This window comes from Nothobranchius furzeri, chromosome 3 (assembly GCF_043380555.1).
Source record: "Nothobranchius furzeri strain GRZ-AD chromosome 3, NfurGRZ-RIMD1, whole genome shotgun sequence".
NCBI classification, from domain to species: Eukaryota; Metazoa; Chordata; class Actinopteri; order Cyprinodontiformes; family Nothobranchiidae; genus Nothobranchius; species Nothobranchius furzeri.
This window is the reverse complement of record NC_091743.1, coordinates 53050714-53194892: the sequence shown is the minus strand read 5'-3', so window position 1 is coordinate 53194892 and position 144179 is coordinate 53050714. Positions and strand designations below refer to the sequence as shown.

At 42.0% G+C, this 144179-nt stretch overlaps 4 protein-coding genes across 10 annotated transcripts; 1 reads left to right on the top strand and 3 right to left on the bottom strand.

Moving 5' to 3' along the window:
* Positions 1–27084: 27084 nt before the first annotated feature.
* Positions 27085–82964, top strand: LOC107385537 (histone deacetylase 7). Of its 4 annotated transcripts, none has more exons than XM_070549880.1 (25): positions 27085–27221; positions 60434–60612; positions 61211–61295; positions 61601–61697; positions 61811–61890; positions 62682–62795; positions 62886–62980; positions 63221–63316; positions 63665–63818; positions 66385–66626; positions 68307–68507; positions 68876–69080; positions 69160–69293; positions 69380–69497; positions 69598–69638; positions 70359–70466; positions 70655–70710; positions 71801–71888; positions 72296–72415; positions 78230–78327; positions 80823–80941; positions 81084–81217; positions 81295–81379; positions 82514–82652; positions 82749–82964. In XM_070549880.1, the coding sequence occupies exons 2-25, from the start codon at positions 60487–60489 to the stop codon at positions 82759–82761; spliced, it is 2748 nt and encodes a 915-aa protein (XP_070405981.1). In that variant the 5' UTR covers positions 27085–27221; positions 60434–60486; the 3' UTR covers positions 82762–82964. The 4 variants fall into 4 exon arrangements, with proteins under 4 accessions (XP_070405981.1, XP_070405982.1, XP_015814968.3 ...); XM_070549881.1 differs by lacking the exon at positions 27085–27221 and adding an exon at positions 42374–42394; XM_015959482.3 differs by lacking the exon at positions 27085–27221 and adding an exon at positions 45127–45417.
* A 5759-nt stretch (positions 82965–88723) lies between these two features.
* On the bottom strand, positions 88724–89832 carry LOC107385538 (twist-related protein 2). Its single transcript, XM_054750715.2, has one exon. It carries the CDS (start codon positions 89639–89641, stop codon positions 89054–89056), a length of 588 nt encoding a protein of 195 aa, XP_054606690.1. The 5' UTR covers positions 89642–89832; the 3' UTR covers positions 88724–89053.
* Positions 89833–101626: 11794 nt separating this feature from the next.
* LOC107385539 (heme transporter hrg1-A) lies at positions 101627–105704 on the bottom strand. Of its 2 annotated transcripts, none has more exons than XM_015959488.3 (3): positions 105039–105704; positions 103166–103333; positions 101627–102045 (listed from the first exon to the last, which is right to left on the bottom strand). In XM_015959488.3, exons 1-3 carry the CDS (start codon positions 105472–105474, stop codon positions 101909–101911), a joined length of 741 nt encoding a protein of 246 aa, XP_015814974.2. In that variant the 5' UTR covers positions 105475–105704; the 3' UTR covers positions 101627–101908. The 2 variants fall into 2 exon arrangements, 1 of the variants encoding a protein (XP_015814974.2); XR_011520214.1 differs by having other exon boundaries at positions 101653–102045; positions 103010–103333.
* A 15380-nt stretch (positions 105705–121084) lies between these two features.
* Positions 121085–142092, bottom strand: LOC107385540 (uncharacterized). 3 transcript variants are annotated; one of them, XM_054750687.2, is made up of 6 exons: positions 141831–142092; positions 139447–139883; positions 129552–130592; positions 129307–129462; positions 127331–127426; positions 124858–126039 (listed from the first exon to the last, which is right to left on the bottom strand). In XM_054750687.2, the coding sequence occupies exons 1-6, from the start codon at positions 142006–142008 to the stop codon at positions 125722–125724; spliced, it is 2226 nt and encodes a 741-aa protein (XP_054606662.2). In that variant the 5' UTR covers positions 142009–142092; the 3' UTR covers positions 124858–125721. The 3 variants fall into 3 exon arrangements, with proteins under 3 accessions (XP_015814977.3, XP_054606662.2, XP_054606663.2); XM_054750688.2 differs by having other exon boundaries at positions 127331–127423; XM_015959491.3 differs by lacking the exons at positions 124858–126039; positions 127331–127426; positions 129307–129462; positions 129552–130592 and adding exons at positions 121085–123482; positions 123569–123612.
* Between the last annotated feature and the right edge of the window lie 2087 nt (positions 142093–144179).

Sequence of the window (144179 nt, the reverse complement as noted above, 5' to 3'; positions counted from 1 at the left end):
GCCGGTACTCATCAGCTGCCTCTGGAGTCCCAAGGGCCAAAAAGACCCAAATAGGACTCTTTTTTCAGCTTGACAGCATCCCTAACCCCCGGTGTCCACCAGTGGGTTTGTGGGTTGCCGCCACGACAGGCGCCGACTACCCTGCGGCCTCAGCTTCGGTTGGTCGCCTTGACAATGGAGGCGTGGAACATGGCCCACTCAGACTCAGTGTCTCCTGTCTCCCCGGAACGTTTTATGTTTATGTATTTAGCAGACGCTTTTGTCCAAAGTGACTTACAAGTGATAATCGGCATATTGCCCTTGAGGCTAACAACAACAATAACAACACCAACTTGACATCAGTCATGGAGAGTAGGGAACAAGGAGTGGACAGTAGAGAGGGGGGACAGCTGCAGGGAGGGGTGCTAGTTAAGAAGATGCTCTCTGAAGAGCAGGGTCTTCAGGAGTTTCTTGAAAATTGAAAATGAAGCCGCAGTTCTGGTAGTGCTTGGTAGGTCATTCCACATTTGTGGAACAATGCATGATAAGTCTGGATTGTCCTGAGCATGGTGTAGGCACTGCTAGCCGACGATCCTGTGATGACCAGAGCGGCCGGGCCGGGCCGAGACGTAAGCCTTTGCAAGAGGATTCAGGTAGATGGGAGCCGTACCATCTCGGACTTTGTATGCTAGTGTTAGCAATTTGAATTTGATGCGTACTGCTAGCGGTAGCCAGGGGAGCTCAATGAACAGAGGGGTGACGTGTGCTCTTTTTGGCTGATTGAAGACCAGACGCACCACTGCGTTCTGGACCATTTGAAGAGGTCTCACAGTACAGCCTGGAAGACCAGTTAGAAGGGCATTGCAGTAATCGAGGCGGGAGATGACAGTAGATTGCACCAGGAGCTGGGTGGCATGTTGTGTTAGGTATGGTCTGATCTTTTGTATGTTATACAGCACAAAGTGGCATGAACGAGCAACAGAGGCAACATGATCTTTAAAGGTCAGGTGTTCATCAATCACAACACCCAGATTTCGAACTGCCTTTGAAGGAGCCAGAGACAGGAAGTCATTTTGGATTGAGATATTGTGCTGTATGGATAGTTTTGCTGGGATGACAAGTAGTTCAGTTTTAGAGAGGTTGAGTTGGAGATGGTGGGATTTCATCCATTTTGATGTCAGAGAGACAGTTTGATATTCGTGCAGAGACAGTGTGGTCGTCCGGTGGAAATGACAGATAGAGCTGGGTGTCGTCTGCATAGCAGTGGTAGGAGAAGCCATGTAAGTAAGTAAGTAAGTAAAAGTTTATTTATATAGCGCCTTTCTCAGATATAAATCATAAAGCGCTGTACAACATGATAAAGATCAGGGCAAATACCTCTAACCAATAAAAACATCCGAAAAACAATAGCAGTGATAAACGTAGAAAATAAAATCATGTGTATAAACAAAGTGAAGGTGTGAACCCAAACAAAGCCATCTTTTTGAAACATTTAGGGAGGGAACGCCTGGATGAAAAGGTGAGTTTTTAGATGATTTTTAAAGACCTCTACAGTGTTAGAAAGACGGAAATCGAATGATCTCACCCAGTGAGGTGTTGTATATGGCAAAGAGAAGAGGTCCTAGTACAGAGCCCTGGGGGACTCCTGTGGCAAGATGGTGCACGGTAGAGGATCGTCCAAGCCAATCCTCTACCGTATTCCACTGAATGATCGTCCTGTGAGGTACGATTCAAACCAGGCGTCCCATGCTAGAGAGTGTGGACAAAAGGAAGCCATGGTTGAAGGAAGCCATGGTTGACAGTGTCAAATACAGCCGACAAGTTGAGCAGGATAAGCACTGAGGATTTGGCAGTCGCTCTAGCTTCTTTTAAGGATTCAGTCACTGCTAACAGAGCAGTTTCAGTGGATTGGCCCTTTTTGAACCCAGATTGGTAAGGGTTAAGCAGACAGTTTTGTGAGAGGTATTCTGTGATCTGCTTGAAAGCCACCCTTTCAATGGTTTTGGACAGAAAAGGGAGGAGAGAGATAGGGTGGTAGTTCTCCACATGATTTGGAGGAAGAGCTGTTTTTTTGCAGCGGTTTAACCTGAGCATGCTTGAGAGAGGTGGGAAATGTACCGGATGTCAGTGATGCGTTGATCACATGTGTGACTGCTGCGGCTACTGTAGGAGCAATAGCTTGGAGCAGCTTAGTCGGAATGGGGTCCAGAGGGCATGTAGTAGGGCGGCTGCACGTGAGAAGCTTGGACACACAGTTCTCAGTGAGAGGGGAAAAAGAGGAATATGAAGCACTAGGGCTTGAAATGGTTGGGCTAGAAGGAGTTTGTGGTAGCGAATATTCAGGAGTGGCCAGATGAGTAAACAATTTTCTTATAGCTGCCACTTTGTCAGTGAAAAATGAGGCAAAGGAGTCAGCTGATAGATTGTTGGTAGGAGGTGGAGATGGAGGGTTGAGCAGAGTTTTGGAAGTTCTGCCAGAGGTGGGAATAGGAGCTCCTTCTGACAGGAGACCAGCATACACTCACAATACGTTTGGGCCTGCCAGGTCTGACCAACATCCTCCTCCACCATCAAAGCCAACTCACCACCAGGTAGTGGCCAGTTGACAGCTCCTCCCTCTCTACACCCAAGTGTTATGGCCACCAGCCTGGCCTCTTCAGGTGCAGGAGCCAGGATCACCCAGCCCCAGGGATCAGCCAGACACCGCCCCTCCTCCTCCTCTCCTCCAGGCTTCTGAGGAGAACAGCTGAGCTGAATCTCTGACGACCAACACCTGGGATAAAAAGGCTGTGCCTTCAGCAGTCTGGGAGGCAGCAGTGCAGGGGTTCTGCTGTCCCCCAGGCATCGTTTTGTTTACAGTCCCTTCGTTTTTGATGAGTTTTAACTTCTAAAGTTTTAAATCTGAATGATCCAAAGGGAACTTTGGGTGATGTCAACTTGGTTGACTCTGCTTTAAGGTTAACTCTGTTTTGGTTTTTAGACTTTTATCAACTTCGTTGTGTTTTAAAACGCCTTCAGTTTTGGTAAAACTTAGTTAACCAGGTGTTTTAAGTGTTGATAAGTAGTCTTGTAACCATTAACCTTTTTGAGAATATTTTGTTTAGCATTATTTTAAGAATGTTCTCCCATCTGTTTGCTCACTGGTTTTAAACCCTTTTATGGCAATTAAACCCATTTTTAATTCACTGTCATGTTTCTTATGTTACCCCCTCCTTCATATTTTAACAGCACATGTTGAGTTTGTAACACCAAGTGTCCAAGACATGCGGCAGCAGATCAGATGAGATGACAACAAAATCAACCATCAAGCTGCAGCCTTAGATATCCTAGTACCAAGAGCACATATGGACACCTTCATGTCTGAACATAGTGTTCATTATGGACGATCCAAGACAAGCACGGAAGTCCAATAACAAAGCACCACTCCAGTTCAGATCAGAGGGGCCTTTCCTCCCAATCGCACCCCTCCTGGTCTCACTGTTGTTGCCCACCTGAGCGTTTGAAACATCCATCCATCCATTAGAATTATCAATAAGCACATCACATGTATCCCTGAAAATCCCCCAGCAGAACGAGGGAGTCACTGGAAGGAGCGCTCTCTAGCACCCCTTCAATGACTCCAATAAGGGTTGGTGGTTTGACCTGTAATTTGGTGCATAATCACAAACCACAGTTAGGGTTAAACATAATTTAACCACACGATAGATTTCCGACAAGTTCAGCATTCTACCCTTTTCCAACTCACACTTGACAGTGATAAAGGTTTTATAAATGTTATGAACAGAACCGGTAACAAAGGTCAGCCTTGTTATAGTCAGACTCTCTCAAGAACAGACACGGTCTATTGCAGAAAAGACCAAAGCATAACAAGAATTTACTGAGTAAAATTAAGAATTTCTTAGCAAACAATCCCAGAAATGAAGAATGGCACATTCAAAGGTTTCAGAGAAAGGTAGCTACCTGACCACTGTGTGGGTGTGTGTATAGAGATGATCTTAAATGTCACTGTGTGGTGCTCCAGCTGAACGTCTCTGTGGTTTCCTGAACATTGTACATCTCGAGCTTGGCTGAGATCATTCACACACACACACACACACACACACACACACACACACACACACACACACACACACACACGCACGCACGCACGCACGCACGCACGCACGCACGCACGCACGCACACACACACACACTGTTTTATATGAAGAAAAACCTGCTGTAAAATGAGCCACCAAAATGCAGGTTTCACAATAAAGTGTGCCACTAGATGTGAGAGCATGTGCTGGTGGGATTTTCTGCCCCAGAAATCAGGTCACTAATCAGGGCATGTGTTGTAATAGTTGTTTATTGGCTGTGTATTATAATATACACATTATAAAACACATTCATTTCTTATGTTTATGTTTATTTATTTGGCAGACGCTTTTATCCAAAGCGACTTACAATTTATAACCTGTAGGGCATGTTGTGATCTGTGGGGGAAACCAGAGCACCCGGAGGAAACCCACGCGTGCATGTGGAGAACACGCAATTCCACGCAGAAAGGCCACAGCCGAGTTTCGAACCTGCAACCTTCGTGCTGTGAGGCAACAGTGCTAACAACTGTGCCATCATGCAGCACACACATACATTCACACACTGATGGGGATGAGCTACGATGTAGCCACAGCTGCCCTGGGGCGCACTGACAGAGGCGACTGATGAAGGCAACTGGACTTCTTTGATTTCTTTAAAACGCTTCATTTCTCATCTGAGGAGCTTTGTCAATTCTAACTGGAATATGGGAGAGTCAAGCTTATACGCTGTAGTTGTGTGTCCTCTGTTGTGAGTTGGCTGCGTGACATGTTGAGTAAAATCCATATAATTCAAGATGTTTGAAAAATCTGTGACTAAAGGGTCTAAAAGGTTATCAGTTGTCTGTTGTTATTTGAAGAGCAGAAACTACTCTGAGTACCCCGCCTCTCCATATCCTGATGAGTCGTTAGCCTCTATTGATGGTGAGTTATCGTGTTGATTAGATGCAGGAAGGTGTGACCTAGACTGAAACTGAATGAGATTCAAAGCTGCATTATTGGTGCTGGAAAGGTTAAATCTAAGCCCCTCCCCTATTTAAAGTGGGTTTTCCTCGTTTGACATAGATAGCTTCTTTTACTCCTCTCCCCATCTGTCTTCTCTGTCCAGAATGTGGACTTTGTCATCGTCAAAGGTGTGTCCTTTGTCCTTCAGGTGAAGGTGGACTGCAGAGTTTTGACCTGAAGAGGTGCCTCTCCTGTGTTGTGCCATGCGCTTGTGTAACTGTTGTTTGGTTTCTCTAATGTAAACATCTGGACAGTCCTCACTACACTGGACTGCATAAACGATCCCACTGAGCTTCTGTTTGGGTGTTTTGTCTTCTGGATGAACCAGGTTCTGTCTGAGGGTGTTGTTGGGTTTAAAGTTTACTGGGATGTTGTGTTTGGAGAAGATTCTTTTAAGTTTCTCTGAGACTCCTGTCACGTATGGGATGATGGTGCCTTTGTGTAAAGGATGTTGTTGTTAGGTTGGTAGCAGAGCTTTCATGTTTGGTGTTAAGTTCAGTGAGATCATGGAATGGGATCAAGAATATTCTACTGACAGGAAAAAGATCTCAGCTAACATAGCTGTAAATCACAATGGATAACTCTCTGTGGTTGCATTTATTTTACATTTATTTTACTACCTCTTACTAGAGCTGTCTTTAGTAGGTGCAAAATATCTTTGGTTGTACACCTGTGCAATAGCAATAAAGTATCTTGAATCTTGATTCCTGTTAAATGTACTTGCTGAATGAGTGACCTTTTCAGGCTAAAATAACCAAATGACAAATACAGACAGAAGGACAACTTCTTTCTTCTTTTATAATGCATTGCATCACCACCTGGTATCAGAACAGGACTCAGTATTGGAAGATAATCAAAAATCAAACAACTTGGACTTGGATCAGGGGCAAAAATGTGGTTGTAACATCTCTAGATATAAGTCGGCTTTAAAAACTAAAACTATTATTTATGAACTAACATTAACACTAATGACACTAATTGATAAATTTTTATTATGTTGTTTGAACCCAAGGATCTCATTATCAGAATTTTCCAACTTGTTGGATTGCTCTATAAGTGCCCCTTTTTTTACTTTGAGAACCCGCCCCGTCAAAGGTCTCTGCACAGCCCTGACCAAGGAACCATTTCTTGATGTCTTGTCCCTGTCCCGGTTGTCTAGGAGATACATCACCAGGAACCGCCAAGACCTGTTCCAATGTTCATGTTCTACTGAGGCGTCTGTTCTCCGTTTGTTAGCCGTTTAGCTAGCTGAGCAAGGACACACAGGAGGTGTCTTGTAGCCTACCCTTGGTCAAAAATGTCCCAGAATACACCGCAGTATTTTCAAATATACACTATTTATCTCCCATGTTACGTGACCGCCGTGGTCACGTGACGTTACGTGACCACGGCGGTCACGTGATGCAAGTCTGTTCCATTTAACCATTTTCTTTGACCAAAGAAGGACAGTGTCCTCATAAGCAAGGCACCTGGCCTCACAAGACCGGATGCCTTGACATTGAGAAACACACTAAGTCTCTGAGCAACGCCATATTAGACACCATGTTTTTTTTCATTCAAAATAAAAACAAATAAAACATATAAACAATAAGAAATACATAACAAAAAATTTAATTTGAACGAAAAGGAGCAGAAGGAAGAAAAACATCTTATAATTTCTGCCCCCTTTCCCAGAAGAAATAACCAATTTGTATACAATTTCCTTTTGTCAGACACGCATACAGATTCATTTTAAACTTTTTCCTGCTCTAAATTCCAGTGCGATCATGATCATTGATTTAATTTACATTTTCATAATTATTTAGTACACTCAGTTTGGTACATGTTTTGAATATATTAAATTACAGTTTTTTTAAATTTCCCTATTCCATAATTTAACACCATTTACAGATATATTCCATTCCTTAATTTTAGTTCTAAATCTAGGTTTTGTAAACACATCGGTTTATTTCAGCATGTAATTACTAGTTCTCTTTTCAAATATCTCCTGAATGTTTGTTGGCAGAGTACCTAAATTGGCTTTATACATGGTTTGTAAGATTTTTCAGTCTTTTATATCATGAAATTTCAGTAATTTATATTTAATAAACAATGGGTTTAATGGATCTCTACAGCCATTATAATTGATGATTCTCAGAGCTCTTTTCTGTAAAATAAATGAGGGTTGTGTATAGTTTTTGTATGTTGCTCCCCAGATTTCTACACAATAAGTCAAGTATGGAACAATCAGTGAATTGTACAATGCCAAGAAACCAGAATTAGTCAGTAAAAACTTGACTCTATGTAATACTCCTAAGGATTTGGCAATTTTACCTTTTATGTAACTAATTTGGAGTTTCCATGTCAAGTCTTCATCAATAAGAACTCCAAGAAATTTAGTTTATCTTACTCTGAATTGCAATCCCATCTATTTCCAATGACACATCACTGTTCTTTTTATAATTAAACAGTATAAAATTTGTTTTATTAAGATTCAGTGTTAATCTATTTATATCAAACCAGTTTTTAATTTTAATCAGTTCATCATTTATCACTTTAGCCACCTCCTCAATATTTGATCCTGAGTAAAACAGTGTTGTATCATCTGCAAATAGAATGGTACCGAGTGGCTTAGATACATTTACCAAGTCGTTAATAAACAAAATGAACAGTTTTTGTCCGAGGACCGACCCTTGTGGCACTCCACAATTAATTTAACATAGTTTTGATGTATGGTCTTTTATCTGAACAAACTGTTTCCTTTTTTCTAAATAAGTTTTAACCCATTGATGAGCCACACCTCTTATTCCATACTGACTTAATTTCGAAGTAACCTTGAGTGATCATTGACGTCAAATGCTTTTTTTCAAATCAATCAAAACACTAACAAAGTCATTTTTATTGTCAAATGCTGTTATATTATATATTGTGATAATATTATAATATGTGATATTGTATCCGTTAATTCCATTATTGCCATTGCTGTGGAATGTTTAGTTCTTGTTGTGGTTATACGTCAACGAATAATTTGTAAGCTTTTACTTACTTTTTGGATTCTTCAATAAAATTTGTAAATATGGAAATTTTACTGATTTTTTAATTAATTAGTATATCCGGGGATATCCTTGGGGCACCATCCCCTTTTAACAGGGGAAAAATTGAATCCGAACCTCTTATCAATCTGTCTAAACGTTCCGTGAATCCTAACGAGCTGCAGTTAAATTTCATACCACACAAACAAATCACCTTAGACAGAAACTTAATTGAATAATGAGCTTTATTAACTAATAATCACTTCAGGTCCTTCTGAAGCGTTCAGCCAACAATATCAACCAACTGATTTTATCAAATGAATAACAAGTAATTAAACAATGAAATAATAATGTAAAACAATCTGACCCAATAAGTGTGTGTTTTAGCTTGAGTTCCTCCAAACACTAAAAACAAGTATGTGGTGTGTCCCCCTAAACAGGGAAAACCAGAATCTGTGAGTGTGTGCGCGTGTGTGTATGTGTGTGTGTGTGTGTGTGTGTGTGTGTGTGTGTGTGTGTGTGTGTGTGTGTGTGTGTGTGTGTGTGTGTGTGTGTGTGTGGGTGGGTGGGCAACTTGCACTTTAAACTTCCGAAGCACTTTCAATCACAGTAACTTACACTTAATTCACTCAAAACACTTCAAAAAGATCAAGAAACAACACAAAAGATCAATCAGAAATGAATATCTGATAGTTTGTCAGCCTGGCCACAGCATAAAAACTATTTAAGATATTAAACAATGACAAACAACAAAACGGATTACTCTTAAAAGGATCCAATGGCGTTTTTTGGTACGGAGAAGAGAAAACCGGTTCTACTTTAAAACGATCCATGGTTTGATCGCTTATTTTGGTCTAGAAGAGGAGCGGAAGAAAGAGAAATAAGAAAAAAAAAGCTTGCGTGAGCGAACCCCCAAGGCGTCCCTTTGTGTTCGCGCTGCAGGTCAGATGGTTTCTCCGTTGATTTGATGGTTTTCTGCTGTTTTCCAGCCAGGTTCTGTGTCCTCACACGTCCGAAATCGTAGCAGCAAGCGATTTCTCACACATCAGCTGGAGTTGAGCACCAGGAGAGCAGATCTGATGGGTTTCCACTGCTTTTCAGCGGTTCTGTGTTCGATCCACTTCAGCAGCCAGGCCTCCCGCGTGCTCACGTTGTTCGGAGCGGCAGCAACGAGCGTGTCCTTCACCGCCAGTTAAACTGGACAAAAGAACGATAAGTTTCACTTTTCGCTAAGATTTATAGCTTTCAGCAGCTGGCGGGGAAAAACTCTGTGTGGTTCCCGCACATGCGCAGAACGTGTTTCCGGTGTTCGGCGGTGACGTCATCACATTGCTTCCGGCTCAAGGAATCATGGGAAATGAAGTTGTAGCTGGCGCTGATGTTTTATTATGCTCTTCAGAGCAATTTTGGCACAGTCTTTTGGAGAAATTACTGCATAGTAATTTTCTCTTGAGGGCAGACCCTCAACAGTTCTAAACCCAGATTGTTCATTGTTTAAAATATATTTTTTTGATGAATTTATCCAACCTTGATACAAATACTTTTTCCAATATTTTAGAAACCTGTGGAAGCAGTGACACCGGCCTGTAATTATTGAAACTATGTTTATCACCACTCTTATACAAAGGAATGACTTTCGCTGTTTTCATTGCATCAGGAAAATTTCCAGTAGAAAGTGATAGATTACAAATGTAAGTGAATGGTTCAATGACAGATCCTATGATGGTTTTAACAGTTATCATGTTCAGGTCCTGATAATCGTTTGATCGTTTGTTTCCACAGTTTTTTACAATGTTTCGTGTTTCTTCTTTATCTACTTTGTCAAGGACAATACTATTGACAGTACTAATAATTGTGGTCAATTTATCTTCTATTATTGGTTTGTTCTCTATCAAACTCCTACCTACATTTATAAAAAAATCATTAAACTCATCAGTGATTTGTTTATCATCATAAATATCTTTTTTGTCCTTGAAAAAGGGATTTGGAATACTGGATTTTGTTTTCTCTCTATTAGTCACACTGTTCATTATTCCCCAAGTAGATTTTGTGTTATTTTTATTCTGATTAAATAGATTACCATAATAATCTTTTTTTGCTTTATTGTCACCAATTTATTATTATATTTTTTATATCTATCTTCTGCTTCCCTTCTTTGCAATTTTAAAAAACTCCTATATAAATTATTCTTTTTTGCACATGCATTCTTTAATCCCTTAGTCATCCAAGGTTGATTTTCCCTTTTACCTGTAGATTTGATTAATTCGCAGTTATCATTATATGACTTCAACAGTATTTTCATGAAGGATGTGTATGCAGCATTGACATCCTTCTACGGAAACCCGTGAGGACTAAATAAATGGACTGATTTGTAACAAACAGTTACAAACCATTGTCCATTCATAAACATTGTTGTTTTACACATTTACCTCTTCACTCGCTGCCATTGATGAAAGGGAGTCTGATGTGATTGTCATTTTGCTGAAATCAAACGTGACTTCAGAGTAAACGAGCACGGCAGAGGAGTGTGCGATGTGCTTCTGACACCTCATTTTCTGATTTGCTACGCATTACCTTTAACAGGCAGCACACTCTTTAGTCCGAGAGAATTGAACTAAGACCCTCCAAGGTATTTAACATCCTAGATTTATGATCAGAGTAGTCCCAACATCCTCAACATCCTGCCAGGGCAGTCTTAACACACCACACATGGGAGGAATATCTGATAAATTATTTTTATAGCAATTACGGTAACCAGGTACATATGAGCAGGGTAAACTTGGGTCAAAGCCGGGCCTTAGATTTATACCAGGTGTAACAGGATACACACCTTCCAAAGATGTCCACTTTTGTCTCATTCCTAAAAGTTTTGGGGATCATCAAGATGTTTTTTGGTTAATGTGAGCCAAACCTTGAAACTCCCATGGAGGCCTTTTTCATTGTTGAACCATGACCTCTGACTTAAATCTTAACCAGCGAGGCTTGCAGGGCTTTAAATATTCAGGGTTCTTAACAATGGCACACAATGTGAAGTCAGTTCTTAATTCTGCAGGTCTGGTATCACCCAGGCCTGGGTGTGGCTCATGCAGTTAAACTCAGCTTTCTAATGAGTGCCTGATCATAATTAATTCACGGTTTAACTAGTGGCTTTTTCACACCAGGCCAAGTTGGTTTAGATGGCTTTTTCACTTGGATTAAGTATTTGGGGGTTTGTGTTCTTCACTGGAGAAGAAAATCTTGCTTGTCAACTGTAGTTATTTTCTTATTGTGACACAATTTTGACTAATAAATAATTTTGTGATAAATGTCATGCACTATGTTATGCTTCTAATGTGCTAATCACACTGCTAATCTTCAATCAGATGTGTGTGTGTGTGTGTGTGTGTGTGTGTGTGTGTGTGTGTGTGTGTGTGTGTGTGTGTGTGTGTGTGTGTGTGTAAACAAGGCTTTGGTTTGAAGCTTTGTGTTTATGCCTCTGCAGTGGGACATTTTCTCAGTAACGACCACAGAGTTTCTGATCACAGCCAGAAGCAGACTGGGACACCTGTTAACCTCGTTATCAGTGCTGTGGTCACCCTGGCCTATATACTGAGACAGAAAAAACATATCACAGTGGTCTTTGGTGAAGATCAAAGCACATGTTTGGGAAAATTAAACTAAAAATCCATGTAAAAATAATATTACAACTCAATTTCTCTGCTGAAGAACATATATAAATCATATCACTTTAATATTCATCTGAAGTTTGTAAATTACAAGCAGATGCACTGTATGATTTAGTTCAGGTTTGACTGATGGCACAATGTTTATGCACATATTTAACTTGCAAATGTGGAAAATTTAAAATAAGGTCAAATTTAAGAATATCTACAACGATTTGATCAAGTACTCTATACTGTGGTGTCTGTGGTTATTCATGCAGAAACTATCAAGTCATCAATCCATTTTCATCCGTCCGGTCGAGAGGACAGCAGCCTAAAGGTTCGTTTATGCTTGACGCGTCCGCGAGGTCCGCACGGCTCCGCCTGGCGAAATTGCATAATTTTAACAACCACGTCCCTCCACCGCGCCTCTGCACAGCCCAAAATTTCCGCAACACGCACCTAGGAAAATTTCTAACCACGCGGACGGTCGGACGTGGAAAAACATGGCGGACTGGCGAGAACTAGTATGGCAGAGGTTCGTGAATACAGACATTTGTATGATTCAGCTCTCAGAGATCACCGTGATCAACATGTTGTTAATAATTCTTGGAGAGAAATAGCTCGCACTGTCGGAAAAGACGAGGACGCTGTTAAAAATGCTGGAATGCCATGTTGTAAACAACAGTAATTTCTACTTCTACTATGGTGTAGTGTTGGATGCATGCTGTAGAGCTCCATGCTGCCCCGTTCAGTTTGGGAGAATATTGGCTCACCGCAGAGACAAGCCGCACGAACCATAAAGCTTGGTTTATGCTTGACGCATTCACTTTCTGCTTGGTGATGCGGCTCGCGGATGGAACGCCCTTCACAACTCGCAGCGTTTATGGTTTGAGCGGCTTGTCTCTGCGGTGAGCCAATATTCTCCCAAACTGAACGGAGCAGCATGGAGCTCGACGGCATGCATCAAACACTACACCACAGTAGAAGTTAAAATTACTGTTGTTTACAACATGGCATTCCAGCATTTTTAACAGCGTCCTCGTCTTTTCCGACAGTGCAAGCTAATTCTCTCCAAGAATTATTAACAGAGAGCTGAATCATACAAATGTCTGTATTTACGAACCTCTGCCATACTAGTTCTTGCCGGTCCGCCATGTTTTTTCGCGTCCGACCGTCTGCGTGGTTAGAAATTTTCCAAGGTGCGCGTTGCGGAAATTTTTGGCCGTGCGGAGGCGCAGTGGAGGGGCATGGTTGTTAAAATGATGAAATTTCGCCACGCGGAGCCGTGCGGACCTCACGGACGCGTCAAGCATAAACCAACCTTAAACGCTGCGAGTTGTGAAGCGCGTTCCATCCGCGAGCCGCATCACCAAGCGGAAAGTGAATGCGTCAAGCATAAACCAAGCTTAAGCAGGAGGGCCCAGACTTCCCTCTCCCCAGCCACTTGGGCCAGCTCCTCTGGAGGAATCCATAGGCCAGCTGAGAGACATCGTCCCTCCAGCGTGTCCTGGGTCTTTCTTTAGGTCTCCTCCCATTTGGACATGCCTGAAAAACCTCACCAGGGAACCGTCCAGGATGCATCTTAACTAAATCCCCAAGCCACCTCAACTGGCTCCTCTCGATGTGGAGGAGCAGCAGATCTACTCTGAGCCCCCAGGAGGTGTAACGCTGCTCTTCTCTGGGACCTGCACTCATTAGGATCATCAAGCTCACCTGTGCCTGAACTGGTTACCTCCACCTGCTCCCCTCACTATTTAAACCCTCCACCTCCCTGTCCTCTCTGCCAGATTATCTTGTGTGCTTCCCTGCTACAGATATCTAGCCATCTATCCAAGACCAAGTTCATGTTCCTGTCTTCTGTTCTGACCAAGTTTATGCCCCTGACCTCGCCTCTTGCTCTACCCTTCCTGGATCCTGTTTGCCTCTCTGCTTAACGGATACCTGACCCGTTTTCTGGATATTGACCACCGAGACCTGCCTAATCCAACTGCAAGTATTCAAATCTTTGCCTCCTCGTGTATGACCTCTTGCCTGCCTTGTGTGTTTCAATTGAATTCTGGATCTCGCCCTCTGTGATCATTTTTGCCTTGGTTCTCCTCCCTCCACTTCCCACACGGAAAGAAACCCCACCCCCTGCTGTCGGACGTCCCTCCTGCTTAAATTCCTGGCTGCCAATCTCCACTGCAGGTTAGTTAAGCAGCTCTATCATCTCTCTGGTTCTGGAAACTTTCAAGAAATCAGTCCCTCACCTGCTCTCTCTCTGCAGCTCCTCCAAGCGTTTTTTTTTTATCCCAAGCTACCGCCCTCAGTTGGATTCAATAAAACATCGTCTTTTACTGCTTATCCTGTGTTGTGTGGCTGAATTTCCGGGTCTTGCCAGTGAGTCATTACAGGATGACCAAGTTTCTACCATTTTCTCTAAGGAAAAGCCAAGACACCCTGTGGAGAAAACTAATTTCGGTCGCTTGTGTCTGCGATTTCGTTCTTTCGGTTACACCCAAGCTCGTGACCATAGGTGAGGGTAGGAACGTAGATCGACCGGTAAATTGAGAGCTTTGCCTTCTGGCTCATCTCTCTACCACGACAGACCGGTGTACAACGCCCGCATCCCTGCAGATGCAGCACATCTGGAGAGAAGACAAGACATTCTACCTTTTTCCAATTCAAAACCATGTTCTCGGATTTAGAGAAGCTGATTCTCATAAAATTAATTACAAAACCTCTTCGACTGCAAAATTGCTCTTTGATTAATTTCTAGCAATTTTTAAAATGTATTCATTCTTAAGTTCAAGTCCCATTAGTCATCCTTACACACTGGTGTGTGTATAAAAACAATTTACCTCAGCAAAGATGCAGATGTCACACAGATGTAAATGTGGAATTTTTTTCACTTAATTAAATTTCTTTTGAGTACATTGAACTTTGTTTTTTGATCTTCTAAGTGAGCTTGTGTGGATTACATACCGTAAATCCTCTAATACAGGCCTGTATTCAATTAACGGCCGGGTCTCATATTTTGGCCGGTGTCGGAGTCGGCGGAGGTGAATAATGGCTGGTTTCTTATTGTGGCCGGGTGGAATGTGGTAACAAGCAAGTACGGGGGGCGGTTGTGTCATCGTCTCACTTTTGATTTGCCAGTGATAGACCGCGAGGGTAACTTTAACCGTGCGGAGACGAAGAGGAGGCGAAAATTTGATATCAAGTTCAAAGAGAATGTGCTGATTATGCTGCAGAACACTCTGGGGAGCAGTAGGGGTTGTATGAACTAGTCGACTTCACTATAGTGACTTTTTATGCCTGTCATCGACTAGTCGCTGTCACGTGATAATGACCGGCAAGATGCAGCCCTCGGAAAAGACAGCAGCCTGCTGTCAGCAGGTGCAAGCCCCTACGCTTGGGGGGGGGGGGGGGGGGGGGGGCAACGCGCTGTGCCAGAGCGTCGGTACTGACACTCGATCGTTCATTTCGGTTCATTTCCTTTAATGTTTTCTGTCTTTTATTTGCGCCTGATGTGTTTAGCTGCTGTGGAGCGGAGCACATCACCTTGTCCTCCGACGCACCGATCACTGATGCGGCCGCCAAGCAGGGAGCACTCCGCTGTTTTTGCGGTCGGTAGATCTGCCTCCTGAGCACAGCCACAGTAACAATCAGGTGTCGCCACCTCAAAAACGAATTTAACACGCGATCGTTCATGTCAGTTCATTTCCTTTAATGTTTTCTGTCTTTTATTTGTGCCTGATTTTTTTCGCTGCTGTGGAGCGGGGCGCATCACCTTGTCCTCCGACGCACTGATCACTGATGCGGCCGCCAAGCAGGGTGCACTCCGCTGTTTTTGCGGTCAGTAGATCTTTTAGAACTGCAGTTCAAAGGTAACTCATGAGGTGAATATATCTGAACCCAGGTAGCAGTTTCTCTTTAGGACTGAGAGGAGATGCAGGAAGATAATAAACAGACAGGATAGAAAAATAGTCAAATAAAAACAAGTTAGTTTTTGTACCTGGTGGTTGTAACAAACAGACACCATTGAAGGTAATCAGAAGTGAGGAACAGAAAATGAAATAATTATTTTAATGTTTAGAGTAGCAGGAACACTGAGAGGCTGCAGGCGCATCAGTGAGTTTGCAGCCGCTGCGCGGGGGATGGGGGAGAGGGCTGAAGCAGAAACTACCATTGTTAAAAGAAATGTGTTTAACTTTGAAAATGTGGGCACAATTTTAATTGTCAAAAACTCCAGCGAACCATTAGTTCATTTTGCTCAAATAGAAATAGAGGCCTGCCTCTAATACTGGCCCTCCTTCCAATAAAGGCCTGGAGCTTGATGAGCTTGAGTCAAATACAGGCCCGGGCCTGTATTAGAGGATTTACGGTATATGATCTTACCTGCAGTAGACACAGTTCAGAATGGTGTCCATCTAAAGAATCTGCGAGAACGCCGTTGTGCCAACGCTGACCCAAAGCACACCCACCGGCCCTAGAGTCCTAGAGGAGGACAGCGACGGGAATTGTTAGCAGTAGGAAACCAAAAAAAAATTTTTAATTCATGAATTGTCACCATTCTGATTCATTCTTGCAATTCTCATCACATTGCAATGCATTTTTTAGGTTCAAGACATAATTTATCTCCTCTACATATAGAACAGAACAAAGCCCTTTACTCAGGATGAAAACACAACACAGGTCAATGATGGTTTTGAGCATACTCAAAAAATCTGTGGGGTGCTGAGTGGAGAGTGGTGACAGCATGTCCATGACCTGTGCTCCAGGGTAACTTAAGGCTAGTTTGCTTCTGCGTCGGTGCGGAGACACGCTACACCATTATTTGTCGTTGTGAGGGCTCTCCAGCAGGCTCGCAAGGACGGACAGTCGAGCCCACGTTTCTTAGCATCCGTTGAAAGAGACAGGAAATGCAAGCTTGTGATTGGTCAGAACGCCACTTCCTTTAAATTCAACAGCACCGCCATTGCACCCTCAAAAAATAAAGAGAGCCGATGATATCTAGTGGCAGAAACGGAGCAGCTTGAAGAATACCTCATGGAAAAATGCTTAAAAATATTAATGTTTTTATTCACCTGCAACTGGAGTATAAAGGTACGCATCAAGCGTTTTACTCTGGGATGGAAATGATGGGAAACGTGGCTTTAGAGGGGGCAAGCACATGAAGAGGTGGAGGAGAGTGAGGGACAAATTTGTCCGTGTAAAAAGTCTCTGAAACATGAAAAAACAACATAAACACCATAGTGAAGGCACTATCTTGGACCAGATACGTGACAGGATACCCCAGAAAAGTGCCCTCTGTGGTCCTGATAGGGAATTGCTTTGCAACACTCCCCATGAGTTGGAGAAGTCTAAAGGCAGAATGTCTCCATCAACGCCTGTGTGTCTCTCCCTCACTGAGCTGATGCAGAAGCATAAACTAGGCTTGAGTCTATGAGAATTTAAGCATGACTGACTACAATGGCCCTCCATGCCAGCAAGTCCTGGTTTGACCTAGGGTCTCCTGCCAAAAAGGCTCAACCAGGAGAAATTCAGGAGGCAGCCTAAGGAAATGCCGGAACCACCTCAACTGATTCATCTTGATGTGGAGGAGCAGCGGTTCTTCTACAGCCACCTTGTGAGGAAGACCCAGTCCTCTGCATTCTTGATCTTGCACTTTTGGTAATCCTAAAAAATAAAAAGGCTACACTTAAAACAAAACATCTGGGTCAATCATAGGTGGCCACACTCTTGGATTACTTGACATTCATTTTGATTGCAAATGGCATGGTTGTGCAGTACTGTTGCCTCACAGCGAGAAGGTCGCTGGTTCAAATCCTTGGCTGCTGTCTTTCAGGGCATGTGTGGGTTTTCTCCTGCTGGGTACTCTGACTTGTCCCTAGAGGTGAAAATGTGTGACTGGTTGTTTGTCTCTGTGTTGACCAGTGATGGACGGGAAACCTGTCACAGGTGTCTCCAGCTTCCCCATGACACTAGGAGTAGTGAGTATAAGTTATTACATGTTTTTAGTCGGTGAAAATTAGTTTTTCACAAGAAGTCAACAGGATCTGGTGACATCAACAGCAAGGTGTTTGCAACAACTAAAGTTTTACAGACTCATAAGAGAAAGTACAGGTGGCCAGTGTGTGTGTGTGTGTGTGGTTATGGGGGAGCTGCATATCCGTCAATGCACAGGTGCATTGTGACATGTAGACCCTGAACAGCCTTGATCTTAGGCGCACGCAGACACACACCAACAAACATATTTCAGATGTTGAGATAGGTGTCATCTCAAACCACGACAGCAGTGTTTTTTTTTTGCTGTTGGGGGGGGGGGGGGGGGGGGAATTTCACGAGAAGTGAAGCCTCAGAGGTTAAAAACTTGTGTGCATGTGATCCAGGTGTGCGCTGGGGGTAGGTGCCAAATTGTCTGGGACAACACAAAGAGAAAGACTAAAAACCTGAGTCTGATCTCTGAAAGTGATACGTCTGTGTGAACGTTTATACCTCCAATAATCTTGGACATTGTTGTCTTCTATCTACAACTCAAGAAGTTTGTGGTTTTACTGTGCCATTTCTCTCTCTCTCTCTCTCTCTCTCTCTCTCTCTCTCTCTCTCTCTCTCTCTCTCTCTCTCTCTCTCTCTCTCTCACACACACACACACACACTCACACTGTGTGTGTGTGTGGATGGGGCAAAAATGTAGCTCGTCTTCAGAAAAATGGGAGTGCCACAATAAACCACAAGCAGATGCTCTGCATCATGAAAAGCTCAGGCAGACAAAAACATGATAAATCTAACTTACAGATCAACAACTTTGCTTCTTCTCCCTCTAAAATGACCAGATCAACGTGAAGTTTGGGTCAGAACTAAGTCCTCTCACACAGGTGATCTCATGTTTATTCCCAGTTCCTCTCTCTCTCTCTCTCTCTCTCTCTCACACACACACACACACACACACACACACACACCTCTGCAGTGCGTTGTCCTATCACCGGACTCACTCGTTCAGCCTCTTTGGGTTGTTCGAGTTCCCAAGATAGTTTGGTTACAGAGGGCCTGCTTTAATAGGAGGCACATTGACACAATTGTGGATCGGTTCTGCAACAGCTGAGCGAAACATCTGCTGGACTTCCAGTTCCTGCCAGAATGCTCTGCTGTTGATTAAGACTGACTTGAACCAACGATTCTCAGAAAACTTTTACCCTATTTTAGTTATTTTTTTTCACGTTTTCTGCAGATGCACCCGCCTCTTTTCTGCGGATCAATTGCCCCCACCACCCTTTTTCACCCCTCTCTATACAGCTGTTCCTTTGCCTCATGTTGCACATTCTTTCACTCTTCAAGCCTCTGGCTGTCAAGGACCCGCTGCACTCCTTCCTGCTGTGAGAACATGAAAGAGAAGAGAGGCTATCTTACTATTTGAAGGCCTGAAAGACAGAGTACAGCTGCATTCTGCAGAGCCCACTCATTTACACACACACACCCACAGCCCCAGCTGTTTGTCTCTCACCAATAACCCTGCTTGTCCCATCCTGTCCAGTCTCCCCTCCCTCGGGTCCCACAACCACCTTCCGACTCCTGCTATTTTTAGCCCGGGAGGCCGAGAGAGTCAGGGGCCCCTTCACGGCCTAATCATGGCATCCATCATGAAACCGCTGCCTTTATATTTTCAGAACTCCCCCGTCCTTTGTTTTCCATTCCTCAAACTTCCCCTCGCTGTCCTCCTCGTCTCTTAGACACAGACTCAGGTAATATACTTGGGAATGCCAAACAAAGGAAAAGCACAACACAAAAACAGGCACCGACCCGGCAAAACAACAAAGCAATTAGCCAGTGTTTGGTCTGGCTGGAACAACCGTGACCTTTCAGGAAACTCCCCCTTCCTGTGTGAGAGAGGTCAGCTCGCCGCTCAGGCCAACTGAAAGCTGAGAAGCACATCGACCGGCATTCTCAGACGTGTGTGAGGACGTTTGACACAGCTGGCATGTTTCCTCAAGGGGTCATCACAGTCAGAGGAGTCAACCTCTGTGGTTGAGGACAGCCCCGCTGTTGTTTGTTGTTTATGAAACTCGACCGCAGCGCTGCTTTGTTTTTGTTCTCTCTTCCAAACTCACAACGCTCTCCAGACTCCTGATTTTGTTTTGTTTTCAGGAAAATCAGTGGAGTTGATTAGCATCAGTAATGAGGGAAAATCCAAAGGATATCGTACCTCCTCAAAGCTTTAATCTTTTACCCACTCAGTTGCTCAGACATGTTAGAATCTAATTGAAATCTGATCAGTATTTTATTGGCTTTCCTGTGAGAGCTGAGCTGGTTTCCAGCCGTAAAGCAACCCTGCAAAGTAGATGAATAACGTCGCTGTTATGGGAAAATTCTCACAAAACTTCTAGAATTGTGTCATATCACCGATTAGATGACTTTCCAACATGTGTAGCTTTCTCCATTACCAGACACATGTCCAGATAGGATTACAACTATGTATAAATGTTTAGCAAGCAGTAACAGAAAGTCAGAGTCACGATTATCGGTGACCTCTTGTGATTATTTAGATAATCAGAGTTTTTGATGTTGCTACTTATTAAGCAGTTATTGAAAAGCTGCTTTTGACTTTTTTCACTGAAGCAAAAACAAGGGTAACGCTTCCGTTTACAGTCCCATAATTACTAAGGACTTACATGGTAATTACATAGTAAGTTAAAGTGTATTATTGTGTAACTAAAGTGTATAATTGTAATAAAGTGGATTTTTTGTGTAAATAAGTATTTACAGGGAATGATTAATAACAATAAAAACTATAAATGAACCTGAGTAATAACTGTTTAAGAACTCAGAAACAATAATACACTTTAACTTATTTTGTAATTACCATGTAAGTACTTAGTAATCAGGGGATTGTAAAAGGAAGCATTACCAAAACAAGAAAACAAAGGTAAAAGTTCCTTAAAGGGTTTTTGTGCAAACATAGTAAATAATTACTACATTCGGTGTTGCAGATAGCTGCCTGAACCGTTTGGAAGGATACACGGGGTTATTGATGAGTTAAACTTGTAAAATTTCATTATAATTGTTATCTAATTCTGCTGATGTAGTCATAGTAGGATGTGTACTTTTGTGCATTTTAAGAAATGCATATCTACCTATTTGTGTCCAAACTGGTTTTGGTCCATGAACACGTCACAGAAATCTGGTTGACAAGATTTTTCTACTGTCTGTTTAAATTTTTCTCAGATGTGTGTCATTTTTTGTCAAAGTTATATGGAGTTGTTTTAGGGGGACTGAAGGGCCACATCTGGCCCCGGAGCCACAGGTTGGCAGACCCTTGAGCTAACAGCTAGTCTGAGTGCAGCTAAGACTAAAGTGAATTTCTCCAATTTCCAATATTTTACTTTTATTCATAAACTTTGCAATAGCATCACTTTTGCATTGCACGGATGTTTTTGCAGAAACATTAGGACAGAGGTGCTCAATGAGGGTCATGGAGGGCAGGCCCAGCATGGTTTAGTTGCTTCTCTGCTCCAACACACCTGATTCAGTAGCTCATCAGGCTGTGCAGAAGGCTGTCAATAACCTGCTGATTGAAATCAGGTGTGTTGAAGCAGGGGGACATCTAAAACATAAAGGACCAGCCCTCCTGGACCAGGATTGAGCACCCCTGCATTGATTTGAAGCTTTGTTTGTGCGCCTCCCCCGAAATTAAGGTGATGCGTTTGAAAGCTGCAATATACGAGTAACCAGTAGGTGAAGTTGACAAAACGAGTGAGACACACTCACCATGGTGACTCCGTCTCTGGTTTGGAGGTCTTTCTTGCTGCTCCCTGCAAACAGTCAACGTCGCAAGGATGTGCAGATCATGTCTATATTGAGTCCGTCGGTCCCGACCACATCTGTAGGATGTCCAAACTAGATTTTTGCACAGTGGGCTGTCTTTTTTCTGCTGTGATGTCAAAATGTACCAGTTACTCACAGTGGGGACTCATCCCCAGGGGGCGCTGGGGCGCCGCCCCACCAGTCTCACAGGAAAAAGAAGAACATAGAAATCACAAAATGTAAAAAAACATGAAAATGAAACTAAAAGATCTGTACATCATACAGAGTATAGTGATGTGTATAATCTGCATTTAAGTGTAGTTAAGAAATATTCCATTACACTTTTACCAGGAACAAATCGTCTTGTGACATATTTCCTGTTCATTTTCAGGTGCAGCTGTCTTTACCATAGACCTACTCTATAACTGATGCATGCACGCTGGTTTCCCCTCCAATACAAAGAATAGGAGAGCCTTTGGTTGCAGAGGTTTGCGATCGAAATCGGGCAGAGTCTCAGCTCAGCCCATGTTCACCCGGAACCAGAAGCTATCCACAATTCATCATTCTTTTTAGCACACATTCTTTGTCCATTGTAGAGCAGCTGAGTACATCTCGTGGAGTTTTCTTTTATTATGGAAAATGATGGAATGGGGCAGTCAGGAATCAGCTCAGTTTGGCGTTGGTACATTGGATTAGACAAACCAAGTGGCTTATTTTCACTTTAACACAGATTATTATGAACATTAACCTCACTGAATTTATGCATACAAGTGGAAGAGTTTGAGTATCTCGGGGTCTTGTTCACGAGTGAGGGTAGGAGGGATCGGGAGATCGACAGGCGGATTGGTTCAGCATCTGCAGTGATGTGGACGCTGAGCCGATCTGTCGTGGTGAAGAAGAAGCTGAGCCAGAAAGCCAGGCTCTCGATTTACCGGTCGATCTACGTTCCAATCCTCACCTATGGTCATGAGCTTTGGGTAATGACCGAAAGAACGAGATCGCGGATTCAAGCGGCCGAAATGAGTTTCCTCCATAGGGTGGCCGGGCTCAGCCTTAGAGATAGGGTGAGGAGCTCGGACATTCGGGAGAGACTCGGAGTAGAACCGCTGCTCCTCCGGATCGAAAGGAGCCAGTTGAGGTGGTTTGGGCATCTGGTCAGGATGCCTCCTGGACGCCTCCCCGGGGAGGTGTTTCGGGCATGTCCTGCCGGCAGGAGTCCCCCGGGTCGACCCAGGACACATTGGAGAGGTTACATCTCCAATCTGGTCCGGGAACACCTTGGGGTCCTGCCGAAGGAGCTGGTGGAGAAGGCTGGGGAGAGGACGGTCTGGAGCTCCCTAGTTGGGATGCTGCACCCGCGACCTGGACCCAGATAAGTGGAGGAAGATGACGACGACAACGACTTTGTGAAATTTGCTTTGTTTTGCTTTTCATTCAACAGCTTATTGGGTGTCGTTGAGGTAGAAAACGTGGACTCTATCATAAAGATGAGCCTCTTCCTGTTAAGTATGTGTGCAGTTTACATTTATTGGTGAATGTTAAGTTTGTTTTTGCTGGAAGTCCTCGTGGACCTGGTACTGCGTCCGTCTGTGTGAATGGTAATTTGGCATCCCCCAGTGGTGTGATGTGGTTAGTCCATCTGAAAACAAACAGCAAAAATGCATCTCACCAAAAACATTTTACCAGCCACCACTGGTTACTGATCTCTTCTATTGACGCCATGTTTGTTTTGATTGTACCCACAAACCCAGCTCTCTATGCGGTCTGAGTTTTCTACTGTGCCCCTAGGGGAACACTCCAGTACTACATGTAGCAGCAAGTATGTGAACAAAGTGATGTAAAATTATTACAGTAAAAGGGTTTAAAATGGAAGATTTGAGCTGTTGTAGGAAGAAAGCGACACATTTTGGTCATGGCTGTGCTCAAACTAGCCATTATCTTGGATGTAGGGATGGGTACCTTTGACATTTGAATCGATCCGGTACTAATTCCCGGTACCTACGAATTGATACCGGTACTTAACGGTACCAATTTTCGATACTTTTGAGTGTTTATTATTTTAATTATCTTTTATAATTAAATATATATTTTTCTCAATATATAACAATATTTGATATATATCACGATAAATAACATTCAACTGTTTGTATTTTAACATCGTCCTTGTAGTTTTATAAGCTGATAATTAAACTGAAGCAAACATCTTTACTGTGAACTTCATTCCTTTTGCCGTCTTTTTTCATTTGATTTTTCCTACTGGGAAGTTAGAATTTCCGAGGAGAAAGCGAATGCACCATTAGCTGATAACAATGGTAGCAATGGAAACTAACATACCAAGCTAACATTATCTTGAACAGTTTATTTAGCTGCTGGAGCAGATTAAAACGATGATGCCTCACACTTAGATCATTGTCACTGGTTTCGTCTTCACCCGTCACATTTAGTAAAGTGAAGCCAAACTTTAGAGCGCGTTCATGTTCTTCTAGTCGGGAATTCGGAGTTCCGAGGAGAAAGCGAACGCACCATTAGCGAAACGGAAGCTAACATATCAAGCTAATTATATTTACCTACAGGAGCATATTAAGATGAGGATGTCTCACTTAGATCGTTGTCGCTGGTTTCATCATCACCCAGTTACCCATCACATTTAGTGAAGTGGACCCAAGCTTTAAGGGCTCGACACACGGGAGGCGACATCGCCTCTCCTCCATTCATTTTCAATGAGACATGCGCTTCAAAGCGATAATCGCGGGTCTCCCTCCTTCCAAGCAAAACGCGAAAAACGTGCGTGTGAAATTTTGCGCTCGTGCACGTGTCATGCACAGGCGACCCAGCGACGCGATCCCAGAAAGTTGAAACATTTTCAACTTTTCATCGCTGTCGCTCGGACGAGGACCAATGAACGGAGGTTTCATTCACTGACCAATGAGCAGACAGGATGCTCCGTACTTCTCCGAGCAAACATGAAGGAGAAGTTGATTATTATTATGTTTTATATAGTAAAATCAGAAGTAAGATTTCACATAACTCTAGCAGCATCATGTGAAACATCATATCTACCACTTTTTTAACTCTGAACCGCTTAAATAACCTTAATTCCCTCCAGCGTGACACAGCCAAACAAAACAACAGAAGTTTCGATTTCGCCATGGAACAGAACGCGTAGATGGCTTTGCCGCTGGCCGCTGCCGCGGATCGCCTCCCATGTGTCAGGTAATAAAAGCGACTGCGACAAATTTCGCTGATCGCTGTCGTTTGTCGCCTCCCGTGTGTCGAGCCCATTAGCCTGCGTTCTTTCTACCATGCTGCTCTGTTTACAACTGGTTTGCAGCGAGTGACGACATAACGCTCTTGCGCATGCGCAGCTGTCTTGGCAAGTTCTCGTTATGATGGACGGGTACCAAAACGAGGCACCGTTTGAAATGACGTGAATCGGTGCTCGGTCCCTATTCAGTACCCATCCCTACTTGGATGTGATCACTATGTCACCAAACTGAGGTAATTCAGGAAGCCGTCTAAAATGGGTGAGATGGATGAACAATATTTTAAGTGACATTCATGCTCGTTATCAGTGCCGCTATAAAAACATTAGCCAGGGCATGACAGCAAGAAGCTGAAGATGTTCTCATAAAATATTCTGTAGAAGACCATTACAAAGCAGAAAGCGTTAGACGAGTTTTAGGAGAAAGCAGATAAGCAGTGTCCAGCACTGAGGAAACTCTTTGGTCCGACTGCTCCTGCTGAGAAAGGCGCTCCCCTTTCCTCCCGCTCCTCCTCACTCTGATACTTTGAGCAGTCTGTGTTCACCTCATGTTTCCAGATGATGCAGGTCCCATTGTATTCCTCAAGGACGCCCAACGCACTCCTTATCAGCTTTGACGTCTTTTTCTTTCCTTATTCTTCCTCTCTGAGCTCCAAAAGGAACAAGTTAGCTATTTGTGTCGGTTCAACAGGTGGCCGACGTTCACGCATCACACCTAATTGTGAGAACTCTGGTAAATAAAACACAAGATGTTTGGGAAATGTGCGCTTAGGCCAGAAGCAAGTTTTCTCAAAAAGCTGCACGATTGCTGTCATCAGATTTATTCTCCATCTATCTGATTTGGTTAATTTCTGCACAGATTTCACATAGTTCCAAAGGTTGGGCTCTAATTCATTTCAGTTTGTTTGAGGAGAAAGGAGAACCAGCCTCTAAGTTTCTCTCAGACAAAGGGTCGTGACCCCGAAACACCGCTTCCCTTTGGTCAGAATGTTTTCCCAAAGGATGGAGTTACAACTGAAACAGAGAGCTGATCCATAGCTGCTAGCAGGGAGAGCCAGACCACACAACTGTTCAGGTTAGAGGAACTGTCAGCCTCTTAGTGGTAAATTTCTTCTTCTAACAGAAAAAACCCACAAAAACTCAAAATCATGTTGATCTGCTCCTGTGGGATCGATGTGCGTTGGCTTTGCTTCATTGCAGCGTCTGCTCCACAATTGTTTTGTCTGCAGATTAAAAAAAAAGTCACAAAAGTTAAAAAGTTTGAAATTTAGAAAACGTTTACCATTTATATGAGCTCATTGCACCAGCCTCAGACATTTCAGCTTTGGCAAACCTGGCTAAGCCGCATGTATGAACTTGTGTTTTTTTGCTTTTTTTCCCCCCAAAACACACCAAACTGATCAAATGAATGCACATCATAACTAATGCACAACCAGAGTTTTACTCAATGGAAAAAAAGCAGACAGCTGTTTTAATAAGTCTTAGTGATAGCAGCATCACACTCAACAGGCTGCTTTTACACAAGCATTTGTGTGTTTACGCAGAAGTCACTGGGTCACGAGATTTTCTTTTCTTAGTATGAATAAACCCAAATAATGCTTAAAACACCCAAATATGCAGTAAAAAATCTGAGAAATTGTGTGAAATCTGATACTGTCAAATAAAAACATTTAAATAAACACTTTAAAAATTTAAAAAATGCTTCTTTCAATTCATTTCAAAATTTATGAAGCACTGTTATAAGGTTTGAGAGTTTAACCCCATTTCTGTCCTGCGTACTTTTACTGAAGCAAAACTTCCTGCTATTGTCTATAAGATACATGTGACTACACACACACACACACACACACACACACACACACACACACACACACACGCACACACGCACACACACACACACACACACACACACACACACACACACACACACACACACACACACACACACACACACACACACACACACACACACACACACACCACAGCTCTGTTTCCTCCTCCCTCTGCTGCACAGACAGAAAGTTTCAGGAGATGATAGCAGAAGAGTTACTATGTCTCCTCTGAAAAAAAGAAGGAGCAAATTCAGGGAGATGTGAGTGAGTGAGTGTGAGTGTGAGTGTGAGTGTGTGTGTGTGTGTGTGAGAGAGAGAGAGAGAGAGAGAGAGAGAGAGAGAGAGAGAGAGAGAGAGAGAGAGAGAGAGAGAGAGAGAGAGAGAATGAGAGCAAACTAATAGCAGTTCACATGAGAGGAAGCGTTACAGAGAGAAGTCTGAGAGCTCATGTCAGCCTGTGTGTGTGTGTGCGTGTGTGTGTGTGTGTGTGTGTGTGTGTGTGTGTGTGTGTGTGTGTGTGTGTGTGTGTGTGTGACTCTTTGTCAGTGCTCGGTCGGACTGCAGCACCACTCCCCTGTCAAAGCAGAGCGATCTTCTCCCTGAGTGAGCGCACGTCCTGTTGCAGAAAACTGGTAAGTGCTGCATTATTTTTCTTTTGTGCATGTTTATTATTAAAGAGAAGACATTTCAGTTTCCATTGAAGCTGTTTTATTTACCCACAAAAGTGTAAATCTTTTGTCTCCCAAAGACAGAATTTGAGCTGCTCTGAAAGTTTTGCAGATGTGAACATTGACAGACCGGTGCAGTTGTTGCTTTTCTTCACTTCTGAGGAACGCTCGGCTTGGGTTTCATTCACTTTGGAGAAACTTTGGCTTATTATGGGTTTAGTTTTTCATCTAATGCACACAGATGCTCCTTTTTCCCTAACCCTAACCCTTTTCACCACCCAACTTTACACCCCTGCTGTCACAAACTCAACTCTAACATAAAGCAGAGAAACATCAGAGTCCCCATATGGCAAATTCAGAGCTTTTCCTCTCCTCTTCCTTGTTTAGATGCTAAATGTTTCTGTATAAGATGAAGCGCTCACCTCAGCATGTTCCCTCGCTCAACACAAGAAAACTTAGCTCTGTTTTTATTGTCCTATGCTGCTCCAGTTCTAGACAACCTTCATGACGTTTGTTGGGTCGTAAATTAGACTTTGGCTTTGTGATGCCTCCAGTATTCACAGAGCAAATGTGATGGAGTTTACTTCAGCAAAGTTTGTGATTCAGGGAGTTTGAAAATGAGTCTGTCTTCTTAGGTAATAAACCATCTCTGAAATGATTGAGTGAACCAAAACATTTAGAAACATGGTTTTGGATGTTCAGGTTATAAAGTCAGGGATTAAATTAATCATGTTGTAGCTCAAAGTGGACTAAACTGATTTTGTTTTAGCAGAATAAGAGCAGAAGCCTCAAAGCTGTAAAACCTGAGCACTTTTTGAATTAGCTGTAGAGATTAACTGTAACGCATCATCACAAGGGCTCTGCAGGCCTGCAGAGGTTGGAGACATGACCAGTGTTTTAGCTGTCTGTTGAAACTTAAAGAGACCACAAGCCTGTGACTGGTCAGGATGCTGCTTTCTTTAAACTCATCAACAGAACTGCCGATCCCCCTCAAAGAAATAAAAGAAGTGTATTGGTAGACACAAAGCAGATCGAAGAACACCTTCCTGACTCCTGATTGACTCCAGGGAGTGAAGGAGCACAAAGATATGCAGCAAATCTTTTATTCATGGACAGGAATTATGGCAAACGTGGGTTTAGAGGTGGCGACTGCATGAAGATGCCTCTGAAACACATAAACACAATAATAAATACAGCATCATGGACAGGAGATGCAAGAAGCACTACACCCTCTGTTGTCATGGCAGGAAGCTGCTTTGCCACACTCCCAGGCAACAGAGAAGTCCGAAAGAAAAACATCTCCGTCAACGCGTGTGCACAACTGTGCAACTGAGCCAACAGAGATGTATAAATTAGGCCCAACCTGATGTAATTTTGTTCAAATGCTTAAAATGAAATCACAATCTCCTGTGATCCTTCAAAATCGTTCATTGTTGGCAATCAGAGTAGGTGTGACTCTCGGCTTCCAACACTCCACATTTTAGCTCAATATGCGTAAAACTGTCAGTGATGACTTGTCCACGGGGGGCGCTAGCGCGCAGCCCTCTTTGTTGTAAAGGGATAAATAATCTAAAAAGTTTATACAACATACACATATTTGTAAAGAATGTGTCAGTTTTGCATTGTTGTGTGTGCCTGCCTGCAATCTGTATTTTACACATCACTTTCAATGTCCCTCATTAAACAGCTGATTTTCTCCAACATCACTGCTGGGGCGTTGGGAAAAGCGCCCCTGAGCTGCAGCTAAACAGCTAATCATGTTTGGTTGCTAGGGAGAACTGAAGAATTTTACTTAAGTCTTTCTGAATATTGTCTCTGGGGAACTGGCCGATGGTAGCTGCTACATAGCTAACTAGCATGCTATAAGGTGCTAGATCTCCTTTACCCACACTCCCTCCTTCACACACATTCACTGATAATTTGTACAGACAGAGCTGAAATCACCATGTAGCTGCACCAGTAAAGTATGCTAATTTGTTCCCATTTTATGTGGTTATAATTAGGGAGCTACAGATCCAATCACATGGTTTCAGACTCGATCAGGATCAGCTTAATTAGCATCTAACCACCCGGACGCGGATACAGGGTTCTCTCAGTTGCAGTAGTAATCCGGTAAGGTCTCTCAGTGTTCTGGGGATTCTTTAGAGCGGTGAGGCAGAGAGCTAGCCTGGCAAGCCAGACTAAATAAATGTATTATTTAGTCTGGCCACGCTCCATTGACGGCTCTCGGTTGTGGGGCGGGTTCTACCGTTGTCTTTCAAATGATCTCCGCATTCCACTGGACAATGAATGTGTCATACTCTTGTTTCACTCTGTTGCATCATCCCACCCACCAGGCATATAGAGTGCCCTGATTGGCCCACAAAGCGGATAAAGCTCTGTGATTTGTTCACTAAGCAGATAGAGCACTATGATTGGCCCACCATTATGGACCAATCACAGCTCTTTATGTGTTTGAAACCCCTCTAGAGAGCTGTGATTGGCTAGCCAGAGTTCTGGTAGGAGCTGCGTGGGTTCCAATGGAGCATTCCAAACTTTGCAAAGCAAGAATTTGGTCTAGTTCACTAGGCTAGCAGAGAGCGGCAGAGCTCTGATTATTCATGCACTCAGGGCAGCTGCATCCTGCGCGCGGCCACAGTAACATTCTCAAAGTGGTGTCGCCCAAAAAATATATAATCAACACACGATTGTTCATGTCCACTTATATATTCTCTGGTAATTTCTGTCTTTTATTAATGCCTGACACACTCCACTGCAGTGGAACTCATCACCTGTGCGCCTGTGACTTCACCTCACTGGCACGGCCACGCAGCGGTCAGTAGATCCCTTTGATCTGCTTAGTTAAAAAGTAACTCATGAGTGAAAAAGCAGGAAGTCAGGCATCCGTTTTTCTGGAGGACTGAGAGGAGATGCAGGAAGAAAGAAGACCAACAGGATGAGATGATGGACAAATAAAATAAAAAAAGAACAAGAAAACAAAACAAAGTTCTTCAAAAATAAAATGTAGGTGGATTCATTCCACTACATGTATTTACCTTTATAAAGCAATAATTTGTAAGCATGTAATATTTGTTTATTTGATGCAACTCAGAAAACTCAGTCCCACTTCCAGGGCTGTATCAAGGCATTTTGGGGGCCAAGTCAAAATAGACCCCTGCCAGGTAACAGAGTTGTTAAATGTAAAATAAAGTTAATTAGATAAAAAATAAGGAACATTCTGGATCTGTTTCTTCTCCTTCTTTATTCCTTTTTTATGTATCGAAAGTATCGGATCGAGACTCGGTATCGGCAGATCTCAAAAACAAATGACTCGGACTTGGACTCGAGGGCAAAAAAGCCTGATCAGGACATTCCTAGTTATTGTGTTCACAACTGGATTTCTAATTCAGTCTCACTAGTGCACACAGAGACTGACAACTCAGGCCAGAAAACAAAATAATGTCAGAGTGACCCACGTACCGATAGGCTCTTGTATTCATTTGAGTATTATTATAGTCTGATTACTCTGTAAATTTGAAATTATTCTTTATCTGTAAAACTGCTTGTTTGGAAAAGGGAAACAAATGATTGTTTTGGCATTGTATTCATTTTCCAACTGAGTACGGACTAAGAAGGGAAATCTTTTCACAGACGGCACCACTAAGAACTTTTTCACCAGCCGCCACTGAAAACTGGCTTTTAGCCGTTTTAGTGTCAGCCATGTTGACTGAGGTTGTTTCCCAAAAGCTCATCAGCTGTAGATTTATTAAAATCTCAAACACTGAGAAGGAAAACTTTATTATTTCCTTTGTGCCTGTTTTGTGGTGGGCATTATTAATGTGATGACCATGAAGGTCTGTGTTTCTGTCATGTATAAAAGCTATCAAACTTCTGGTTTGTTTGGTTTGTAAAGGTTGAGGGGTTAAGGCTGAGAGTGAGCCAGAAGCGGTCCTCAGGGACCAGAACTCTCCGTCTCTCAGGCTCAGACCACAGCTCTCTGTGTGTGCAGAGAGAAATTTGACTTTTTTTTCCAATTGAAAACATTCATCCTGTACACAACGTCCAAACTCTCACTAAAACATTTAGGATTTTGATAAAAGCCTTTAATTGTGTTTAGTAGGACGAATTAAATCAATCTATATTCTTTTATGTATTTCTTACCTAAATAAAGCTCAGGTCACAGGGGAGGTTGATACAAACGACCTGTTATTTTCAGGCGCGAAGATAGGGTGGGGGACGGGGGGGATCTGTCCCCCCCAGATTCAGGTCGACCCCGATCCGTCCGTCCCCCCCCCCCCCCCCCCAACTAAGGCCAGAAAGAAAACAAAATCGGAGGTTTAGCGCTTGAAGCTCCATTTTCCAATTACAATGAATGCAGCATGACGTAAACAAACACCGATTCCAGAGGCGCCAAAGTGGTTGCTGCTAGGATGCAGGATTAAGCGAAAAAGGCTAACAACGATTACTGCGTATTTAAAAAAAGACCAACAGTGTAAGTAGACGGGACCAATCTGTCTGTTTATGCATGTTGGTTCTAGTTTCTGTACATTGTTGTCGGTGTTGGGACTTACTCGTTAGCTCCAAAGCCTCATTGCTGAATTTAACAAGTCTCATCTATAAATGTGATCCCTCATGAAGTTACTACTTTACACCAGAAGATAGTGGAGATGTGTAACCTTCAGGCTGAGCAAAGTTTAGGAGTTTTTAGAGCTTGAAAATCACCTCCCACCGCCGAGAGCTCCCAGTCGGGGAGAGGAGGAGATACGTGAAATATTAGATAAAACGTATAATAGCCGGCAGGTCAGGTCGTTGTTGACTGATCACTTTGTCTGGTCATGACTGACTCTGATTATGAAGCAGAATACTGACTCTGATGAAGAAATTCACTCATCCAGCCGGGAAGATTGACGCTGCTGCAGCATCAGACAGCTGGTGCTGCAGGAGAGGTGTGTGGAGTTTACAAGCTTCAAACGTTGGGTTTGATGTTTGATTAACCTTCTCTGGGACGTGATGGATGTAGAAATGATGATAAAACACCGCAAACGTGATAGACGTAGCGACAATGTAAAAAAAAAGCAAAGCCATAAAAAAGAGGCAGATCCCGATGCGTTGTGTATGGAAGTCAAGTGTGCCACATAATCATGAAAAAAGTAAAATATAAAATTTCAAAAGAGATTTATATATTATTTATAATTTAAAACTTTCCAAATATGATGAACATTTCTAAATAACGTAAAAATACGAAGGAACATCTGTAGGTCAGGCTGAAAAGTTTGGGAACTACTGCTCTAAGCGATAAGTGAATATTGTTTCTTATTATATTTTATGTGCAGATTTTTAGGGCTTTTATGTTTTCTGTAAAGATTGGTATGCTGAAAATCATTTAATGTTTTGCATAAAGCATGAGGTTTTGGTTAGTAATTGATTGGCAGAATAACAAATGACTGAATTAAATAGTGGGGCGCCTCTGTCAGTGCGTCCCAGGGCAGCTGTGGCTACATTGTAGCTCATCACCATCAGTGTGTGAATGGATGAATGATACACTGTAGTGTGAAGCGCTTTGGAGTCCTTACTCTGAGAGGCGCTATACAAGTGCGGATCATTTATCATTTATAGTGTTTGTCAGGCAGCTTTGTTGCCAGTTTTCCACTGCATAGTGGCTTCAGACACGTATATAATAGTTCGTTTTTACGTAAACCATTGGAGGAAATTACACAAACTGACTGAGCTTTAGTTAAGGCGCTTGCAATAGTTTTTGTATGTGTACGTGTGTGTGTGTGTGTGTGTGTGTGTGTGTGTGTGTGCGTGCGTGCGTGTGTGTGTGCTTGTGTGTCTGTGTGTGTGTGTGTGTGTGTGTGTGTGTGTGTGTGTGTGTGCGTGCGTGCGTGTGTGTGTGTGTGTGTGTGTGTGCTTGTGTGTGTGTGTGTGTGTGTGTGTGTGTGTGTGTGTGTGTGTGTGTGTGTGTGTGTGTGTGTGTGTGTGTGAGTGTGTGTGTGTGTGTGTGTGTGTGTGTGTGTGTGTGTGAGTGTGTGTGTGTGTGTGTGTGTGTGTGTGTGTGTGTGTGTGTGTGTGTGTGCGTGTGTGTGCGTGCGTGCATGTGTTTGGGGGAGGGTACATTGGAACGTTGTCCCCCCCCAGTTTGAAAATCCTATCTGCGCCCCTGGTTATTTTTTCTGCAAGGATTTGAAAACGTTTCTTCAGAAAAACAACGAGTGAAAAGATAAAGTAGACCCTCAAGAAGGATTGTTCCCCCTGTTTTGCAAAACAGCTTAATTAGCATCTAACCATCATGAAGTTTCTAACAAGAGTTTTCGTTGTTCAGAGCTGATATCCTTTATTAGGAGGAAACCTGATCCCGTGTCAGGATTTTGCTCTTCGCTGTCTCCACTGTGATTTTAGGCAGGGACATATGAGGCAGTAACATGAATTTCCAGCCGTGTTCGGCTACCGGGTGTCCAACCCCAGATGTTTTTAAAATGAACATAACTTTACTGCCTCTTGTGTAAAATCTACACACATCTCAAACCTCTTGGCTTTTCACATCCTTCTGATCTCTGGGTTTTTCCTCTGACTGGAGTGTGAAGGCGTCGTCAAGCAACACTTTCCAGCATCACAGTCAGTTTCTAGAGAAACCAGGCGAGCGCCGTCATTCCCTCTCAGTGGCTACACTTTGCTTTGCTGCTGGGAGCAGAAAGCCATCAGAGCGCTGCCTGCAGCACCTTCTGGTTAAAACATACATGCAGCCGCTACCTTTGCTACCTACTTGTGGTGAAAAGATTCTGCACCAACCAACCACTTGTTTACATGCAAGAACTTTTACAAACATTCTGCAAATACAAAACAATCCTTGTTGTGTTATTTGTTTTGGGCCATTTCTGTTGTATTTTGCTTCTTTTGCAGCTATTTCAGACACTTTTACATTGTTTATCAAACTCCAACACATTTAGTATCCACTCTTCACTTTTTATTATGTTGTTATTAACTTTGAGGTTTCATAGTATTGCAACGTGTGCAATTTTATTCTTAAATCGTTTGTTTTCCCTTCATCTGCAGTAAAAGTGAAGCGGGCTGAAAATAAAGCAGAATGCAGACGGATCAGTCTCCTGGTAGGATAAACAGGCTGAACTGATGTTATGTTTCTGTCTGCTTAGTGTTTTTTTTATAACATCTACTGTTCTGGTTGTATGGAGGAACATCACATCAAAATGTTTTATTGGTGATGACACAACCTCTAGAATAGATTATGTTATTCTTCCTGCAATGGATGGATGGATGACCCTGTTTATTATATAAAGGATGACTGATTGTGTTGTGAAGCGCCTTGGGGGGCTGTAGAACTCTACGAAGGCTCTATGCAAATACAGGCTATTTAATTCCTCTTTTAGTGCTTGTAAGTTTTTTATACCACAATTTGGATTTTAATTTGCTGAAAAATGCATTTAATGACCCACTTTGCTGTTAAACTTTGTAATTAGTCAGTAACATATGTTTGACATCATGACATTTACGTTTACATCACTTTGATTGAACCACCCACCAGAATATTCTTTGCTAACTCTCAGTGGTTCTTCTGAAATCCCCAGCCGGTTCCTTCTGGACCTCCACACACATTTCTTGTCCTTCCTTTGACTGCTGGAAGAAATTCTGATAGCAAATAAGAAACTTTTACCATTTTTGACTGGTGGTCACAATGTTACGACCTATTAACATTAGTGCTTTTTGACCTCTAAAATGGTTTGGTGTTTATTTTTTACTTTAATATTTTTAAAAGAACAGCAGTTTTACAATTCTATCAGCACTGCTATTTTTACTGAGTTCAGGTGAAATTTGAGCTAAATAAGAGTCACTGCATTAAAAGGGCAGAAAAGAAATCAAAAGCTGGTGTGTGCATGCACACGCGTGTGTGTTCATCAGGATGATCCCCTAGACAATAAAATAGTCGATTCTTGTTTACAAGTCCTCAGCTTTCCACCCGTTAGCAGGAAATCTGTCGGACTGATAACGCTACGTTCCCAGTAATGTGTGGTCATTCCTCTCACTGACCCCTCCAGCACTCTGCACGCTGTCCACCTCAAACACTCAATCACTGGGAGAAAAATCACACATTCACCTTATGCACTCATTAAATCTGAACCTAAACTGATCACATCTGCCAAATTGTGAATCTAATTTATTCACATCTTTACTAATCACCTTCTTTCTCCTTCCTGTCGTTTACTTCTTCTTTTTTCTTTTTTTGGCTGTTTGCCCTGCAACTGCTGCTCCCTCCATCACCGTATTGCCTGACTGCATTCTTCTCATTCCTACTGACTTCCTGCTACTGGAAGAGCAGTGAGCCCCACTGGCCACAAAACCTCTACCTTGGAGACCTATCCACACACGCCACATGTGTCAACTCTCTTCTTCACTTAGCAGCTTTCGCTCTTCCAAATCCCTGCAGAGATCAGACAGCAAAGCAAGCGTCTAATGACTCTTAAATGACATCTAGATTGAAATCTCACTCACTGTAAGGCGAAAACTTTTTTTTCTGAACCATCTGTAGCTCTTTCTAGGAAACAGCTGATTGCGCGCACAAAAGGACACAATCACACAGGCTCCAGCAGAAGTTCTGCTCCTTTCAAATATCAGTCAAGTAAATTAGACTAATCTGGAACTAAAGTCTCAAACTGACAAACAGGGTTGTATTTTTAAATATTTTATTTCCGTTTAAAGGAGCATGATGCAGGAGGAAGAAACAGAACTCAGGAGCAGCGCGCCTGGCGATGCAAGTAACTGCAGCTCGGTATGGGAGTGCGCACAATGTACTAAACAAATAAAATATCCCATTACCTGCTGAAGTATTAGTCCTGCGTACAGGTTGGGCTGCAGGTCAAAAGTGACATAATTCTAATGACTCTGGTGTTCAGTTTGAAAAATGTCTGGTCTCTAAACATTCGGCGTTACACAGCAGCTGTAGCGATAACAGCTAATGCTACTGCATGCTAGCTCACGCTCTGTCATCTGTGAGGTCATATCAAGCTCTAAACACAACCTATGTTTCTTACCTGGTCACTAGGAAAGGAGCCATGTCAGTATCCTTTTCCAGATTCAGCTGAAGCAGCCTCCATTCATCAATCCAATAAATGTTATCCCTGCCCGACTTTTATCATATTTGGCTTTTGACTCACAAGATGTCGCTGATGAAACCTTCTTCTTCTTTGTGCCTCTCTTTAACGAGCTTTGAGTTGCCTTTGGTCGTTTTCCGGTTGCGGTAGAATCCATTCCCACAGTTCTTCTTCTTTTGGGGGTTTTATGGCGGTTGGCAAGCACCGTTAAGTCCATTGCCGCCATCCACCGATCTGGAGTGTGGACCACATTTTCTTCTCGTTTTGAAGCTGTCGACAAACCGCAAGTATTTTGCAGCACAGCCTGTCCAATAAAATGGAACGATACATGGGTGGCCTCCTTCTTTTTGGTTTATAACGCTTCATCACCCATTAGCTTTGAAATAAATTACATGCATGCTTTTTAAAATATAAATCCTGCCTCATGCTCCTTTGAAAGTAAAACTAACATCTAGTTTTGACATAATACATTGGAAATGGCTCGTGAAATAAGAAGTAAGCACATTAGCTTTTCAAATGTACAGTGTATTTGTTGAATTGCCTAATTTGGTGGAAATGCGCCATAATTTCAGTCGATCGTTTCCAGGCGCTTGCTGCTAATGAGAGAAGCACCGTCTGAAGAATGTGCTGCTCAAAACGGAATGTTCCGAAATTCTATTTGCTTCAATGTATCTGAAATGATTCAGGCCGCCCTCAGCCCCGTGACTGTGAGACGGACCGCCAAGAGTACAGGGGAAAGATCTTCTGTTGTTAATATCGGCTTCCTCTCGTTTTTTTAAATCAGCCCACAGTTTTCCCCTTAGGTAAACAATTTATCTCAACAGCAAGAAGAACCCTGTCAAGAGTCAGAACCAGCCTGCATCACATGTAAAAGATGGCTTCGATTTATTTGCAGGATTCACAAAAACAGGCTTATCTTTATGGATCTGAACTCACCGATTTCACTTGACACAGTTTAGATTTGGCCACAAGGAGGGTGGTGACTGAGTCTGAGTGCTGAGGAGGACATGTGAGAATAGATAACTGAAGACGGATTCATTTTGGATCTGCGTGTGCCTGAAATTAAAATGCATGTGATCTGAAACAGAAGCATTTGATTTTTGTTCAGTGGGTTCACATGATGGTCAGACCCCAAATCGAAAATAAAGAGAAAAACATGGAGTTCTAAATAAAACTGGGTCTTTGAAATTTGTTTTTCATGGATTCCTTTTGTAAGAACTGGATCTTAAGATTTATTTACAATTTCAAACCTTCCACTTGGCTGAACATTACTTCACACAGAGGCATCAGTGATTTCCCAAACTATTTAGATGACCGCTTTAGCATTTCTGAGCAGTTTGTTTTTCTGTCCTCTCTCACCACTTCCATACAAAATGTATAAAATCCTCCTAAATTCACAGATAAGGCATCACTATTCAGACATGTAAGCTTTAAAGCTTATTGATGCACCATGAGGTGATTAAAGGTGTGGTTGAATTAAAAAATGTTTATTTATTTATTTGATAGGGACAGTGCATATTAATGGACTTCAACAACAAATTGTATCAGTAAATATGCCAGAGTGTAGCACCTGTGCTAATTTACATGTGTAGTCCCTAGGAAGGTGATAAAAGCAATAGAAGAAAGTAAAGTATTGTATATAAAACTAGGAAATTAGGAAAAAACAGAAAACATACAACAGATCACTGTGAGGACAAACTACCGATGGATACAGGTTTGGTTTTCCTTCAGCCAATGTTTAAGTTGGAATCTGAAGTAACTGTATGATTGTAAGTCACCTATGCTGAGTGGTAGACTGTTCCAAAATTTAGTCCCATTAACGGATAGTGTGGTCTATCCAAAAGCAGCACGCCTGTAAGGCACCTCACAGTCTCCTCTAACTGTGGCCCTGGTGGACGTTCCACTTGTAGACCGTGATTTAATAAAATATATCAAAAATGTTTTTTCTGATTATAATCAGTCTCTCTGAGTTTAACATGCAGGTTGAACATGAAAACAGTCTCCTACACCTATTTCCTGCATTAGCTTATGGAAGAAAACAGATGGTGAAAATCTAGGATTTGAAAATCCTCACAGATCGATGTCACCCTTTGAATTAACATTCATTGACTCCCCCATCTTGACTCACGACTGGGAAGGCTGTTGTTGATTTAATGACTGGGATCAGCAGAGGACGTATCAGCTAGTTGCCAGCTGTTTCCTGATCAGAAAAGTCCTTCGCTGCCAGCATTTTTCAGCATTTTCACAGTTGTTTAAGAGTCACAGTACTCTTATGATGGTGTCAACACCAAAACTACCAAAACAAAGAGTAGACTCACCTCTTACATCAGGAAGAATCTGCAAGTTTCGAGCGTTATCCGTTCTTTCATCATCCATTGTCAAATTGTGATCGGCAGAAGCTTTTCTGGTTTGCGCCTCACTTTTTTCACAGCAGTGGCCCAAAAAGATCCCCTAACACATGGATTTTCTGCTTCCTGGTCACGTGATGTGTGACGTACGCAGATGAAGATCAGCTATAGAGCTGGGATGTTTGTTCTCACGGTGCGGGGGCTCGTTCCGATGCCCACACGTAAAAAAAATGCAAATGACAACTTTAGTCGTCAAAGGCAGTTAATGAGTTTAAGCTAACTGTTAGCATTAACATTCAGGCGAGATCTCCAAATATCAGGAAATAAGTCTAAGACCTGCCGTCTGAAGCTCAGCTGGGATGTGGGTAACTTTTAGGTCCAAGAAATGGTGCACCGGTACATTTTTATTCCCCTCGAGAATGATTTTCAAGGCGTTCATTTCTACTGGAGACCACTTCAAATGTATTCATTAAACCAGTGTTTCACCCCTTTAAAACAAACTGACAACATAATTTTTTCATGAAGACACAACTTTCAGATTGTTCGTAAACAAACTCTGCACCATATGCTGTCATGGTCAGGTACAAGGACATGAAAACGATGAATATCAGTTAAATTATAGAGGAGAATTTTTAAGAAATGTTCAGAAATACTAAAGAATTTCAGGTGAAGACCACTTAAATTAATATAAGTAATTTTGTCTTTTCAAATTATGCCCCATCTGAACAATTTTGGGGTCTTGGAAAAAATTTCAGTCTGGTTTTAGACAATATCAAAGCACAGAATCCGCTCACATCAGGGCTTTTAATGATATTATTTTAGCCACCGATTCCGGTTCTCATGTTGCCTTGGTGATGTTGGACCTCTCAGCTGCATTTGACACGGTTGACTATGACATTTTTTGTCCCGCCTTGAGAATTTGGTCAGCATTAAGGGATCTGCGCTTGACTGGTTCTGCTCCTACTTTGACAACAGGTCTATTAGAGTTGGAATGGACGACTGTTCATTTCCCTCAGCTGCTCTTCCTTGGGGCGTGCCACAGGGGTCTATCCTTGGCCCCCTTTTATTTAGCATTTATATTCTTCCACTGGGACTAATCTTTAGGAAGTTCAACATTAACTTTCATCTTTATGTGGAAGACTGCCAGATTTATGTTCCATTGAAGACTTTTACCTCCATCCAGCCGTTCCTTGATTGCCTGAGTGAGGTTAAAGACTGGCTGGCAGCAAATTTTCTGCTGCTAAATGATTTTAAGACTGAGTTTATTGTTTTTACTCCTAATGGGTCGTCTTCCTCCGCTCCTGATTTTTCTGCTTTTCCTTTTAAAATTAGTCAAACAATTGTTAATCTTGGAATTAAAATGGACATGGCTCAAAAAATGGACCCTCACGTTAATCACATGGTTAAATCATGATTTTATCAGCTGAGACGTCTTTCCAAACTAAAACCCATTCTAAATTGGCGCCACCTCGAGACAACCATTCACGCTTTCATCACCTCAAGGTTGGATTACTCCAATGCAGTTCTGTTTGGCATTTCAAAAGCCACATTATCTCACCTTCAGCTGATACAAAGTGCGACAGCAAGATTTCTGACAAATACTGGCCATCGGCAGCACATCACTCCAATCTTAGAAAGACTTCACTGGCTTCATGTGCACTACCGTATACGTTTTAAAATTTTATTGTTTGTTTTTAAGGTGCTGAATGGCTTAGCACCACCTTACATATCCGAGTTACTCACTCCTTATGTGCCGGACAGGACTCCCCGTTCAGGTGACCTACACCTACTACAGATTCCCCGTCTACGCTGCAAAACCCATGTGAACAAGCTTTTTCTGTCTGCCCTCCGAAACTCTGGAATGATCTCCCGTTGAATATCAGACTCTCCCCCTCCATTGGGGTTTTTAAGTCTCACTTAAAGACTTACTTTTATTCCCTTGTTTTTACTGCCTAGCTATTTTATCTAGGTTTGTTTACACTGTTCTTTTACCGATGTTATTGGCTTCTCTTGTTTGGTTCTTTGTGCTAAGCTCTAGCTGTTTTATTCTTTTATATTATTCTTTTAACCTTTTATTTTTTTACCCCTGTACAGCACTTTGGTCAGCTCACATGCTGTTTTTAAATGTGCTTTATCAAATAAATGGAATGGAAAACATCATATTAATAAATCGGGACTAGCTTAAAACTTTTGCACATTACTTTGTACGACATAGACACTTTGACCTAGTCGTGTGTTGCTTTGGCAGCAGCTAATTCCCTTTAACACACATGTTGTGATTGCTAGTCACTGACTGGTTAAGTGTCATTCAGCTCATGGTGACAGAGTTTATTTTAGCTTTGGGTTGCTTTACTTTCATCGATGCAACTGTGTTTTGTTCTCGCCGGGATCTGTGGTGTGTCAGGAGTGACTCATCGCTACCTTCATAGCGCATCTCTCACAAAACCTGCTTTTTGACATTTTTGGGGGTTTAACCAAGTGTGTGTATTTATATTTGTTTTCCAGAGTGTTTATGTGCTGTTGATGTGGCTTCGGCACTTTCCATTTATGGTATTTTTAAAGTTCTGTCACAAATTAAAAAAAAAATACAGGAGTGATTGCAACGTTGCATCAGATCCAGGTCCATGTTAACGCACTCTTATACTGATGCAGCTAACTGAAGACCTACTTAAACAAATGTGTTTGTCTTTTGAAAGCAAATAATTAATCAATCGATCAAACAATTCAATAGCAAAACAAAATGAGCACAAAAAATATTTTGTTGAATGTGCGTTCTTGTTTTTTCTTTTATGTTGTGAGTCAGAATAAACTGTGTTCAGCAGAGCTAAATCCATGCATGTGTGACCAGATTTCTGATGTGATAGGGTTTTAAAAATGTGGATTATGTTGTTAGTCTAGTTAATAACTGCTAGCTTGTTAGTCAGCTTCTCCTGTTGCTGACTACCACTAACCTGAAGGTCTATTATTCAGAAAACCCAGTGGAAAGAAACTACTTGAATCCGACAAAAAATGAAACACAAACATTTCTTTCTAACTGCGCATCCATTCCTCTTGATTACATAAACCAGAACAGCTTGTGTGCATTCGTAAAGCTTCAGACTAAATCTCCTTCTCAGTGGCCTAGTGGTAGTGTGTGCCCTGGGACTGAGAGATCAGGGTTCAAATCCTGGTCAGGTCAAACCAAAGACTTTATAAAACGAGACCCAACGCCTCCCTGCTTGACACTCAGCTTTAAGGGGTTGGATTGAGGGGTTAAACCACCAAATGGTTCCTGAGCTCAGCCACAGCTGCAGCTCACCGCTCCCCACGAGGATAAGTCAAATGCGGAGATGTAATTTCAGAGTGTGATGATGACTAATGGGATCTGCAAGATCTGAAACTTCCATTCACACATAATGAATGCTAAAATATAACACGAGGGGCTGCATGTGTTGTTTTTGTGACCATTTTGTTTTAACAAGCATGAATCATTTCCTTTTCACAGGTATGGCATATCCTAATAACTACATTTCACACGGTGTCAAGTCAAGCTTGGATGTTTTTCAGAGTAGGAACCATCTTCAGCAGAAGGGGTTACACAGGGACAAGAAAGATGATGCACCACTCTCTGAGAGGTAACTTTACCAGAGAGAATGGTGTTCTGAGTCAGTCATTCAGAAAGTCTGTTCAGAACTAAATACATCTACCAATATCAGAGAGGCAGCCGGTAAGATACATTTATAACACATGCTGGTTGTGTATGGACTTTGCTGCTGGTTAAATAAGAAACTGTTGACCTGGTTGTTTGTTTGCCTAGGCGTGACCCAAACAATTGAGATTCTGGGTGATTTGTTTGGCTTCACCATAACATTGTGGTTATTTGCCAAGTAGTGAGATAATTACTCTGTTTCTTTATTTATAGAATCAGAAAATGCTTGTAGCAAACTGTTTGTGGTGGGTTTCTTAATATTTCATGTGGCGATAAATCTGCTCCCAAAATGGTTTGTCCAATTTTGGGTTCTGTGATTAGATTTCAATAGTAGATGTATTATTGATAATTATTTGATGTTTGTTAATGCTGTATAAAGTTAATGCTAAAAATAATGATGTAAAACTAATTTAAGGGTATATGGTGCTTGTTTGAAGGTTTTTCACCTGACCTGACCCGAGCTGACATGCTGAAAAATAGACATAAAAGCAAAAAGTAAAGCATCGTTTCAGTCTCTTGAGTGAAATCCAGTTCCTCAACTCTGGGTGGATGTTTATCCCTCAAGTGGGAAGGCACAAAAGAGTGCAGGACTTGACACACGGTCACATGTAAGTCTACCCATAAAGAGCTCTGTCACATGCATGAGACATGCCTGAACTAAAGAGCCGTCAACGTGAGTGCATCTCATCTCTGTCTTGTCTTATGACAGCTTTTTTCTTCCATATAATAAATCACTATGCCTTAAGCCCTCCCTGATATTATCAGTTTATTTTTTCTTTAAGCGCTCTCTCACAAGTTTAGATGGTTTTATGAATAACCTTTATCTTTACGAGCCCTATGCTTTGATTTTCAGAGAAAAGGTCACAACTCTTCCTAGAAAGTTGAGTCTTGGAACAACTTTTTACACCAGGAATTTTTACGAGTGCGATCCTTGTATGTGCATTTCTAGTTAACTTGTCTGTGAGGAAAAACCTGTGATTTAGATTTCTTCATTTTGACAAAGCGAGGCTCATAACATGTCACGCATGCTTACATTTTAAACATGTTCTGTGCAAAATGACAATTGCTGCAACTGATCTTAGTAAAGGAAAAGTGCCATGTTTACTTTGTCTCCAACAGCAATCTCAAATGGACCATTCAGTTGTCGGTCTCGCTGAACCACTGCACTTCCTTTGGTCCTTCTTTCATTATGCGTTTGCGTATTTTGCAGCAGAGATTCTGAGAGGTTCGTCGCTCAATAACATCAGAGAATGATAAATGACCCGCACTTGTATAGCGCCTCTCAGAGTAAGGACTCCAAAGCGCTTTACACTACAGTGTATCATTCATCCATTCACACACACATTCACACACTGATGGTGGTCAGCGCAGACAAAGGCAAGGCTGCCGAGCACTGGCGCCACCGGTCCCTCCGACCACCACCAGCAGGCAAGGTGGGTTAAGTGTCTTGCCCAAGGACACAACAGCAGAATTCTCTGTCCGGAGCCGGGATCGAACCTGCAACCTTCCGATTACTGGAGCTACTGCTGCCCCAGAAGGAGAAACAGCGGCTGCTACCACTTCAACTTTAGGGCAAACTAGAGTCCCAAAAAGAAACACCATTTGAAGCCACAGACAACAAAAGGCATTTGGACCTAGAAAATGGCAGCTGGTGTTTGAGTTCAAAACTAGCTTGTTTGCAGATTTGCTATAACAGCTTTAAAAAAAGAACATGACAAACATCCAAAATTGGCTCCTAGTAAATATTTTTACTCAGCTGTCACCTCACCTCACTTCCTCCGCTTATCCTGGTCCAGGTCGTGGAACAGCATGCCAAGTAGGGCCTCCCAGGCAATCCTCTTCCCAGCTGTTCCCTGGCCAACCTTGAGATGTATTTCCTCCAGGTAGTCCTGGGTTGACTCGGGGCCTCCTGCCAGCAGGACATGCCCAAAACACCTCCCTAGGGAGGCGTCCAGGAGGCATTCTGACCAGAGGCCCGAACCACCTCAAATGGCGTATTTCGGTGTGGAGAAGCAGTGGCTTCACTCAGAGTTCCTCCCGGATGTTTGAGTTCCTTACCCTATCCCTAAGACTGAATCCGGCCACCCTGCGAAGGAAACTCATTCCGGCCGCTTGTATCCGCTATCTTGTTCTTTCAATTATCACCCAAAGCTCATGACCATGAGGATTGGGACGTAGATCGACCGGTAAATTGAGAGCCTTGCTTTCTGGCTCCGCTCCCTCTTCACAACGACAGATCGGTTTAGCATTCCCATTGCCGCAGACGCTGCCCCAATCCGCTTGCCGATCTCCCGCTCCCTCCTTCCCTCGCTCGTGAACAATGTGACAATATCCACAATTTTAATTGTCCTTGAAAAAACAAGACGCGTGACATAGCGGAAGTGTTGATCGTAAGTAAAGTAATTTGCATTCGGGGTAGGTGAAAACGTTCGTTCTGATTAATAATGATTGAAATGTTGCGTTTGCTTTGAGTTTCTTGCCTGTTATATGATACATTGGCTTGCCTAGAGGCCATCCTCACGCGGCTGGACTGGACAGCAGAGGGAGCCCTCACACCAGCAGACATCTCTCTCTCTCTCGCTCTCTCTCGCTCTCTCTCTCTCTCTCTCTCTCTCTCTCTCTCTCTCTCTCTCTCTCTCTCTCTCTCTCTCTCTCTCTCTCTCTCTCGCTCTCTCTCGCTCTCTCTCTCGAAAGTGGCACTTCAACTGGCTATAAGAGCAGTTTCAGCACCTTCGGAGGAGACAGATAAAGTGAACGCAGCGCCGGGTCACGGTGGAATGGTTCAGAGATTAATCACAGAACTCATCGGGGTGCCGCAGCGGCGCGCGCTGACATTTCCAGCCTTTACTACCGCACACCGACCGACTGGAGGACATCAGCAACAGTTAATGAAAGAAGAAACAAGGATGAGGATAGACTGTCAGACCACGTTCACACCCTCCTCATCTTCTCCGGTCTGCTTTACTTTGGCTTTCGGTTCTGTCGGTGTCGCATGAAGCTAGGAAAAAGGAGAAAAGGCTTTTTAACTTCACCTCCAAAAGGTAGGCGATGATTCCGCGCATCCGTGCTCTAAACTTCTCTCTCTCTGCATCACCGCCTGTTTACACCCAGGCTGTGGAAACAGCCTAGATGCACCCGGCATTGTGGTGGCTGGCTTCCAAAACCAGCAGCAGGTGCGAATGCTCAGCCTGTTAAGTAATTATCCAGTTCTCCCACTTTAACTGACTTCAACAAAACGCCCATCATCCCAACTTGGCAGAGATCATTACTAATTAATGGAAACTGATGTAATTATTGAGTCATTATAGTTTTAAGACTTGTAGTTTTAAGACGTGTGTGTGTGTGTGTGTGTGTGTGTGTGTGTGTGTGTGTGTGTGTGTGTGTGTGTGTGTGTGTGTGTGTGTGTGTGTGCGCGCGCGCGCGCGCAGGTGTTGGATATTCCTTTGGATCTATTTCAGCTCACTAATAGAAACGTTGACTCATAAAGAACCATTGATTGTCATTTGGTGGTAAGGTTGGGTGGTTAATGTTTGTCCAGGTGAAGTCTTTCTACAGGGCATGATGTCTAATTCTATTAGTCTTTACAAAGCTGTAGTTTTATGTTGATGAAATAACTCAGACCCCCATCACACCTGGTTACTCCTGCGCTCCTTTACCTGTGATCATTAGCTTTAAATGTGTGAAATAGTTTAATTTCTCTGTCTGTTCTTCACAAAATATTGTGAATATTATAAGTCACCTGTTTTCCCAAGTACATACCAACCACACTTAGTTGAGCGCTATTTTTATCATTCTTATCATCATTCTTTTCGACTTATTCTTGAGGTATGAAGTCTGGTTTCATTTAGAATAGTTTATAATTATAGAACAGAAAACCCATGCATTTGTAAAGGTATTTAGGATGATATTGCTCTGTTAATTTAGCACTTTTTTTTCAAGATTCAAAGTTAAACAAGGCATTTAATGATCTGGTCGAATTTTTATTCATTTATTTGGTCATAGTGTGTGAATTGGCAGTTTTAAAAATGTCACACAAAGATTAATGAAAGAATTATTCAGAATAACTAAAAATGTTTCATAGTGAATAGGGATGTGTATTGGTGAAATTCTGATGATACAAAATGTAACGCGATACAGGTATGATGTATCACGATATATTGCGATACATTCAGCCAGAAGATATTGATTTTTTTAGACTGAATTTATTGTAGGAAAATTCAGTAAACAGTCCAAACTGATGCGTAACTTGTTTAACATGAGGTACCAGAACCATAATAGATGGGTTTACATTTCAATGGTGGAAACAAAATCCATTACACACAGCTGCCAACTAGTGGTCGGAATTGCTCCAACAAAAGTAAATAAATAAAAATAAAAAACTGGTACACAAACGTTTGCATGTAAATTCTTCCAAAAATGTGTGAATATTGATATAATTTCACAAGAAAAAAATCACAATATGTTAGTGAATCTAATTTTAAATATATTGAATAAAGCAAATATACAGTGTTACTTTAATCAAGCACTAAGTTATGTGTCACAATACTCATTTTAAGATTTAAACATAAAATTATAACCCACTAAATATTAGTGGTGTAACTGTACACTTAAAATCCTGCTTTGATGCATAACTTGGTTTTGTTCTAACAGTTTGGTCTATTTTTGGTAAAGTGAAGAAACAAAGTGGGAAAAAGTTTTAATTTCATGTTAATGGGTATGGCTTTAATGACAATAAAAACAAAACTTTACTTGCAGTAAAGTCTCCAACAAATATTCTCAGATAACATAAAAGTTTGGAAAATAAATTGTAACAAATAGGTAATAACTAACAGTTTAAGTATTTTCTGTTGAGGAAAGTGTAACAATCTCTCAGCTAAAACAAAAACAAAAAAACGGCTGAACTATTGAAAAGTAGAATTATTTTATATCTTTGCGAAATTAGCTTGTAGTTTAGTTCAGGTTCATTCAACCTTCATGTTTGTGCTATTACTTGCCCACATTGCCTGAAGAAAGGACAGATCTGTTGGCAGTTTCAATGTCTCCATTTGCAGAAAATGTCCCCTAGCTAGGACTGAGCGAGCTCATTTGGTGGATCATGAATTACAGCTAATTTCAGTTTTAACCCCTGTGTAGTAGTGCTGGGCAATAAATTGAAAATGTATTATCGAAATTTCTGACTTATCGAGATTATTTTTCTCATTTCAATAAATTTGATAATTAAAAAATGGAAAGATGTGTGTAGGTTGGCAAAGTTAATGTTCTTTTAAGAAGCTGTACCACCTTAGCCTGGCAAGCCAGACTAGATAAATGTATTATTTAGTCTGGCCACGCTCCATTGACGGCTCTCGGTTGTGGGGCGGGTTCTACCGTTGTCTTTCAAATGATCTCTGCATTCCACTGGACAATGAATGTGACATACTCTTGTTTCACTCTGTTGCATCATCCCACCCACCAGGCATACAGAGTGCCCTGATTGGCCCACAAAGCGGATAAAGCTCTGTGATTTGTTCACTAAGCAGATAGAGCACTATGATTGGCCCACCATTATGGACCAATCACAGCTCTTTATGTGTTTGAAACCCCTCTAGAGAGATGTGATTGGCTAGCCAGAGTCCTGGTAGGAGCTGCGGAGGTTACAATGGAACATGCCTAGACCAAACTTTGCAAAGCAAGAATTTGGTCTAGTTCACTAGGCTAGTACCACCTTGAATCACATATAAATGTGAGTCAACGTAATACTTGTGACAGCCCCATCTAGTGGACAACTTTTTTCTCTGCACATACCTATAGTTATCGTCCATTCATCGTTATTGAGGTGAAATCCTCAATATATCGTAATATTGACTTTAGGCCATATCCTCCAGCCCTACTGTGTAGCATCGACAGGACATACAGAGAAATAAGGGCACAAATACACTCTCCTAAAGGATTATCAGGAACACCTGTTCCACTTCTCCTTAACTCATTCACTGCCAGCCGCTTCCTGATCACTAACGGCCTTCGCTGCCAGCGTTTCTCACCGTTTTTACTGTTTTTTTAAGAGTCACAGAACATTGCGCGCTAGGATTATGTCGATGCCAAAACAACCAAAACAAAGAGGAGACTCACCTCTTACATCAGGAAGAAGCCGTGTGTTTCGAGCGTTATCCGTTCTTTCATAATTCGTTGTTGAATTGTGATCGGCAGATGCTTTTCCGGTTCGCGCCTCACTTTTTTTTTTACAGGAATGGCCCAAAACGATCTCCAAACACATGGATGTGTTGCTTCCTGATCATGTGATCTGTGACGTATGCGGATGAAGATCGGCTTCAGGGCTGAGATGTTTGTTCTCTCAGCGCGGGGGCCCGTTCCGATGCTCAAACAGTAAAAAAAAATGCAAATGACGACTTTAGTCGTCATTGGCAGTGAACGGTTGGATCTAAAATGACGACTTTAGTCATCAATGGCAGTGAATGAGTTGATGCAATTATCTAATCAACCAATCACATGGCAGTTGCTTCAATGCATTTAGGGGTGTGGTCCTGGTCAAGACAACCTCCTGAACTCCAAACTGAATGTCAGAATGGGAAAGAAAGGTTATTTTAGCTATTTTGAGCGTGGCATGGTTGTTGGTGCCAGACGGGCCGGTCTGAATATTTCACAATCTGCTTAGTTACTGGGATTTTCACACACAACCATTTCTAGGGTTTACAAAGAATGGTGTGAAAAGAGAAAAACATCCATTATGCGGCAGTCCTGTGGGCGAAAATGCCTTGTTGATGCTAGAGGTCAGAGGAGAATGGGCCAAGTGATTCAAGCTGATAGAAGAGCAACTTTGACGGAAATAACCACTTGTTACAACCGAGGAATGCAGCAAAGCATTTGTGAAGCCACAACACGCACAACCTTGAGGCGGATGCGCTACAACAGCAGAAGACCCCACCGGGTACCACTCATCTCCACTACAAAAAGGAACAAGAGGCTACAATTGGCACAAGCTCACCAAAATTGGACAGTTGAAGACTGGAAGAATGTTGCCTGGTCTGATGAATCTCCATTTCTGTTGAGACATTCAAATGGTAGAGTCAGAATTTGGCGTAAACAGAATGAGAACATGGGTCCATCATGCCTTGTTACCACTGTACAGGGTGGTGGTGGTGTAATGGTGTGAGGGATGTATTCTTGTCACACTTTAGGCCCCTTAGTGCCAACTGGGCATGGTTTAAATGCCACGGGCTACCTGAGCATTGTTTCTGACCATGTCCATCCCTTCATGACCACCGTGTACCCATCCTCTGATGGCTACTTCCAGCAGGATAATGCGCCATGTCATAAAGCTCTAATCATTTCAAACTGGTTTCTTGAACATGACAATGAGTTCACTGTACTACAACGGCCCCCACAGTCACCAGATCTCAACCCGATAGAGCATCTTTGGGAAGGGGAGCTTCGTGCCCTGGATGTGTATCCCACAAATCTCCAACTGCAAGATGCTATCCTATCACTATGGGCCAACATTTCTAAAGATGCTTTCAGCCCCTTGTTGAATCAACGCCACGTAGAATTAGGGCAGGTCTGAAGGCAAAAAGGGGTCAACACCGATAATATATAATCATATATGATAATTATAACATAATTGTTTTAATAAAATTAATCAGGTGCATAAATTTGGGCACTGTTGCAATTGTATTAATTCCAAAACCTTTAGAACAAATTATTGGAACTCAAAATTGGTTTGGTAAGCTCAGTGACCCTTGACCTCTATACACAAGTGAATGAAATTATGAGAGTATTTAAGGTGGCTAATTGTAAATTTCCCTCATATTTGAATATTCTCTGAAGAGTAGCAACATGGGGGTCTCAAAAGAACTCTCACATGACCTGAAAACAAAGATTGTTCACCATCATGGTTTAGAGGAAGGATACAGAAAGCTGTCTCAGATGTCAGCTGTCTGTTTCCACAGTTAGGAACATATTGAGGAAATGGAAGACCACAGGCACAGTTCAAGTTGAGGCTTGAAGTGGCAGACCAAGAAAATACCTGCTATGGTGGTGGTTCCAGCATGCTGCGGGGCTGTGTGACCAGTGCAGCGACTGGAAGTCTTGTTAAAGTTGAGGGAGTGGACGCATGGATTCCACTCAATATCAGAGATTCTGGATTCATGCAGAGGAACAAATAGAACATTCTGGAATGGCCATCTCCGTCCTCAGACCTGAATATTATTGAAAATCTGTGGTGTGAGTTAAAGAGAGCTGTCCATGCTCGGAAGTCATCAAATCTGAATGAACTAGAGATGTTTTGTACCGAAGAATAGCACACTTTCTGTAAATTCTGTAAACTTTGTTTCACTTCTCAAATATCACTGTGTGTTTCCTATATGAAATGTTGAATGGAAATATTTTATCGTAACCGACGATTTATACAGAAAAATCACGAAGATTAACAAGGCTGCCCAAACTTTTGCATCCCACTGTTTATAATGGCTTGCTAGGCGAGGACCCTAGTTGACCTCTGTTCCCTACTGAACGTTCTGTACATGAAAATCCTAATATGATTACATGTGTGTCACACCCTTCTAAATATTGAGTTAATCCACTAATTAGTGTTAAAAATATGTACTTTATACTTTTCAAAAGTAAATGTGTACAACTGTTGCCAGGCTGTAATAATTGGTTTGTATTTTAAATGCTCCATATGACCTAAACATGCCACAAAGGTGTCACAGCAATGGACCTGCTGTATGATCCCAACCATAGAGCAGCCAAAAACATGTCTGGTGATTGGAATAGGCCAGTATTTAGCATCGTCAGGCTAATCAGCTAATCCGGAACTCCAAAATGTGCATTTTCATTATTTCTGACCAGTGAAAACAACTTGGCCAAGCCCTGATAAAGAAAAGTTTTCCCAACTTTGAAGTCACCATCCCTAATGCAACAAGTCTGGTATGTGGAAGTTTTTTCCTCCTGAATAATGATCTTCAACGTAGTCAGAAATAAATGAATAAATAACTCGTAGACACTTGAATGACATCAGAATCCGCCAAAAAGGCCTTTAAAAGATCATTGCAATGTTTGACCACAGAAACCCTGCCACTGGTACATTAAGAAGCTCAAGACAATGACATTTTAACAGGTACATATTTGGTGTATGTCTTTTTGCCATGCAGTTGAGAGGTAATATCAGCCTTTCCCCAGGATAGATAACCTTTAAAAGTCACCAGTGTTTTCCCCGTGTGGGCCACAGCGGTGCTCTGACAATAGGAATAGTGTTCTGGAGCAGCCAGAAGCCCAGATCACATTTCCTGTTCCTGATTTAAGATCAACTCAGCTGACTACTGATAACGTTTGGTCCTCAAAAACACAGCAATGGACCATCACTTTGCTGTTTATCACTTCAGTGTGTGTGTTGGGGGGGGGGGGGGGACACAAAAATAGGTTTTGAGGAACTCAACAAAAAAAGTGAATGTATCAAAACCAAGAGTAAAAGCTGACTGGAACCACACAACGGTAATCTTATTCTTAGTGACTGCAGGGTGAATTGGAAACAAAGAGCTCCTCTGTGTGTGCGTAGTCTAGTCTTCTTACCTCATGTGCAATAGCCGACAGTGATGCTCAGTATGCTGCCAACACGCTGGTGAACAGTAGGGAGTCAACACGAGAGCCTGTTTTCTCAAATCATCCTTGTGCCAGGTGGGTTTTAAAGCTAAGTAAATAAAAAACAAGCATAGGGGTTAGGTTTAAACGTTTTGGATAACACCTGTCAGAATCACAGAGCCTGGCGAGTTATCAGTGTGAATGAAATACACACACCACTGATCCTAAAGGCTTCAGGCTCATGTGATCAGATGTTAGTTAATAACAAAAACCTTAAGTTGTTTTTATTTCCTTTGGTCAAGTGAGATCCTGATTATTTTGCATAGTTACCCCAGAATGGAGGATGCGCAAAGTAGAGCCCGGCTGGCACTGGCTACCAGCAGTGTGTGTGCGTGTGTGCGCGCGTGTGTGTGTGTCTGCTCTGTCTTCTCAATCCCCAGTGAGTCGTGGAGGATGGCTGCTTATGCTGAGCCAGGATCCTCTGGAGGTTTCTTCTTGTTAAAAGGGAGTTTTCCTCTCTACTGTCGCTAAATGCTTGCTTAGTATGAGGATTGCTGTATAGTCACTGACACTAGTCAGTGACTTGATGCAATTTGCTGGGTTCCTTATATAGGACACATTATTTCTGATTGGCTTAATGAACTGTGAATTGGAATGTTTATAATGTGAAGTGCCTTGAGACGACTCTTGTCGTTCGTGATTTGGCGCTATTTAAATAAACTTGAATTGAATTGAAATGAATATTTTGTCTTTAGCCAATCATAGTAACAACTCAAATGACATACACCATGCGTGCCTGGAAAACTCGCTCAAGCTGAGACAATTACCATGTCTTTGGTGATTTCTGCTAATTTTTTAACAAAGAAATAGTCTCTAGTTCCTCTATAACTGATTCAATAGCCGCATCTACGCAAGCGTCAACCAGCGTGGCCATGTTTGTTTTGCTTAGCCGGGCGCTTGATTGTCAAAATGAACTCCCACCCTATAGCACAGTGCTGACTACGATTGGATCGGACTGTTTTGGGCCAGAGGTCGGACGGCTTGATTATAAATAAATTACTGTAATTTCCGGACTATAGAGCGCACCTCAATATAAGCCGCAGCAGGCTAAAAGCCGCAGAGATCTACTGAATTGAAAACGTAGTTTAACTGAACTGATCAGTATCAAACAAAACAGAAAAGTTATTGATTAGTTTAGTCATCGTCCTCCTGCGCATTGAAACCACTGAAGTCCTCTTCTTCAGTGTTGGAGTTGAACAGCATCAGAAGAGCTTCGTCACATAACTTTTCTGTGGCGATGTCAGTGTCGCTCTCGTGTTGCTGTCATCATCCCGGGGTGAAGCTGGGAAAACGAGCAGCGTCGCTTTACTGTGAAAAAATCCTCCTGGGCGCTTTCCGTAGCACTCCTTTAACCATTCCTTCATTAGACTTTCCAGCATCCATCCTTTCTGGTTGACTAAAGCTGCACCTCATTATAAGCTGCATGGTTCAAAGCGTGGGAAAAAGTAGTGGCTTATAGTCTGGAAAATACGGTAATAATTAATAAAAATCCACAATTACCACTTTGCAAGTTAAAGCTCCTGCAGCAGCAGTCACTCGCTGAAATGGAGACTTCTGAACTTCTCTGCTTTGAATGCATCAAAAGATTTTTTTATTTAATAGTCTTTGTGAAATTACTGAAAACACAACAAAGCAGCACTAGTTACTAAAGCGTCATTCATGCTCCGGCTTTATCACGCAGATCCTACTTTCCAGCCTGTCCATGCTCCACTATTGTTATTATTTATAGGAGCGGCTTAGGGCCTTTATCTTATTTGAATGAACGGATTCTGAGATGACTCAGAAAATATAAGTTTCTTGCTGAAATTGTAATTTTCACAAACTCTGCATATTTATGGGCAACCTTGCAGATAGATGGCAGTCAGTCGGGGGCACACACTCTGAAATTAATAATGAAACTACTGATAATACTAATAAATTAAAAAGCTTGATAGAAAGAGGTTCACCACGGCTCATTTGGAGCGAGCAGCCTTCACATGTTGATTTTAAATCCCTTCTGAAGCCACACATACTTATGAATGCACAAACCCTGAAAGCCATCAAAAACTGGAACTGTTGCCAGTTATTGTAGATCTCCATTAAGTAACGTTAACATGCAGGGTAATTTATTAGATTAGCAACATTTGATAACCTCATCCAGTCCCTGCTGTAGGTCAGCCCCGCTGTACTGTTGCTTCTCTAAAGAGTTGTGGCAGGAGTTGGTCAAAATGTCACATTTGTGGGAATATTTTTAAAGCAGTCCAACAGCCACTGAGAATTATCTGTGTGTGTGAAATACTTCTTAGCAAGGAGTGTCCTCCCTGGAGCGAACAGCAGCATGCACGCGCTTAGCTTGGAGGGTTTATCAGACTTGATTGTTTTTTCAGTTTCTGTTCTGCTCAGAGCAAGCATTGTGCTTCAAATCACACATGAGGATAGCAGCATTTCCTGCCTTTATTATTTTATTCTAGGTTTCTAACCTCAAACTAATTCAGCAGTTTTTCACTAAAATGCTTGACTCAAGAGTAATGACCTTTTAACCCCTGGATTGCTGTTACACAGCAGTATTACCCGGTAAGCAACATGCTGTGGTGTTAGAATTTTTGCCGTGTGCATTGTAATTGAGTTAAATTACATTTTGAGGTTAAGTTACATTTGTGAGACAGAGTATTGTTAAAGCACAAAGTTTAAGAATTGATTTAAGTTTAAAAGAAAAAAGAATGATTCTCGTAGTTGCTTATTAAAGCTGGTTAGGTGTAGATCAATTTCCTGCTGGCGTTCATTTGCAGCGGTGCTGAAGTTCCTGACAGCTACACACACAGAGAAGCATTTGTTGGCCATTGGGAATACTATTATGATACTTGTAAGCCCTCACACACACACACACACACACACACACACACACACACACACACACACACACACACACACACACACACACACACACACACACACCACTCTCTTGTAAAAACAAGTGTGTGATGCTATTAATACACTGAGGAAAAGCAATCCACAAAGTGTCTGTTCTCGAACACTCATGATTACACACAGTGACACAAGTGTTTATTGACAGGTGACACCAAAAATACACCGGTCTGTTCCTGTGCTCTGAAACTTGCACAGAGAGCCACAGTTCTTCTGCATGAGGAACAAATGGTGTCTAGTATTACGCTGGTCCCAACACACACCGGCACTGATGCCACGGTGCATGCACCATCAACTGTCACACAAACAGATCCTACTTATGCAAACACAAAGACCTGCTGTGTACTTTCAAATGACACAACTGCAAACTATTAATATCTCGGGGTCCATAGGATGGTCACACAGAAGGATGGACACGGTAGGAGATTGATACTCCAGCTGCTCGGAAGCAGGGGGACAGAATGTGCCCAGCAGCTGTGGATTCTTACAAATGTAAGGAAAAGGGGAGGGAAAGGATGGTGGGCAGGCTGGAGGTAGTCAGGATGATTAGTCAGCTCTCATGTTATTGTTTGCACAAGCAGATCTGTTTGTGAAGGGTTTTGTGTAAGTGTAATGAGCTTTTTCTTATATTTACGCAACATTTTATTTCTGAGCTCTTCTATTTTCCTGCTCACACAAAAGCTTGCTTCCTATATTTGTTTAAATTTATAGTGAAAATAACTTTAGTCACTGTGACGTTCACTCTGTCCTAAACAACAGCCTTGTTGTTGCAAAGTTCGACAAATGGAGTCTGCATAAAAGAATAAACTGCAAAAAAGTTATCTGTGGATCTCTCAAGTTGCATCAAGGCCATTCAACCAAAATAGCAGCTTCTGCCTGCCTAAATGAACCAAGAGGATGTTATGGCGCAGACTAACTTTAGAAACAGGAAGTCACTGTTTTCGTGAGTGTGTGTCTGTGCAGGGATGTGCAAGTACACCAGAAAAGTCTGTGCATGCGTGTTTATTGCGTGTGTGTTAGTTTCAGTGTGTGTCTGTAATGAGCCCACAGAAAGAGGATGATGGTGTGAATCAACTATGCTATTACAGAAACCAGAAGTTTGCCTTCTGCTATTTTTAGCTACACGACGCTCAAAAGAGACGGAGGAGAAGCCAGCTCGCAGATCTGATCAACTTTTACTACTTATTCTTAAAAGGTGCCAGATTTGATCCCCTCATTAGATTGGTCTTGCAGCTTTAGAGTTCACGTAAAATATTTTTAAAAAGCATGAAATGATCTTGGCTAAAACTACCAAAAGCATTGTTTTATTAATGCTGTTTTGAAGTGGGTCGTGCACTTCAGTCTCCTCTTCTGTAATATGATAGAAAGAAATTATGAGCTTCTGAAACCCCCCAGGGTGAATGCAGATGAAATCGTATCTGTTTAGGCGAATCCACTATGCTGTGATCCAGCTGCTTTTCTGTCAACTCACGTAATGAGTCACACTCTGCCCTAAATAATGCCTCTGGTGTTGGTGCAAAAACTCCAAACACGCTTGTGCGGAAAGATTTTTAAATTTAACTCTCACAGGAATATTTTGGGCCTTGGATGTTGTTTAGTTGCTTTCCTTTTGTTTAAGGATTTATCTTGCATTTGTCGGGACAAACTCTTCCGTGGCTGGAGTTAGTTTGACGATGGATGAATCACCACTCCTATGCACATGCTGACCAACAATTAACTATTTCATTGAGCCCATTTATATAGTTTTTATGGCTCCTAGTCAGTGTATGAGAGGCATTTACATATTAGCTTCATTTAAACTGAGTGGATGTCTGAAATAGAATAAAACCGTGAACGGGTTTGGTTCCTGCTGCTTTCTGGAGGAACATAAACACCAGGTGTTCCTTCTCTGACTTCCTGATTACTTCCTTTCTTTCAGGGTAGATGGTGTGTGTGTGTGTGTGTGTGTGTGTGTGTGTGTGTGTGTGTGTGTGTGTGTGTGTGTGTGTTTACATTATCTGAGTCCTCACCACAACCATCAAGAACCCCATTCTTCTCATCGTGATTGTCTGATTTCCTTTAAAGACACGCAGACCTCATTCTGGTATTTGCTGCTGTACCTGGTTCTTCCTGTTGTACCTTTTTATTGCTGTAAAATGGAAGAAAGGAAAAACACCTAAAAATTAAAATGAACTATCAACTACAGCGGCTTTGCATACTCTCAAACGTGAGCCAAACTGTCTTAGTGGTTTGTCTTTTCCAACAAAGTAATGTAGGATTCTGTTGGTGCAGAGATTTTATTTTTCATGTTTATAGTTCTTCCACTCTCATAACATGTGCCAGAAAGCCTGCACTATTTTTGTAGGCTTTTTTCAGTGCCACAAAGTCAGAAACGAGAAAGACATCATGAAAACGCAAAGCTGGCCTTTTCTCAGCAAATACCACTTTTTACTATTCTGGAGCTGCAGGATTAAAACCTCATCCAGATTAAATTCCATGTTATTTTCTGGATTTTTAGATGATTCTGTTTGTATGCTACATATATGACTGTGTTTTCTTCAGAGGAAGTTCATCTAAATGCAATTGCACACTTTGTTTTTCTTGTCTGACTCAGACTTTCAGGTTTTGTTTTGTGCTTGTTATCATTTAAAAGTACTTCCTTGTAATTTGTGTCACAGTCTGCAATAAGGTTTTATTTTAAAAACACCATCAGATAAATAAATGAGAAACTTTAGTTGTGTTTTATTAATGACGTGTTCCTGATTCCTAAAATAATGGACAAATAATTTTGAACACGTATTTCAGTGTTGTGGTCATGATAGAGGCTGTTTTCTCTACGGCACTGAAACACAAACGTTTATGTAATTCAACCGCTAACAAAAGGCAGGAATTGAAGAAATGTGTGGATTTTGGTTGCAGTCGGTGAATTTCCACTGGCTTTGTTCTTCCTCGCCCAGAGGGAGTAAGGTGTCTTCTTCCAGACGTTATCCATCTGCACTCCTACAACACCACTGAACATTCCTCTGCATCATTTTTGGTTTCAGGCACAAGTTGCACTGACACACAAACGGCTGACGCTACCTTTGTGCTCTTGCACGCCTCACATATAGGTTTTCAAAAGCTGACATGAAGTTTGTTTTTTTTAGGTTAAATTGTTAATATGAGCCAGACAATGAAGTTAAAGCACGCCAAGCATGATGCTTTTTCACGTCTCAGTTGAATAGATTTACATATTTTCTCTCTCTCCTGCTAAACACCATCTTTCGTTAGAACTTAGGTCTTTTGTTTGTTTGTTTTCAACAAAACAAGTGTAAAAAAAAAAGGGCAAAATGATCAGGATAAGTAACTATTTACCTAAGCCTCCACATTGTCATTTGCTTTTAGACCCAATCCAGCTTACTTGTGGCAGGAAGGCTTGAATATGATGATATATGTCAGCATAAAGTCCTGCTAATAAACCAATGACATCGTTTTTGTTTATTTAAATCACAAACTGTTGATGGCTTTCCAGTTGCTCTTGTTTGTTTTGTCTGAGCCTGATTCATGCCTCTGCGTCAGTGCCGAGACACGCAACGCCATTATCCGTCCTTGCGGGCCTGCTGGAGAGCCCCGCAAGGACGTACGGAGTCGAGCTCTTTTCTAAACAGCCGTCCGTCGAGACAGAGAACGCAAGCTTGTGATTGGTCGGGGCACCGCTGTCGTCTTCACCGCCGCCATTGCGCCCTCAAAAACATAAAGACAGCCGAGAATAACTAGCGGCAGACACGGAGAAGCTTGAAGAATACCTCGCGAAAAAAACTCTAAAAACATGAACGTTTAATTCCCCCGTGACTGGAGGAGTGAAAAGATGCGCAGCAGGCATTTTAATTATGGACGGAAATGACAGGAAACGTGGGTTTAGAGGTGGCGAGCGCATGAAGAGGTGGAGGAGAATGAGAGACAATTCTGTCTGTGTTAAAAAGTCTCATATGTACAAAAAACACAATATAAACACAATATCTTGGACCGGATACATGACAGGATACTGGGCTCGACACATGGGAGGCGACATCGACTCTCCTCCATTTTCAATGAGACATGCGCGACAAAGCGATAATCGCGGGTCTCCCTCTTACTAAGCGAAACGCGAAAAACGTGCGTGTGAAATTTTGCGCTTGTGCACGTGTCGTGCACAGGCGACCCAGCGACGCGATCCCAGAAAGTTGAAATATTTTTAAACTTTTCATCGCTGTCGCTTGGACGAGGACCAATCAACGGAGGTTTCATTCACTGACCAATGAGCGGACAGGATGCTCCGTACATCTCCGAGCAAACATGGAAAAGTTGATTATTATTATGTTTATATAGTAAAATCAGAAGTAAGATTTCACATAACTTTAGCAGCACCTTGCGAAACATCATATCTACCGCTTTATTAACTCTGAACCGCTTAAATATCCTTAATTCCCTCCAACCAGAGCCGGGTCCAGGACTTTTAAAATGGGGTGGCCCATGTGGGGCACTTGTTTATGCATGGGTGGCACCAATGGTTATGCTTATTTCTTTATTTACACAAATCGTTTATTTATTTATTTACTTTCTAGTGAATTTTGGAGTTTCACATTGCACAATCACCATTTTTTTCTATTCATCTTCTAGTTTTGTGGTGGTAAGCAAGTCACTTCTTGTTGCATTATTGCCACCAATTGGAGTTGAGTGGGACTCTAAATACTATTTATGTGAATATGAAAAAATAATAAATAATATTAACACTACAGAAATGTTCTGTAGGCCTTGGCTAGAAGACAATGTTAAAGGTGCATGCTACCACACACTATTTTTGGAGTTTACAACTCAAGCCTTTTGTCGACGATGTAAAGTCAATTTAAACTGGAACGTAGTAGGGTGGCACCTGGGGTGGCCAATCAGATTCTAAGGGTGGCATGTGCTACCCCAGGCCACTCCCTGGACACGCCCCTGCCTCCAACCTGGCACAGCCAAACAAAACAACGGAAGTTTCAATTTCGCCATGGAACAGAACACGTAGACGGCTTTGCCGCTGGCCGCTGCCGCGGGTCGCCTCCCGTGTGTCAGGTAATAAAAGCGACAGCGACAAATGTCGCTGATTGCGGTCGTTTGTCCCCTCCCGTGTGTCGAGCCCATACCACAGAACAGCGCTACACCCTCTGTTGTCCTGGTGGGCAATTGCTTTGCAACACTCCCCAGGAGACGGAGAAGCATGAATCAGTCTCTTAAAAGAGAGCTCGACTCCGTCCGTCCTTGCGGAGCTCTCCAGCAGGCCCGCAAGTACGGATAATGGCGTTGTGTGTCTCCGCACTGACGCAGAAGCATGAATCAGGCTTTACGGAGAAGTATTTTTCCTAGGAACGTTCAGTTTTAACAAAATGAATCTAATGTTGCACAATATTTATGCTCAATCAATAATAATAAAGTCAGCACATAATACATTGAAAACATGTATTGCTTAAAGATATTTGCAGTAAAACAAACTGACTCTTCCAGATCATTCCAATTTGCCTCTTTTTTTGTTTCCTGCTGTAGTGGATGTAATCGACAGCTGTCAGATTTTAATACCCACACCTCGGAGCGAGCCCATGGACCTAAGTGTGACACACAGGTTGGTGCATCAAGGCCCAGAGTCGGCCATGTTGGCCCCTCAGCCTTACTTCTTTGGACGTCTCACCAATGAGCATTCCTTTCATTCCCAGCAGCACTTGCAGGTGAGTCCACATGAAGACATGTTGTGATAAAAAAATAATGTGATGGAGTTTGATTCATTCACACCAGCCATTATCTGAACAGAAAGCCCTGGACTGCCCACGTTTCTGAGCATTTTACTGTTTTCTGAAGAGTCACAGAATTTTGTGCTCTGTGACCACGTGAACAAGTAATCAGTGTGTTTCTAGCCTTTTCCGTTCTTTCACAATCCGCTGCAGAAGCGTGAGCTGCTGAAGCTTTTCCAGTTAGCACCTCACTTTTTTCATAGCGGCGTCCCAAAATGATCTCCTAATTCATGGATTATCTACTTCCTGATCACGTGACATGTGACACACATGAGTGAAGATCCACTTTAGAGCCGTGATGTGTGCAAGCTTGTTCCCAAGCCCGCCCGGTTAAAAAACACAGGGACGACTTTAGTCGTCAAATGGCAGCAAATCTACTAATAAACAGTGTTTTTTACTTGTTCGGTGATGAAAAATTTGTTATTTTTAAACATCAGCAACAAAACAAAAGCAAACGGCATCCTGATTTATGGCTGTTAGTACATGAATAAAACCTGCAGTAAACCTGTGTTATTGTGTATTTTTTACTTCATAGTATAACACGGACCAGAGGCAACGAGAGATGGAGGAGAAGAGGGAAGAGCTGCAACAGCTGATACTGAAAAGTAAAAATGAGCAGAGTGAGTTGTATGTTTAGCATCTCCTAGCGCTGTTTTGTGTTTTCATGTCAGCTGAAACAAAATGAGATTATTGACAGACTCCGTATCTGAATTATCTCACACTGAACTGGATGTTTCGACGCTCATAAGGGGATTCCCGTCGATGCTGTGCTTAATACCAAGGATATCTGCCGTCAGAATGGCTGGGGTCACTCAAAGGAAGTGACTTATTTTCCAGCCTATTTCCTTGTTTACCTAAAAATACATTTCTGCTTTAGAAATAATGTTTTTACATCATCCAGCATGTATGTTTTCCATCCTGGCAGGTGCTATAGCCAGTCCACATGTCAGGCAGAAACTTCGGGAACATATAATCATGAAGAACCAGCCTCCCACCCCCAGTAGTACCCCCCCTGGATACAGGTGAGAGTGACTGATTATCCATATAATCCTAAACCCCCCAACTGAAATGGGCAGCCATCTCTGCACCTACTCACAACTGAAGCAGTGTATGTGATATTGTTTTGGTTACCAAGGCTACCGGGTCCTGACATTTCCTCAAAGCCTCAACCTACACCCTGTGACCAGCGCAAAGACCTCGCCTTGCGGAGAACAGGTGAGACTCCTCTTTGTCCGTGCGTTTGGAGTTCCCACCCTCAGTAAGAATCTTTAGGCACACAGGTGATTTTCCCCTTCAGATGCATTCTCACGTCTGACACACATCTGGGTCAAAATTTTCCCAATGAGGGACTAGTAAGGAATTTTCTATTCTTCTATTCTATTTTCTGTTGTGTCATTTAAGCTACAAGTTCTTCAGTGCATCAGTCAGCAAAATAATGTGTTCAGTGTGGTACTTTTAGGCAACTCCAAACAGGTTTTTGTAGATTTTCTGGACAAAAGATTGAGTCTACATTAAAATAAGAGAACCCCATTGAGCATCAGGCCTGTATGGCCAGAGAGAGGCTGAGAGAGGGCACTTGCTTACATGAAGACACAACGACCAAAGCAGTTATGTAACTTTAACTGAGGTATGTGTAAAATGAACTGCGTGAGAGTCCCAAGCACTGTATGAATTGGAGAGGGAGTGGTTCTTCCACTTTGTACATTTCTGCAAGCACACCAGCTATTATTTATTTGTGTTGCCCCAAAACTATTTTAGCACACACACACTCACACCCTAGAGTGCTTTGGTTGGCACAGCGACAACACAAACACAGCTTTTGTCCGCTTTGGGCCGGCTGCTGATTGATTTCTCTGTTTGGATTCTTTGGAAATTGACCAACATAAACATGAATGGATTTAAGCTTTCCCCAGGACAGAAGTATTTACACGGTTCACTTAAGACTTGATTTTGTTGTGGAAACGGCATGCACACACTTTTGTTCATGTGCATTTGTATTTGCGTAGTCTCCGAGCCCACACTGAAGTGGAGGATAAGGAAAATCATTGCCGCAAGGCCAAACCCACTGCAGCGAAAGTCCAGCGCGCCTCCTGATGTCAAGCACCGGACAGAGACGCTAGGTGTGAAGGCTTATTTTAATTTGATTGGACTTATTTGTTTATTTTCTGTTTTAATGTTCATTTAAAAATATCTGGTGCTCTTTTATTTAGACTCTTCCCCAAGCAGCAGCACTTCAGCGTCAGCGTGCAGCTCCCCAAATGACAGCCTCATTTCAGACAGCAGCTCCCTCACTCTGACCTCTGAGGTGAACCTCACGATTATACTGTATTTGACTCATCATTAATTTTTTTTTATAAAACACTGTTTAAGGCTCACGGGTCTTCCCAACATGTGGTTGCATTGATGGAAAAAGTTTGGGAACATGCAACTGAAAATGCACATTTGTTAGGCTCTTCCTCAGCTGTTTTCACAGTGGACCTTATAATAATCCTTTCATTTTTGTTTGCCTGAATAACCGCATTACCTAAGCATTATGCTTCTCCAGTCCAAGGGCTTGCTGTTGAAGAATGGTAATTTATCACACTTCATCCGGCACAACCCCACTGCCATGCACAACATTACTGCTGGACTTCCTGCTCAGGTGAGCTACAATACACCTACCCTACAGGTTCTTTTAAAGCATTAGGAGCTTTATAGCACAGCTAAACAACAGAGGTTTTCCTGAACTATACATTCATTTAACAACATATAAGGATATTTAGTGAGTTGGTGTGTATCTGAGAATGTCACTATTTGCTGCACGTACAGAGACGTGATATTTACAGGCTTTCACTTCCCTCTTGATCTTTTTTTGGTGGTAGGATACACACATGCGTCAGTCTTCTTATCACACCGTTCCACCTTTAACTCCAGCATTGACTAAGGGGGCAGCTCTCATTACTGGTCATCTCATCATAATCTCTTGTGTTGTTTTCTTCCTTTGCACCAGGCTGACTTTCGAGGAGCAAAGCCGATGACTGTATCGGCTCTGCCACCCGTCTACCTACCTCTGGAGGGAAGTGCTCCATCTTTGTCTCAACGCCTGCAGCCAGTGATCCTAATGGAACCGCATGCAGTGCTGCTGCCCAACAAGTTTGTCCCTGGTGAGTTGGGTTAATGGTGAAACACTGCAGCACAGAGCATCACAAGAGCCAGAGTCATTTACCTGTCATCGTATCTTTCAGTGGTCAGAATATGTGAGAGCTAATTAAGTAGCAACATTTAATTCATTCTAAAGAGAAACAAAATCAGTGTGAGCATTTTATGTTGTAGTTTCCTGTGGTCCATGCCAGTTCAGTTTCTTTGCTTTATACAGCAAATGTTCAACTGGTTTAAAATTTCTCAAGCAAAGAGGACAGGGGTCCCCATCTGGTTGCCCACAAGCACCAGGATGACCTCAGGAACGCTATGAGGTGCCTGCAGGCCCCTTCTAGAAATGGCACAAATCACCACTGAAATGACATTTTCTCTGCTTCTAGTTTTTATCGCACCTGCGCTGATTTACATAACACAGTATTGTTAAAAAGGCTTTGAAATATGTTAATTTTGTTAAGTTTTAGTTATAAGCTCGTTACACACAAAGTAGCTCTCACAAAGGTGGGTGACCCCTGAAAAGAAACACCAGACAGTTAACACGTGTAGGAGTAAAGCTTTTGTCTCATCAATTAAGGTGGCGCAGTTGGTGGTGCTGTTGCGAGAAGGTTGCTGGTTCAAATCTCAGCTTCTGCCTTTCTACAAATTGTTAGCATGTTCTTTGCATGCATGCTGGGTTTTCTCCCACGCAACACAAACATGGATGTCAGGTTACTGGAGACTAAATTGTCCCCGGATGTGAGTGTGGGACTGGCAACCTGTCCAGGATATTACCACCCCTCTCTCTCTCTCTCTTTCACACACACGCACGCACGCACGCACGCACACACACACACACACACACACACACACACACTCCACCCCCCATGACCACCAGAGTTGGGTACCACCTCTTTGTGACCCTAGTGTGTTGTTACAAGAGAGTTTTATGTTAACTATGTTAATGTTAAGAATGAAATCTTAAGCCGAGTGAGAGGACGTGGTCACGTGGGATGTAATGAATGAGGTGATGCACATGCAGGTGAAAATTTGTTATCCTATTTAATCCAACATCTGCAAACACCTTGTGCCTTTTGGTTGCCTCGTGGCTAATTGTTAAGGATCTTTGTAATTGTAATTCAGTAGAAATTATTTTACTGCTTGTAAAATAATATTTTCTATCTAGTTTAAAGAACTGATTCGTGTGTTAAACCCCTTTAGATAAATAAGCAAACAGATAAATACACACTTGGTTAAATGTAAAACATAGTTTTATGAACCAGAAGTTAGAGATGCTCATTAGTAGTTTCAGTGTTAAAACAAGGTGATTGATTTCATGTCTAGCTCATTTCTAAGCTAGTTGATTCTAATTTGTATGTTTCAGTTTCACCTTCCTTTTCAGTGTCGGTAAACCTGAGTCGTCTGTGTTAAGTCCTATAGACAGCACGCCCAGTGAAGGTGATGCAGTTAGTTTATGAATAAATGAATCAGACATGAAAATGAAAGTATTCATGTAGTGTTGGCATTATTTAAAGAGCTTTTATCGTTCATACAGTTAAAATAGCTGCCAAACCTACTGTAACAAACGGACATACACACTCAAGAGTCTGCACACTTTTTCACTAAACCACATTTTAGTTTTTCATGTTGTGTTTTTGTGTTTTAGGTGACACACGTAGTTTCTTATTGAATGTGGAGCTTTGCAACAGATAAAAAGTGTTCAATAATGACTTTTGGGTGTGTTTGGGGAAGCATAGTTCTAAAAATACCTTTTAAGGGATTCTTAGACATTGTGTGTATTATTTTAGAGTTACATGTGTGGAGTCATGGCATTTGTCTAAATAATTCTGATGTGAAACTTTTAAAAGTTTGCTCGTCTTTCTTTTACTGCAATAACATTTGAAGCATTTTAATTGGTTTTAACCAAAACTATTAAGTATTATATTTAACATATGAATGGCCAAGCTTTTGAAATATTTAGTCACACATGTACATGTAAGAAATAAATGATAAAAACAAAAAAGTCACTTCTTGGCAGTCATTTATGGCAGAAGATAAAACTCTATCATCTACTCAGGTTGGATCTGACAGCTGGAGGACATTCAGAAAGTTCGAACTGCCTAACTTTCTGAATGAAACTCTGATGAAGACGTATAAGGTGTCGAAGTGTTTTGGTTTTTACACCATTAAAATATTTATACTCGTCTGAGTGCTCCACCTCACCTGCTTCTCAAGTGTTTTTATAGTTGAGACTAGAAAGATCACATAAACACAAAGATAAACATAAACTTTTGAACCAAACTTAATAATAAACATTAATTTAAATATTGTCTCCAAGTGAGAAGGGCAGATCTCAGTTGATCAAGTCTCAGAAGGTTATCAGAAACAGTTTTAAATGTGTTTGGGGGGTTTCCAAATATTATTATAGACACAAGAGCGCCCCCTGCTGAAGGGAGAGCAGTGATGCGCATGTAAGCTTCCATAAATGGGGTTTCTCTCTTCCTCTGTTTACCCAACAGTGTCATTATCATCCCATTTCCTCGCTTTTATTTATTCTCTCCCTTTTGCGACTTGTCTTTTCTCCCCGTCTACTTCCAGTTCACGGTCTGAGTTCCATTCATCAGCAGCATCCTCACCTGTCCTCCCCCTCCAGAAGAGAGAGCTCAGCCTCCTTACCCTCTCACCAACCTGTAGAGCGAACCCATTCTGCACCGCTACCCTACAACCATTCGGTGCTCCGCCTGCACGCAAGTCACCCCCTCCACACCCAGCACCATTTGCACCACCTGTACCTTAAGAGTGGACTGGACAGGTCCAAGCTGAATTCACACCTGAGCAAGGTGAGATGGGGTGGCAAGAAACCCACACACATTGCTATTGAACAATGTTTGAAAAGTTACTTTTAAAAAGTAATTGGTTATAGTTACTAATTACTTTGTCAAAAAAGTAACTCTGTTACCAACTGAGTTACGAGATTATAAAAGTAACTAATTACCAAGAACAATAACTACTTAGTTACTTTTTTCATTAAAGAATACAAGAAAATGGGTTAATTGAACTTACTTTAATTTACTATAAATTACTACAATAATGAAATATAAATGACTAATGACTGGAACATAATAAAATGTATGTCTAAATGTTTTTTATAAACCTGCATAATTTAAATAAATAAGCACTTAACAGGAGGAACTACTAACAAGAACATTACACTTCTCTAGACTATTAAAAGGTCACTGTGTGATATTTAACAAGACCCCAATCAGCTAAAATTTAAAACTGCAAATAGAAACACCTGTAAAGGTTCCTGAGCCTTTAAATGGTCTCTCAGTCTAGTTAAATTACAGAAATAAATGTAAATTTGCACAGTATTTTAATTTTTCCAACTTCACAAAATTGTGTGTTTTTACTAGCATTTCTGTTGCTGGTAATCTAGTAATGGTTAAATAAATAAATAAAATCCTTTAAAATGACACTAGAAGAGGAACAAGCCTGATGGAGGACTTACATTTACTAACTTGGGTCAGACCCAAACACAGAAGAGCTGAAGCTGGGTGGTAAACACACACAGGTAGTTCTAATAACACCTGAGCTCCATGACGTCTGAGACCGATGCATCAGTGTTGCAGCGGGACTAAAGACATGATCAGAAACAGGTTACAGCTGGATAATCTAGGAAGGTAGAAGATCAGGACGTCTGAGCAGTGAACAGGTGAGCGGACCTTCGGGACGTCCCGCTGTCACGCTATGAAGGGCACGGCTGCAGATCCACACCTGCAGCCGTAGACTATTCATCACGTCTTCCTCGTTCTTCACGGCCGTGATGCGCTTGGATGAAAACATCTGCCTCTTTAGCTCCTGATCAGCTGACGACAGCTTCAACACACCGCGCTGCTTAACGCACGCATGTCTTTATCAGTAACAGAAACGACGTTTTGATAAAAGAAGACTGAATTAATTAGTTTGCTCGTTACTGAAAGAAATTTTTTTTAGTAACGCGGTTATTTTATACAGCGTTATTCCCATCACTGCTCTGTAGTGTCTACAGCAGGCAGTGACTGAGACCGTGAGGGTCTCCGCCCACCCGGCCAATCATCATCGTGTTTGTAAGTGTGTTACCGACACCTCTCTCTCCCTGGCTGCAGCTGAAGTGTGGCGGTCAGAAAGCCTCACACTGCTGCTCAACGTTCGACAAGCACATAGTAACGCACAACCTTCCATCCCCAGTAACGGTAACGGCGTTGCAACAGTGGGAAAAGTAATTAATTAGATTATTCCGTTACCCAAAAAAAGAATGCCGTTATTAACGCCATTATTTTAAACGGCGTTATTCCCATCACTGCTAATGAATAACATTAAAAAACTAGTCGATTTTGATTGTTTTATATGAGTGACTGTTTTGTTTAATTTGATTGGAGACACAATTCCAAAATTATTTATGTTAAAATGATTTGGTTTTATAGTTTGCAAAGAGTACATTTAAAAATAGCACATCCTTTGATAAGGCCCGTCTGACACAGATCCCATCAGAGGACATGGACCTGGAGGAGACCGGTTCAGCATCAGGAACGGGATCTTTGTGTGGCTCAGAACTTGGCTCCCTGTGTGAGGACGGCCACAACAGGAGACAGAGCAATGCCAGCACAGACTCGTTCTACGGCACAGAGTCCAACGCCTCGTCCCGGGAGAGCTTGCTCGACACGTCACATCTCCTCAGTCAGGTACTAATACCGAGTCTAGTTAACACACCTAAAACCAGAAGTTCCCAGGTCTAACCTGTCCTTTGGATCTGAAAACTAATTATTTCAGAGGTCTGTTTGAGCCAAGCAGCAAAGAATAAAAGATTATAACGGCACCACATTGACTGAAGGAATTCAAAGTCACGTCAGAAACTGGCCAAGAAAAGCACAATTTGCATAAGTTGTGTGAAGCTTGATTGAACTATATTTTACCATCAGGGGGCACTGTTGCACTGCTGTAATGCAGTTTGCAGCATGTTTGGTAACTAGATAAAAAAAAACATGTTCAGATCAGGAGTCTTTCTACGTTTATTATCAATTACTCACATGAAGCTCTTCTTCTCAAACAGAGGCAGGCCATCCTTAGACCAGGTCTCCAGACAGACACACTGGGTGTCCCTTCCTTATATTGGCCCCACCAGTCTCACCAGCGGGTGATTCGGACCCGGTCCTTACCAACATCCATCTCCCTGCCTCCTACGTCCTATGTTCCCACCATACCGTCTCTGTCGCTGTCCAGCAGCACCGCTGCAGACAAACTGTGTTTCACAACAGGTGAGTCAGGTGTGTTTATGAGAACCATAAAATAATCTCACAGATTCTGACTAGTGTGTGTGTGTGTGTGTGTGTCCAGGTTTGGCTTATGATTCTCAGATGCTGAAGCACCAGTGTGTCTGTGAAGACAACAGCCGCCACCCCGAGCATGCTGGGAGGATTCAGAGCATCTGGTCCAGACTGCAGGAAAGAGAGCTTACGAGCCAGTGTGAGGTGTGGTGCACACGTAATGAATGGTACAGAGTGAGAGCTGTCAATCCTGTTCTGTTTACACTACAGATTGTTTATGTTTGTTATAGTTGATCAGCAGCAGAAAGGCCACCCATGAAGAGCTGCTGTTGGTCCATTCAGAGAACCACGTGTCAATGTTTGGAAACAAGCTGGATAACCGCAGGCTTGCTGGTAAAGCAAAAAACGGTGCTGAAAACTATCATAGTTGTTTTGTTATCAAACTATTTTAATTTCACGTGTTATATCATATTTCTGACTGTGAAATATCATCAACTTGCTCATGCAGGACGTCGCCTCTTTGTGGAGTTACCATGTGGAGGTGTTGGGGTGAGTGCTATGCACGTACACACACACACACACACACACACACACACACACACACACACACACACACACACACACACACACACACACACACACACAAGTCACATGCATTTTCAAACTCAAGTCATGTGGGAATCTTTCCACTTATTTAAATGCATTACTGAACAGCAAACATTACATGGCTGATTATGTCTCATTACACAATTTAGGTAATGATGCTACCAATTACTCGTGCTATTGTTTTTGGCCAAGATCACTAAAATAATTCAGTGTTCAAACAAAGGTGAGATTTAGAAGAGAAGAATCAGGATTTACGGTTTAGCTGGTGAGAGGAAATGCAGTAAGAATGTAGACCAACTCCTATTCAGAGGAGAGGAGGGAGTCTATAGGGGGCTGGGTGCTGGTTGATAAGAGGACTGATGTGCCTGGATTTCCGGCCTTTGGACGCTCTAGTGAAGAGGGGTGATTGGAACAAGATGGCAAAGTCTGCAGAAAAAAATCCTCAGATTTCATTGTTCCAACAAACATGAGACAAGACGGGTTTCTCAGAGACATTATGTAAAAATTAAAAATCAGCAATGATGGGATTTTACTGTTCAGTACATTTAGGAAATCTGTTCACTGTGTATTCACTTATTGTGTTTAGGACCTACTAATAGTTTGAACTGTAATACATTTAATCTGATTAAAATGTGGTGTGTTTCCCTTTTGTTGGGCCGACAGGTAGACACTGATACAGTCTGGAGCGACCAACACACAGCAGTCGCTTCTCAGATAGCTGCAGGGTGTGTGACAGACCTGGCACTGAAGGTGGCACAGAGAGAGCTGAAGGTGTGTCCTTCTGGTCAAACATCTCATGCTTCATGCTACAAGCTCAAATAAAGACTATCGCAGCTCCCCGGTTATTTTCTTTATGCATTTGTGACAAGATGAAGACAGCTCTTATGAATATGGGTGTGGTGTTTTATAAACAGCACAGCCATGTGTTTTATTTTTATTTTTTTTCTGTGTTCTCATAGAATGGCTTTGCTGTAGTGAGGCCCCCTGGACACCATGCAACCCATTCTTCCCCCCTGTAAGTACAGAAGCACACACACACACACTCACTCACACATGCATGTATGCCGGGAGCTGAGGGGGCTGTAGTGTTTCAAAGGATTTATTACAAATCAGCTACACTTCAGAAGGGAATAAAGTGGGGAGAGTGTGCTGAAGTCTCTCAGTGTTAAAGTATGTGTGTGCACTACCTGCCTGATGCTCGAGGCGGTCCACCACCTCTGCTGTTCCTTTAAGCTTCCAAGACCCAAAACAACTCAAAAGAGCTGTGCATGTGCGCACACACTCTACATGATGTGTACAGTGCACGCATGTGTGTGTATTTGTGTGCATTGATTTGTGTCAGTCTTTTGATAGCAGGCATTAGCCTAGTAACCACATTCAGCTGGGGCTGTGTGTGTGAGCTCAGCAGAGCCTGTCACTGCTTATTTATGGGATGATAATGACTGTTCTTGATGAGCAAAGTTTGGACAGCATATAATGTGTATTGTTCACTTACACACACACACACACACACACACACACACACACACACACACACACACACACACACACACACACACACACACACACACACACTCAGGCACTTAAAGCTCATGCTGACACTGCCTTTTCCAACATTCCACTGTTGTTTTTTTATGCATCAACACTTTTTTGCATACCTTTGTTGTAGACGGTGAGTTTTAAGGAGACTGCTGCACCTCGCTATGAGTTCATTTCTCCGAAATCATCCCTCACCAATCATCCTGCCAGCCTTCTGACTGCGTTATCATTTGGAACGTGGATAGAATTTTATGATTAGCTTTGATCTTATGCATTCCTTATTTCCCAGCAGTGCAACATTTTAGACTCGGTGTAATATCATAACAATAGCAGCATGTTTTGTTTGTAAAAAGCAAAGCAGAACAACTTGCTTATTTCTTGCGTATCTATTTTAACTGTTAACGTGGCAAAGAGTGCTGTGACTGTCACGGCCCAAAGAGCCACAACATAAAGCCAGATGACTGTCTCCGAGGCTCCTAAGGTCCATATGGTGATGTTGTGATATTAATTCGCTGAAGATGTTCTGATAAACACATGTGGCTGCCACTCTTCCTGTTTGTTCACAGGGGCTTCTGTTACTTCAATTCTGTGGCGATCGCAGCCAAGCAGCTCCAGCACAAACTCAATGTCAGCAAGATCCTGATCGTAGACTGGGTAAAGAGCCACCGCATGACCAGCAGCACAGCTAATGCACAGTGTGTCGTTGGTACCCTGACTTCCAGTAGCACTCATATGGATTATTTAGTTATTTCTGCTGTCCAGGTGTGAGCTCAGCTGTCACATATGCCCGAGTCGATTCTAAATCACACACAGTCACTTGAAAGACTCATACATGTGCACAGCCTGCTGTGTTTCTCTGCTCAGCATGTGTGTTTAGAAATCTGACAGTATATAATCTCTGGTATTTTACTGCATTGGAAGCTGCAAATATCCTGATAAGAAAAGCCTTTCTGATCATTTAATATCACGTTATGTACATTGTTTCTTTTGCCATCTATAGTGCTTTGAACAAATGTTAATTACGTGTCTGCATCCCAACCTGTCTTTACGTTTCTGTCCAGGATGTGCATCACGGTAACGGCACACAGGATGCTTTCTACGATGACCCTAGCGTGCTGTACATCTCTCTGCATCGTTATGACAACGGCAATTTTTTTCCTGGTAGTGGAGATCCAGTCGAGGTATCTACTGTAAACAAAGATGTTTTTGTTTTAAAGTAGCCATCCCTCACAGCAATGCCTGCAGTTATTTACTACTTGTAAAGGGTTAGGGTGTTTTTTGAAAAACAAAAAAGGATGGTTTTAAAACTTTCACCTCCATAAAATTAGATTCATGTGCATTGGCATGAATATTTTTTATATCTGTGATCCTAGAGTCCAGTATCTACCGTGACCTTGTCGAAGCAAAATAAATGGTGACAATTTATGAAGAAGAAAGAAAACTGCACAAGAACCAAATAAAAAAAAAACTTTAAGGTCTAAAATCTAAACGTGTCACATTTTAATTTAGCAGCTACAATCTGACGTGTGAAGTCATTACACACGTGTTTCATCTAATATCCTTTCTGTTAAAAGGCCTGCTGTCACTCTTCTATCATCTTACTTTGCACGATAACAAACATGTCCACCCAGTGACATGTTGTTGTCATTTAGAGAAACTGAAAGTAACACATATTTACTTCCATTCTTATTTATCTGAGAACCTTCAGGGCAGCTTTGCAGCAGGATGTTGTATCATGTGCCTGTTGAAATAGAGATGGCCGTGCGTTCTTCCTGTGGTCTTACCAGAATCTAAGTATGATCATTATCCCTATTCAGATGAACTGACCCCATCTCACACTGACATCCTCCTCCCATTTAATCCTCCACATTCCCTCTTCCTGTTCTGCGCTGCTCCCCGACAATAATGTTTTCCCGTAAAATCCCCCGATGAGGGACGATGCATAAAAACGCTTTCCTGGCTTGGATGTGGCTTTGCCTGAAGTAGACTCACAACCTCTGTTGAGCAGTGTGGTAAACCTCTGGAGTCTTGCTGTCCCCATGTAGGTATATATCGCACCAAGGGGTAGGGATGTGATGTCGTAGTCATAATGGAGAGCGCAGAGCACCTCACAGAAACCAGTAAAGACATAATTGTAGAGAAGATGTTCTTACATTTAATTAGAAACCATAGAATATGACATATCACCTTAATGGATCTTTGAGTAAATTTAACCAGAAGATCGGATCTTTTTATTGCAGGGATTGAGCAACACTTCGTATCAACTCCAAGAAAGAGAGTCAGGTTTAAAAAGTTAAAAGATTTATTTCTAAACAAATTAAACAAGACTAACTTTAAACACGGTGTGTATGATGAACTAAGGTGGAGTAAGACTGAGAATGGTGTGTGTGTGTGAATATGTTCAGAACCAGCAAATCTGGAGAAACGATTAGTTCTGATGGGAGTAAAATGGTGTTTCGCTCTAAGCTTTGGTTTGGAGATTATAACACACATGGAGACGCCATCTGTCAGTCTACGTACCCAGCGGAAGTCCCCGTTTAGATCAGGAGGTGTCGAGGTCCAGCTTGGACCTTGTCTGGAACCAAAGCCTGTAGCAAAGCCGCGGTTGCCGACCAGTCCCGTCTTGAGATACTCCCAGGTCACGACAGTTTATTGGCATCAGCGAGACCCTGAAGGGGCCGTGATGGTTCAGCTTTTATTCTGAAGGAACCGATGCAGCAGGTGGAACATGCAACAGATTTAATCCAGCTTGTCGTTAGGTTCTTTCAGCTTCAAGAGGAACGTTACGGATTGGCCACACCGACAACTTCTCTAGAACGCTTTGAACTCAGGTTAAGATGACGTGGGGCATAGTTTTATAATTTGGATGTTTTGATTTATGGTCAAATCAGAATTTGCCACAAAAGGAGATTTAACAAGCACCAACAAAACCACACCTCACATCAGATCTGGAAGGTTCTGATTGGATCAGAAAAAGGAATGTGTCATGTGATTTTAACATTACGTGTGAACAGTCTAGTGCAGTGGTTCCCAAACTCATTTAGCCGCGCACCCCCTTCTATGTCCCGACCATGTCGACCCCCCCCCCCCCCCCCAGCCCCCATATCGGGGCATGGCTCTCTCTCTCTCTCTCTCTCTCTCTCTATATATATATATATATATATATATATATATATATATATATATATATATATATATCAGATGTCAAGCTAAACAGAGAGGGTTAAAAAAAATTCCCTATCACTTTCATTTTTTAAATAGTAATTAATAAGCATTCGATACCATTACAATTTACTTTGATTTCATTTTGAATAAATATTTAGAGTGCCCAGGTAGCACATAAACAATGCAATTTAACGGTTTTCTTAAAGTAGGAACGTTTAACCTGTGCGGCCAGAGCGCTCTCCTTCCTTCTGCTCTGCGTAAACCTGAACTGATCACCTACTTGTGCATAATCAAATGTCTATAGGGGAAAATATGGAAACGATATAGCCATGAGGTTCACTTTTGCCTCAGACCGACTTATTGCTGTTTTATGGTGTGGCTGAATCTGCGATCCGCTGTCATGCGGACCGGAATAACAAATGCTGCAGTAACGCGAGTTGTGGCCAGGTTCGGAGTCACTGACTGTAGCGGACCCGACTCATCCCAGAAGCTAAAATCTTAATTTGACCTTGAATGAAAAATAACCTCTTAAAAGTTTTTATCACGGTGGAGGCAGCGTTCATTTCTGCCTTTAGTCTGACGGCGCGCCGGAGTTAAAGCAGCGTGTGCACTTATTGAATCTGTGTGTGTGTGTGTGTGTGTGTGTGTGTGTGCGCGCGCACGCGCGGCACAGCCGCTCAAGTCACCGCTTCTCGCGCTATTTAAACCAATGTTGTAAAATTCCTTCTGCCCAGCCCAGATGTGCTCACTTGTGCACCCGTGAGCCGTGGTTCCGCTGGAACACGTCTGATCTCTGACAGACGCACTCTGAACTTCAGATCTTCAGTGCGCTGTCAATAGCCTGAATGGGAATCATTTCTTGTTATTTAGTTACATCCACAATGTTCTGTGTGTGAGGTTTACAATGTCAGAACACCTGCATGAGACAGGTGTTAATTACAATCTGCCAGAATGACTCGCCACCTTCAGATTCCTCCAACACTGTTAAAAATGATCAAATACGGAACATATCGGCGTGCGCAGGCCAGAGTGCTGAAGCTCGGCGCATTGTTATTATGAAGCTATGGCACATGTGGAGGACACGCGCGCGCAAAAATATACTTCTTTTCAATTACATTTATTGTGCCCGCTTACTTTTTCTTAGGCCCACCCACAAATGAGTTTCTACGCTAATGGTGACATATGACAGACTTCTCTGAGCTCCGCAGCCATTACACTTTTCACCTCGCGCACCCCCTAGCGGCACCTCGCGCACCCCCAGGGGTGCGCGCACCACACTTTGGGAATCCCTGGTCTAGTGTAAATATTTAAAGTTATATTATTATATATTATCATAGGATTATAATATCAAGTAATTAATATTCGTATTTCACAGATTGATTGAACCTTAGGCTTCACATGATTATTTGGACTAACAGACATTATTTAATTATTATTTAATAGAGTTCTTGGTCCTCTTCTTCTTTCCTGTGCTGTCCGAGGAAGCAGCAGTTTAGATTAGAGCACAGAGCATGAGTGGCCTTGGCCCATATCTTGTAGATTAGGCTTGTGTCAGAAACTTATGGTTTTGCTTGGGCACAGCAAATAGAGCAGGGCCTTTAGGTCAGAAATGGACAATTCATCACGCTACATCAGGGGTCCTCAATTATAATGGTGCGAGGGCCACTCGCAAAAGAGACCCAGAAGCAAGAGGGCTGGGGGGGGGGGGGGGGGGGATTGCTGCTGCTGCTGTTTGGATTGCTGGCTGTAATGCATATAACACACAAGCTTGCAATATAAAGAACGACGACACCTGTCCCCCTCCAGCTCGGCTGTGTGACCGCACTAACCTGTCCTGTGGGACCCTCACCATGTGACCCTCATGTCCATGCTGTCTCTGGAGGAGCAGATAGGAAACAAGATCTCCTGTAACTTAAAATGAACCAAAGCTTCCTCCCAGTTTCTCTTTAAGCTGAATTTAACATCAGTTTATCATCATGAAACAAAAGAATAAAGTGGAACAAGAACTTCTATCTTCTATTTCTCTCTCCTTTTAACTTCTCCGTGTCCCTAAATAAAAGAGACAGATGATTACACTGTAGCTGCCGTCACTCACCCCGCTCCCTCCTCTAGACCGAACCTCCCGACATCACAGCACTCGGTCTGACTGAGCGCTTCCAGGAGAAACAATAATGAAATTATGAAAATAATAATGCGTGTTTGGAGGAGCGTCCTCCGATCCTCTCATGTGTGAGCAGACTCTCTCTCTCAGTCGCTAATCGAGCGAGCGTGGCAACCCGCTCAATTTATATAATTCACGGCCCAAATCCAACAGAACCGATCGGGCTGATTCGGTTCGGGTTCGGTCTCAGGTTATCACTTCAGCGCTCAGCCCTGCAGTACCACATAAAGGCTGACCAAAGTTTCCTACCTGGTAAATGCAGAGAACACCGCTCTGACAGATGTGGATGCTACGCTGGTGCTGCCGTTGAAATAACACAACTACATTCCACTATAATTGATTATGGTACTCTTCTAAGATGCAGAATCTTTTATACCCGCATCTCATGCATTGATTATTTGACTATTTTCCTCAGCTCTATCTATCCTACATCTCCCTGTCGGGGGTGGGGGTGGGGGTGCGCGCGGGGTTTGGGGGCCCCAAAGAGATGGCTCGTGGGCCACGTCTGGCCCGCGAGCCGCCATTTGCAAACCACTGCGCTACATAATCCAGTTCAGTAACTCTTGAAACATGAAAGAGAGGGAAGCGCAAGACACTCGGAGCTATAACAGGAATTGTATGTTTACGTGTGTGCATGCACGCCTCTGGGTGTTTTCTGTGTGTGTCCATGTGCACGAGCATGTGCGTGTGGGTACATTACCAGTTGGCAGAGGACAGGAGGCCTCATGTGTTTTTCATTTGCCCTGTGAACATCCCGTCCACTGAGAGCAGAATGGAGACAGACGCTCTGCGATGCTCATCAGCATTCTTTCTCTTTCAAGCATCCTCTCACACCCATACACACACACACACACACACACACACACACACACACACACAAAGGAAATTACCACACATTGTTGCCAAGAGAGTGTCAATCAACCTCCTCAATCTCCCCTCAAACTGACATATTGACTGATGGTGACGGGTTTGGGGAGCAGTTAAATGGCTGCTAGCGGGACTACAAAGGGAGAGACAGGAATCCTTAAGTTCTTTCCAAGACCCAGGCCTCGGTTCACTCTCTGCCCCGAGTGTGTGAGGTCAAGCTGAAGGTACTCCATCCTTTCTGCCTGGCACTTTGGATCCGTCTCATTTAAAACATTTAAAATGAGTTCTATGAAACAGAACACCTAGAACATTTCTAATAAATCAGACATGTTACACACAGTCATTTGTGTGTATTGTTGGTGTATAAATACACTAAACAAAATGATGTGTTTGAAGCTGATTTCAGTGTGGATCGGGCAGCACTTGGCCAGCTAAGTTGTAGCCTAAAGCTTGGGACCCATAAACGGGTGTAACACTGTTGTGGCTCACTGATTTATAAAGCCATTCGACAAATTGTATAGAAATCAGAATATAGGGAGGGACAGGAGTGTTGAATTAAGAGCCATCCGTATTTAATTTAGAAATCCTAATCACTCCCTGGTGTTCCCTTAAAACGATGCAGTCACTATCCTTGTGTTGCTGCAATAGAACGTTTAGCAACAGCAGCACTGGTTTTGTGAACGTTCAACACAAATCTGTCACCATGGTGCCGTTTCTCAACCCTCACTGGGACCCGTTACCTTCCTTGACTCGTTCTCTCACACAGTCTGAGTGATGTGTTCTCCCTGGTCTGTCTACCCAGGTGGGTGCATATGAAGGCAGAGGCTTCAATGTGAATGTCGGGTGGACTGGAGGCCTGAATCCTCCTATGGGTGATGCAGAATACCTGGCTGCATTCAGGTAACCGAACCAGGTTTCCTCTCTCCGCTGTGAAGTGTTTGCTCTGTATTATCCCGCTAATGTGACACACAAACATGTCGAGGTTAGAGTCTAAACACTACTAATAATTTTCTAGATGTAGATCAGAAAATGTATTCATACAAACAAATTGTCAGGTTTATATAATATTAATAATAGATCTTGTGTTTTTATTTGAGTTGCATACTATTTCAAATTTTATTTGCATTAAGGAAGAGTTTTTAAAAAAGTTATTGTGTGTGTGTACACTTCCTTTCTTAGTAGTCATCTATACCTTCAATACATGCAGCTCAGGAGTGTGTGTTAATACCAAAGCAACATCAGGTGTAATCACATGATCACTCGTGCCCATGTTGGACTGAACGTCTGAATTCTCTCAAAGGCAGTCCAGTTTGCGTAAAATGGGTGAAATATTTACACACTGTCAATAAAACACACACACACACAGCACAAAGACACACAGCTGTGTGATACCAGAACACACCTTTTCAGCACACTTGTCATTTCCACCGGGCTTGATAACCCGAGCGAGTGCGGTTTAGCTCTGCACCGCGCCACGGCGAGTGCAGAATGTGTCTGTCAGCAGCTCTGGCTCGCCAACAGATGAATATGTGAACGCTTCGCAGAGCTTGGAGCAGACACAGTGGGTGGGCCCCTCATCAGACCAAAGATGCTAATGAGCTAACTCATACTGGTGAAATTCACTGACCCAGTAGGCAGGCTTGGAAACACTACGTCCAGTGTTTATTCCTGCCCTGGATTCTAATTAAGAAACAACTGGTCTTTTCCTGAGCAGCTGTCTGGTTTGAGTGTTTATTTTTTTTCATTCGCTTTAGGAAATTGCATGTGTTTTCATGTGTAAAACTTCCTCAGCTAACCACACACATAGTACTGTATGGTTATGTGTTGCCCATGAAACCTACATCATATAAACGCTCGCTAGAGGAGGAGTGTCCTGGTGGCCCAGCGGTTTGCAGCTCATACCGAGCTGCTGCTAAGACCTTTGTCACATGATCAGGAGAGCAACAGCATTCCTTGCTGATCATTTAGGTCAGAAGAAGCCGATTTTCAGCCAACTTTGCCTTTAAATAGTTTTTAGTGGCGTTAATAATTCTGTAGCACGTTATGTGGGGGAAATGTAGGCATAGTAATATCAGCTTTTTGCTGTTAAGCCTGTGTACACGAGTGCCAGCTCTACAATTCAGTTTGCCTTTATAATTGTGTGTGTGTGTGTGTGTGTGTGTGTGTGTGTGTGTGTGTGTGTGTGTGTGTGTGTGTGTGTGTGTGTGTGTGTGTGTGTGTGTGTGTGTGTGTGTGTGTGTGTGTGTGTGTGTGTGTGTGTGTGTGTTTGGCTGGGTTTTAGCAACAGGAGAAATATAGTGGTCCATAGCGATGGTGGGCACAATCAAGCGAGGGCTCAGCCGTGCAGAGATTAGGTGTCATGTTGTAGTACAGGTGGAGGATTACTACAATAATCCCAGTTTACTCTAATCTCAGGTGAAATGGAGCACACACCGGTACGCAGACACACTCGTACATTTCCAACTGGCTACTGGCAAACAATGAACTATGCAGGAAAGGGGAATACAGCGGAGGAGAGGAGAAGAAGTGGGGGGTGCATTGTTAGAGAATCCAAAGGCGGTGTAATTAGGCCCAATGGATCCCAGATGGCTGGCTGTCAGTGACGTGAGAAGAGGGACGAGCTCCTAATAGGAACCAGACGCACACAAATGCCTTTGAACTGCCGCTGAGAGAAAAAGGGTGAGTGAGTGAGGGAGAATCTACGGCGGCATAGTCCGTGTGTTGTTGCTACATAACTGGCAGCAGGAGACAAGAGGAAGTGAGACAGAGTTCCTGAGTGAGCAGGGAAAGTGGTCTCCACTGACCAGAACACGCAGCCTGTGGACACCTCTCTCCAAATTAGTTTGTCACTCACAAAGTGTCTCCGATGTAGTTTTGATTTCTGTAACCTAAAAATAGTGCATCTAAGTACAATTACTTCTGCATGAACTCCTTTTTCATTTAAACAGTTGCACACATTCACACCTGGGAGGTGCACCACCTCCCAGTGTTGGCTGCCTCCCAACAGTGGATGGGGATCTGAGATCAAACACTTGGAGCGTTGCCTTTCATAATTTCTCTTTTCATCATTTTCAAATGGAGGGCGTGTTCAACCCGGTAAATGCTTGTAGTTAGCAATCCACCATACGTCCTGCTGGATGAATGTTCCTGCTGAAAATCAATCAGCTCAGCCTCCGCTGCGTGGCTTTCATTGTGTCTGATTATTACAGTAATTCATCTCTTTCATCTGATATGATTTCAGTCACTGAATGCATTATTATGTAATATTTGATTCACTCCTGAGAGTTGGTCTTTTCTCACGAGCACCTGTTTAAAGCAGCTTCCTCACCGCACGATCAGGTTTCACCCAGAGCTCGGGGATGAATCAGCACACTCACACTTCTCTCCGTCCTCAGAGCCGTGGTGATGCCCATTGCCCATGAGTTCTCCCCCGACGTGGTGCTGGTGTCGGCCGGCTTCGATGCTGTTGAAGGACATCCACCTTCGCTGGGAGGATACAAGGTCACGGCCAAGTGTAAGGCTCAGGCCTGTCCTGTGATGTCATCCCCATGCTGTTATGTCTCCACTTGTAAATGACGACATGAAGGAGAGCTTAGAGGCAGGAAGCGGCTAAATAACTTATCAGTTGATTAGCCTCGTGTTTTTGTTTTTCTCAGGCTTCGGTTTTTTGACTCGTCAGCTGATGTCACTAGCCGGAGGCCGGGTTGTCCTCGCTCTAGAGGGGGGCCACGATCTCAAAGCCATCTGCGACGCATCTGAAGCCTGTGTCAGCGCCTTGCTGGGCATGGAGGTGAGATGTGTCACAGCTCATACAGTAGACGTATCTGCATCTTTGCTTCACGCTCTAACCTCTGCATCGGGCCCCAGGTGGAGCCGCTGTCCCAGTCCGTGTTGGACCAGAAGCCGTGTGAAAACGCCGTGCGTTCTCTGCAGAGAGTCATCCAGATTCAGGGTGAGAAAAGAGGAAAGTCAACTCAAAATAAAAGAAAGGCCAACCATGGGTTTTGCAGCACTGATTGTGTAATCTCTGTAAAACAAAAATGTTGGATGCACCAGCAAATAAATTCCAAGTGTCACAAATAACTCGTACAACAACTGTCACAACAAATGTGAGATGGAAATCTATTTCCCTCAGCCAGATTGAAGGAAATAAACAAGCTTCTTTCAGTAAGCTTTTATTTTCCACAAGAGGATTGCATCAACCATACTGTCCGTTCTCTGAGGTGTAGACAGAATCTTAATATTAAAAAATAACAAGAATTTATAAAACATTTGTGTCAGATTCAGCTCCTCGGGTATGTTGCTATTTAGTTTATTTAGGTTTTGATTTTTATAACTTTTATCGCTCCTGCTCTCTGGCCACCTCTCCTCTTTTACATCCCTGTCTCCTATCACTCCAGCCATCCCACACACACTTACACACACATGCACGCACACACACACACACACACACACACACACACACACACACACACACACACACACACACACACACACACACACACACACACACACACACGCACGCACACACACACACACACAGCTGCCCTGGCTCCAATTATCTTCAAACACTTCTCTGGCACACGACCTTCACAACATCCCCTCCTGATTGCACACAAATGTTATCCCAACCAAATTAGATTAATTAAAAATATTTGAATAGCCGCAGGAATGTTAAGCCCATAATTCGGGCCCGGGGTGAAGTGTGTGTAAGTTTCATGCTCAGCCAGAACACACACACTTATAGATGAGCACACTTTGGGTATTTTTTTTTTGTAATTGTGTGACACACAGGGCTGAGAGCCCTGAGAGAAGAAACTCACTCTAGGTTTACATTTCTGAAATTACCGTCACAGATCTCTGGACCTCAGGCTGTTTATGTCACGGCCATTGTTTAGATTCAGATCAAACATCTACAACCAGAGGATCAAACACCAAGTCATGTTTTTATGACTTGGTGTTTGGAAGTACTTCCTTCAGTACTTACTCTACAGGAAAGTTCAGGATGAAAACATCTCTGAAACTAACAGCTGAGGACATTAACGTCTCTCTCCTGCTTCCTTCTCCCCACCCCTCTTCCTTTCAGGTGAGTTCTGGCAGAGCGTGAGGGGTTCAGCCTGCACCGTGGATCTGTCCTACCTCCAAGCACAGAGACACAGACTCAGACGAGACTCGGACAGCGAGGCCATCAGTGCCATCGCTTCTCTGTCCATGGTATCAGAAAGGTGCAGGAAACGCCATTCCTTATCTCACTTTAACATCACTGCTAGAGTTGTCTTAATGTTGAGCAACATCTTTGGGTTTTTTTTTCTGTTTTTCAGGAGACAGACTTAAATGATGTGGGAGGAAAAGATGCAGTCTAAAGGAAGCCTTTAAACTCTGTGCAAACACACACACACACACACACAGCCACGTGTAAAACGCAGTTGGATCACCACTGGAAGCAGATGTCACCTTGCAACACCTCCCGCTTCAGCACTGGCTGCTCTCTGGTTCAGACACACTCCGAGGAACAGATGAGCCACATTCACATTCTCATCACATCCCTGCAGGCTCTTCCTGAAGAAGACTCCAGTCCTGCATCCCAGAGACAATTTTCATAAAACGTCCCTGAAGCAGAGTAAAGACGAATCCGTGGTGGCAGCGGGTGCAACATGTAGCAGGAACAAACGAACTCTTTGAGGGGACGTGAACAGAACCACTCTTTAGCTTTAACGGTGGAGCGGAGCCAAAGTGGACAACGGCAGGTTCTCCACACCTCAAAGAAATAAATCCTGCCGTCTTTCAACGTGTGACAAAAATCCAATGAAGGAAAAAAAGATTATTTTTTATCTATCATGTTGCACTGTATTTTCTTCCAGCTCAGTTGACAGTCAAACGTTTTGTTTGATCTTGGTTTTATGGGTTTTTTCTTTGAATGTCAGTATATGCTTAAGAATCCAGAGAGAGGCTACATTCAAGTCTGAGATGCATATGTTTCATATTGTTTTTATTTCCACATATTTTCTCAAATCTCTTTTACTTTTTCTTCCTCTGCCTGTCAGGCGAGCGCACGCAGCCCGTTTAGCTCAGACGGCTGCGCTGATTGGTGGCAGATTAAAGCAGAAACACTCACAAAGTGCATCTTCAACATGTCGACTTACTGTAATTAGTTTGGGTGGCCTTAGTCACAGTAAATGGGTGATACCTCTACTCGCTGGGGCGTCAAAGCAACGGGAGTTGAAACAAACCAGATCACCCACGACGCCTCGGTGCCTCGTGACCACTCACTGATGATTGTATCTGTGAAAATGCAGACCAGCTCTGGAGATTCAGGATGAGCCCTACATCTGACAATCACACACAAGGTGCACTTACACCTTGGGAAGTAGACCCGTGTTCCTTCCTGTGGGAGAGCATTCCTACTGTCTCTCTGTTTAGTGTTAAACAAGAACGATCTGATTGTGTTTTTATTCCGTTTCTGAATGGCTGAGCTGTTTTACTGCCCAGACCAACCGATAGCATTTAGCAGCTAGAGGATGGGGCAACGGAAGCTGAACACACAGTGGATCGGATCCACACGCCGCCACTGGACCCGGTGTGGTTTATGAGAGCAATGTGCCGTCCGTGGCCTGGAATGGCCTGAAGGACTTCAAAGACTTAGCAAATGTTTCTTTTCTCGTTCCAGTCGGAAAGCATCAAAATCTCAGATTTATAAACAAATTCATTTGACGTTACGCATATTTATATTTCCATATTTCTTATGTCTTTGAAGTTGTTTCTGCGTGTCTAACTCAGTGGAGACGGTGCTAACGCAGAATGTTCTCTGCCACCACTCCAAACCTCTCAATACTTATTCAAGTTCTAAAAATGTGAAGTCACGTGGCGCTGTGCAGCAATAACAACCTTTATGTCTTATTTTAATGTCTTAATGAATGCAAAGATCTTTTTATATATATTTGATGTCTAAAATAAAGCCTACAGACCAAATTGTCCATTGATCGTCACACTGACCAGCCTGAGTTCAGGCAGCCTTAACAGTTTAAACTTCAGGCCAAGTCCGGTTAGTTAGAATTTGTTCCTGTACAGTGTACATATGTACTGTTTTTTCTCTGCTTTTTATTACTTTTCTGTTTTCAGTCTTTAATAAACATAAATTATCTACATCAGACATGGTTTATTGTTCTTGCAGGAGTGTTTCACGGTCTTCTGTTATGTGAGTGATCATAATGTCCTCAAACGTTTGTATTGTTATGCCAGAAACCAACAAATCTCCTTTTTTTAACTATATAAACACTGAACTTCCATACAGCATTGAGTAAAACTTTATTGTTCACAGGAGACGGCACAAGACAAACGATTAAAAGCAAATGAAAATCAGCACAAAAGCAACACGATCAAAGAGCAATCACTCACGCGTAATCACTGCATCAGCACTTTGGCACGTTATCTAGGAAACTTTCTTGCTGCATTAATTTTTAAACTATGAAGTAAAATCTTGTATTCTTGTTTAATTTTAAAGCTGGTTTGGAGCACAGCTTTCAGCAGCTACTCGCTAACGACAGACAAGCTGATGCGAAAATAAGCAACTGGCTGAACTGTGATCAGTGGCTTCTCGTTGAATCGGAGTAAAAGCATGGGTTTTAGGTGATACAGTGTGGATATGCCAAATTTACAAACAGTTATATTCAAAAATACACAGAAAGCTGTTGAGTCTCTGCAGCGCAGCGAAGAAGACGAAGATCTGCTCCTCCGCCTATCCGCTTTTAGCGCCAGAGCAATTAGCTTATTAGTATTTTAGCTGTAAACATAAACTGGCTGTGACCGCCCTCTAACCATCACCGAGTCATCATCATTAGTCATCCTAATGTCTGTCAGGCTGTGAGCCATCCGGCTGGATGATGGTTGTCCCGGTGTTCTCGAAGGCACTCGAACCAGCAGCCATTTAGTTTCATTGTCACCGCAGGCCAGCTGTTTGTTTTGTCTTTTCCCAAAACTCTTTTCAATCCTTCAGCATTCAATCCTTCAGCAGTCCATTGTCCTCACTGAGTCTCAGAGACGCGTTACACTTTCAAGAGTCAAGCACGTGTCCAGAAAACGAAAATGAAAGAGAAGAAGCAAAAGGTGCATGAAGAAAAACCTGAAGAGTCTTGAAATTGAAGAATTTCCTGTTAATGTTTTTTTTTTCCCTGTGGAGAGAGAAAAACACAAGGATGGGTTAATGCTAAAGACTGATTCAAGCAAACAAATACTTTGTCTTGTTGAAAGTGGAAAAATCTGTGCAGCTCTTTAACCAACCTTGCTTTTAACAAGCAAACATTTTAATCTGCAGCTCTCCCTAATTACAGTCTTTCCGTGCCTCAAGAAACACACACAGAGACAGAGAAACACAAATAAGACCCATGTTTCCTGATCACATTCCTCCTAAAACGCTGCAAAAGTGAGAAAATGTAAATTGACAACAGCTTTTTCTTTTATCTTTGCTTCTTTCAGTAGTGCCACTAAGTATGAATGAAAATGACATTTATGTTATTTTTAAATCTAAGAACGTGTTCTTTTTTAAAACTGTGTGTAGCCACATGGTTCTGTTTGATAGATCCGTTTGGGCCGAAGTCTTGCGGCTTTTTGTTGCCTACGTGTCAAATCAGCACTCCTTCCTCTGCCACTCTGTCCCTGCAGCTGTCTGCATCACATAGAAGAATACACGCTCACACACATGAGGTCATCAAATGTGCAAACACACACACACACACACCTGTGCTCAGCTCTCAGTTGAAATTTCTAAAAATAAAGATGACTATCAAGAGCCACAACGTCTGGACGAGGCTTTACTGAACACAGATGAGCCTCAAAGGCCTTTACATCTGGTCCCAGATCAGCCAGGAGTGAAGGCCAGTGATTTAGTACTCACAGAACGGCGTCCAACAGCTGGTCAGTCCAAGGTGGAAAACACACACACACTCACACTCACACACACATGGGTGCAGCTAAGCCAGCATTCAGCAGAGCAGTTAGAAACTTTGTGATTATCGTATAAACAATAGAAAGAGGATTGTTTTCTCCACTTCCAGCAGAGCAATCCTTTGTTGAAGTCTCACGCAGAGCAGATATGTTTGCGTGTTTTAGAAATGTGCAATTTTATGAGAAAGCTACTTCTGGGTTAATTTAAAATGAGCTACTGCAGATTAAATAAAAATGAAAATTAGTAGGGTTCACAAAATGTTGATTGGTAATCGCAAAATAAAGATTTTTGACTCATGCTGAAGATCAAAATGGCAAATTTGATGTTATAAATTTGCAGAAAATAGCATCTCTCGTAGAGGACGACTCGTTAATTATGGCAACGATTTTTTGATTAGTTGAGTTTTCGGTGTGTGTTTTTGCGTAAGAATGATTTCATTACAAAGTCTTCCTAAACATGACCTCATCAGTGTAGTCATGCTTTTGAAGTTCCCTGACCTTTCCCAACACCACGTCGTTCCTGAAACTGGAGGTTCTGGTTGGGATTCCAGCACATTCTGAGGCGGCCCCCACAGAGCTGATGATAAGAGGCAGAGTAACCAAAGTTGTGATGCGTTCAAGGACACGTGGCTGCATGCAGGAACCTCAGTTTTCCTAAAGCTAGACATCCTCTGTTGTCGAGGCCGCAGGAGGTTCGGTTCTGGAACACCTGCAGAGTGCACATGGGCGGCAGCTGCGTGTGTGTGCGTATGTGTGTGTGTGTGTGTGTGTGTGTGTGTGTGTGTGTGTGTGTGTGTGTGTGTGTGTGTGTGTGTGTGTGTGTGTGTCTGTGTGTGTTTTACAGGGCCTCCTGGCTGCCTTTAGTGACTGAATGAAATCTCCAAAGATTTGCAAAACTAAAACCAGGAGAAGAGAGATGAAATCAGGGAAATCACATCAGTGAGTTTATTCCTGTTTATCCAAACGCTCTCTCCGCTGCACAGCTAATTAAAGCTCCAAACACACACACACACACAGCATGTGCATACACTGACGTACACAGGCGCCTGACCCTAACCCTGCTACACACACCTTCCTAATACCTCACAACTGTTTCCAATCTAAAGGTTCCTGCTTGTCTGGGCCCCGGCGAGGCCTGATTGCACGATACGGAATCCTCAAGAAAGAGGGCAAGGCTGCAGGGGGAGAGGGAGAGATGTGCCTCCTTTATTTTTTTTCTTTTCCTCCTCACTCTCCCTTTTCTTCTTTCATGCTGTACCTGTACAGGAATCTGGGGTCTGCTAAAGTGGCTGAAAAAAGAAAACAGACCCAGGAGATTGTGGAGGAAAACATTTGTCTTAAATTCATCAGAGGTCTGTCAAACACTGGAGCCAGGGAGGTTAGATCACGGTGCAGATAATAGTTTGTTTCACTTCATAAAGGCAGACGAGTGAAAAGCCTCTTTGAATTATGGAGTCATGCTACCGCGCTAAGTGTGTTTATATTTATGTAAGATGGCTTCAGTCTCTAACATTCTGTTATGACAAGTTTTTGGGGACAAATCGAGGTAGAACACTTGTATATATAAATTTGTTTTTGTTTGTTTTTTTGTTTTCATTACAAAAGAAAGTTTTGACTTGCAGACATTTATAATTATGCACAATTTCATGACTTATAAGATAGTGTTGGTTTTATACATTAAATACTTTTACATTTTTCATAAGATACTTTAAGGAAAATAATTACTTAATCTTTTCTTATCAAAAAACTTAATTCCATGTATAGCAAAAAAAATCCAGATAATTTGGACAATTGCTAAATAATTTTTTATTTAAAATTTATAACTTTTTAACACATTTGAAAATAAAGTTTTAGAAATTAAATCTATAAAGTTTAGTTATTGACAATTATTAGGTTTTATACATTAAGCGCCTCCTGATTTTTATCTTGAGAGGCGCTTTAGAAATGATATTTTCTTCTTCTTCTACAGCGATTTTAATGTGTCTTTATTGGGTCGGTGGAGATTTTTGACGTCTCTCAGAAAATAGTTTTGAATCGTCGTGTTTGGAGGACAAAATTTATGTGTATTTTAATCAAAATTGGTAAAAAGGCTAATAATGTTTTGTTTCCTCAGCCTCACATCACTGGATTCAAATTTAGGATTTTTTAAAAGTCTTTCAATCATATAATTTTTTAATTCATCAAACCAAACTTACATTTCTTTTCTTTCTTTCTTTTATTCTGTGTGTGTGTGTGTGTGTGTGTGTGTGTGTGTGTGTGTGTGTGTGTGTGTGTGTGTGTGTGTGTGTGTGTGTGTGTGTGTGTGTGTGTGTGTGTGTGTGTGTGTGTGTGTGTGTGTGTGTGTGTGCGTGCTCACCTGCAAGGTTGCAGAGCTGTGACCTGCTGCTCTTGATAAAATCAAGGAAGAAGTGCAGAAACTGTGGCGGGGGGGGGGGGGGGGGGGTCCAGCAGCATATATTCAGTTGCAAAAATAGATTTTTTTAAAGAAAGAGTGAGCCATCATGCATCATAGAGATACGATAGGTTGAGAAATGCATGCAAAGATTTGAGATGAAATGGTTAAGTTCAGACCAGGAGGGAATGTTTCTGAGGGTCAGAGGTCAGGAAATGGGTGCAAACACAGACAGAGATTGGCAGGGTGGAGGTGTGGACACGAGAGGATGGATGACAGAGGTTTATTGGGGTCCTAGTGGCTGGCAGACATAGCCCAGGCCCCCTCCATCCTCCAGACGGAGAAGGCATAGCTGAGTCTCTCGTGGGCCAGGTAGTTGCAGCTGGCCAGCTTGGCGTCCATCTCGTCGCTCTGCAGCACCTGATAGAGGAAGTCGATGTAGCGCGAGGCTAGTTTCAGGATCTGGATCTTGCTGAGCTTGTCGGAGGGTAGCGTGGGGATGATCTTGCGTAGAGAGGCAAAGGCATCGTTCAGAGACTGAGTGCGTTGGCGCTCCCTCACGTTGGCGATGACCCGCTGAGAGTGGAGCTCCTCGAAGGGCGGCTCCGACCTGGGAGCCAGGGATGTGGGAGCCAGCGACACGATAGCTGTGGGGCTTTTCTTCAGCCTCTTCGGCCCGGCCGGCAGCAGGCTGCTGGCGCTGCCGGTGCTGCTCTCTTCCGTCTGACTCAGGCTATCCTTCTTAGGATAAGGGGAACGTTTTCGGTTTCCCGCCTGAAGGCTCTTTTTGGATCCTCTCTCCAGCTCCTCTTCGCTGGCTCCCAGCCCTCCTTCGGGGGAGTTGGTGCAGGACACCTCTTCTCTCATTGCAGTGTCCAGCATTGACCTTCACTGCTCAGCGAGGAATCTGAACGGCTTTTCACTCACCGTCGCCTCGCTCGAACACCTTCAGCGAACCTCAGCTTGACACGCCTGCCTTTTAAAAGCCTTCTCCTCCGACAGAGAAAGTTACGGCTGCTGAAGCTCCATCAGATGTGACGCCTGGCTGTCCCGGCTACCTTGTTAAACTTCAGTCTTTCTCAACCCCTCTAACTTCCTAGCAGACGGAGCAACAACAAACCATCTGACAGGCAGGCCTACCTCTGCCTCTTTTAAAGCTAAACGCCAACCCGAGGCCTGCGGGCGCTTCTCATTGGCTCAGCGGACTTCCAGAGGGTGTGGTTTAGCCTGAAAGCAGGAAGTATACATTAGAAGGGGAGGGTGAGAGGGAACAGGGGTAAGTGGCACGCTCAGCCAATAAGAATAACTGCGTCTAATGTTGCAAAGACGTCTGAGGTTTATGGGTTCCAGATTTGGGCTGGACCTTCGGTCCACATGCATCCTGGTATCCACACAGCCCGTATATGTCTGATCATCACCACATGGATGCTTCAGGCCTCATTAATACTCATTACCCTTGGGTTAAAAGTGATAATTATAGTGAAGTGTTGATGTGAACCATCTAGATCTGTGTTATTTCCTCATAAATGTTTGACCACACTAGATTCAAGAGCCAGGAAAAGCGTGACGGTTACAAAATAGACTAATCTTTGGAATCGTATCATCTCTTTGTTCACTGATGTTTGTTCACCATTCTTTGTTTTGGAGCAGTTTTTTTTTGTGGCTTAAACATCCTTATAATCACTCCTGACGTCCTCTGTGTGACTCCTGAATGCTGCGATGGGAAGGAGAACTCAGGCAGGACCCTCAATGACCCCTGACCCCATTGACCCACAGACCCCAGTCTGCAAAGGTGAGAGAGGGAGCACCTAATTGTGCCATCCATGGCCTGAAGGCAGTGCCGGCACATGTCCCCACCTCGGAACGGTCGACCCATCTGGGTCTGCAGCCACTTAAGACACATTTTCCTCACACCGGCGGTCGTGACACAGCAGGTATGAGAACATGACATCAGGTTTTGCTTGCTCAATCCGTGCAGCCTACAATTTTAACCAATTACGTCAATGGGCCCCTGTTTTCAGTTTCCTAACTGTAACTATTTCTACCTAAATGTGCCATGGCCGAGTGACTCATCTGCCGATAACTGGAGAACATCTTGTGGGGAGTTTTCTGCAGAAGAGATGATGAAGCGTTTGTGTTTGCGTGCATGAATCTTTACAGGAATGAATCAGGTATTGTGAATTTGTTTCATGTCATAAGACGGCACCTGGCGGCTTCCAGCCAAGAATTTGGGTGTGATTTCCGCAGCGGAGAGATTTCTGATGAGCCCCGTGATTGCTCGGGTTTACATTTCAGTCATACAGCGACTCGAAGTAACTAAATCCCTGTTGGGTTCAATCAACTCATAGGAGGAGGGAAAAACTGGCCATCATCAAAGAAAGACAGTGGAAAGAGGTTTCATTTACATAAGAGGCCAAGTCAACTCCAGGATTAATTGGTATTAGAGCTTAGCTTCGCTGGGAGCTCTGACGGAGACGGTGGAAGGACAGGAAAGTCATTGTTGCTGATGTTAATCTCGGGAGCTGCTTCTTACCATTAGAGAAGTGGCTCTGTGCCACGGCGATGGAAAAAATGAGCTAATAAGAAGGCCAACAGGAATAGTAGAATAGAGGGGCAAAAGAATAAGAACGGAGGAGGAGAAGAAAGGAGAAGTGGGGGGGGGGGGGGGGCTGTCCAAACAGAACCAGATGGAGGAGTGTGGAGGCTCGTTTGATCTCGATCCTCATAGGCTGATTGATGTTACACATTTCATTTCCTTGTCAGAGTCTTGACATAATGTTTCACTAAACGCTTAGGCCCTGCTCTCATCTCTTTTCTGCTTCCACAGGGGTCATGATTAACCCTTTCTGGGGCAAATATAGATCATACAGGTTTCAATATACAGTACATGGGCTCACACACACGCACACACACACACACACACACACAGGAAAGCTTGGGTATCAGAAAAGGCAGATGTGTTGTCTTTCTGTGTCTCTGCTCCAGATGGTTTTGACCCTGACAGAATTCCTACTCTGAAGAGCGGGGGGTGGGGGGGTGGGGGGTGGGGGGGTGGGGGGTGGGGGGGGGGGGTCTGAAAATTTGTAATGCAGTCAACTAAATTTTCATCATAGAAGAAAAGGCCGGAGCTCAGCGATGACGTGCTCCGCTGGTAGGGGCGCAGCGGCGTGACCGATCCTTAGTGGTGTGTTTTAAAATCCACACCGGTCACCAGAGTCCTCCTCACCTTCACCTTGAGAGTTTGTGCACCCTCCTGAGCTGCTGTTGGAGATGTTTGCATATAGCACACTGCACCCACACACACCCCCACCCCTCCAGCGCTCCATCCCAGGAGGAGCTCACGGTGACACAAAGGCAGACATCTGGGAACCATTTCCCCTCATGGAGAAACCCTTCCTGTGGGGTATCCACTTAGAACGGTTTACGGGAGGAGGGGGGCGTAGGTGTGTGGTGGGTGGGGGAGGGTGGAGGTGATGGAAGTGGATGAGAGGGAGACGTCGATAAGAAGGTGTGGATGATAACTGAGTTTGGGGGACACATCTCCTGTATCAAGAGAGACGAGCACTTGGACAACCAGGGAGGTGTAGTCAGCAGCCGAGACAAACTGGTGGACAGAGAGAACATTAAGGTAAAACCGAGCTGGCATCACTTTGAACAATAGGGGTCCTGTATTAATCTTGTTGATTCACAAAGTAAAAAAAACACTCAACTGAAATGAATCACACAGTTCTCGTTGCAGGGATGGTGGAGTGGAGATGGGTGCCCACAGGGTTGGGGTATGGTCTGGAGGCCCTGGCCTGTGCTGTGGCATGGTGGGTGGATGGCTGCTGGCTTGGGGTCTCAGACATCTTGGGTTGCCTGCTGCCATGTGGGGTGCTCCCTGAATGGGGAGGGGAGGGAGGAGGGCCCTCCCCTGCTCGGCTCCCCAAATTACACGGCAAGGGTGTCCTACCCAACTACCATCCTCACCATCCCTTTGGGTTAGGAGCGAGGTTGGGTAGTTGGCACTCATGATCTGATCTACCCCCCTCCCACCACCACCCCCATGTGTACCTCCGCATGCATGCTAATGTGTGTGTGTGTGTGTGTGCGTGTGTGTGTGTGTGTGTGTGTGTGTGTGTGTGTGTGTGTGTGTGTGTGTGTGTGTGTGTGTGTGTGTGTGTGTGTGTGTGTGTGTGTGTGTGTGTGTGTGTGTGTGAGTGTGAGTGTGTGTGTGTGTGTGTGTGTGTGAGTGTGAGACATGGTTCGTCTCAAGTAATGAGAGTTTGATAAAAGACACAATCTGATGTCCTGAAGGGTTTTGCTTTAAAAGCACAAATCAACCACGATGGCTCTGTGTTTGCACACTTAATGAGATCCAGCACTAAGTGATCAAAGATTAAAGCATTAAAACTGAAAACCAAATGAAACTGAGTCGTGGAACCAAAGCTTTACATCTGATACAATGTTTGCAGCTCGTACCTGTTTGTCCTCCATCAGGATTTCTGTTTTCTTTAAGTTTCTGGGTTAAAAATAAACTCCAAACCAAAGCAGCTTCCTGTCATGGTTCAACTTTCTTCATCTGTTCTGAGTATCTTTGATCTGCTTAAACCAGAATAGAAGATTTGAACTTTTCCAATTAAAAAAAAAACCTTCTCTAAAATTGCTCCAGAGCTGAAACCGAGGTGTCGTGTTTTGTCCTCGCAGGCAAACACACTCCTCTCCTGCTGCGTGCAAGCCTTTGTTATTCTCACTCAGCTGTTACGTATCTTCGTGTGTAAGACCATCATTTATCATAATATTTAGCACTCCAGCTTCCTTTAAATATCCCTGCTTTCATGTGTAATTTAGCTAATATCCTGCTCTGGTGCTGATTACAGCGATCATGAGTCGGGGTCCACCCAAGGCACATTACACACAGCGGGTCGGGATGGAAACGGGTCCTTACGGTCTCCTTTTGGGACATCCTGGGACGTGACACGCTGTGGTTACAGAGCAGGCTGGAACAGAGAGAGGATGTTCAGTTAATTAAAAAATGTGGCCAAAAATACTCGTTTTATGTCTTTTTTTCCACAGAAGTTTATGCATGGGTACTGTTATCACATCACGTCCATGTGTTGGAGCAGCAGCTCTGCATGTGATAATTTGACACAGGGCCAGCACATACCACATGTATGCTGCACTCCACAGTGGATGTTTGCATTTGCTTTGAAAAGAAAATACTGTAATCTGTGAAAAATATGATTCAGCTAAAATGTGCTGACACTGAACAGCTGGGCAGAAAGATGCTGGTTTGATCACTTTCTATACAACAAATCATCAAACAGAAGTCATTTCCACTGCTGAGTCAGGAGCTCAAACAAAACGTGTTTGGTTCTCTGTTTTTGGTGTAAATGTTAAACTTCTTGGTGAGTCAGCAGATCCAGATGACCTGATTGGAAAATCTTATTTCAGAACAAGGTTTTTGTCACAAAGAGGAGCCGTTTTGATGCTGGCAGCCACGAATCCCTCAGGAAATACTGTCGTGCTGCCTTTATTCATGTAATCATTCACCCCACAGCCCTTCGCTGTTTCCCCTCTTTCTTAAATTTGATCGTATGGATATTCAATTCCAGGCCTGGAGGGCAGGTATCCAGCACGTTTTAGTTGTTTCCCTGCTCCAACACACTTGATTCAGTGGTTGAATCACCTGTGCTGCAGCTCATCAGGCTCTGCAGAAGCTGGAAGGGAATGCCCTTGCTTTAGGTTATTTATCTCAGCATTTTAGATGATGCTGTTTTCATGTTGATGAAATATTGTGTTCTGGTCTCCTTAGTTTAGCCTTGTGTTAACTTTTGCCCTTAGTCTTTCTGCTCTTATCTTGTACACAACAGGGACGAAGGCATTTGCACGCTGGATCATTCATGGGATGTGATGATCGGGGGGGAAGGCATGGGCATCATCCCCTTCTGCCTGCAGATGAACAGCAGCGAAGCTCTGATGATGGCGACTGTTGTGATGCTGAAACTGTCAGCAAACACGGTAAAAAACTAAAACTTTACTTCTCTGTGTACAAGATAAGAACAGAGAAGTAAGAGAAACACAAAAAACTTATCAAGGAGTTTTGCCCTTAGTTTATCCTGCATCATCTTATTTTATCTTCAGTTATTAGCTCTCCTGTTCTGTGTTTTGCCTCCCAGTCCCTACTCCACAGTAAATTACTCACACCTGCCCATAATTACGGTCAGTCATCGGCGCACCTGTTCCCTTTGTTTCCACTCACCGCCTCAGTCATTGGCCCAGTCCCAGTACTCGCCCTGCACCCTACAAAGTGCACTTGGAAGGAACGCTTTTCGGCCATTCCCATCTGTACCGGGTCGGCCCGGGCCGGGTAGCGTAGGTTGTTTACATATCTGGGTGCCCTGGTATTTTTCCAGGCCAACCAAGGCTCATTCTCAGCCCTCTTCTCGAGGGGGTCTGCTTCAGGCCGACCAGGGCCAACACACCCACTGCTGACAGCAAATTCACACCTTCCATTAGAGCAAGCCTCTGATTGGTGGGTAGAATCAGCCCACATGGGCTTAAGACAAGGATGTGTGGAATCAAGCGGGCCAGGCTGGGGCCGACCGGTGCTACCCGGCCCGGGCCGACCCAGTACAGATGGGAATGGCCCATTTGAGTGTGTAGTAGACAAGTGTGCAATTGCTGCTTCCATCCTGGTTCATAGTCTTGTTACCTCTCGTATCGATCGCTGTAATCCTCTCCTCTATGTTCTTCCTCAAAAACCGCTTCATAAGCTTCAACTCATCCAGGACTCAGCAGCCCACACAATCACTCGAACCCCTCCTTCCATCACATCACCACATCACCCCGCCCTTCAAAAACTTGAAGGGCAGACGCTCTGAGGATGTTTGCAGCTGCAAACGAAACCGTCAGCCAGGTAAAGAAAAACCTTATCTGTGTTTAAAAAAGAAACTTAAATGTAATTTGAAGACAAAAACAGCAAGAATGTACAAAAGATGCTTAGTCTAAAACATTCAGAGCATGGATAAATATCATTAATCGTCTTAAAATGAACTTCTTTCATTTTGGTTAAAAGAGGAAACTATGAAAATTTGATTCTATATTGAAAATTTGATTTTCCATGAACATCAAAATGTTTTTTTTTCCTGACCGGAAGAGGAACAATCATCTTTATTTGCACACAATAATAAAATGCTCAATATTTCAACGATTATACTTGAAAATACTTTTTTTTTCACATCAGTGCAAACTTGGGCAAAGTGCAGATCAAAGGTGCAAAAGGGGCGTGGCCAACTTCTGCACTTGGGAATCGGGACACCTTACCTGGACGGAAACGCACAGGTGGAAGTACGAATATTGGGACTGGGCCTTATTTAAACCCTGCTCAGTCACAGTTCCTCCTGCTCTTGACATCATTTTGAAATAAAATTATTTGAGCCAATGACCTGGCTGCTTCCTGGAACTGGGGTGATGGTGGCACAGGAGTAAAGTGCTTCCCCCGTAATCAGAAGGTTGCAGGTTCGAGCCCCGCTCAGCTTGTCGCTGTCGTTGTATCCTCGGGCAAGACAATCAAGAACCAATCAAGACTTGAATGGATATTTCCGACACATTTCATTCAAAAATCTTACCTGTTGAAAGATTCCTGAATTTGGAGTTTGGAGAAATAGCGTTCTGATCCAACAGGACCGATAAATTAGTCTGGAGATCGTTGGTCAGATCTTCTGATGTGTTTTGTGACAGTCACATGAACAGTAATCACCTGAGTCATTTAGATATGAATAACTTCCGTTTAGACAACAGTTTGGTTCTGATGGGATTGATGAGCTAACAGCTAGTCACAAAAGGGAAAATGTGTTGCTTCCTTGAAATAAAAACCTCAAATCTCAACTATGTTATAGTGGTTTAAGCTATCATTAGTTAATGAATCAATCTGCTGCCGTAAATGATTATTTTTACAGCAGAAATTAGTGAAAAACCTGGTCAGAATTACATCTTTTCTGCAAAAAAAAACTGCATATTTTTGCAGGCAGCGTCCAGAAAAAATAGAATCCATGCGGAAACTTTCCAGAGCTCTGCTACCAGATCCACAACGCATTGCAACCAGTGTGAATACTCTGATTGTACTCAGTATTTTTTGACTTATGCAGAAACTGGATCGCATCTGTTCAGCATTCGGTGTAAAAAGGCTTAAATGGTAGCCTAGTGAACTAGACCAAATTCTTGCTTTGCAAAGAATGGTCTAGGCACGCTACATTGGAACCTCAGCAGCTCCTACCAGGACTCTGGCTAGCCAATCACAGCTCTCTAGAGGGGTTTCAAACACATAAAGAGCTGTGATTGGTCCATAATGGTGGGCCAATCATAGTGCTCTATCTGCTTAGTGAACAAATCACAGAGCTTTATCCTCTTTGTGGGCCAATCAGGGCACTCTATATGCCTGGTGGGTGGGATGATGCAACAGAGTGAAACAAGAGTATGTCACATTCATTGTCCAGTGGAATGCGGAGATCATTTGAAAGACAACATTAGAACCCGCCCCACAACCGAGAGCCGTCAATGGAGCATGGCCAGACTAAATAATACATTTATTTAGTCTGGCTTGCCAGGCTACTTAAATGGGGCATATCCAAAAAATGGCTCAGGGGACATTTGTGGCCCGTGGAGTGATTTTGTGCAGAACCATGTTGCATTTCTGGAATGGTGAATTTTGTCTCTCCAGTAGGTTGTTGATGTAGCTCCTCATCTTTTTAACATTTTTATATTCAGATTATTGCTAATAAGCCAAACTCTGACCTATTTAGAGACTTACACATGAAAAAAATCTACATTAAATGATATGTTGTTGTTGTTGTTTTTTTTTTGTTGCATTTTTTTAAATAACAATTACATTTCCTTGGACCACAAGGATTATTAGCGTCTCGATTTAGACCTTGTCTGTTGACGTTTGAACAACGCTGGTGTAAAGGTTAACTAAACAACGCTGCAAGTAATGTCATGAAATTTAGATTAGAGCCATTTAAAGATGACAGCATTATACTAGCCGTTAGCCTATCAATTGTCAAACTTAATCTCTGTTTCTTCAAACAGAGGCCGTGTCAGTTATAATCACTTTTACACAGAGACATGCCCCTAAATGACCAAAACAGTCTTTTAATATAACAAGTCTGTCACACGGTCAACCACTACTATCTCTAATTGATCCCTTTGTGTTTCTGGAAGTCCCGTTGACCTGGGATCTGCAGGATTAGACACCATCACGCATCCAGCTCTGTTGAGCATTTACAGCAAAACGCTGCCCGAGAGGTAGAGAAGAAAGTTGCTTCTCTCCAACAGAGCTGTTGCATGAGAAACATCAACAGAACCAACTTCAAAGAGGTTCTGCCTTCACATTGAATCAGTATCTGCCTCCATTAGATTAGATGGCCTTAGCAAAGTTACATTGCCTTAACATTTCTGCCTGGCTTCTAAAATCCATCGTTCTGGTTCTGGTTCCCCCTGTGAAGCCACTTCAAACGGCCCTCTGCCATGGCATATCCCTTTGTGCTCTAAAACAGCAAATATGTGTCTCTCTAAAATGTTTCAGATGCGAGCGAGCAGTGGTCCCAGAGGCTCCGAAAGCATCGCACAAAGAAACACGAGAGAGTGGAGAAAAGGGAAAGAAACAAAAGCTGGGTGTACATTAAAGCTCGGGCATCTAGCCTGCTGTCAGGTGTGTGTTTGTGTGTGTGGGAGGGGTGTGTGAATGATGGAGGAGGCTTGACTGATAGGTGCGGGATGGATGGAGATCATGATGACAGATAAAGAGAATGTAAGGATTGAAACATGCAAAGAGGATAAGGGAAATCCTGGTATAGTAAATTGGTGAGAAAGTTAGTGAATGTGGGAGGCAGTGGGTGTGTGTGGGGGGCACTGAGGAGCTACAAACACATGTTTCAGTTTGTAAATAAAACAGTAAACTGCTATGAATATTGCTTAAATATCTCTGGGCCTTGTTCCGCGCTTTGCGGAAGTTCCTCTGAAATCATCCTAAGGCTGCCTTCTTTAAAATGCCAAAGCAACTTCTTAATGTCAGAAGAGGCCATCTGGTTCTCGACCAATTCAAGATGTTTGCTTCTCATTTAACTTTTCCCTCTCCTCCTCCTCTCTGAGCTTCTTTTTTTAGATCAAATGCTTTACTTTTGTATCATCGATAATGTGAAAAAAATGCAGTGGAAAAGCCATCTTTGAATGAATCACAGCACATCATCTTTTTCTCAGCCAAAGTATTTTCCTCCATCACACACAGGAGTACTATCCTTAAATACTTTTAGGAATACTTTTTGAGTTTAATGCGATTTTTTAACAGTTACTGGAGTTCTCTCAGTACACTTTGGTGCCAAATGTCTCTTTGAACACTTGATTTTCTATGAGCTCTACCTCCAGGACAGGATTAGTCCGTTCACCAAAGCCCTGCTGTATATAATCTATGCCATCTGGTGGAGGATTTAAGAACTGCAGGTGGAAAAAGCTACATTTGCATTTTTGTTATTGTTTTGTTGTCATGAAGTCATATAATAAAATTATAAACCCTTTATAATAACATAGCTAATAAGATCCTGACATCTTTTCATGCATTTTGCCTTAAATGGTGTGTAATAAACCAGTCAGGCTAATTAAAACTCCAAAGTGGCTCATAAACCATATTTATTATTGTGTTTTTAATGAGTAGAATACATTTTTATTAGCAAATAACTGCTAGTATAAAAATGTGTGCACCCATATTTAAAACGACAGCAGGTGTCCAGCTACAACACAGAGAACCACATGACAAAAATAAACCAGAAAGATGGAGGAAAATAAGGGGTTCCTACTGCAGAACTTTACTAGAGGTGCTTTTATTAGCTCCAGGTGCAACTAAATGAGCCATAAATATCCATACTGCAACATGAAACTTCAGCGATGACAAAACAACTTGAGGAAAATCAAATGTTTTAAAAGAAGAATTCATGAAAGCAAAACTTGCAATACAGAAAAATGTAGTTGCGTTTTTGGGTTAAACACAAACAATGTTTAAAAATCAGTTTATTAGTGAACCTGGAAGCTAACGCTATCAAATAACGTGCAAAAACGTGTAAAAATAAACAACAAATAAACAACATAAAAGGTTTACAGCTCAGCAGATTCACTTTCCCTGTAGATGTATTTTCCCGTAGAGTTTGATTCTTGTGGCGTTGCTTCTATGTAACTGCACAAGATGTTTGGGAATTTTTTGTTTTTTTCCCACAAAGTGTGTAAACTATTGTTTGTAGTCTCACCACACTCAGCCAGACTGCCAGTCAAGACAACTTCCTTCCTTGATTTGGATAGAAAGGAGTCCTGTAATTAAATAACGTCCTCCCTCTTTTTTCATACCACACACGCACACACACACATTTTAAAGGCTGGTGTATAAACTTAATAGGACTCATTTGGTTCCAAAGCCTGCAGCTTGCTCAGTGGAAAGAGGGGCAGATTGTTTTTCAGCGTCTTAATGTTGAAGTTTATAACAGCCGGATTAGAAACTGCGTCACCATGGTGATTTAACCACAACATCCCAATTACCTGGATGCAATGAGACTCTTGGGGCTTGCAACAAACCAGCTTAATGCCATTAAAGTCTGCGTACCACAAAAAAAAAGTTAAAGAAATAATCTGTATGAAATATGCAAGAATGCAATAAATAATTTAGATTTCAAATATCAGTTTCAGTGTAAGTTTGAAGTTGTTCTATAAACAAGTAACTTAGGAAGTTTAAAACACAAAATCACTGAGTTTTTATAATTCTGTCACACATTTTTCACATTAACTTCAAAGTCCTTCAATCAGGCACCACAATACGCTGCAGAGCTGCCCCCGACTTTCCTCTCAGGGACAAAATAAAAATGTGAATGGATTAAATGATTATTGGACTTCAAAGTGCAGGTTATTGGTCTGCATTTACTGTTAACAATGCTGTGTGTGTGTGTGTGGGGGGGGGGGGGTATTTTTTATGGTCTGTTTCTCTGAAGATGCAAATCCTGCTTCTAAATGCCTGGAACCTCCTGATTTGGCTCAGGAAGGGGAAGAATCTGCTTTAGCCACCCTTACTGATGAAAATGTAGATTTTAAAAGTCCATATTTGTTATTTTTTCCAAAAAAAGACACCAAATGTTTCATAAGAACAGAAACTGCCAGGAAACTCTTAAAGACTAAGTTTTATCACCCACTTACATATTTTCCTTCATTCTGAAGAAGAAGGTCCAGCAGGTGTCAAAAATGTAATTCATTAACATTTCTCATATAAACACGCACAACTACATTCAGTCCAGCGATAAAGGCAGGTACACACTCATCAAAGAACTTCTTTTTAACACAGTAGTAAGTTCAGACAGGAAGATGAGTCTGATAAAAACAAAAACATGAAAACTTTGTGTGGTTTTACTGTTCAATTAAAGCACAAAGTTAGCTTTTACAGAAAAAAATGTGAGAAAAGTCTTTATTTTTCCACATAAAAAAGCCCACTGGTAGTTCACAAATGAAGAGGAATGTTGATCTGGATTGCACAAATAAAGCCTTCTAGTTTCTGAGTGTGCGGCTCAACATTTGCTCAGTCATCAGGGTCTAAAGTCCTGCACCCACTGCAGGACTCTTCAGCTGATCAGTACAAGTGCAACATGTCATTCAGGGGGGCTAACATGCCACGTGATGCATTTATAGATGAATGAGTAGTGACCTCTAGTGGCAGCAGCATGGAACTGTAACTCGTGAATGCCACAAAAGGGTGACAAAAGGGAAAAGTCTCAGAGTGGTTCAGGAGTTTAAAAATCCTAACATGGTTCAGTGAGTTCATTTACACAACAACATTTATGCTTTTTAAAAAATAAAATATTTTCACACATAAATAATCTTTATTAACTTCCAAGTTGGACTGATGTTTATTTTTCACAAGATATAAACCACCACCACTAAAGCTGTGAAAAGGGGTTTTAAACTTTTACTCTTCACAGCAAAGTTCAAGATCCAATCAGATTTCAGCAGGCCTCCTAGGCTCCGCCCTTGAAATGGAAAGTTAAAAACAAACATGACACTTATGTTTGTCACGAGGAATAATGTGCATTTGAATACGTGTGTGTGTGTGTGTGTGGGGTGCGCGTCTCTGAGAAGATGCTTTCAAAAGTCACTGATGATACTGACGCTGGTGAACTCTTTATGATAGCGGTTGGCCGCCAGGCTGAGCAGGAGGGCCCACTTCAGGCTCATGATGCTCCACACGCAGGACAGGTAGAGACTCTGAGGGTTGCGCAGAGCTACAACACAAACAGTTTATTAAAAACACATAAACACATCCAGAAAAATAAAAACTTAGCTTCTGGACAACATTTCTACTCATTTCTCTTTCTGTAGTTTTATAGAATGCATCAATATTACATCAGTAATATAATATGGACTGATTTTATAGGCGTTTGTTATTTCTATAAACAACCTTATTGAATAGGTTTGAATTATTTAATAGGATTTTACATCATAATACATGGTTTTAAAATGACTTAAAAAGTTCAAATAATAAAGTATGATAAATGAAATGGCCTGCATTTGTATAGCGCCACCTTACAACCCCCCAAGGCACTTCACAACACAATCAATCCTTCACCCAGTCACACACACATTCACACACTGGTGATGATGAGCTACAGTGTAGCCACAGCTGCCCTGGGGCGCACTGACAGAGGCGAGGCTGCCGAGCACTGGCTTCCCCAGTCCCTCTGACCACCACCAGCAGGCAAGGCAGGTTAAGAGTCTTGCCCAAGGACACAACAGCAGAATTCTCTGGCAGGAACCGGGATCAAACTTACAAACTTCCAATTACTGGACAACCTGCTCTACCTCCTGAGCTACTGCTGCACTAAAATAAACAAACTAAACAATTACTATCGTTTTCTAGTCTTAAGTCTTTCTAAAGTTACTTGTTACTGAGTTTTATGATTTACTTTGAAATAAGCAGAATCTCTTCATCCCAAAAACTGGTTTTATGGATTAAATTAAATCCTTCAGTTAAATATATTCTTCTACTGCTTCTCCAAGATTTAAACCATGAATTACAAATTGCATTTTAACACCTTTCTATCAGTTTTTGATTAAAAAAAATATTACTTTAACCAGGCAGGTAAAAATTCACACCTCAGAAGGAAATGTTAACATTGCTGCATGATCACTGATAAGCACAAGCACCCAGTTAATTCTAAATTATAACACACACACACACATATTTACCATTGCAGCTTAAATTGTCCTTCAAACTCAAGCCCAGCAAACTTTCATTTGGACTCCATCTGAGGTAGAGCCTCAGGATTCTTTGGGGGGTTTCCTGAGCTCAATAATTCGTTCTGAGTGTAGATGAGAAGACTGCACTGATGTGGAACAGCTTACACTCCTTTCTGCTGATGGCGACACACAGGAAGGAGATGAAGGCCACAGCTGACAGCAGTGAGGACAAAACACCAATGCAGAAGAAGAACTTGAGGCCCTTCAGCCAGGTCCGCCAGTAGTCCTGCCGGTACATGATGTGGGTGATCAGGGTCCAAAGGGCCAACACACCTGAGAGGGAGAGAAGAAATTATTCCTGCTTCCAGTAGAATGAGAAATCTTCTTTTCATTTGCTCAATACATCATAATGTTTCTGTGCATTTAAAAGAGAGGCTGCAGGATCTGATGTAAAGAACTTCTGGGACTCATTCGTGCATCTTCTATGCCCCTGGGGGGCTGGGATTACCTAAATGATATGCATCTGGCAATTTTAATTCAAAATCTAATATCTGAGCTTTATATCAGAATCAGACGTTTTTATTGCCATCTGTGTGCCAAGTCACAACATTAGGAAATTGCTGTGGTATTTTGGTGCAGAAGGTAAGAAAGAAAAAAATAATAATTAAGAGATAAGCAATATAAGAACTAATAAAACACTCATGATAAAATTATTAATGTAAAACGTGGCAGGAATTAGAGAAGCAGCTATCTACCCCGTGTAGGTACTAATCTGAGTGTTTGCTGAATGTTTCAAGCACGCACTGCATCGGGTCACGTGACTGGGACCAATAAACTTGAGTGGGCTGCCCTAGGATTTTCATTCAAAAGTCCATCTGCAGAGGGGAAGAAACTGTTTTTGTGGTGAGAGGTTCTGGTCTGAATGGATCTGAATATTTGTCTTTCTGTATTTTTTCTAAATTTAAAACTACTGGAAAACACTGAAAAGGCTTTTCTGCGTAAATCAGTAGTGGCTATTGATGTGAGTTAGACTGCTGTCACTCAGGGGACACTAAATAAAGATTTCAAACAATTATCAAATTACAATGAAATCAGTGACTTCAGCAACATTTGGAAAATAATGCACAGTAACTTTGGAGCCTAGTGAACCGTGAATAAGCATTTTCAGAAGCTGACAAAGCAAGCTGTGAAACCTCTGAGTTGATGAATTTCACTTCACTTTCTTCCAACTCTACAAAGAGGAACTAATCTAAGATTTGTTTTGTGAAGATCAGCCCACTAGCGTGTAACTGCATGGGTTACAGCAGATGTTGGTTAATCTATAATTAAAGTTATTAAATTTCAAGGGTCAATACTGCTGTTAGTGTATCATGACCACTCACTGCTTTGTCCTGTTTGAAATCATGATTATTGCAGGACATCCTGTGAGGAGACGAGGACAGAAGTTATGGACGTGAACATGCAAACCTCGGCAGTCTCAAAGGTTCACATTTATAGATGCAATAATAAACTTGGCCTTGGATTGTTTAACTTCCATTACAAACACATAACGGGCTACAACTTCAATCATTAATTTAATTTTGACAAATCAAATCGCTTCATATAAATTCTGTTTTTGCTCTCCTTGTCCCACTTGTTTCATTAACCTAACCTGTGACTTTATTTGTCTGTCAGCAACGGAATGAAAAATGAGTAAATACTAAATTATTTTTTAAAATAAAAAATGGTTTTTAAAATACTTTTTAAGTCAAATGTGATTTGTATAAACAACAATGTGTCTTTGCTACAATGCTATTAAAAAGGAAAGCGATTGGCAAGTTGTTTATTTACCAACAGGACCCGAGATTAAATTATTAGTTAAACCGTTTACTTGCAGTCTGACCGCTGTGTAAATTTAAGATTTATTTTATCGGTTATCAACATTTTCACAACAACAACTCTTTGATAACAGCAGCTAAAACAGGTAGCAGCTGGGCAGAAGTTGCCAACATCTGCCCAGCTGCTACCAACGGTGCCTTTGTGCAAACGGTGTGTTTACCTGACAGCCCCCCCATGACTCCGGTCCACGGTTGGACGTACACGATGTCCCACACCAGGAAGACGGAGAAGCCCACCAGCGTCCCGAACGAGGCGTAAGCGATGCTGATGTGGGTTTTATGACAGCCCATCGTGACACAGACACGGACGGTCCAGATACAGAGGTGAAGTTGAGCGGAGAGGAGGACTTCTGAGGGCAAATACCTACAACTATCTGGCAACCGGTCCTTCAGCGCGCGCGCGCGCGCACAATCACACACCGACCTGCACGAGTGAAATGTGTTTTCTGCTGACTGGGCTCGACACACGGGAGGCGACATCGCCTCTTCTATGGAACGAGGATTGGGACAATATTCAGCGTAACTTGTACCAAGTTTTGTAACTTCGAACATCAAGGGCGTCAGTTTGTTTTCAGAATTGCTGGGGACAATAACCATACACTTGAGTGGGGTTTAAAAATTGCTGGGGACAATAAAGTAGGCTAGCACAGGGGTCGGCAATCCGCGGCTCTGGAGCCGCATGCGGCTCTTCCATCCATCTGATGCAACTCTCTGTGCTTGTAAAATAATAAATGGATATTTAAATAAAATGCTTTATATTTTACTGCATTAATTTTACACCTGTATGCCAATTCTAAATGTAGATTGTCTGCGTAAACCTGAACAGGTCCAACCCGGTCTGCGGTGGTTGACCGGTCACGCTTGTGCGTAATCATAGGCACTTTATGAGCTGAAGAGGATGTGAGATTCTGGGCTTCTCCTCAGACGGCTCCTGGATGTGTCGCCACATTGGAGCCAGGAACAAGCACTATTCAGCCAAAGTTTCATAATCAGCGAACATTTTCAAAGTGACAAGTCTCTCTGAGAGACAGGGTTTGGAAAACACTCGCTTCAGTGGGAGGAATCTTCCCGCATGCGCTCTGGTTCTCTGGGTGGCTCTGGGGTTAATCAAGTTTAATTGTTTCTCTTTGCAACAATCTTCACAGGAAGGCAAAACAGTTAAACGGCAGGTTACATATATTTCTATTTGACTGTTTATTTTGACAGATGAACTCAAGGATGTTGCTTGGTTTGAAAAAATTACCCCGACGCACACGGATGCTCATGGATGAGCTGACATTTTGTTAACGCACACGCGGAGGTAAAATATTCCCATCAGAACATCAGAGCTCTTTATACTGGACACTGTGTTCAGCGCGGCTCGGAGCGCCCCCGGTGGACAGTGAGCTGAAGATCTGGGGTTCCAGCGCAGTGCAGAACCACGCGCATGCGATGATTTCCTCCCACTGAAGCGTTCAGGAAACCCGGTCTCTCTGAGGGATGTGTCACTTGGAAAATGTTCTTTTTATGAAATTATGAAACTTTGGCTGAACAGCACTTGTTCCCGTCTTCCGCATGAAGCGTAGAGACATTTGATCACGCACAAAGTTCATGTGGAGCAGAAGCGGTCGGGCCACGGCAGATGAAACGTTCCTATAGTGAAACTGTTTAATTGTAACATTAATGTGTTACTGGACACGCTGGTCTGGTTGGTTAGACCAGTGTTTGAAGTGGAAAACACACACACACACTCACTCACTCACTCACTCACTCACTCACTCACTCACTCACTCACTCACACACACACACACACACACACACACACACACACACACACACACACACACACCAATTAAAATATAAAATAATGCTGATAGCGTGGACTAGAAGACAGGTGATGGTTTACGTATTTAAATGATGATCAGGCTGATGTAAAATGTAATCTCCATCCACATCCAGACACAATTATCCTCTAGTCTTTCTCTAGTCGCTCTGCTCTTGTCTGGGCTGATCAGCTGATGGTGCGAGCGGCACGCCTAACTAGCGGCTGATGCACATTTTACGCATTTGGAGAGGTGGACTGGATGCTTTGCGTTTACTGGAAGATGGTCCACTTAACGCACGGGTGTAGACTACATATTAATGACAAATGAATGAAAATTAAATTGTGAGTTTTTACTTCATATTTTAGTAATAAAAATGACGGGGGAACACATTTATGACGTCTTTTTAAACGAAATTTTCTAGCGCGACCTGCCTGCTTCACTTAAGTCACTGCTTATTAAGGTCCGTCCAAAATTACCGTGGGAAACGGGTAATAATGGTTCTTTGATGGGAACAGGTTGCCGACCCCTGGATAAGATCTGAGCTGGTAAAACAAATATCCTCATCAGCAGGCGTTTTTGAAAGTGGGGGGGACACAGCTGCCAATCACAAATTTTGCCGGGGACATGTCCCCGGTTAAACTGACGCCTATGTCGAACATGTTTCATCACATGTAACTTTGGATTCGTAACTTTGGATTCGTAACTTGTAATTCTCAATTCGTATTTGTATTCTTGTTTTGTAACAGGAACATTGTATTTTGTACATGCATTTTTTATTTTGTAAAATCAAACATTCATTCAGAAACATGAAACTTTTGTTTTGTAACTAGCAGACTTCCAAATTGAAAAAAATCAAGGTACAAGTTTGAAATCAAAACTCTCAAAACACACATTTCATTCTACAGGTACAAACCAATTCCTACAGTGTTACAGATTTTTTTGTCTTGATTCTAGCGTCAGTGGGAGGAACTTGGGTGGAACCAATGAGAGCACGAGTCTTGGCTACCAATCACGTTTCTCGAATTCCTGTCCAATCAGATGACACTCCGAATGTCCGAATCCACAGGAAGGGTGCTTATGAGTACGGGTCCTCGCCGGTCTAACAAGGCCAGGTCCTTTAAGACCGCTAAAACCGGAACCCAGCGGCTCTGAATTCGGACAGTCTAGCCTTCACCTCTACGGTGACCCGTAGGTCCCGTCACAGCCGTGGCGGCAGCTACACGCAAAGGAAAAATGCTAAAGCTAGCGAAAATGGAGCAGGAATATTAAGGAGCTAGAGCAGCTTCACGTCCATCAGCAGCGTTTGTTCACAACCGTTTTCAGGTAAAGTAACTTTGTTTATTCTAGAAGCTTTCAGGACTTACGTGTTACCTTTAGATGGTTTCATGTATGTTTTAAGCTACAGAATGAACTTGTTAAACGTACACAACACATTACTACAGAGTATTAACATGTAGGTAATTAATATAAACCAAATGCATTATAAATGTTGAATGCAGTAGGATATTTTCTAATGTAAATTGGACCGTAGAACTTATTTTGCATCAAATGAGGGTAAAACGTTTTAAAAAACAGGCTTTTTAATAAAAAGAACTGTTTTCAATGTGCTTTTGTTTATTCAACTTAAGCCTAGTAATTAGATCTGTCTTAAAAATGTAAATTCTCTGTAGTTTTCCCTGCTGCTTTTCTTTATACTGAACAGAATCAGTGTACTGCAGGTTATGTTTTGTTTTACATTTTTCTATAAAAAACAAATTCTTATTTAACCTATTACAGGTCAGCATACACTGTGCTGCACATCTGCCTCTGTGCTGGTGAAGTTGTGGGTCTGCAGAATGAGCGTGAGGAAGATGTGTGTGGAGGTGGTCAGTGGTGCTCTGTCCTGCAGGAGGTACCAGCAGACCACCACTACTGTTAACAGGCAAGTCATTCACAGAGATGTAACAGCCGTCGTCTGAGCCAGCCCAGCAGTCCCTGTAGATGGACGATGGAGTGGACAGTGAGAGGAAGCGTCCCAAAGCTCTCTGCAGACCGTCCTGTATGATGTTCCTCTGACCAGAAACGTCAAGCCACGGGTCTGCTCCAGCCCTCCATCCACGTCTGGATCCTCCTGCAGCAGGTCCAGCTGCACTGTTAAAGATTTCCTGCTCACTCAGTTTAAATAAATGATCCAGGAAGTCACTCAGGTTAATCCTGCTTTAACCGTACAAAACTGGTCCATACTGGTTTTGATCTGTAAATAAGTGTAACGTATCATAAATAATCTTGTCTCCTTACCATCTTTTCATTTTCTGTTCATGTAACATGTTCAAAAACATCTGTAATAATAAAATTGGTGATAAAATCAATGACCAGAAAGAGTTACCAGTTAGTTTTTGTTTTAATAAACATGTTCAAATATCAAACAGCTAAATAACATTAACAGGATGACAGTAGAAGGCCTCTCTCCCAGGATGACAACCAGGTAAAGACTCTCCTGACCCTGGACACCTGCAGTCCTACAGAGAAAATCAGAGACCACAGGTGACAAAAAGGCAATAAACACATTTTTACATTTATCCACATGAGAAGATAAAAATTATATTCTTCACACAAACTTTTTACTTCATTAAAACATGCCAGCTGTGTAAATCCCTGAATGTAAAACTACTTTTAACAGAAGAACGTCTAGGTCGTGTGTAAACATCTTCACTCTTCAACTCTAAGCTTAATAAAAACGCTTCTTTGCTCCGTTGTCCTTAAAACAAATGACAAGTTTAATTCGCCACACACACACACACACACACACACACACAGAGGAATAACTGGGACCCGCGATACAAACTCGTTCTGGCTGATTTCTGCCTAAAATGTCATTTAAAGAACAAATATACAAACGAAAAATGTCTATAAACTGAACCGCTTTAAGCTTTTTAGATTTCTACGGCTAGTTTTTAACAAACTTACGTTTAAATCTTCGTAGCTCTCCCCATTTTCTCTGCCTGTTGAAAATCCACAGCCGGCGCGCAAAGCATGCTGGGATAGCCTTGTTCTGTGAGGAGACAATGAAGCGGTTAGCTAACGCTTCACAATGCAACAAAATGATGACATTTCATCAACTTACTGGAGAAAATCCTTCCGAAACACCGAAAATGAACTGCAGTCAATGCAGCAGCGGGGCTGTTTGGAACTATTCGAAACTACATGAACCACGTGACTTCCCCATTCCATAGGAGCATAGGAGTCTATTGGAGTGTCGTAACTCGCTACAGCTCTGACAAAGCCCTGCCCTCCTCTCCCAATGATTGGACAGGAATTCGAGAAACGTGATTGGTAGCTAAGACTCGTGCTCTCATTGGTTCCACCCAAGTTCCTCCCACTGACGCTAGAATCAAGACAAAAAAATCTGTAACACTGTAGGAATTGGTTTGTACCTGTAGACTGAAATGTGTGTTTTGAGAGTTTTGATTTCAAACTTGTACCTTGATTTTTTTTTCAATTTGGAAGTCTGCTAGTTACAAAACAAAAGTTTCATGTCTCTGAATGAATGTTTGATTTTACAAAATAAAAAATACATGTACAAAATACAATGTTCCTGTTACAAAACAAGAATACAAGTACGAATTGAGAATTACAAGTTACGAATCCAAAGTTACATGTGATGAAACATGTTCGAAGTTACAAAACTTGGTACAAGTTATGCTGAATATTGTACAAGTTACGCTGAATATTGTCCCAATCCTAGTTCCATACGCTCCTCCATTCATTTTCAATGAGACATGCGCGATAAGCGAAACGCGAAAAACGTGTGAATTTTTGTGCTCGTGCACGTGTCGTGCACAGGCGACCCAGTGACGCGATCCCAGAAAGTTCAACTTTTCATCGCCGTCGCTCGGACGAGGACCAATCAACGGCGGTTTCATTCACTGACCAATGAGCAGGCAGGATGCTCCGTACATCTCCGAGCAAACATGAAGGAGAAGTTTATTATTATTATGTTTTATATAGTAAAATCAGAAGTAAGATTTCACATAACTCTAGCAGCACCTTGTGAAACATCATATCTACCACTTTTTAAACTCTGAACCGCTTAAATAACCTTAATTCCCTCCAACCTGACACAGCCAAGCAAAACAATGGAAGTTTCAATTTCTTTTTTTTCTTTCTTAAATTCTTCATTTATAATTGAACAAGATACACATTCTCGTTGAGGATTACAGTCACGTCAATACAACGGCCAAAAACAACATCTTAATAAATAACATGACAGCATGTATGTACAACATAAAATATATACGTGAAAACAAAAGGAACACAACAAAAATAAAGACGGGGGTTAATGCAAACATAACATCCTAATAATACTCCTGCAAATAAAAATAGTCCTGGAGCACAGAAGATAAGAGCCTAACAGACCAGGAGAGATGAGATTTTGTCATAAATTGTAGCAAATCGACCTGATTTTAGACGCTTAAGTGAGGAAAAATATTGTTTAAAGTAATTTACAAATCTGGCAAAGGAGGGTAATAGGTTTTTCCACTTGCTACAGTGAATATGGTATTTCCCAAGGAGAATCACTAAGTTGATCATATCCGATATAAAGGGAGGCAGATTATCCATGTAGAAAATAATATGATCAACTTCAAATCTTGGAATATTATTAATTTTTAGTGAAATCCAATTATATATTTGCAACCAGAAATTAGATGATATTGGACACCAAAAAAAAGAGATGATGCAAAATCTCGCAGGCTGAGTCACAAAAGGCACACTGCATACTTTCATATTTGAACCTTTTCTCTAGAAAATCAGCAACTGGGTAACATTATTGATTACTTTAAAATGTGTTTCTCTGACTTTGGGTGCAACTGGCCACTTTACAAATTTAGAAAGGCTTTTGCCATAAAGGATTGGTCCCTATTAGACTTACTTAGACTTAGTTCCTCCGGCGCCTACTGGCGCATTGGGCGCAAAGTAATCGCCAGCAAGCTCTGTCGGCCGCGACGACCTCGGCTTCATCCCATGACAGGTTCACGGCACGTAGGTCTTCGATAAAAGTTCTGCGCCATGTGATTTTTGGCCGTCCTTGTTTCCGTTTTCCGCGTCCTGGGGTCCACAGCATGGCCACTTTTGGTATGCGTGTTTGAGCCATTCGTAGCACATGGCCCCCAAACCGAAACCGTCGCTCTACAACGACCTCAGCGAGTTGGCGTGTTCCCGTTTGGTGGTGGATCGCTTCATTCGTGATGTGGTCGAGGTAGGAAATGTGAAGGATGCGCCTGAGGCATCGTTGTTGGAACGCATTGAGGCGCTGTGTGATGGCCGCTGTCGACCTCCATGTCTCGCTCCCGTATATGGCGGTTGGAATGACGATCGTGTTGAATAGGCGGATTTTTGTTTGTAGCCTGATGGACCCAGACGCCCAGACTGGCTGTAGCCGCCGGAACACTGCCGCTGCCTTTCCAATGCGACATGTGACGTTGCGGTCCGTGGTCCCTATTAAGGGCTTGTAAAAACCTTCCAGCAGTAAATATAGAATAGCTTTAAAATTTGCATTAATTATTTTATTTCCCAATTTACTGTCCAGTAGCCTAAATTCACCTATTTTAAGATTAGGTAGTGTTGGTGAAACCTTAGAATATAACATATTATTATGTATTAGGAGCCATAGCGCCGCTGGGACAGCTTTACAAACTTTATAGAATTCTTTTTGACAACAGCTGAAGTTAAATTTTTGTGTAAATGATTTAACATCAAGGAAATTCCCATTTGAGTCCATAAGGTCATGTATAAACAGAATACCTGTCTCGTGCCAGTTTCTAATAAAAAGGGACTTTCCGTTAACAGTAACCACTCTGTTGTTCCATAATGTTGACATGTGGGGAGAAAAATTGTGCGTAAATGGCATTTTCCAAAACAAAAGAATTTGTCTATGAAAGCTTGAAAGTTTCACTGGAATTTTGTTGATCTGAAAATCAATCAGACTGAGTTAAACATGCTTTGAGCCAATGATTCAAAATCCAGGTCTTTAACACCACCTTTGTTGTAGTCCTTTACTAATAGGGACCTTCTAATATGATGAGTTATTTCTCCAGAGAAACTGAAAAATTATGGAGCTAGCTTTCTTAATATTTTGGGAGAAATATAACGAGAATGGCAGGGGTATTAATTTAGAGATTCCTTCTGCTTTAGAGAGAATGACTGTTCCAAAAATAGCTAGGTCTCGTGTTAGCCATCTACTGAGAGAACATTTCATGTTCGATGTACAACTAGAGAAGTTTATTTCTTCCCTCCTTATTGTGTTTTTGGTCATAACTATACCTACATATTTCACTTCGGTTACCACCCTTATTTAATCCATCTCAGAATCATTGCATGAACGAACCGGAAGTAATTCACACTTGTTGATATTTAAAGACAGTCCTGAAGCCTGGGAAAATAACTAGATTGTGTTGAGGGCATGCACTACCATAGATTTATCCTTTAGGAATAGGGCCGTAACATCAGCGAATTGGCATATTTTAAATTCCTTATCAATAATATTAATGCCTTTTAAATTTTGGTCTTTTAGGATTGCAAGCGCTAACAACTGTGTGGTCAATATGAACAGTTTGGCGGAGATTGGACAAACCTGTCGAATACCTCTTTCAACCTCAAATCTGTTGGTCATTCCTGAATTAAGAGAGACACAACTAGATAGGAGGAGGAACATGAAGGGTCCGGTGCAATGCGAATCGGGTGGCAGACCAAGGCGGGAGCCTTGGCGGTCCAATCCCCGGACAAGAAAACTAGTTTTTGGGACATGGAACGTCACCTCGCTGGCGGGGAAGGAGCCGGAGCTTGTGGCAGAGGTTGAGCGGTACCAGCTAGATATAGTCGGACTCACCTCGACACATTGCATTGGCTCTGGAACCCGAGACCTGGAGAGGGGTTGGACACTCTACTTTGCTGGAGTTGCTCCGGGTGAGAGGCGGAGGGCTGGGGTTGGCTTTTTGTTAGCCCCGAGACTCTCTGCCTGTGTGTTGGGGTTTACCCCGGGGGACAAGAGGGTAGCTTCCTTGCGCCTTCGGGTCGGGGAACGGGTCCTGACTGTTGTTTGTGCTTATGGGCCAAATATCAGTTCAGAGTACCCACCCTTTTTGGAGTCCCTGGGACGAGTGCTAGATAGTGCTCCATCAGGGGACTCCATTGTCCTGCTGGGGGACTTCAATGCTCACGTGGGCAATGACAGCTTGACCTGGAGGGGTGTGATTGGGAGGAACGGCCCACCTAATCTGAACTCGAGCGGTGTTTTGTTATTGGACTTCTGTGCAAGCCGCAGTTTGGCCATAACGAACACCATGTTCGAACATAAGGATGCCCACCGGTACACTTGGTACCAGGGCAGCCTAGGTCACAGGTCGATGATAGATTTTGTAGTCGTATCATCTGACCTGCGGCCGTATGTTTTGGACACCCGAGTGAAGAGAGGGGCGGAGCTGTCAACTGATCACCACCTGGTGGTGAGTTGGATCAGATGGCAAGGGAACATGCCGCGTAGACCTGGCAGACCCAAACGCATAGTGAGGGTCTGCTGGGAACGCCTGGCAGAAGAACCTGTCAAGACGGTCTTCAACTCCCACCTCCGGCAGAGCTTTGACCACGTCCCGAGAGCAGTGGGGGACATTGAGTCCGAGTGGGCCTTGTTCCACTCTGCGATTGTCGAGGCGGCTGTTGCTAGCTGTGGTCGTAAGGTGGCCGGTGCCAGTCGTGGTGGCAACCCCCGTACCCGCTGGTGGACACCAGAGGTTCGGGGAGCCGTCAGGCTGAAGAAGGAGGCCTACAGGGCGTGGCTGGTCTGTGGGTCTCCGGAGGCAGCAGACAGGTACCGGATAGCCAAGCGGGGTGCAGCAGTGGCAGTTGCCGAGGCAAAATCTCGGGCGTGGGAGGAGTTTGGTGAGGCCATGGAGAAAGACTATCGATCGGCTCCAAAGAGGTTCTGGCAAACTGTCCGGCGCCTCAAGAGAGGAAGGCAGCAACTCGTTCACACTGTTTACAGTGGGGATGGGGAGCTGCTGACGTCAACTGAGGCTATAGTCGGACGGTGGAAGGAATACTTTGAGGAGCTCCTCAATCCCACTAATGCGCATTCCGAGGAGGAACCAGAGCTGGGAGGCCTGGGGATGGACTGTCCGATCTCGGGGGCAGAAGTTGCTGAGGTAGTCAAACAACTACACAGCGGCGGAGCCCCGGGGGCGGATGAGGTTCGTCCTGGGTATATCAAGGCTATGGATGTTGTAGGGCTGTCATGGTTGACACGTCTCTACAACATTGCGTGGTCATCGGGGGCAGTTCCTAGGGAGTGGCAGACCGGGGTGGTGGTCCCCATCTTTAAGAAGGGGGACCTGAGGGTGTGTTCTAACTATAGGGGGATCACACTCCTCAGCCTCCCTGGAAAGGTCTACTCCAAGGTACTGGAGAGGAGGGTGCGATCGATAGTTGAATCTCAGATAGAGGAGGAGCAATGTGGTTTTCGTCCTGGCCGTGGAACTGTGGACCAGCTCTATACCCTTGCAAGGGTGATGGAGGGGGCATGGGAGTTTGCCCAACCAATCCACATGTGCTTTGTGGATTTGGAGAAGGCTTATGACCGTGTCCCCAGGGGCACCCTGTGGGGGACGCTCCAGGAGTATGGGGTGGGTGGCTTTCTGTTAAGGGCCATTCAGTCCCTTTACCAGAGCAGCGTGAGTTTGGTCCGCATAGCCGGTAGTAAGTCGGACCTGTTCCCAGTGAGGGTTGGACTCTGCCAGGGCTGCCCTTTGTCACCGGTTCTGTTAATCACTTTTATGGACAGAATTTCTAGACGCAGCCGTGGTGTGGAGTGTGTCGAGTTTGGTGGCAGGAGAATCTCGTCTCTGCTTTTTGCGGATGATGTGGTCCTCCTAGCTTCATCCAGCTCTGACCTTCAGCTCTTGCTGGGTAGGTTCGCGGCCGAATGTGAAGCGGCTGGGATGAGGATCAGCACCTCCAAATCTGAGACCATGGTTCTCGACCGGAAAAGGGTGGCTTGCCACCTCCGGGTCCGGGGAGAGGTCCTACCTCAAGTGGAGGAGTTTAAGTATCTCGGGGTCTTGTTCACGAGTGAGGGTAGGAGGGATCGGGAGATCGACAGGCAGATTGGTTCGGCATCTGCAGTGATGCGGACGCTGAGCCGATCTGTCGTGGGGAAGAGGGAGCTGAGCCAGAAAGCCAGGCTCTCGATTTACCGGTCGATCTACGTCCCAATCCTCACCTATGGTCATGAGCTTTGGGTAATGACCGAAAGAACGAGATCGCGGATACAAGCGGCCGAAATGAGTTTCCTCCGTAGGGTGGCCGGGCTCAGCCTTAGAGATAGGGTGAGGAGCTCGGACATTCGGGAGGGACTCGGAGTAGAACCGCTGCTCCTCCGGATCGAAAGGAGCCAGTTGAGGTGGCTTGGGCATCTGGTCAGGATGCCTCCTGGACGCCTCCCCGGGGAGGTGTTTCGGGCATGTCCTGCCGGCAGAAGGCCCCCGGGTCGACCCAGGACACGTTGGAGAGGTTACATCTCCAATCTGGTCCGGGAACGCCTTGGGGTCCTGCCGGAGGAGCTGGTGGACAGGGCCAGGGAGAGGACGGCCTGGAGCTCCCTAGTTGGGATGCTGCCCCCGCGACCCGGACCCGGATAAGCGGAGGAAGACGACGACGACAACTAGATATATTGGAATAAAACATTCTTATTATTTTGCAAAATTTGTCCCCAAAATGTAGCGTATCTAACAGAAAGGGATGCTCAACCGTATCAAAGGCTTTACAGAAGTCTAAAAACAAAATCAAGCTTTCAGCTCATTATAATCAAGCATATCAAGGATTAACCAAATATGATTGTGTATATTTCTACCCTTTATAAAGGCTGATTGATATTCACCTATTAGTTGGGGTAAACAATTGTTTAAGCGGTTAGCATATACATGGGCCAGTAATTTATAATCATTACATAGGAGCGTTATGGTCTCCAGTTATCTAGATGCAATTTATCTTTGTTGGATTTTGGGATTAGTGTTATGAGACCATATTTCATTGTAGGGGAGAGACTATTATTAGTGATGCATTCCAGAAGAGCGTTAAACAACATTACTCTAATATTTTCCCCAAAACAGATGTAAAACTCTACAGTTAACCCATCAATTCCTGGAGATTTACCTTTAGGCATTTGTTTTAAGAATTTATTCACCTCACCAATCTCAAGTTTTCCCTCTGTAAGATTTTATAAGTCATTTGCTAGTGGTGTGATGTGACCTTTTATTTTTCCAAAAAAATATGTGGCAGCTTCCTTTGAATAATGGTATTTGTATAATTTCCTGTAAAAGTGAAATATTTCCTTGTTTATTTTATCTGGATCATCTGTTATTCCATCTCGCAATGAGAGTTCACACATTTTTTCTTTGTTTTTCTAGGTTGAAAAAATATGATTTTTTTTCTCCTTCGATCCATCGCGCTCTTGAGCGTACATAAGCACCATTAACCTTTTCTAGATAAATATTATCTAGCTGAGATTGAAAATTAATAAGAATATGGTCCTCCAGTGATAGAACCCTTTTGTGGCATAGTTTGTTGATACCTTCAATAATGTTTTGTTGCTCATGTTTTTTGTTTTGAGGAGAATTAACTTATTTTGATCGATATGGCTTTAATTTGGAATTTGAACCATTCCCATTTGTTCAAACTTGACATTTCCAGCGCTTCAATTTCCTCAGTTAAAGCTTTAACTTCCTTACAGAAGTCCGAATTATGTAAAAGGCTGTTATTAAACTTCCATACTGCAGTTCTCTGTACTCTGTACAAGTAAAACATCTAAGATAATAACACAATGATCAGTCGGGGGGGGGGGGGGGGGGGGGGTGCAGATATCTCACCTTTAGAAACCATATCACTTAAATTGTTTGATAGTAACCAATAATCTATTCAAGAGCATTGACCATTGTTTGAAGGATTAAACCATGATAATTTGGTTGCAAACGGATTTTTCGTTCTCTAGTAATCACAAAGGTTGTTTGTGGTAGTCAAGTTAAGAATATAATCTTCATAAGTATGACATGTTGCCCTAGGAGGAAGGCGGTCCAAGAATAAATCAGGGGCAACGTAATCTCCACCTATAACAACTCTGTCAGACAAATAATTAAGTTTCTATTTTTGCAGCTGATCACTCAATAAGGACATTAGTTTCTTGTTTTGAGATCTGACATTATATCCATATAAGCACAGCAGAATATAGTTCAAACCTTGAATTTCTACCACCACCATTATCCAATGACCTTCAGGGTCCTTTTTACAGTCGATAACATTACCTGGAAACCAGTTAAATAAAATCATCATGCCAGCTGAGTGCGAGGAGCCATGGCTGAAAAACACAGAATCTCCCCCACTAACTTCCAGAACTTTGTGTCCTCTTCAACTGAGTGCGTCTCTTGTAAAAAACACAATTGGCCTTTTGCTCTTTGCACAACAGAAAAATTGCTTTATGTTTCACATTATTTCTTAACCCCCTTGTATTTAAAGAAATAAAAGATAACATAGAATGCTTCTGAACACTTAGTTTTTTATTTTGTTTTTTTTAAGAGAAGTAATTTGGCGCGGGAATATTCAGCTTTATCCTGAATATTTAAATTTCAAGAACATACTTGTGCAATAACCCTTTAATAAGAAATAAGCTATCTTTGCAACCTTTTAACAATCACGTCTTTGAGGTAGAGTAGAATAGAATCCCACCTATTATTCAATTTGGATCCACTCTCTTGTTGTCAATTAAGGCATACCCATCTTTCAGAAAGGCCCTCTTCCCTTTCCTCCTGGCTTCCTGCACTAGCGGCCAGTTTAGTGCGAGCCTCCCGGTCCTCCTTGGAGAAGTCCTCCCTGAACCGAACGTTCATCTCCTTGCAGACTCTCGCATCCTTAGATTTTTTTCCAAACCTCGTCTCGGAGCGTGTTCATGCCGAACTGGATGATTACGGCTCTCAGGATCGAGGAAGAGGCAGCGTTCCCTTTTATTCTAAGCTGATGAACCGTATCCACGGTATCCCTCAGTTTATCCACAGAAACTGGCACAACTCTGGTGAGTATCCCAATTACCATCTCTTACATTTTCCTCGGGTTTTTTCAGGAAGACCGATCAACCTTAAGTTCCACTTTCTCATGTAATGAGCCTGGTCCTTGCAAAAACCTGCTCAGTAATTTATTTTCTTTGTGCAACTCAACAATCTTCGCTTGAAGCTTGGTAATCGACTCCTTGTTTTGGCCGATCTCAGCGGTGTTCTTTTCGATGCGTTGATCCAACTTACGAAGCAGGGCCGTCTGTTCAGCCATTTTTACTGTTAAAGCGTTGACTGCTTTCAAGATAGCTGAGGCAGTACTCTCGTCCTCCACTGACTGGTTTCCAGACCCTCTTTTCTTCTTCGAGTTAGGGTTTTTAGTTGGTGTGTGGAACCTGTTGATTTTCTCCTCTTTTGAGATATCTCGAGTTGCTTCCATTTCCTCTATATCATCATCGTCGCATGCCTCGGAGAGCTGCTGAGCTGTAGTCGTGTTCCATTGCTTCCAAATAGGTCTTAAACTGGCGAATATTCGATGTTGAAACTCTTTAAAAGTTTAGGTTTCGGGTTCCTTGCAAAATTTAAGGTTGAAACTAAAGGGTTAAGCACAAACTTTTTTAAGTAAACAGGATAAAAACGTATCTTTTTACACTACCTGCATGAAAGATGCTGCTCATTCTGCCATCTTTGGAAGTTTCAATTTCGCCATGGAACAGAACACGTCGACGGCTTTGCCGCTGCTGCGGGTTGCCTCCCGCGTGTCAGGTAATAAAAGTGACAGTGACGAATTTCGCTGTACCTCGACACATGGGAGGCGACAAACAACCACAATCAACGAAATTTGTCGCTGTCGCTTTTATTACCTGACACACGGGAGGCGACCCGCGGCAGCGGCAAAGCCGTCTACTCGTTCTGTTCCATGGCGAAATTGAATCTTCCATTGTTTTGTTGGGCTGTGTCAGGTTGTAGGGAATTAAGGTTATTTAAGCGGTTCAGAGTTTAAAAAAAGCGGTAGATATGTTTCACAAGGTGCTGCTAGAGTTGTGTGAAATCTTACTTCTGATTTTACTATATAAAACATAATAATAATCAACTTCTCCTCCATGTTTGCTCAGAGATGTACTGAGCATCCTGTCCGCTCATTGGTCAGTGAATGAAACCTCCATTGATTGGTCCTCATCCAAGCGACAGCGATGAAAAGTTAAAAAAATATTTAAACTTTCTGGGATCGCGTCGCTGGGTCGCCTGTGCACGAGCGCAAAATTTCACACGCACATTTTTCACGTTTCGCTTAGTAGTAGGAGGGAGACCCGCGATTATTGTTTTGTCATGTGTGTCTTATTGAAAATGAATGGAGGATAGGCTGTGTCGCATCCGGTGTGTCAATCCCCTAACAGTTGCTGTCACATGAAGAGACCGAATCATAAAGAGAAAGTCACCCCTACAAGAAATTTACTCCATTCCCACTTCATGTTTGATAAATGCAACAAATGCTGTTGCCTGGCAGAACGAGGGCGGAGCCCTAACAAATACACACAAACAGGCTCACAACAGCATTGTGACATCATAATTTACCAGCTATCATCATTGCGTACCTCTTAACCAAAAGCGGTGGCAGATTTAAATTCAAATGCAGTGCAGTTTATTCGTGAATAGGGCACAACACTGACCGTTTTAGGCAGAATATTTCAATTTTAACTAAGATGCACTTGGTTTTATTCTGTCAGCCTGAAGTATAGAAACCGTCTACAAAGCACCGTCAAGTTGTGCTCTCGGATCATTGGACTACCACTGCCAAACTTAACTTCTCAATGTGACCAGCATACAGGAAGTTTAGCACAGAAAATCATTAAAGACCCATCACACCCTCTTCATACTGTTTTCGAGTGGCTGCCCTCCAAACGCCGACTTCGATGCCCATGCTGTAAAACACAGAGGAGGAGAAGTTCCTTTGTTCCAAGAGCTGTGCTTCTTCTTAATTCTCAGTGCAGATAGGGGGCGTGTGCATTTCTTGTATGTGTGTGCATGTGTATTTGTGTATGTGTGTGTGAGCCAAAGGTTTACTCATTGTTGGTCATTCACATGTGAGGTTATGACATGAATGCGTATATAGGTTTTATGGGTTTTACAAATGTGTAAATTGGTTGTGTTTTTAGAATTTAAAGATTTTAGTGCCGGCTGCTTCACAATGCTCTCTCGAATTGCCCCTCGGGGACTAATAAAGTTGTCTTGAGTCTAAAGTACAAAATTATTGACTACACGTGTCAACAGCACGATTAGACACACAGCAAAAAAAGTTGATTTGGGGATGAATTGCTCTTTAAACATGACGAATAATTTCTTGTGTTTTTATTCCACACCCATTCAGCTGCTAAATGTGCTGTTTAGTCACCTTCCAGCCAAATACATCTGGTCACCATTAGCTGAGTAAACTGGCGAGTGCCACAGCGCCATCTACAGGAGATAACATGCAACTAGTTTTCTTTACATGGATTGTACTGACTTTTTAAATATAGTAATTTTCAAAATCTATCTCATCATCACCACACACCACCACAGCTGCTCACAGAGCTTTTGAATTTCCATGTAGCTTTAACAAACAAGTTTGTTTTCGTTTACATTAGGACATGCTAATCATTTATCGTTTTTAGCTAGCAGCTAGTTAAAAATAACAATAAAAAGTTACATTTGAGAATAAACTATTTTGTGACTCTATAAACACTGGTTAAATATGGCAGAAATGTCTAAGTAAAATAGGTAAAATATGCCCATTTTAGAACCTTGAGCGGGAAAAAAGTTGGGGTGATCCCAGTCTGTGGAACATCTATACGAAGCAATACAAATAACACAAACACAGATTTTTCGAAATACACTTTAAAAATATGAGTAAAATAAAAAAAAATACAATATGACGAGCAAAAAATTATTTTGTAACTGAACCATTTTACTCATGAAATCAAAACAGATGTTTTAGAGGCACAGTATGCTGAAAGGTCAAAAATTAGGTGATTGTTTTGACAAACTCTTTTGAACTAGGATTGTCTTTCCAGAAAACTTTCATGAAAATCATTATCTTTTGTTGAAAATCACAATCTGACTGAGGTCATGTAGGAAACACTAAACAAAACTACAACATAAATGTTCAGACTCTGAACGTGATCGAAAAAATAGAACGGAAAAGCATTTAGGAAACTAAATCTATCAAATTGTACCATTAATATGGTAGTATATAAAACCCAGAAATGATCACATCTAAAAACTAAACACTGAACAATAAAAAATATAAGTAATCAAAAGGGGAGACTTGTAGTTCTTCCAAAATTCCTCATGCAAATATCCACTTTTAACAGCCTCTTCAGTAGTACAATTGTTTCATGAGGACTAAACTGCATAAAAATGACATAAAAAAATAATAATAAAAATAATGTTGTACATCTAATCTAAATTTATCAGGCTTGGACATTACTTTCAGTTTATTTCTGGCATCTACATTAAACTGTTCTTCAAAAATGTTTAGACCCAGTTATAGATGAGTTCAAAATAATTTAAGCTTGTTGGAGATTCAGAATGAAAAACTCCTCTTTTAACTATAATTAATGCATTTTATGTGAAGAAATACATTTTAACGTTACATTTGTTTGTGAACTATCCTGCAGCCTCAATAAGTTGACCAATGGGTTATGTTGTTAGCTACAATATAAAAAAAGAAATCTAAAACATCTAAGCTGAGCCATCACCAACAAGATCTTATTTCTCATCATTTAGTTGTGGAAGATAATAATAGTAGAAGAATTCTTCCAGCTTTTTCTTCAAGCATTTGATGGGTGTCTCATCGCGGTAGATGCGCTGGACCAGCATGTCGCTTGTGGAGTGCACCAACAGATCGCACCACATCATGCCAGTAACCATCAACTCTCCTTGGATGTGCCAGTAGTGCCAGTAGCTTTGCTTCAGCTGAATGCCGCACTCCCAAAAAGCCAGAAAAGAACATTCAGTATAGCTATTGCCTTCAACGTGTATGGTGTGCAGCAGTCCAAAGATGTTCTTCTCTTTGGGATCATACACCACTCCATCGGGAAATGCCCCCATCCATGGAGCATGCGGAGGGATGACCAAACCACAAGGGTACAAGTTGACACACAAATTGCGACAATATTCTCGAGTAGCCTCAAGCTTCAATTCTTCCGGTCCTCCCTGGCCACTTAAGATCTTGAAAGTTCTGGGTTTGCCATGCCGAATCTTAAACACTAGCTTGTCAGCGTTGCTTCGTCCTGGTTTCAGCTGACTGATTTCTTTGAAACGGCCGATCAAGCGCATCTTCTCCAACTCCTTGGCAGACTGTTTGCGTCCACGAGTGGAGCGCTCCAGATTATGTGCTTGTTCCCAGCTGACATACATGTTGTTAAGATTGTGCTGCTCCTGAGCACTGAGAGTAGGAATGTCGGAAGCTTGCTCCAGTATGCGAGAAAACAATGGGAGATCTGGTTGAGGGGGTGCATCATCATGTACTATGAAATCCTTAGCTGACGGTACGGGGAACTGGTAGGACAGGGGAGAACCTTTTGGGACTTCCCCAAAAGCACACTGTACCATTTCAATATCTGCTGTCAGGTTCATTTGGGCTATCATGGGTTTCTGGTCTTCAGGAAAATCGTTGTAGCTTTCATGAAGCCGGGATAAGAAGGACATTTGTTCATCCTTGGAAAGTATCAGAGACTTGTCGATGATCATTCTGTATGGAAAAGTTTTCCAAACAAAGTTTAAAAATAAATAAATATAAAGTAAAATACCTTTAAAATACAGTTTAAGCTTTCTTACCGTGGCATCTGTAGCAGGGTTTTCTGTATGACGGGTTTTGGTTTCTTTTATTTTGTAGCACAAATTCATCATAAAAAAAGAAAAAAAGACAAATTTTAGCAATCGAAAATGAATGTGTGAAGGACTTGCAACATACACAGAAACACTGTTAGTCTTTAATAAGTTAAGGAAAAAAGTTTTCTGCAGATGAGAAGAATCATTTAGGAATCTAAAATTCCTCCATATTAAAAAACCTGGAAAAGTAACACCTTAATGCACATAATCTCTCAAGTGCACCAGAAGCCCATTTCCCACCTGTCAACGTGGCTTGACTCTACTGTAGTCAAGTGGGTGTTCGTTTGTGTTCTACTTTTTATGTTCGTGAGCACATTTCCTTTCCCTTGTTTTCACAATTTATCTGATGGTCTAAAAAAGGTATTTTAATTATTTTAGTATAACTCCGGATTTACTTGGGCTATTAAAATTTAAAACTGGTGTGTAGTATTTGGTAAATAGCCTGTATTTGAATAACCTTCTGATTTTTGGACAACCCACTCTACCTCCTGAGCTATTGCTGTCCCATTGTTTATAATCTATATTTTAAACATAAGTTGTAACCAAAACTCGGAGGCAGCATCTTGCTGCTGTGGCGTCCTAAATGTGTATTGTCATTGGTCGACTGCAGATGAGAGTCGTAGGTTTTCAAGCAGTGCTTGTAGGGTTTTGGAGGCCGACTTTGGTGGTAAGATAGCTCAAAAAGCTGTTACAAAGACGGTCACACTGGAACAGAATCATGACAAAAAATGGTGAACATGAGGCTGATTTGCAAGTCTGTGGTCGTCCAGTGTGACCAGCTCAGTGACAGCTTATTGAGCACTCTCACAACCAAAGTCAGCCTCCATCAGCCTTCAAGCACCGCTTGAAATCCTGACTATCGTCTGTAATCAAACATTTTTACACTTAAAAATATTGAGTTGATTTGAAAGCCCTCAAACTGGTTATATCAAAACAGTAATATTAAGTTCAATTAATATTTTCAATTACATCAGAATTAATCATCTGGTCATAAATCACAAACTGAAAAAATGTAACAAAAAATACTGTGTGAACCACCTGTAAAACATGAGTAGAATTAACTAAAAGAAATAAGTAAAGATAACTGAAAATATTTCTAGTAGTTAATTGCACATTTATCAACTTTCTAATGAAATAATACTAATACTGAATAATACTAAAAATGTTAACAGATTTTTTTAATTAACTAGTTAAAAGTTGTTAAAAACTGGTTTAAAAAAACAATGACAAATGCCTCATGAAATATGATCATTTTAATTCAAATCCTTCTTGCAAAAGAAAAGGAAATGTCTTTCATCAAATGGGACTACCACCCCAAAACTTTTTTGTGTATATTGCATAATAACCAAAACATGCAAATAGATAGGGATTTTCCTTCCACTAATAATTAGCAAAACTTCAAACAGAACAGGAGATAGTACAACAGAGAGGTTAAAGTGCTATGGCATCTAAGCCACTGCCAACTCTCTTACTTCAGAAGTCAAACTGTCACAACTTAGCACAGCACCAGGATGCAGCGCCTCTTAACTAAAAGGCTTCATGCCAAATATTACTTGTACATTTGTACAGTTTGCAAGAACATGCTAGGCACTATCTTCACACCAAAGAAATTGACTTTTATACAGAAATGACAAAATTTTAGTGTAGGGGGGGGAGAATAAACATTTGTTATACATTTTTGGCTTCCCATTAGAAAAACAACACACTGTCTCCAAGTTTTATGTATTTTTACGCATTTAGAAATCTCAGTGATAGAAAAGAGTAAACTTTCTGCCTAATAATCAAAACATTCAAGTCGATATGTGCGAATATTGTTTGAAACTATCACTTCAAAGAGGGATTCCTCATAGGTCAGGAATGATCAAAGAAAAAAAATACACCAGGATGCAGCGCATTGATGCCAAATAGAAAAGTACAGTAAGAACATCAGACTTCACATTGAGTCAAGCAACACCTATTAGACAGAATGAACCCTAAGAATATCCATGTCTCTGTCCAGAGGAGCCTTACTACTAACTGAGGGTACATACAGCTTTTGCCAAGCACAAATGATCCATGTGAGAGCGAGTCCCATTTGTGCTCATTTACCCAGCTGTCAACTATGCCATTAAACAGTTTTTCAGTCTTTGCACCTTTGTTGACAGGTTCCCAGGATCCACTTCAGCAAGCAGCTTTTGAAACACTTCAAAAATGTATCTCAGAGTTTTAGGATAATTTAGGTCCAATGCATAAGTTAGTCCAAGCAAGTAGCAGCAGGCTCTGCTCAGATCCCCAAGGTTGTCGAGTACAATGGATCCCTCAATGACGATTCCCACGTTGGTTTGTCCATTTTCGTCATGCACAAGGTAAACAGCCATCACCTCTGCTCCCAGCTTTTCTTCCACATTTATGGCTTGGTTGGTCAAATAGTCAAAACTCTGTAGACACCGTAAAAGAAGCATTATTGCAGGTAGCATGTCACCTAAGAAAATAAAATTTATCAACCGCAAAAGTAATGGCATGCATGCATGCACGCGTATAGATATATAAAAGAAGTATAAGTTACATAAGCTGACTTACAATAAGAGGGGAAACACATTCAAGTAGGGCTGCAGCTATCGAATACTTTTGTAATCGAGTACTCTATCAAATCTTTTTTCGATTAATCGAGTACTCTAATAAATTACCCTTTTGTATTTGTAAACCATTATATCAAATAGCACGTTATAAAATATGAAAGACCTCTTAAAATGAGCAAGCAATTGCCAGTTATTCTTAAAATTTTATTCAAAATTAGTTTTCAAAACTTCAGACAAAAACTAGGATAACTGTTGAAGTAGCGCTGCGAGCGGCTGCGGCCCAAACAGCACCAGAACCGCTCACGGCACATGCGCAAACATGGCTCGCCAGCTATTTCCCTATTAACACACGTCCGTTTTAATTTCTACACTTTTTTTCTCACACTAACAAGGATTGTCGAGAAAGCATGTTTGCTTTATGTCACTTATGTCAAATTATATTGATCACAAAACATTTATTTACTTTCTTTCGTTTTCCTCCGCCACTCTGATAAATACCTGTGTCCTCATGCACCATTCCAGAGGGACAACAGACATCGATAACAACACAATAAAAAGTCTGACGTGTTGTGTAAAAACTGCTATTTTTAGCACTTTTTTAGGTCCGACGTGTTGCTACCTGACGCACAGTGTGAGCTGAAACTGGGTGCTACAAACGAAAAGTCGCACAGTGTCCGCAGAATATATAGAAATACAGGCTAAAATGCATTATCTTGCAGAGGCTGCGAGTTCGCTTGCAGAAGTGACATTTACATGTGGATGTTTCCTGGTCAGGTGCTGCAGCATCGGGGATGTGGTGTTGTGGTAGGCTAAATCCATTTTACAGTATTTACACTGGACTACGTTTTCCACCTTACGAAGTGAAAAATGGTCCCACACCCTTCACATTTTCTGTCTTTTTCGCACTCCACCTGGGTCCAAGTTACATTTACTATGCGCGTGTGCCATGTAGTGCAGTGTGTATGTGTGTCACTTATTTCGGTCCGGGTGAAACATGACCCCGGTTGATTGCAAAGCCATGAATCAAGTAAACATGAATTAAACGAAGCCTCGAGGCAGAGAATTTGACTCGAGGCTTTTTTGTACTCGAATTATTTGAGGTACTCGAGGAATCGTTTCAGCCCTACATTCAAGTTTACACAATACTCACCTCAAACTCTTTGATCAAGGCACCCACATCTTCACCCAGATGATCAATGAGACATCGGATGACAACTTCTCTTGTTATCTCAAGAGTCTCACTCTGCTGAGTACAGTAAATGTATTTTAACAACTGACACGATACATCAGCCACTCTCCTCAGTGTATTTTAGACCTTTGAACGTAACAGATTTTTCAATACAGAATATACCCAACACTGAAACAATGGAAAAAGGAATGAAGGAGAAATTATTATGTTGAGAAAACTAATAGAGGAAGGAATGTGGAAAGTGTATGTTGTATATAAAGTACAGATAAAGAGTGAAAGACAATCAATAACATAGTTGGAATAAAAATAATTGCTTCAGAAGGTATGCGACCTTGTGTTGAATGCAAGAGTACAGAAGATTCAGTTATAAAAAGTTAACAAAAGAGCAGTGACAGGTCATGTGCAGGGCTGTACGTTAATTTTTAGCCTATAGCACTGGTGCTACAAAGGTTGTAGGTTTTGTAGCACAGAATAAAAGTTGTATCATCAGCATAAAAATTATGTCATAATCTCTAAAAAAAACAAAATTAGATCTTAACTCATTCACTGCCAGCTGTTTCCTGATCAGTAAAGCCCTTCACTGCCAGCGTTTCTCACCGTTTTTACTGTTTTTAAGAGTCACTGAACGTTGCGCGCTAGGATGATGTCAATGCCAAAACTACCAAAACAAAGAGGAGACTCGCCTCTTACATCAGGAAGAATCTGCGCGTTTTGAGCATTATTCGTTCTTTCACAATCCGTTGTCGAACTGTGATTGGCAGAAGCTTTTCCGGTTTGCGCCTCACCTTTTTTTTTTCAGCAGAGCCCAAACGATCTCCTAACACACGGACTTTCTGCTTCCCGGTCACGTGACATGTGACGTACGCGGATGAAGATCAACTTTAGAGCTGAGATGTTTGTTCTCACGGTGCGGGGGCTCTTTCCGACTCCCACACAGTAAAAAAAATGCAAAGCTCAGTGGCCTAGTGGTAGAGTGTCTTCCCTGAGACTGGGAGATCAGGGTTCGATTCCTGGTCGGGTCACACCAAAGACTTTGAAAAAATGGGACCCAATGCCTCCCTGCTTGACACTCAGCAATAAAGGGTTGGATTGGGGGGGGGTTAACCACCAAATGGTTCCCGAGCGCGGCTGTGTCTGCAGCTCACCGCTCCCCCAGGAGATGGGTCAAATGCAGAGAACAAATTTCGCGCACACATCAGTGTGTGACAACTAATTGGACTTTGACTTTTAAATGGCACGGTTGGATTTAAAATGACGACTTTAGAGGTCAATGGCAGTGAATGAGTTAAACACACTGACAAACAAATGTAGTGCATACAATGAAAATACAATAACAAGCAGCCACCGAAGCAAATTCCTGGTAAAGTGAGTCTGACTCACATACTTATACTTATAAAGCGGATTATGAAATATCATAATTTATTTATTTTTCACTGTGGTGGTGGGCTGTGGGGGGGTCTAGTGAAATGTGCACCAGTAAAATGCATCTTCCTTACACAAAAATCAAGTGACTTATAATTCATTAATGTTCGGGGGGTGTAACTTGAACGCTGTGGTCATAAAGATATGGACATGGTCAGTAACAATACTCAGGTAGGCTGTGATGTTGCAACGATGATCAGTTAGTACTAAGGGGCCCAAAGTGTGCCAAGAAAATGTCCCCCACATAATTACACCACCACCATGAACTGTCGATACAAGGCAGGATGGATCCATGCTTTCATGTTATTAATGCCAAATTCTGACCATACAGAAGATCATTTTGATCATGTCAAAATGCCTAAATGCATTGAGTTGCCACCATGTGATTGACTGATTAGTAGTTTGCGTTAACGGGCAGTTGGACAAGTGTACCCAATAAATTGGCTGATGAGTGTATATTGCACTGTACAGCCCTGATGTGGAAGCATCTACAAATAGAAAAACACCTGAAATACCTGGAGTAGAATATTCATTGCTGTGCGATGTCTCTCTCCAGCAGCACCTTTCTTGGCTTGGAAGATGGAAAGCAGTTTAGGGATATATTGGTCCAGCATGTACATGAATTTGGCCTCAAGATTCACAGTGGTAATTCGTTTGAATTCAGCGTTGATCTTGGGTTGAAACAAAGAGACAAGCATAGAGTTTAATTTACAAATGTGTAGTTGCATAAAACTGCATTGCAGAAATAGAATTTTCTTACCTGTGATACATTAAACAAGGCTGGCCACCTGTCCTTGATTTCTTTGACATTCAGTTGAAGACTGACGACATCCCGTCTCCTATGAGCAAACGTGCTGGACATTAACTGATTGATGGTTGTCTTCTCTTGCTTCTTTAATTCAGACAGAATTTTGAGCCGCTGTTGCTCTTGGTGTTCAGCAGTTTCTCCTAAAGGATAGTGTGGAAGATACTTAACTTCTCCTTTTCTTGCTTTTTTTACTTTTTGGGCTGGTTTTCTCTCACCAGGGCGCTTATTGCTAAGAGAATTGCATGTGACTTCAGGAAATCCAAGCTTTCTTAGCTTAGTCCTGTAATTCCCCATTTTGTACTTTAAGCTGTACATCCATCCATTCCATCCATTGCAACTTCCAGGTTCTGTTAGACATGGGTGTTTTTTAACCAAGGCTTCTGCGACCTGTCCAACTCGAAGACCTGTTGGATACGGAGTATAACTGTACATGTAATCTGCCAGTTTTTCCAATATTTCAGACTTGATGCAGGTGTTGTTAAGGACAGTTCCATCTTTCAGAAATAGTTGGTTTGCATTGAACAACACTGTCTCTGTTGTAACTGAAAAAAATGGAATTTCAATATCTTTTGGCCAAAATTCCCTTTCTGGACTTAATATGATGTCTTGTTCTGATACTGATGATGTACCATCAAACTGGAAATCTACAGCAGTAGAAGATGACTGTGAGGGGAACTTATCTGATGTCACACTTGGGGTGTCACTCACATTGCCAGTATCCATCACATTATCAGTCTCTGATGTTAATGATAGCACTATGGAAGGAATAATGATCACTTTTATTGATCCCTTAGGTTTCACATCACTGATCGAATAAACTGTGAAGAAATTCCCAAAGTCTTCGTCAAAGTAATGAAGTATGAATTCCTCATGAATCTGGAAGGTGTCCTTCACAGTCTTGTGTAGCTGCTCCAATGTGTCCGGTATTCCTGAGGATAACGTGAGCTTCTCACTATGATGATCTATAATCACCTTCAAAACAACAGGGTCCATCTGTATGAAAACAAATCACAACTTTAAATCAGAGCTCATTGCTGTACAGTTAGTATGTTTAGCTTTTCATCTACCGTTAGACAATTATGTGCTTTTTAAACTGACCATGCATTTTCCTTCCATTCAATATGCTGTCATTGTTTATGTATCACTGAGCTGATTTTTCACAATGGGTAAACGCCCGATAATTCTAACAACTTATTAGACAAAACCTAGTGAACAACCTAGCAACATTTCTGAGGACCCTTAGCCACTTTCTGTGCGACTTTGTTGTCCATATGCCCTACAGGTTAGCAAAACACCCAACCTGCAATCTGGACAGTTTTTCAGGACATTAGGCATGGGAATGATGTGCGCATGTGCAGCATGCTCACGTTACATTGATTGACCAATCAAACCTCTCTGGATCTCACTTGTTCAATGCTAATTCTCATGCGACAAGTATGAAACATGCATTTGGCTGTCTTCATGCGCTTTCATGTTACACATCCAGTTTCTCATGTCAATAAATAATAATAGTTCGCCTATCTGAACAATACGTTGCATTGTGCTACTGTACACTTTCCTACAGATTGGCTGAACAGGCATAAATAATTACTATGCAGCAGGCTGTAGAAGTTCATTACAACATAGATGTTCACGTTTGTAAATGGCCTGTATTTGATATAACATATAGAGTCCTAGAACCCCCCAAGGCGCTTTACAACACAATCAGTCATTCACCCATTCACACCTTGGTGGGGATGAGCTACGATGTAGCCACAGCTGCCTTGGGGCGCCCTGACAGAGGTGAGGCTGCCGAGCCCTGGCGCTCCTTGTCCCCCTGACCACCACCAGCAGGCAAGGGGGGTTAAGTGAACGGGGTTCAAACCTGCAACCTTCCGATTACAGGGCGAGCACTTAACTTCTGTGCCACCGTCACCCTGTTGTTTATTATTATATTACAAATGTTTGCACTGCATAGCTTTGTTTTCTTGACACTATTTTCAGTTAGTTTGTTTTATATAAAATTAGGTATGCATTGGCTAGGTTTAAATACTTTAAACTTAAGCCTATACCCATTTGGTCCTTAACTATTAGTAGGTGTATTGGCTCTTTTACGCAAATCAGGAATTGTGTTTGTAATTATCTTGTTTCCTTTTTTTCATTTATTTTCTTTTCCTCTGTGCCCTGTGCAATTTTATGACCAAATAAATAATTAAAATCACCATAATCAAGATCTAATTTTCAGTTAAAATAATCGTGATTATCACTTTTGCCATAATCTAGCAGTCCTACCTCCTATATTGTTTATAATACCAGCTATTGGGCAACTTAACAACAAAATTTACATCAGTGTCTACAATCACCATCTGTGAAATCTGGACAAAATCTGGGAGATCTATGAGGCAAAATCATCCCAACTGTATATCTGGTTCCATGATAAAATAGTAAACTTGTCAGTTTCACTGTGGTTTTTAAAACATTCTTGGATTTTCTCATTTAACAAAGCCAATGGAATACTAGTTACTCCACTCACAAAATGCAGATTTGAGCATCACTGGGTGCTTTTTGGTGAAAGGGAGTAAAATATTTTTGAAACTGCTTGTATGTCAAAGCAACACTTGCTTCAAAACGCATAGCACAGACACAAACCAAAAGTCCAAAGCATTTTATCAATTCTGGATCATGTTCCAAGTAAGGTTTGTCACGATACTAAAATTTCAAACTCGATTTGATACTGGGGGGGAAAAACTCGATACTCGATTTTTATACTATTTAAAAACACCAATTTATTGAACAAGTTTATTCAAAAAATAACATTCCTCAATTTATACTGCAAAAATGAAATGTTAAGAATTAAGTGTATAAAGTGCTTAAACCTTTCAAGTATCAGCATTTTTTAAAACGTGCATACAAAACTGGCTAAAGTTAACATTTTAAATCATGAATTGTCTCACTATATACACACTATTTGCAGAGTGATGTTTTGCTGCTTAAACTCTGTTTGACTTGCATTTTTGTCATAAGCTGTGATGCCATATGTTTAGTTCTGTACTTTTGAACAACTCTGTTGGTCAATAAAGGGAGAAAACGAATTTCTCCACAGTAGGACAAAGGTACATCTAATCTTAATAAAAACAGATTGGCGCACGGCAGTGACGTCATTAAAAACACTGGTTAGATTAGTCTATTTACGCCTAGAAATCCCAGACCCGCTCCAAACGAACAGGGGAATCATGTTAATGATTCCTAACAAAACCTTTCGACATAAAGATGTTTTGGTGCTGATAATGTCTTAATTCGAGGCTGCACCATGGGTGCCCATCCGCACCCGTTATATGGATATACACCGATGGCGATTCGCCAATGGATTTAAATACCCCGGGGAATCCAAGTAGCACCAAAGTTGTCAGCGTGAGTAAACAAACGTACTGTATGCTAGAAATTAAGTCCAGGTTGCAATAAACGGGAGTTTTCCTTTAAGCATATAAGCGTGAATATACAACTACGTGTTGGACTTGGTATGCTAGCTTAGCTAATACTAATACGTGAGCTCAAATTTGTTGGTGCAATTAGACACATTCTTATTAGATTTAATAAATTTTAGACACCTGTTTCATTTCATCATGCAGTTTGGGGTGTCGGGGTCTCAGATGCTTGGCCAAATTTGTTGTGCTGCTTGACTTTGTAGCAATCTCTTTGTAGCACTCCTTGCAAACGGGTCTGTCCTGGTCTGTTGCTTTCCCCGACTCATCAGCCTTGTATCCAAAGTGTTTCCACACTGCACTTTTGCTCTTTGCATTGTTGATTAAGTTGGGCTGTGAAGCGCCTCCCAAATTTGCTGTTGCTATTGTTAACAAAACTTGGATCTGAGACAACTCGCTCGGGAAATTGCAATGTAGCCATGCGGCGTCTTCTTCTTCTGTTTGTCCGGGAGGCGGAGGCTACTTTACGGCATCTGGCTGTCATGCGTGTCGGTGTACTTGAAGAAGGCTGTGTATATGTGAGACTCCATAATATCGATACCACAGGGATGGAATATCTAATTTAGATACCACTTTTAGTATTGATTTATATCTAGGTATAGATTTTTTTGACAACACTAGTTCCAAGAAATGTTACTTAGGTAGCGATGGGTACCGAATTTGGTACTTTTTAAGGTACCGACCGAATTCCACAGTACCGACTGAGCACCGATTCACGTCATTTGAAACGGTGCCTCGTTTCGGTACCCGTCCTTCATAACGAGAACTTGCCTAGACAGCTGCGCATGCGCAAGAGCGTTATGTAGTCGGTCGCTGCGAGCCAGTTGTAAATGGTTGCAGGGTAGTGCGCGTAGAGAGCCCTGAAAGCGCTTATGATGCAAAGGTCTATGGGCTGAATCTGCGATGCAGTGTTTGGTGGCAAAATTTTGATTAGCACACCATCATACGACAAATCATCAGCATAGCCTTTGGCATTGTTAATGAGCAGAAGTGCATTAAAGTCTAATCCTTTTCATCTCAAATGACAGTTGACCTCTGGAATGAAACACTTTTTGAACCAAATCAGATTGAGTGTGTCATCATCCAAGCCATTGCATTATGCATCCAGTAAACGGGCAACGCATTCTTAGTTTTGTATTTTAGGGCTCTTGGATTTAGGGACTTATGAATAAACCCTGGTTCCATCATAAAGCCTGCAGCATTTCCACACATAACAAAAGGCACTCAATCTTAATGGGCTTTGAATCCTGGGGCTTAGACTTCGTTCTGCATTATAAAGGTGCGAGAGGGAATTCTTTTCCCCAAAAACTCCTATCTCATCCATATGAAAAACTTGGTCAGGCTTTTATCTCCTTTCCTTGATAATCGCTTTAAATGTGTTGGTCGCGTATGCCTCTGATGCAGCAGTATTTGGAGAGGCAGCCTCTCCATACAGTAAAAACGTTAAAAGTCCAAAGCGTTTCTGAAATTTGTAAAACCAGCCCTTGATGGCATTAAATGGGCTTGGTATTGCATGAAAAGCTCTCGTTGATGGCTCGGGCTCCACACCATCCTGCTCCACGTTGTCATGGAAGTCAGTTAACGTTTCATAAAGCTTTTTAGCTTTCGTGCGGATAATGTTGGCATTCAGCATAATGTTCTTTTTCCTGCAGTCATTGATCCACAAAGCTAAAGCAGACTCCATCCTTACGATGGTCTTGTTGCGAACAGTTACGACGAGCCCACTCACGCACAAAACTAACTGAAGACTTCTAAATTTCAAATTTGGGATAGTTTGCATTTACAACAGTAGAATTTAAGTGAACTACAGTCAAGGAAACCTGAACAGATAATTAGACCATTACATGAAACACCTACTTCAAAAAGGATAAGCAAAATCCAACTGTTCTAACTCTTTGAATGACTAACGCCTGAGATGTTCCAAATGCTAACAAGGAATATTAAAAAGCCTAGCTAATTACAGCAGCAAATGGCTTTGATAAAACGTAGATAAAAATCATATCATTCTCATGTCTAACTTCTTTAAGAAGGCTATTGAGAACTCACATATTTGTTCAGTACTTACATAAAGTCACGTTGAATGTCTCTTCATGGCTCCTGCTGTGGATGTTAATGTTCACCAAACCCACAAATTCATTTTCAAATCTCTCAAATTTTTTTCAATTATCTTTACTTATTTACTTTAGTTGCTTAAACTTGTGTTTTGAGCTGGTTCCACAGTACTTTAAGTTACATTTACTCAATTTGTGATATTTGTGACAAGATGATTCATTCTGATATAATTGAAAATTATACTTGAATTTACATATTACTGTTTTGATATAACTAATTTGAGGGCTTTCAAATCAACTCAATATTTTTATGTGTAAAAGTGTCAGAGATTAAATGAAGTAACAAGCATATTGTTTTGTAGTGGTTACATTATTTTTCAGTTGTTTCTAATAATAGGGTGAGAAAATCTCTTATTTCACTTTTTAAAATTAACTTTTTGTAACATATTCTAATGTAAATTGCTTGAAAAGACAGAAATATTACTAATATTTTAATTATTTTATCTGCTAATCAAAGCTTTATTTATTTTAAAGATACTCAATATAAATATGTATGTTTCACACAAATGAATACTGATGGTGCCACCTCAAAAACTCATCATTCAGACATTCAACATTTTTCATTAAGCATGCACATATATATTTGTATCATCTTTACTGGGCGCTTGAATTATTTCTTACAGTGTACTGAGGTGGACAATAAAAAAAGCACATCAGAACCCATTTGCGACAACGATTTTATCAAGACGTATTCCATTTCGACAATTCAGACGTTTTAGAACTTATTTACCAGTAAACTAACAAACATTTAAAAACATACCCCTTCATAGAAACTATAATAAAAGATTTCAGAATCCTAAAAAAAGTTCCAATATCTATCTATCTATTGGGGCTAGACATTATGGCCTAAAATCAATATCACAATATATTGAGGATTTCACCATGATAACGATAACTGGACGATAACTACAGGTATGTGCAGAAACAAAAGTTGTCCACTAGATGGGGCTGTCACATGTAGGGCTGAAACGATTCCTCGAGTACCTCGAATAATTCGAGTACAAAAAATCCTCGAGTCAAATTCTCTGCCTCGAGGATTCGTTTAATTCATATTTAATTAATTCGTAGCTTTGCAGTCGCCCGTAGTCATGTTTCACCCGGACTGAAATAAGTGACGCACATGCCCACTGGACTGCACACGCAAGTAGCGAATGTAACTTAACTTTCTCTTAAGCCATGGCGGACAACGTGGACCCCGGTGGAGTGCGAAAAAGACAGAAAATGTCAAGATGTGGGACCATTTTTCACGTCGTTAGGCGGAAAACGTACTCCAGTGTAAATACTGTAAAATGGATTTAGCCTAGCACAACACCACATCCTCCATGCTGCTGCAGCGCCTGTAAATGTCACTTCTGCAAGCGGACTCGGAGCCTCTACAAGATAATGCATTTTAGCCTGTATTTCCATATATTCTGCGGACACTGTGCGACTTTTTCGTTTGTAGCACTTAGTTTCAGCTCACACCGTACGTCTGGTAGCAACACGTCGGACTTAAAATGTGCTAAAAAATAGCATTTTTACACAAAACGTCGGACTTTTTATTGTGTTATTGATGTTTGTTGTCCCTCGGGATTGCTGCAGGAGGACATGGGTATTTATGAGAGGAAAACGAAAGAAAGTAAATAAATGTTTTGTGATCAGTATAATTTGACAAAACCACAGCAAACATGCTTTCTCGACAATCCTTGTTATTGTGTGAGTAAAAACGTGTTGAAATTAAAACGGACGTGTGTTAATAGGGAAACAGCCGGCGAGCTGTTTGCGCATGCACCGTGAGCGGTTCTGGTTCTGTTTGGGCCGCAGCCGCTCGCAGTGCTACTTCAACAGTTATCCTCCTAGTTTCTGTCTGGCTTGCAGGCTAGCAGATTCTCGCACGAGGGGAAAATCGGCTCAGGTTGTTTACTTATTTTTTGCACAGCCATTTGTTTACTGTGAAGTAAAGTTGAAGTGCTGAAGTTTTGAAAACTAATTTTGAATAAAACTTGAAGAATAACTGGCAATTGCTTGCTCATTTTAACAGGTCTTTCATAATTATAACATGCTATTTGATATAATGGTTTACAAATACAAAAGGGTAATTTATTAGAGTACTCGATTAATCGAAAAAAATATTCGATAAGAGTACTCGATTACAAAAATATTCGATAGCTGCAGCCCTAGTCACATGTATTACGTTGAGTCATTTTTTTCATGACTCAGCTTCTTAAAGGGACATGAATGTTGCCAACCTACACACACCTTTTCATTTTTTATTATCAGATTTATTGACATGGGAAAAATGATCATAATAGGAGTCAGAAATTTCTATAATGATAAATATACGATTTATTGCCCAGCCCTGCTATCTATAGATCACAGTCATAGATTAAGAAATAGAGATACATGTCTCAAAATTCCCACATGCACTTTTATTTGCTATTAGGGATGGGTACCTTTGACATTTGAATCGATCCGGTACTAATTCCCAGTACCTACGAATCGATACCGGTACTTAACGGTATCGATTTTCGATACTTTTGAGTGTTTATTATTTTAATTCTCTTTTATAATTATATATTTTTCTCAATATATAACAATATTTGATAAATATCACAATAAATAACATACAACTGTTTGTATTTTAACATCGTCCCTGTAGTTTTATAAGCTGAAAATTAAACTGAAGCAAACATCTTTACTGTGAACTAAATTTACTGTGTATCTTCATTCCTTTGGCCATCTTTTTTCATTTGATTTTTCCTACTGGGAAGTTAGAATTTCCGAGGAGAAAGCGAACGCACCATTAGCTGATAACAACGGTGGCAATGGAAGCTAACATATCAAGCTAACATTATCTTTAACAGTTTATTTAACTGCTGAAGCAGGTTAAAACGATGATGCCTCACACTTAGATCGTTGTCACCCGCCTTTAGTAAAGTGAAGCCAAACTTTAGAGCGCGTTCATGTTCTTCTAGTCGGAAATTCGGAGGTCCGAGGAGAAAGCGAACGCACCATTAGCGAAACGGAAGCTAACATATCAAGCTAACGTTATCTTAAACATTTTATTTACCTACAGGAGCATATTAAGATAAGGATGTCTCACTTAGATCGTTGTTGCTGGGACAGGGACCGACGACATAACGCTCTTGCGCATGCGCAGCTGTCTTGGCAAGTTCTCGTTATGAAGGACGGGTACCGAAACGAGGCACCGTTTCAAATGACGTGAATCGGTGCTCGGTCGGTACTGTGGAATTCGGTCGGTACCTTAAAAAGTACCGAATTCGGTACCCATCCCTATTTGCTATATGTTTATAGTTAATGTAAAATAATTTAAATTCCATCTAGAGGTGGCTCATATCCTATCATTCAAAAAATTACCAGTAATTTTTTCTTGTCCACAGAAAAAATAAATCACATTGAGCAAAATTTGTGATATATTTGCATCCACTACTCAGAGGATTACACACCCGGTATTTTGGTTGCGCTGCTCTCCGTAGTTGGTTCCAGACTACGCAGAGGAGGGGTTTGGCCTGTTTCTCTACACAAATGGGATAAACAAAGCTCCGGTTGGCAGCCACAGTAAAAAGTCTCGCTAAAACATGAATGAGAAACCCCAATAAATAGAAGCCACAAAGCCAAATGCAAAGATTAGAGCAGAACATTGATCCGAAGGCTTTCTGATTGAGCAGACGTGTGAGAATACATGTAGTGACCCCTTAGACACGGAGCAAGCTAGCGGCTAGCACTACAATTGATTATGGTGTGCTTCTTTAACAAATCATAATAGTTTATGTCTGCATCTTAATGCATCGATTATTACTTTTCTCAGCTCTACAGAGTACCCCAGCTAAACCAAATAACATGCTTCCTCAAACTTGCTCTGATTGGTTTGTGGTGTGTGACCAACAGAAGCAGACTAGCAAATGGCGCGAGTGCCAGCAGGTCTTATTTAACCAAAAACTCTTTTAGCTGTTAAGTCATTTCCATCTCTTAACTGTGACAAAGAATTTGTATTTGATGAAAGGTGTTCAAAATATCCATGAACAGCATGTTTTAGTGAGTATATTACAACTTCTCCTCTAACAACCTCTAACAATAAATTGTTTTCACCAACAGCTTTAGATATAAGGATTTCAGTGGATAGACAATGCTTTTAGTTTAGCATGCATTTATTGTTTTCATTGTACTTTTTATATTTAGGCTACACATACCTTTGTTTGGCCACGTTGTTTTCAATGCACTATACAAATAAAGTTTGGTACGGTGTGGGATTCTGGGTCAAACATTCACACTTACCTTAGTACTAGTAGTTGTAGGATTTTGTTGATTCTTGACCTTGCTGTTACTAGCACCATTTGTGCTCCGTATTATCAATGAGGAAGTTGAAGCTTCATCTGACAGTGAGGAATGTTCTTCATTTTCACCTTCATCAGCTGAGGAGGTGGCTGAATTGTCAGGGCAGGATTCAACATGGATGTCAACTGGGTTGGCATGCATCATGTCCATTTTCTCTTCCTTTTGTTCTGGATCCTCTTTCACAACGCTTGCAACATTACTGGTGTGTAGTTCACCTGGCTGATGTTGTTGTTCTACATTCCACTTAATTTCAAATTCAAATGGCTCTTCTTTGGGGCTTTTTTCCCCCGGCTGCGATAATTGAAATTCAAAGCTGCTCTTCGGCTCCTCAGGTTGCTCACTGGTAGACGTGGTTGCTTTAACATATGGGCCAGCATCTGAAAAAGTAAATAAAATGCATTATTCAAACAGTAGATCCTTTCCCTTAGTTAAAAAATCTAAATACAGCTCCCGCAGGACAATGAATTGAATACCGCCTGTTTCAATTATGCAGTAATGTATTAACAAGCTCCATCAAACGTTCTTGTAAAGTTTGTTGAATTTTCACTGAAATTTAAAGACTGCAAGGTAGACTAGGCATTGTTGCAAACAACATTTCAATGAAAAAATAGAAAACAGACTGCTTACTGAAAAAGTTCCTGCTGTAGAAACCTATTTTTAAATGTTTGATGAATGAGGATTTTTAGCTCAGATCATTAAATTATGCCTAGAATTATTATTTCAAACTATATTTGACCACAAATTCTCAATTCATGATGCAAAGAAGTGATGACTAGATACATAAGACATTTATATTTGGAGCATAAACAATTCAAACAAAAAAGAGAGAGGAGGATGGACAACAAAAAATAACAATAACTGCAAACTTGAAAGTTATACTTTAAATGTATCTTAAAGTTTGTACTAGCTGTTATGCCATCCATTCATTTTCTTTTGCTTATCTGGAGTCTGGTCACAGGAGCAGCAGGGAGACTCAGACTTCCCTCTCCTCAGCCAACTTGGGCCTTCTCCTCTTGGGGAGGGGAATCCCAAGGCGTTACCTGGCCAGCCAAGAGATATGATTCCACTTACACACTAGCATCGGCTACACTCCACTCCGCTCGCCCCAGCCTGGCCACGTCCGTTCGGCACTACCTTAGGAATGCGGGTGTGATTGAACAAGAACAAGGGTGTCCTGTGATGTCATGAGCGCATCTCTAAGCATGTGGGCTGGGTAAATTAGCATGGAGAAGTCCACGGTGGTCTCCATTATTAAATAAAGGTGGTCTGAGCGGTCTTGCTTTTGAAGACTCTCTGACTCTGATTTTGCACCCTGCTTTGCTGTGTGAGTTTTTGCAAAGCGTGTTTTTCTCAGACTGAGGTGTGGCTGTTGAACGAGGAAACAGGTTGTTTTACTTTGTTAAATCTTCTTAAATGTTTAAATGTTTTGTCCTAACCCGTTGTGAATTGAGAGCTTTTGAGGGATGGCAGGTTGTGTCAATTACGTTTTTGATTTTAAAAAAAAGGAAACTAAAAATAAAAAGCAATTATCTGACATCTTCTATTTATCAATGAAAACAAATCAATATGAAATAATCGTGATGCATCGGGATATCGAATTGAATCATTGACCTAATAATCGTAATCGAATCAGGAGATAAGTGAAGATTCACACCTCATTCATGCTCCATCTTTGCCTCACTGTGAACAAGATCCTGATATACTTCAACTCCTCTGCTTGGGGCAAGACCTCGTACCTGATCCGGAGAAGGCACTCTACCCTTTTCCAACTCAAGACAACAGTCTCTGATTTAAAGGAGCTGTAACGACTATATTAAAAGTTTTGATGATTGAAAGTAAAACCAACAACAAAACAACCAGAAAAACAGCCCCATAACAGAAATTGTGCTGATATTTAATGAATTTCTTGCAAACTGTTTATTATACATGTGATTTTCTAACATCTTGTCATTTCTTTGAGTTAATGAACACAACATTCACTGGGAGCATTGTTGCACTTTTGCTTGAAGAATTTGGTAAAAATCTGCGTTTTTTTCAGCTTATTGGCATTTCTTGTGTTTGTTTCTCCCAGAATAAACCACCGGGCTACCTTGTGGCTAGTTACCTGAGGAATAGAACTGACTTCACCACGAGCACTGAGGTGAGGCGATCAGAAAAAATAACTATTGAGGAAAGCCGAGCTCCGTTTGCAGCCACAGCACTGAAACTATTGTAGTTTTTCATCCTTTCTGATGACCAGCCGTGAGCTACTGATCAACTTAGATTTATTACGTTCAAAAGAGAGCAGTAACTAAAATAGAAAGGCACGATTAAACATAACAAACCTATCATGTGTAGTTTTATCTCAGGACCGATCACCGTGCGCAGCATGCTCCGCAGTCGTTTGTTTTCCTCGTCGTACGACTCGACGATACTTTGAACTTCGCCAAAAACCTCCAAGGCCAACGCGGTGAAGTGTTCGGTCAAAAAATTCGTTAACTTGTTGAGTCTTTGGTTCGCCATGTTTCGCTTTTAGCGTAAACAACAAAAGCGCCTGGTGATACTACGGCTGCACGGTTAGGCGCGAAAACCTCAACACAACCGGAAGTTTACAATTCTTCCTTTCAAATAAAACGAACATTTGACTAGCGCCCTCTTCAGGACAATGGGTGTTATTGGACACAAAACAAGCTCTAAAAAAAGTTCATTTCTGAAAGAAAGAAAGAAAGAAAGAAAGAAAGAAAGAAAGAAAGAAAGAAAGAAAGAAAGAAAGAAAGAAAGAAAGAAAGAAAGAAAGAAAGAAAGAAAGAAAGAAAGAAAGAAAGAAAGAAAGAAAGAACTTTCTGGGACTGAGATGTGGAAGAAATAAAAGGACTCATCCATTGAGAGTGACTAAAATCATTATATTTCATGTGAATTACTCCACCCCAGAAAGAAAATACTAAAAGAGCAAAATAAATAAATCCCCCAGCCTTCTCATCCTCACAGAAGAAGGAATAAAACTAGTAACACCAAATGCAAAAACAATAATGATAATAATTGAAAAAAAAAACAAGGCTGCATGGTGGCATATGTGGGTAGCAGCGTTTCTTTGCTCAATGAAGTTGCAGGTTCAAATCTCAGCAGCATCTTGAGTTAGTTTTCGGGTTCCCCCGCACACTTTAAAACAAACTGTTTAATTTAAATGGTGACTATACTGTCTCCATGAGTGAGACACTCCTTGTTTCTCTGTGTCCCTGTGATGGACTGGAAACCTGTCCGAGCTGTCGCCCGTCTCTTACCGGATCGCTGACGGGGAAAGCCAACCCAAGTGGTTAAGATAATGGATGATAAGATTGACTAGCTAATGGCTAGTACCTGCATGGTCAAAGTTGTTTTGTGCTGTCCCAAAACAGCTCCAATGTCAAAGATAAACATATTTTCATAGGTTTTGTTTGTAATTTGTGTGAAACAGCCGTTTTCCAAGAATCTGTGGTTATGTCTAAGTTATGTTGAAGCCAAAGTTAGTAGAAGCGGCTAGTTGTAGCATGACAGACTGTGACACTTCCTTCAAAATGTCATCGTCTTTCCTCCCAAATAACAACTTTTATGAAACAGCCTTGCACGAGCCACTATGAAACTCAGACATCCAGGAGGGACATGAATGTGAGGTGAGTTTAGGATGAGGTCAGGATACCCAAAAGACCAAAAAAACTATTTCAAACCTGTTCATCTCAAAAGAAGAAGGTGGAAGCTTTAAAAAATAACACACACACACACACACACACACACACACACACGCGTGCGCACACACACACACACACACACACAAACACAAAGTAAACACAAAAGACCAACATTCGTTTTTCTCTTTTTGCTTTCCCTTCAGGGATCACCCCAGTGAAAATTATGTCTTCAAAAAAAATACAAAATTAATATCTAAAGATAAAATCACTGATCTATATTATTGGTGTGTTGGATACACAATTGATTACAAATAAAATCACGAGTCCTGAAGGCTGTACAAAAAGAACATTGGGAATGACCTCCCAGGCTTGGACAATATGTTTTCTGACAATGTTTCAAAGCAAGCAGCACCTATTGCCAAAAACCCAGCACACCCTAGGCATCACCTGTTTGTTCCCCACAATCGGCCAAATGTTACAGAGCCATCAACGCTGGATACAACAGGCTGAGAAAGACTTTCTAACCTGGAACTGTCATTTTTGTTGTTCCTGCAAAGTCTGACACCTCATTCTTTGTATGCGCTGTGTTATTTTTGTATATTTGACTTTTTGCATTAATGATTTTTTGAAAGTTCATCACCTTGGTCCTATGTGCACAACATGTATTCTCAACATGCAGGCAATAATGCTAAACTTTCCTAAAGTTCTGGCTCGTAAAGAAGTGCATAATAAATATATACATTTTGTTTTTAAAGAAATGCGAATTCTTCCTGTGACAACACTGATGCCAACGTGCTGATGGTTTAAATGGTAGATGATAGTTTCCACTGTCGTCCATTGTACTATGCTTGCACCTGATGGGGAGATTTAACAAATATTTTATTATATATGTAGCATTTACTTTCTTACTAACTGGCATCAGATAATGTTCTGCATTAAGTTTTGTTACAATCTAATCTATTACCTACAAGACCTGATATGAATGTATAGGTGCTATTATCTAGTGTCCTGAATTAAGTTTTTTGTGAT

What these genes read in the sequence shown, in the direction of transcription:
- LOC107385539 (XM_015959488.3), bottom strand. Translation starts at nt 105,474, where the DNA reads ATGGTTATTGTCCCCAGCAATTCTGAAAACAAACTGACGCCCTTGATG. An exon ending in AGTCATGGGGGGGCTGTCAG is followed by an intron (nt 103,334 to 105,038) that starts GTAAACACACCG and finishes TCTCCCTCTCAG; the next exon opens with GTGTGTTGGCCCTTTGGACC. An exon ending in CGCCATCAGCAGAAAGGAGT is followed by an intron (nt 102,046 to 103,165) that starts GTAAGCTGTTCC and finishes TTTGTGTTGTAG; the next exon opens with CTCTGCGCAACCCTCAGAGT.
- LOC107385537 (XM_015959482.3), top strand. Translation starts at nt 45,369, where the DNA reads ATGAAGCTAGGAAAAAGGAGAAAAGGCTTTTTAACTTCACCTCCAAAA. An exon ending in CCCTCACTCTGACCTCTGAG is followed by an intron (nt 62,981 to 63,220) that starts GTGAACCTCACG and finishes ATGCTTCTCCAG; the next exon opens with TCCAAGGGCTTGCTGTTGAA. An exon ending in AGATCCTGATCGTAGACTGG is followed by an intron (nt 71,889 to 72,295) that starts GTAAAGAGCCAC and finishes GTTTCTGTCCAG; the next exon opens with GATGTGCATCACGGTAACGG.
- LOC107385538 (XM_054750715.2), bottom strand. Translation starts at nt 89,641, where the DNA reads ATGCTGGACACTGCAATGAGAGAAGAGGTGTCCTGCACCAACTCCCCC.
- LOC107385540 (XM_054750687.2), bottom strand. Translation starts at nt 142,008, where the DNA reads ATGGCGAACCAAAGACTCAACAAGTTAACGAATTTTTTGACCGAACAC. An exon ending in GATAAAACTACACATGATAG is followed by an intron (nt 139,884 to 141,830) that starts GTTTGTTATGTT and finishes TTACTTTTTCAG; the next exon opens with ATGCTGGCCCATATGTTAAA. An exon ending in CCTTGATCAAAGAGTTTGAG is followed by an intron (nt 126,040 to 127,330) that starts GTGAGTATTGTG and finishes CGGTGTCTACAG; the next exon opens with AGTTTTGACTATTTGACCAA.